Source organism: Halichoerus grypus, chromosome 3 (genome assembly GCF_964656455.1).
Source record: "Halichoerus grypus chromosome 3, mHalGry1.hap1.1, whole genome shotgun sequence".
NCBI lineage: Eukaryota > Metazoa > Chordata > Mammalia > Carnivora > Phocidae > Halichoerus > Halichoerus grypus.
Window position 1 is genome coordinate 150,459,397 of NC_135714.1, and position 144,179 is coordinate 150,603,575.

Genomic DNA, 144,179 nt, shown 5'->3' on the forward strand with positions numbered 1-144,179 from the left:
AAGAAATCAGATAACAAAAGGTTGAAAATGAAGCCAATGTTGAGAGAGAGAAGGGCATCTAGCATAGACCACCCTTTTAAGAAATTTAGTCATGATTAACAAGAGCAGTGAAAAAGAAGTTTGAGGCAGTAATAGGAATAAAAAATTGTACATAGTTTTAAAACAAGGGACAAATGACCATTTGGTAGAATGCAGGGGAAAATGCTAAAAATTAAGAGATAGAAGATGTAAAATAATATTGGGGGAAAACCCCAGAGGAAGCAGGCAGTGATGATAATAAGAGCTTAGGTAAGTTTAACCTCTCCAAGTAGTCAGCAAACATTTTCCTCCAAAACATAATCAAGGGGATAAGGAAAGTTCTCTACCGACAAATTATTTAAGGGGAGTAAAGAGAATACAAAGGAGATCATGTTGTATGGTGCAATTTTCTGTATCAGCTCATGTCCATACATACTAACTCTGTCCATACACAACTATCATCAACAATATTGATCATGAGCCTGGATCACAGCATAATCCATTTAGCTACTTTCTACCTGTATGGATGCCAAAGATGCAATACAGCAAATTTGTTTGCTCAAAAGTATTTGTGACCTATCTACTATGGACCTATTCCTGTTCTAGGCACTGGGGTTACATCAGTGCACACAATAGACAAAACTCTCTGCTGGAGGAAACAATAAACAAGATAAATAAATTATATATTTGATAACTTAATGATGCATGCTTAGAAGAAAAACACCAAAGAAGAAGAAGAAGAAAGAAAGAAAGAAGAAGAAGAAGAAGAAGAAGAAGAAGAACGAGGAGGAGGAGGACAGGAGGAGAGGACAAGGAGGGGAAAAAGAAAAAGAGGAGGGGGAGAAGGGGGGGAGGAGGAAGAGGAATAAGAAGAGGAAGAGAAAGAAGAGGAAGAGGAAGAAGAAGAAGGGGGAGGGGAGAGGGAGGAGGAGGAAAAAGAAGGAGGGGAGGGAGGAGAAGGAGGAGGAGAAGAAGAAAAACAAACCAGGAAAGTGGTAGGAAGGGTAGTATCAAGAGCAAAGGGTCTGAGAATTTACCCTATTTGCAAGCTAACAATTAACCTGCAATAGTTTCCTGGGCGCTAGCAGAAGACACAGACTCCTGGGTCAGAGACGAAGGACTTTATTACTCAGAGTAAGCAGTAGCCAGAGTATCACTTGCACATTTCCTCACAGCTGAATTCCCACAGGGTGATAAGAAGAAGGCCAGATAATGTCTGCACATGTAGTGGGTTACATTATAGGAAAGGAACTCTGAGCTTAGGGAAGCCAAATCTTTTAAAACAGTAGTGAGCCTGCCTGATCTTTTCTCCAAAGGAAACATTACCTTTTTTATATTGGAAGCAATTATGCCTTTTTTGTTTGTTTGTTTTACAAGGCAAAACTCTTTCTATATTCCAGGGATATTAGCCATACAAACATTCTTTAAAAAATAGTCCAGATTAAACAGCTTTCAGTATTTGACTCACAGGATGCACAGAAATGTGAGAGACACATGAAGAGTTGTCTCCCAGAAATATCAGCTCCTCATTTCTACCAAATATGTTCAATCAGTTTCATACAGCATTTTTATTAAGGCTACGACCAACAGAATGCCAAGAAGCAGGATGAGGCCAATCTTGATCTCAACCATGCCACGCAGGATCCAAGACCCAACCATATGAACAAATCCCATAAACCATCAGGGTCTACCAAGAAAGTCAGGTGATTTTCTCCCAAAGTTTTTTTGTCCTCTCACCTTCGCTCAAGGAATCAATCCAGGTACAGAGAGAAGTCTAAGGGCAGTCCTACCTTGATAAGCACCTTGATAATCTGAGGGCTAGTTAATCTATGGATGGTATTTCTCTAAACCCTGGAAGGTCATTTATGATCATCCTGATGATGAAACTTACCATTTTAGGGAAAAAGAAGCAAGTTAATGCCTGGCTTCCTCACAATGGGTATAGCTCCCGGGGGTGCATGTGGTGCCCCTGGAAAGGAAGTATTGCTGGCAATCGTTAAAGGTCTCTAAGTGGGATCTACATGCCTGACAAAGCACAGGATGACAGTGCCTCAAGTCAGCCTTCCAACATGGAGGGCATGTAGATAAAGTGAAGGGAAAGACAGAAGTTGGAATAAAGACCTGAAAAATGTAATATTGGAAGAAGCTTTGTGGATATCTGGAGTTGAATCATTCTCTTTTATTCATACAAAAACACAGTGAATAAAACATTGCTAAAGAATACTTGACCAAGTAGTAGGAAACTTGAATTAGAAGGCCAGCCTTCCTCCTGACTGTTGTGTAAATAGAGTAAAATCAACTGGAATTATCTGTTCTCAATCTTGTCTACAACATCAAGGGATTAGACAAAGACTTTTCTGCCTTTGTGATTCTATGTTGATCTATGCCTACGTGGAAGAGTAAATCTTTAGACTTTTATCATCAATAACATTCCGTACTTGAGAATCTACTCTAAGATCACTCCCTTGGATAAAATGGTCAATTCTCACCAATGCTACCTCATCAAAGGCTGTTATCCCACACTGATTTATTATTTCTCATTGTACTTATGGCAATCTGAAAATATATATATATTTTTTATTATTTCCCTCAGTAGAATGTAGGCTTCACGAGGGCAGGAATTTTGTGTCTTTTTCACTTGCACATTTCTAGCAACCAACAATAGTGCCTCACAGATAGTAGGCTCAAACTTGTTGAATTAGTTATTGTTTAATTATGAAGACACTTGATATGTCAGCTTTCCTACTGAGATGCATGCCTACCTACTTAGAACCCATTTTCAAGTCAAGTAGATTCTAAGAACATTTCTTACTTGTAATTTAAATATCATCCATATCCTGATTTAGAGGCATTTTGTTAAGACAATGTCATTTTAATCACGTTTCTCACTAAAAGAAAAAAAGAATAAAATAAATTAGTTATGTTATTGTACTGCTCTCATTGCTTCAAACTATTTTTAAAGGCTCTTTTTTTTTTTTAAACAAAGATTCATTTATTTATTTGAGAGAGAGAGAACAAACAGGGGGAGGGACAGAGGGAGAGAATCTCAAGCAGACTCCCTGCTGAGCTCGAAGACCAACTCAGGGCTCAATCTCACCACCCTGAGATCATGACCTGAACAGAAATCAAAAGTCTGACACTTAACCTACTGAGCTATCCAGGGTCCCCTCAAACTATTTTTTTAAATTTGCTAATCTTTAAAAAAATGTATCTGTTTAAATGAGTTGACATGAGGTGGAAAACCAGGTTGAATATCCTTGATAATCTAATGACATAATATATTATTTTGGGGGATGTTTAAGATAGTGAATAAGGAATTGCTTTTAACCATCTACTTATATTCACATTTTTCTTCCCTCAGGGAAACACCAGTTTATTGATTTTGATAATTAATCTGAATTAACAGATGTCTTCTTCATTAATTGTAATAACATTATCATTTTTTAATATGTCTTCAGCTGTTGAAATGGAATCGATTTTTTAAACTTTCCAATAGCATGACCAAAAAACTAAATAAAATAGAAGTATACAAACAAAAATAAAAATTGGGGCAGACAATAGAGTTTATGGTCAAGCGTATTAAGTTCTGAACTGTGTAATTTGAATCCAGTTCTGACACTAACTCATGATCTTAGATGAGTTGTTTAACTGCTAGGAACTTGACTTTCACCACATGTAAAAACTGCGTTAATAGTACTACCAACCATTTGGACTATTAAAAGCTAAAAGAGATAACAGTTGGAAAGCATTTATCACAGTATCTGGCAGGCAGTAAATTTTCACTAAATCTTTGCTATTATTACCATTTTAAACTTCAATTGGCTAAACATCTTTATCAAAGTATCTTTTGGTAAGTGTAAGTCTTTTAATCAATATCCCACATGGGTTTACCAAGAATCTACTAAGCTAGCAATATCATAAATATTCATTATGTTGCTGATATAGCCTATCTTAGGGTCATTCCCTAGAAACAGAGCCCAGGCAAAAGCAGATGTGCTAATGTTTTATTGAGGAATGCTATCCAGAAACATAGGCATGAGGGAAAAAGGGTGGGAGATCAAATACAAGTGATGCTGGACAGAGTTTCCTGATGAGCTGATTGCTCATTTTCACAAGATATCTTCAGTATGCATTTATGAAGCTACTTAGTCTCTAAACAGGATTTTTATGATGGAGAAAGAGAGTAAAATTTATCTACAAGCCCTTTCATTGTTCAAAACTTGCCCCAAGGGCATTATCAACACTTGTAAGTTGCACACGCTTGGGTTCCCAGTGGATACCCTAGTATCTTGCTCCTCAGATAGGGAAGCCACAGGCTAGAGCAAGAGGTGTTCAGTGAGGAGGGTGAGCTGATGTTTTAGGGGCGTGCCCCTCAACAACATGAGGAAATAGGGAGCAGCTACCACAGTAAGCTTATAGAAGCAGGGACGCCTCCCATCAGACATCAAGGCAAGTGCATGGAATTGGAACGGTGAGTAAACTGACTCTGATATACACTGCAGCTAAAGGAGCTCAGAGTTAAGGGAAATAGGACTGAGAATTCCTAGACAAATCAAATCATATCTCTTTCTCTTCTAAATTAGTTGGGTCTGGGGTATATCAAGTGTCTCTGAATATCTAAAGCACTCACAAACAAACTCTATATGAGCATCTCTATTAGACTCCAAGAAACCTGGTACTGTAATTGATCTTCAGGTTTTTTCAAATGCCATTTCATTCTCTGGTGAGTAAATGAGCAAAAAAGTCAAACACCAACCAAAAAAAAAAAAATTAACTGAAACAATAACAGTGCAGTTGAAAAACATGCTACACATGAAGAAAAGAACCTCATCAATTGTTTTCAAAAGCTATGCTAAACATTGCTCATATTAAATAATTTGTAGACAAAAGTTTATTTACGGCTCCTGTACAAGTTAATATTTGGCATATATTTTACCCAGATACTATGACCTCAAGATACAAACCAGAGCGATTTTGGGGTACATCATATAACTAAAAATTATTTACTCTACCTCAAAGAAAATGTAAAATAATGGGAAAGCTTTGAGAAGTATTCTGGTTAACTTTGAATGAAAAAAGAAGTTGGGGTGAAAAATATGAAGATTTTTAGAAGATGATGCTTAGCCCAGAGGGATTCTGCCTTAATCTGTTAGATCAGCTTCAACCAAAGGTAGATAAGTTGCCACTGTAGTAAGGTAAGTTTGACCATAAAATAGACAAAAATAACATCAGTTTTAGAAATTAGAAAGACTTGGGGCGCCTGGGTGGCTCAGTCGTTAAGCATCTGCCTTCGGCTCAGGTCATGATCTCAGGGTCCTGGGATCGAGCCCCGCATCGGCCTCCCTGCTCGGCGGGAAGCCTGCCTCTCTCTTTCCCACTCCCTCTGCTTGTGTTCCCTCTCTTGCTGTGTCTCTCTCTGTCAAATAAATAAAATCTTTAAAAAAAAAAAAAGAAATTAGAAAGACTTAAAGGGACAGTGATAGACTAGGTCATTTGGAGTAGTTCTCTGCTATGTATTAGAAAAGGTGAACAAAACGTATAAAACATCTTCTTTAAGGCATAGGGGAGCTAACCTATTAGTGAAAAGTTGCTAGTTTGGGATCTTGAGGTACAAAAGAGAACCAGAAAAGTGTGCCCAGCTTTGTAACCACTTTTCACCTTTTCTTTTTTTTTTTTTAAATTTGAAAGAGGAAGAATGAGAGAGTGAGTGGTGCCTTTGATAGAACAGAAACAGTCCAGAGTCTGCCAAAGGGAGTTCCCAGTTCAGTCCCTTACCTTGGGCTGGAACTCTGGAGGACTGTTCATTCAGATGGTAAGGGTGAAGGACAAGGATAACAATGAAGTGTAGTGCACAGCACTTGTAGGAACTACAGGTCAGCTTAAAATCATCTCAATACATGAAGTTGGATTAAGATGATCCCCAATCTCACTCATGCTCCCAGATGCTTGGAAATCCTCTCTGGAAATTATAACACTGTCTTCTTTTCTAGAATATTTTTAAGGGAAATCTGTAAACACATTATCTGGGGGTGAAGGTTCGGGGGAAAGCAGACATAGAAAAGTAATGCTACTGAAAAATAGCAAAAACAAACAGTAGAAACAGACAAACAGGAACTCCAAATTTGGAGTTAATACTCTGCTCAAGGACATAAAAGATAAGGGTTTAAACTTTAGCAAAGAGCTGAAATCTATTTCTTAAAATAGAAATTCCAGAACAATCAAAAAACTAATTACCAAAACTAAAATCTCAATGAACAGGTCTTACAATAAATTAAAAATAATTGAAGAGAGAATTAGCAAACAGATACAGGTCAGAAGAAAATGATCAGAATGAAGCATGTTGAGACCAAAGAATGAAAAATACAGGAAAGAAAATAAGAATTTTACAAAGATAGAGTGTAAAAGCCTAACATAGAGATGCTTGGGTGGCTCAGTCAGTTAAGCGTCTGACTTGATTTCGGCTCAGGTCATGATCTCAGGGTTGCGAGATTGAGCCCTGCCTAGGGCCCTGCACTAAGCATGGAGCCTGCAAAAGATTCTGTCTCTCCCTCGCCCTCTGTTTCTCTCCCCTTCCCCTCCCACTGCTCACATATGCACGCCCTCTCTCTCTTTCTCAAAAAAAAGCCTAACATAAATATAATGGGGATCCCAAAAGAACAGAAAGAAAATGGAATAGCAGTTATATTTAAAGAGAAAATGGCTAAGGGCTTAAGGGTGCCTGGGTGGCAGAGTCGGTTAAGTGTCTGACTCTTGGTTTCAGCTCAGGTTGTGATCTCAGGGTCATAAGATCAAGTCCCATGTCAGGCTCTGCTTAAGGGGAGTCTGCTTAAGAGTCTCTTCTCCATCTGCCCCTCCCCCACCATGCAGTGCTCTCTCTAAAATAAGTAAATAAATCTTTTTAAAAAAATAAAGAGAAAATGGCTGAGAATGAAACCAAATTGATGGAAAAAAGCCACATACTCAAGAAGACATATAAAGCACAAGTAGAAAAGACTAAAAAGAAATCAACACCTGCTCACATTATGGTTACACTGGTGTTGAAAACCATGCTGAAAACCAATCCAAAGAGAAAATCAACAGCAATTAACAGAAAAAAGATCAGAATACTTTCATACAGACAATAGTTAGACTGACATCTGACTCCTCAACACAAACAACATAAGCAAAAATTAAAACAAAACCCAAAAAAGATCCAGAAAGCTATATATATTTAAAGCTATATTGAAAGTATTTAAATAAAATAATGATTTAAGTTAGAATTATATGCATAGCAAAAATATCCTCCAAAAACCAAGACGAAATTAATATATTTTTTCAGAGAAAAAAAAACTGAGAGAATTCACCTCCAGCAGACTTGCATTTAAAATATTTTTGGGGCTGAATGAAATTTATCCCTAAGGGAACTCAGAAATTTAAGAAATAATAAAAAATATGGTAGATATGTGTGTGAATCTAAATAAATAAAGTATCTGATAAAAGACTTCTACAGCGAAGGTCTCTGTGATGTTGCTATCCAAGGACTGGAACATAAAGGTATATATCAATTTCAAATGTGCCTCCAAGCTAGCATGCCATAATTATAAGTTCAGCTTTCTCACTTTATAGCTCTGCCGTATAATATGGTAGCCACTAGCCACATGTGGCTATTGAGCAGCGGAAATATGGCTAGTCTAAATTAAGATATGTTGTAAATATGAAGGACACATTGGATTTAGGGAACTTAATTTTTTTAAATATATAAATATTTTATTAATACTTCCTACTGATTAAATATTAGAATAATATTATGGATGTATTGGGTTAAGTAAAATCATATTAAAATTAATTTCATCTGCTTTTTTTTTTTTTTTACTTGTTCTAATGTAGCTATTAGACTACTACAAATTTAAAAATTACATATAGGGCTCTCGTTCTATTTTTATTGGATGGTGCTCCCTTAGAGCATGAATTCCATTACCTCAAAATGGAAAGTTCCATGTTTGATATCCACCCTCTGAAATCACTGAATCACTGAAATCATATAGAGTTTATTAACAGCAGAAACAATAGTAATTCACCAACACTACGTCTTCTTCTCTTTAAGATGGTTTCTTAAATTTAATTATCGCTTTGAGAGTTACGTCTGTCCTTCAAACAAAAGTCCTTTAAAAACTAGATCTACTTTTAAGGATATAGTTGGACATTAAAATGCAGATTTTCAATTGTAGGAGCAGCCTTGCACTCCACACATTCTCACCATGGAATCACTTTCCCGGTACAAGCTTGTCATATCAGTGCAAGTGGAAGTTGAAGTACCTCTGGAATTATAAAACATTCAATTACCAGAAAAGGCAGTTATGGCATAGAGATGGTTCATGTTTGTTATTTATTACAGTAGCTCGGTAAATACTTCAAGGTTTTGACTCGTGACCAGCACTGTGAACAGCACATGGGAAATGAAATGACACACCAAGACCAGCCCATACACTGTGAATGTGAATGTCCACGAGCAGACATACATGATGATACCACAGAGCACAGAGAGACACTAGGCAGAAAGCATGACGTGGATGTACGTCGGTATATGTGATATGTATATGCCGAATTCTCCCCCTCTTGAGCCCAAAGGGACATTTACTGTGCTCTTCCTCCAGAATATTCAGTAACCAGATATTTGGAAGACAAAATTTGTTCTGTGACATTATCTTTTATCTTCGTTCCAGTTCCTGGTACCTTGTGGGTCAGTGTGCCTGAGATAAAGAAGTGATGCTATAGAAACTGTACCAACTATTTGTGAGAACAAAGTAATTCAACACTTCTTTCTCCTCCCAAACATGAAGCCAAGAATAGGATCCAGTTGGTACATTGCCACCTAAACCTGGTACAGGAAGACGTGGCGAGGGGATAAATACTTGAGAAAATACTTTTAAGGTGTCCACAAATTAACCCCTTGAAGTATTCCAATGTCATTTCTTCAGATTATCAGCCCTAATATTTATGCTTCTATTTTGTATATTAAGGTCCTTCACACCCTCACTCACGCCAGCCATTCCAGCATCATCTCACGCTACTCTCACGCATGCCCTTCGCACTCCAGAAAGACCAACTTTCTTATACTTTCCTCAACATGCCGTCTTCTTTCCCACTTACACTTCTTCCCACATGCTTTCACTTCTATCTGGAGGGTTCTTCCTCACTTCCTCTGGTTGCTTAATTCTATTTATTCTTTATAACAAAGCTTATATGTCACACCTCAGTGAACCTTCGCCTCCTAAAAAAATGATTTGTGAAATCCAGTTTAAAACATTTTCAGACCAGTCTGTGAAAAACATGGGAAAATAATGTAATTTAATCTAGAGCAATTTCAAGGATTTCATTAACAATTACTCACATGTAACGATTGTGTAAAAACTTAGACTCTACACACACATACATATCTGTGAAGAGATAACGTACTTTTGTAACTGCCGTCTGCAGACAGTATGAGGAATTCTACATACGTAGGTGCACATCAATATATGCACATGCAATATTTATGTTAACCAAAAAGAAAATGTTGCCACTGTATTTGCAATGTTTTGGAAACAAAATCATCTTTTAATAGTAACTGGAGATACATGAACCGGTATTTTGTTGTTAGAATATTTCCTCACCAAAATGACTAAAAAATGTTAGCTTATGATGAAAAAATAAACTACACGATATGCAAAGGGATACCAAATTACAATTTCAACTTCAGTCAAGACAACAAAAACATGTTTCTCTTCAAATTTAATTTCCACGAGAAACTATTCTAAATTAAAACCTTCCAGTGCAGTGTCCTTCCATTTTTTGCATTTTTACTACCTAAAGATCAAACAGTTTGACACAGCAAAAATTCTGGTAAGTTAGGAAGAAATGCTGATTGGTTTGTTGGCTGGTGGCCGGGGGAATGTTATGACCGAGTAATTATGTGTTCTGGACAGATGCATTAACCAGGCTTGGGGCTGGAGCCACTGGATATTATTTTAGTCATGAGGCTAGAGGAACTGAATCATTTTCAAAGCGTTGGCTGGCTGACATTGCCTTACTGATGCCTGTTCCAATGACTCTTTGGCAGTAACTTCCAACGCTGCACTTATGACATGGTAAACAAAAACTACATTAAAGGTTTGCTTTTTAATCATGACGGAGTTCAACATTTCCACTAAGCTCTCTTGCTATTCATCAAGTCACATTGAAGGCTATTGCAGATTTTCATAGTCCCGTCTTCCGACCGATGAATTGTAGCAACCTAACAGGCAGAGAGGCTTGAATTTTTTTACAGCGATGAAAAGGCACATGATCAAAAATCAAAATGACAATACATCTTTACAATTGCTCTTAACTAGCAAATAAACTGAAAGTTGACAGTGTCTCTTACCTTTTACCGAGGACTTATTTCAATTCATAAAATGCCATGCTTTATAAAGTATGCATGTTTAATGATCAGATAAAAATACACATGATAATAAAATAATACAGTCGGCAAGATGGCTTTTGTCCAGGAAGACAGTAAGTCGCATAATAATCAATTGGTTAGCTTCAGGTAACTTTTCCTTTTGTGCCATTTAGACTTGAAGTTTTACTTTGACATCCGGTATTAATCATAAATTTAATAATAATTTAATTGGAACCATGCTTAGTTATTGCAAATATTTTTATACTGGTTATTAAAAAACCTAAATAATCATTTTAATATGGTTTAAAATAAAAGCATTCTTACTCTTGTAATGCTTTTGAACTATGAGGGTACAGTGACATTTCTCGCAAATGTAGCACTGTTAAAGTTAAATGCAAATAATAAAGTCAAGCTTCAGGACATGGAAGACTTGAATAGTTTTTTCATAACAGCAAAGGATTGATTTTGATGGCTACCAAGGTAGGTGATGGAAAGATAATGAAATTTCTAAGAAAAATACTTTATGAGATGATTATAAATTAGTAATGAAATACGTTAATATGATCGTTAAAATCATTACAACTGTCTTACTATTTTTATTAACAAAGCTCACTATTTTAAAAAATTTAAAAAAAGAATTTTTAATGAGCTCTAAATGCTATTCCCTTGTAGTAAAGAGTTACCGAAAGTCTGAAGGGGTCAGTTAATTGGAAGGCACTTAATGAACTTGTTAGGAAATATGTGGAAAACTCCCTCCTAAACCATCAAGCAGCTCCTAAAACAATAGAAACTGACACTTTATGCAATGTGAAAGAACAATCTACTGAGAGGAAACCTTAAAATATATCTGAAAAGCAAAAGCTTAATAAATGAGACCACAATGGTAAAAATGATGGAAAATGTCTTTCCCAGACAATGGGGAATGCAGAAACAGGAGAAAATCAGGGGGAAAAGGAGGCAGAGCAGAAATAACAATTTACTCGTCTTCAGGCAACATTGTATCATGTTTTAAGAAGTGGTTGTTTATGATTCCACAATACAGGATATATTGAAATTCACTATGTTAAGAATTGTTAACCAATCTAAATAGATCAAAATATTGAAATATATAATAAAATATATTGATACTATATTATAATTATACTGTAATGAGACATTTTAGCCCATTAGAATTTAACACATAAACTATAACAGAAAGCTTTGACAGGAAAAGTATGTGCTGTATTTCAACACTGAAGACACACTGTAAAAACCTCTCATTTTAAATTTCTCTTTTTTCCTTTGCACTTGGGACTCAGATATTTTCACAAAATAATTTTTTTCTTACTTTAATCATTTTAACAAACTTACTTTGCTCTAAATCGTTACTAATTCCACTAATAGCATTCCCTGGTGGAACTAATTTATTGCCATTTAAACCAATGGATAAATGAATGGAATACGAATTCATGCTATTTCATCCTATGTGGTGTATTTAATTCCTTTCTGAAAAACAAGAAATTACAATAGTTGATAGTGTTTTTAGGTTGTAAAATTAAAATATTTAATGCAACATCTGCCAATAACGTATTTACAAAATATCATGAAGAAATAAATTTTTCTAAATAAATGGATTTGTTTTTGTTTACAAATTCTAGCATTCAGTGTTCGTTTCACTCCCTTATCTTCCCCCATGCATTGTTTTCATTCAGTATATATATATATATGTATATATATATATATATCAGTTATAATAATTCCCTGTTTAAATGTAAGAAATTCTAGGACTCATTTTCTCCAAATGTTTTCATAAGCTGCATTTTGATTTTTGAAAACAATTCTATTCAATCAGATGTTCATTTTACTGAAGTACCAAAAAAAAAAAAAAAAAAAAGGTGGAAGGGAAAAAAAAAAGTCTTTGAATGAGGAACGTGTAAAATAAGGTGAAAATATTGAAAGGTATTTTGTTACCATAAGGTGTAGTAAGTGTGAATTTAGCGTGGAGTGGCCTACATTAAATACAGACACGTGTACAAGATTTTCAATGATGGACCTAATGAGAATACATTTCAAGCAAGCTTAAAAACAAGAGTACAAACAAAAGAATGCAGGTTAATGTGAAATGATCCTCCACTAATGATTTTCTTAAAAAAAAAAAAAAGAAGAAGAAAGAAACTTTCTATAAACCCTGAACAAGGCAGAAAAGACGCACAGACACACATCTGTCAAATGTTTGCTGCTTTATAGTTACTGCTTTAAGAAAGGATGTGAGTTATGAAGTGAGTCCTTTTGTAAACATTCTAATAAAGTCTGGGTACGATATACAAGACATCAGAGCCCTTCAAGCTGCTGCTCTCTAAATAATACTACGAATTATGAGAGTCTCCAAGTTCCTTGTATAAATTGCTACACCGACTCAAAACGCTAGGCTGCTTTGCCATTTTGTAAGTCCTTTTAGAAAAACCTCTGTTACTCCTCCACTTTGCAGAGAGGTGGGGAATCTATATTCTGTAAGATACCCATGCTTTTTGGAGGAAGGAGCCAGTACATTCAACTGATGAGCCCTGATTTTGTTTTTCCTCCTAAAATCTCAAATCATTAGCTCCATGAGGGTACCAGGGATGGCATGAGCAAGAGCACATTCTAAGCGTTCATTCTTAAGAAAGACATCGGTGAAGGGGACACAGAAAAGCCAATTCACCTCTGATCACTTTATCAACTGTTATCTTTAAAATCTAAAATGAAGACAATAGATTTTAGTAGAAAATCGTAGAACAAACAGTAGAATGTCTCCTCTTGTTCTCCCCTGTCTTTTCTCCTAAATATTTTTGAATCCAGTGATTTAAATACTTTGTGATTAACTTCCACAAAGACTGTTTAAATAACTTAAATTCCTTCCTGTCTTCAGACTGTAGCATTGCTACTTCGACCCTACTCCTAGGGAATCCTCCTGACTTTTAATAGCTTATTTTCATTATTCCATTCTAAACTGAAACCAACTCCTGAAAAGGGAAATGTTAAAAATCCTAGAAATGTATTCCACTGGTTAAAGAAAAAAATATTTTTGCTTGGTTTCTAAAGATACTTAAATAGAAGGAAAATGTTACTATCGTGCGAAAATCTGAAGCTAAGTAAAAAAATAAACGTAACTCAAATTAACAAGTTGCTGTCAGAGTACTGATTGTTACCAAGCTTCAATTGTTTAATGACTATTTACAGTGTTACCAGTTGGGAGCAACAAAGAAATACAAACAAAATGACAGAAAAAAATAAATTAAAACCCAAAACCTAACAGTATAGATTATGTGTATTGGCTCATGTAGAGTGGGGAACTATAATCAACTTCTTAAGACTCTCTGATTAGTGTTTACTATTATCTCCTAAGGATTTATGTCCCTTAAATTTAATATTAAATTTAGTCTGTGAATCTAACATCAGGAATTTATTTTATTTTTCTACAATACGAATCACTTAAGGACAAGAGTGGCTACTGCAAAATCAGACGTGAAAAAAAGAAAAATAGAGCAAAGCGTTTGAGATAATAAAAGTTAAAAAGATATTTTAATTCTTACTTGCCTCTCTGCTTACAACACCCAGCAAACCCTGGGACTCTCACCCTCCTTAACTGATGCTATATAATATTTATGCATGCATGACAACAAAATATGTTTCAATAAAAATATATTTGAACTAGCAGAGCAAAATTGCTTTAAGCTTTTGATCTGTCTCATAGCTCACATCTCTGAAAGTCTTTTCCTTTCAACAGTTACATTCAAAAAGTCAAAGATATACAGCTGACGATTCAAGCTGAATGACACCACGATAAACTATGGTTTCTCCTGAAGATAAAATACATCATAAATCGGTGCAACACTTACCTCATTTTAAATATTACTGTCTCCTTTTATCAGGTAACACTAGATGACCTCCCCTTACCTCCCTTCTTCCCATATTTTACATGGGATTTTAATTCTATACAATGATCACAACCAGAATTTTTTTTTAATTAAAATTGGATATATGGCTTTAAAGGCTTAGGTTATCTGATAGATTTAATTTAAGAAAAATAATGAGGACAGACTGACTTCTGATGCCCTGTATAACATGGCAATAATGGAATTATATCTATTTTTAAACTGCAATAACTTTTTATACTTAGCTGCAGTTTATCACATGATATAAAATGATAGGCAACACGGTTTCATAAAAATGGAAATGCATTCACAACTAAATGGCACAGAGATATTTTCCAGGGAGTGTATGACAACATAATGTGTAGCTTTTACTCATTAAAATATCTATGCATGAACTACAGCGGCCCCCATCAACACTGTATTTCCAGTGAACTGCTTGATTTATACCGCCCAGCATCTAGCCAGAAGTTACTCTTTTTCTGGATACTCAAATCTGGATTACACTCCCCAAACTATTAAACGCGTTAAATGTCCTAGTATAAATCCTGATTATCATCTGCACAGCTTTGGATGCCTAGCCTTCATCTTCCCTGGCCTGTTGAGAGGCAGGCTTTCTTCTTTGGCTGAAGTAAAGAGGAAGAAGGGGTTCGCTGGTCAGGGGAGCAGATGTCAGGGAGGTGCCCCCGGGCAGCAGACGGCCAGTAACCTGGCTGCCTGTCTGTCCTTTTCCTTCAAGGTCTGCCCCAGAGCCAACACCAGTGTGGCCCTTCCAGATACATCAGTCTTGTCTATCACGGGGGAACATCAGTCACCAAGGCTTTCTCCCATTTCACAGTTGCTTTTCTTGGAAACTGGGGCTGGGAATAGAAACCTGTGGACTCAGCCTCCTGACTCGGGCCCCCAAATCACTCCATCTTCTGAGTTCTTATCCTTCCAAGACACCTCAGACAGAAGCCACCTAATGCACTCCTAACCCTATCCTTTCATTGGCGGCGGGGGGGGGGGACCTTGCCACCATACTGTGACAATTATATCTCGCAAATTTAGGGAGGTTCCCAAGCCAGCTGAAAATCTCTTTATGGACTCAATCCATCCTTTTTAAAAATTATTCTTTTTTACTATACCAGGACTGCCTACTATGTGAGAGGTTTACAGACATGAGTAAATAATAGAACTTATTTTCATATAATATGAGAAAAGAAATAAAATGCCTCTTATACAATCCTATTGATTTTAAAAGTTCCCACTTAGGGCATGTTTTGTGAGGGTTTTCAATTAGTGGTAAAAGATTTGTGCTGACGTATACCAAACCATTTCACCACCCCAGGCTCTGTGGACGTACGCCTTCCATTCACCAGACCTCTGCCTTGAGTTGACATGGGGTTAATAGTGCGGTCTAGAACCCTGAAACAGAATGAAGCCAGTTCATCTCAGCATACTCCCCCAATGGCGATTCCAAACCCATATTCCTGAAGCTCCGACTATACTCAAAGGGTGAAGTACCCAGGCTTGAATACTGTCTGCTTTCTTCCTCCCAACCTCTAAACAGTATTCCCTCTATACTACAGTTTTCTTTTCTCCCTTCTTGCTGCAAAAAAAAAACATGTCCTTCTTTTCCACAAGTAAACTTCTCCACCTGGGCTTCATTCCCTCTCCTTTCACCTCCCCAAGGACTTTGCCTCATCAATTACCTGCTCTTGTCCTCATCATGGACTCTTTCCAATCTGCCTTCAAAGACACATGGATCCAGTTGGAAAAAAAAAGAAAAAAAATCACTTCATGTGTCCCTACCACTTTCTTCCAGCTATTTTTCCATTTCTATCCTTCTTTTCATTGCTGTAAACATCCCCAGCACCCAGTCCTCTCCTTCTGTGACACATAAGCCACTCATCTTAATTTCCTGTTTCATGTTTATATTCACAAGAGATCTATAAAGCCCATAGAGGCAGAGATTAAGTCGTCTTATTCCAGACTGTATCCTCAATGCCTAATACGTTTGCTGACACATAGTAAACATTCAAACAATACTGATTATACAGGATTATTTAATTTTAATAAGTGTTTCCTTTTTTTCTTACCACTTTCACCATTACTCGTACCCCTCTATTCTCACGAAAATGTACACTCATCAAAGATATATGGTCTATACTTTCTCAATAACTACTTACAAATCAGTAAATAAAATAACATTTCCTTAGCCCTCATTCTTAAGAATCAGATGCTGATGAGGACACTCTCTCTGGGGACCCTCTGGCTCTCTCCTCTCTCCTCACACTCCATTCACTGTGACTTTGTCCCAGTCTCTTTGCTCTGACCTTTACAAACTAACCCCAACACTTACACCCCAGCCTCCTTGCCTGGAATGTTATATTAGACTCCAATATCTCCCATCTCAGTTCACACAAAACATTAATCAGAGACCTGTTCAAAAAATGTCCAAAGCTTTTTGCTGTTTATATTATTAAGTCTAAGCTCCTCATCTTGGCATTCAAGGACCTTCATAATCTGCACCTTAATCTCTCGCCATAGTCTGCCTGATCTACCTACTAAGACCACAAGAGTCTTACATTTTCCTCCTCAGGGCTTCTGCTTAATGGAATGCTTCCTCCTCATTTCAGTCTATTCAAATAGTATCCATCTATTAATATGCAGGCCAGATTACTATTTCTTCATTAAGGCCCAACAAAAAATTCCAAGTATAATGGTGTCCACTTGAACCATTATTTCAGAAATTGACCATGAGCTTACTTACTTTCTTTTATTTTGTTAGTTTTGATACAGTTTTGTAATACATTCTTGGTGTTCAAAAAGCAAGGGGTGCAAAAGCATATTTAAAAAAAAGATGTCTCTCTCCCAACCCCATCCTTCAGCCAGCTAGGTTTCCTCTTGCAAACAACCACTGTTATCAGCTTCTTGTGTATCCTTCTAGAGATATTTTATTAGAAGCAAATAAAATGTACTGCCTTTTAATATGCTTAGCATTTTGTACCAAGCAAATATGTAGCTATTTATCTCCTTTATAGTTATTTAAGATTTTAAGTACTTACATATTATCTTCCCACTTATGGAGACTGTGTGCCTTGGCTTCTTTATAGAAATGTCTGTCACACAAACATTCCTTGATTGATTGTGCAATTCTTTCTTTCAAGTTTGGGATAGACTATTCAACGGTAAGACTGGATCTCCACCACCTTCCTCCTCAATTAAGAAGGATAAAAAAGTAAGAAGTGGGTTTTTTCAAACACTTCCTCCCCAAACACAGCCATTAAAGTAAAATTAAAGCATGACTAATCACATATGCAGATGTGCATTGTTTTACTGCAAAAGTTTAATGTGTTCCAGATACAAGCACATATTACCATATTTCCTTTGGTTCTGATACATCTGCTGATACAAAGATTAACAGAATCACTGATTTGTAATGGATGATTCTGTTTCATTTTAGAAATCTCCCATTCCTACAGCAGTCCAAGTTCACTGAAGGTACGTTTGCACTCAAATTTTTGTTTCATCGTTGTATCCACCCCATTTCACGTTGCACATATTAGAAATGACAATAGAGCCCACCCACCTTGTTACTGCTTTCTAAATGCCCTACAGCTCCTATTATTTTCAACATGTATACCAAACTGGGAAAAAAATAAAGTCCCCAAATACTTTCTATATAAAGCTATAAAATAATACTTAGGGGTCAAGGACTGGATTCAAAGTAAGTTTCATTCATAACTAAACATTATACTTAGCAATACTAATTCAAAGCATTACCCAGTACATAATATTTCTAATCAAATGGTTTGCTGGGTCAGTAGAGAGCCAAAGCAGATAAGGAAGGATCCTTCAAAATCTATTAAAGGGTCTTAACTATCAAACTGGCTGGATCAAACTAATTAGGTAGGTGCCACGTATCCCCCTTAGTTCACACTATACAAAACAGAACTTTAATGTATACTCCACACATACTCCTTCAATTGGCATATTTCTAACTAATCTTGTATTTAAATCAATGTTCAAGGTTTAAATATTAATTATAAAGGCCCAAATTTTCTTAGGAAATAGTATCTTGAACCAATAAGTAAAATTCTAGTTTTAAAAAGTTTATCTAAATTATTTTATCCATATCAGCACCGATGCTTTTAAAAATTTGCATTGCTTTCCTCAGAACGCTCTGGAAAATACTAGTATTTTAGTCTTAAGAATTTAGTAACTCATTAAATCACCAGAACTGCAATAGAGTCCTGGTGTATGCTATTTTTCTCAATGGCATATTTCCTTCCCAACTAAACATACACATACAAAGTTATCATAAGCTTACTTTTATTTCTATGGGCCTCTCAGCTAGGAGAGTTTCACAAGTATAAAATTTGTAGCAAGTTACAAAATCTTCAAGAGTGAGGGAGCTTAAATGGGATTCAATAATTCTGATTCATCACAAAGATGGATTTTATTCTTTATCCTCAATTTTGGTAAATTTTGTTTTGGATTTTATTTCAGACTGTGGGTATATATTATCACCAATGGTTTGAAAATTTACCAGCGAAGAAATTCAGTAAAATGTAACAGTCAAACCTACTGCTCAAGTGAAATGGGAAGACACTGTTAAGGTAGGTTGGAAGCACTTAGTTTTGATAGGCATGATATATAGCTAGGGAAGTAGGTGTACCCAAATAATTATGCTGTCTTTGAAAGAGTGGTCTATTTATAGGTGGACTAGCCAATGAGACTGAGGTAGCAGTTGTCAGATTTCCAGGAAGTAATTAAAGAGGCAGAGATTCTCTCCTTTTTACTGGCTGTTTCTGGATTACATAGAGATTATGAGGAAAGACAAGAAAAGTGACAGGGCAGCCCGAACAGCCTGTCAAACTCTCTACTACGAAAATTGTTTTTCTCCAAGAATAAACTTCCTCATTAACAAACACTTATTGTTTTCATTTTGTACTCTGTGATGGCACTTTTGCACACAAAAATATTTGATTTCTACATTTTAGCCCAAACCCAGGGATGTGTATTCCCCAAAGGACTGGTTCCGTGTTTCACCAGCATTTTGTAATCCTCTTCATCCCCAATTCCTTTGGTTGGTTGCCATCTGGCATTGTGCCTTTGATTTTATGAATAAGGTCCCCAATCGTTTCTGCAGCTGTTATCAGTACAGTCTGACCTGTGGCGAATGGGGATAACAGAAAAATATCTCCACAACTTTCACAGCATTTCATTCCCGTGGCTCTCTTCCCAGACCTTGCCTTGTGATTTTCTCGTGTATGTTCCTCAACCCAGATGGTGACATTACGAGACCCTTGGTTCAAGGGAGATATAAAAGTGAACCCTTTCCAGTAATCATTGTTTATAAATATATTTATGAATCTATGTATGAATATGGGAATCTATTAATTCTGCACACAATACATACATATATGTGATGGTCCTCACTCATGGCCTCTGATAATGCTTTTTATACAATTTCTCTCTACTTCCAACTGGTTGTTTCTTCTGTCTACAGCGATGTGTACATTTTCCAGATTGGCCTCATGCAAAATAATGATTTTCAAACTGGACTTCCAAGAAGTGAAAGAGACAGAGGTGCTGGGTTGCTACTAGCCTAATTTTGTGGTTATAAGTCCATCACCATCCTATCAACCGAGGCAGTTCTTTTTTAATTTCTTTCACCCATTGGACTTCCAAGTAAAATTCCTTTCGGAGAAGGGGTTTTGCTACTAATTTAGAGAGTAACACTCTCTGCTCACTCCTAGAGGTGGCTCCGGGCTGTGGAGCCAAAGATAGATAAGAAACTATTGTAGTTGAAAGGGCCTTTATTAGCAACCTCCCCACAAATCTCTCTCCTTGTGACAAAGCCGCCTAGAATGTCCACTTCTGGTCCCACCTCTTTTTAAGGCATTGAAAACATCAGTTTTAGGAGAACTATAATAGCCTGGACAGGAGAACACATTAAGCCATCCATTAGCACTTCCATATGAATAAGTTTATCTATCAACTCTTGGTACCTAATGGGGCTTGGAGAAAACCTAGTAAGTTTTGGTGGGGGAGGGGACAGAGGAATGTTTCCTAAGTCACCACTTCAGGGAACTATAAGTTACTCTGTGGCTGGGGAGTGGAGAGGACAAGAAGAAAAGGAATGGAATCCTGAGCAACAGAGGACAGGGAACCCAGGCTCTCGAAGTTGAGGCTTGTGAGTCAAGAGAGTAGGGGGGCTGATGTCTAGTAAAGGGTGGGGGGCACTCCTCACCTGAACCTCCCCTTTGTCAGCAGAGTATCCCACCTTCAGATCAACAGAAATTTTCTTTTCTGGTATGAGTACTTTATTCTTCTGATCATGTCAACAATAAGTATTTTTGTTTTAACTGAAGTTTACTCTAAAAGGCTTCTGTCGTCACCGATACCGATAATAATGCCTAACACATATTCCTCCTGAGTTCTGTTTCTTTCATAAAGTATGTCCATTCTTCCCCAAATTCAGGTAAGAAAGTCGTCAAATCTGTGCACAAAATTTTTTATACACACTGACATTTTGTGCCCCTCTTTTTGCATTGAAAGTTGCTGATAAAGGCTCTTCTAGGGTACAAAGGTAAAAAGTAATGCCATACACTCCCTGATTGTATTCCCCCTCCCTGCGGCAAGGGAGAGGCAGAATATTTATTTAACTTCCACCATCTGTAAAAAGAAGGGAGAAAAAAAGCCTACCGGGTCTAATTTTTACATGACATTAAAGTAAAATGGAGTTAGAGCGATGACTCACTACGGGCAAATTATTACTCCTCATCTTCAGGCCTGCGTTGGAGGAAGTTTCCTTAAAGCATACCTCTGCACACACAGGAATTCCGTGCTTCTGAATGGAGGGTGAGCCTTGTCTAACTCTAAAGCCAAGTTTGCAGGCAGCTTACCTTTACAAAGGGAGAAAGCAACAAGACTGTGTATGATGACTAGTGTGTAAGGTTTCTGTAAATGTCAACTTCGGGAGCGAGTGGGAGCGAAAGGAGAGGTGGCAGGGAATACTAATGAAATGAAACGGGAACTCTGCCGAGGATTTTCTTACCGATTGTCCCCACATTTGTTTATGAAATTTTCAGCTGCACACAGTGATAATGCAACCTAATCCCTTTACAGTTGAAGAGGGGCTTTCACAGGCTTGTCCCCTTTTCTGCAGGCTGTGATGCCTGAACACTCTCGGGGACCAGGAAGCTCTCTGAGGCTGAAGAATAAATAGCCCTCCGGGCCCCCGCGGTCTTCAGGCACCACCTCTCTGGCAGAGGCCACGGCCGGCGCGCCCCCTGGGCGGGAGCTCCCTGCTCTGTAGGAGCGTTCGCGCGCCGCCGCGGTCTCTACTGCATGTGGCGTGGTCCAGGCACAGGGAACAGCTGTGACTTCCCGCAGGTAAGAGCCTTTGTTTTGCACCATCTACTGTCTGTCACGTTCAGAGAAAGCCACACGGAAATGCGAACACCTTTCCAAAGGTCTCAGCGCTACCTAGGACGCAGACATCAATGCCTTGCTGATTTATCCATTCCTTTGATGATCAAATAAAATTAAGCCCAGCTCCCCCGCTGTTTGATGTACGACTCCATCCAGGCTCTTAGGGCTGTCCGAGTCCGGAGGGGTGGGGGGGGGGGGGCGTCCGCGATGACTCACTCACTCCCCACTTCCCAGTCCCCGCGCCTCTGCGAAGGTACGACGGTCGCTGGTCGCGGCAGGCTTTTCCTGCGCATTCTGTTTCTTGTTCTAAAGCTCTATTTACGCAAATTACTTCTTCCTTTCATTAAGTAACCAGGCTTTATTTTCTTTGCTCTATGTCAACATGCACACATTCAGTGCTGGAGAACCAGTCAACGTTTTGTGTTATTTTTATTTCTGATGAGGCAGGTTCAAATCAAACAGCAAAGTCAGAGAAAATAATCAAACAGGTCGCCGTGCGCTTTTTGTCTTTGTCTTTTTCTTTTTTTTTTTTTTTTTTGTATTCGAGTTTTTCTTGGAGGATCCTTTTTAATTCTCTGCTTCATCAATGGGGCAGTTAAATCAATATCCTTGCGCGCAGCGCGAGGGCAGGAGGCCAGGCCGAACCACTCAGGCCCTGAAAGCTTCCTTGTCCTGGTATTAAAAAGGCAACTTTCCTCCCCACGGAAAGTAGGGGAGGTTTTCAGCTGAGAAAGAGCGAGGGACTGAAAGACCTTCCAGCAAAATCAGTCACTGTCTGCAGAAACCTGGCCAGTTCTGGCTGCCATTGAGAAGCTGCTAATTCTATGTCCCCTGAGGGGAGGAGGAGAGTGAGATCCCAGGTGGGTAGAGGATCCAAACACGGATGCTGATGAAGAGAGAAAATCCCCTCTCTCACTGAGGAAAATGGCCTGCTTTTTGTTTTGAAGTTGGCCTGGGGTCACTGAAGATTCATGGGGCCAAGATTCCTTAGGGGATACTAAAATTATTGAATTGTTGACTCCGTGTCTTGAATAATGGCCAACACTAGTTGAGAGTAGCAGGCAGTACCCTTCTCCCCAGCACCTCACACAGGGAAATAGGCTCGGTGAGGGGCAAGAGGTGGAGTGTTATCTGCTCTTTAGTGCATCAGGTACATTGTAGAAAGACTGGGAAGGCAATGTGATTGAAACACACATAATAAAGAAACCTCTTAGGTGACAAGAAGAGAGGATTCAACCGAGTGGCTGGGACTGTGCCTTATGCTTTTATTTAAAACCACATTCTCTCAGGGTCCAACCCAAAGTGAGTTCTAATGTAAACTTAATCCTCCCTGCTAGAGTGGCAGCTCTAGGAAAGGTTTTTGTTCTTTTTTAATTGCTGTGTCCCCATCGCCTAGACCAGTAGGCTTTCAATAACTACTTGTTAATTGAATGATAGAACATTATAAGTCCTCCCCGCCTACACACAGGCCTACACATACACACCACGACCACCACCACCACCACCACCACCAGTGAACAAAGGGATTTGCAAATCAAGACTAGTGAAAGAAAGGACTGGCTACCCAGGAGAATAAATTCTGACTCAACAACATCTCTACCTTCTCTTTATAATAAAGAGAAGCAAAATCACACGTGGGATGCGGAGGGGAATGAGTGCTTCTAAGGATCCTTCCTTGGGTTCTTAGATCCTGCGAACTGGGAGCTCAGACGGAAGGCGGCATAAACATCAGCTTTGTAAAATTAGACTTATAAACGCAAAACTGCAGAACTTTCAAACTACTGTCTAAGTAAAAGAAATCTACTCATTCAAAATACAGCTGATAAATGGGTTTGGGGAACGGCTCTAGTGAAGGAATTGTTGATCTTGCACCTTCCGGTTGGGACTCATTCGGCTTCCCTCCTCGGGGTGCTTACGTAAAGGGAATGCCCCGTGGCGAACTTCCGCGTTCTCTGGGTCACCCGCAGACCAGACTAGACAGTGGGCTCTCTCACCGCAGCCCCATAGGAGATGCGGGGGTTTGGTGCCGGCGGCCCCGTCCACGCCCCCACCCCCCGCCGGGTGATCACACCCCCGTCCTGGCTACTGACGGAGGCCACGTGCAGCTCAGCTGCCATAATGTGTATAAAAGAATCTCGGCCAGACGTTGGTTTCCTCTGTTCTTGGAATGATTTTGGCAGATCCTCCACGGTTTCCAGGTCTCTTGGGAGGCTGAACATACATTTTCTTTATATCCGACTAGATTCCAAAGTGTTAACTAGATTGTGAACTTCCTACTACCTAGGGTCCTCCCAGCCGAGCGCTCGTCCTTTCCAGCCGTCGGGGAGCAGGAGCGTGCGCTCTGGCAAACGGCCGCCTTACGGATGGTCCGCGGGCCCAACCTCTTTCAGAACTAGGGCGGTTCAAAGCGCCCCTAGGTTGTGTGCTGCCTGACACTGAAGAGGCTGGTCTGGACAAATTAAGAGATGCCACGGACACCAGCTTTGACCGTCCCCAGGAAGGCCGGCTCCTTGGGGGCGCGCTTATGTCGCAGCGCGTCCAGGCTTCCGGACCGTGGTCTCGCCTTTTTTAGAGCCAACAAAAGCAACAAAAGCATCCCTTCATTGGATTTCAACCCTTCTACCGATGGGGAGAGGAGCGGGTGAAGCAGGGCCCGAGTTGAGGGTGGGGGGACTGGGGGAGAGGAGTCGGAAAATGGGAGAACGCGTCTGCTGACCTTGGGATATTCGCCTTCGGTATTAATCGGGAGAGAAGTTGGGTGGTTTCGGACCCGCAACTCACAACTCACTGGGTCAGGCTGATCCTGGAGCTAGTTACGGGTGTTAAACTCGTACGCGGGTGGGGCAATTCATTAGGCAAGAAATGGATTAGTTGTTTATTATCTATAAACATTCCAACCACAGCAACCAATCATAAAACCGCGGAAGGGCCTATAAAGTCAAGCGGTGGCGAAGCCTCCGTGTGGGCAGTGAGGGTTTAGCAATTGTTCTAGTGGTAAAGGGTCGGTTAGAGAAGGAGAGAGAAAGCAGAAGAGGGTGAGAGTCAACCATATAAAGCGATTTGTCGGGGAAATAATTTCCCAGATTAAGAGTCACGATTTCTCAAAGTTGAATGGGGTGGGGGGAAAACTGGGGTGCCTTGGAAGCGGATGATGAGAGAAAGGAAGAAATGAGGAGTAGCGGGGCAACAGTGGGTCATTAGTGAGGTTGATACCAGCCATAAAAGCTATTGATTAAGTGGGGGCAGCAATTTCGTCTTTGGTTCTTGGTGAAATACTTAATCACCAACCATGAAAGCAGCCTCATAATATTTTAGGGAGGGAAAACAAGTATAAAACTGGCATCTTTCGGGCAGGAATTCCCTTTTGAGTATGGGTGAAATGCTTTTTAATTCTCATTTGGGATAAAACATTTTCTAACAGGAGTTATTCTCAAACAGTTAAATACTGTTTTAAAATACGAAGTCTGGTTGTTGTTGCTGTGAACCAATTAGCTATTTTATTTCTTTAGGTATTTTCTTAAAACAAGCCTAAACTTTCATTGTTTCTTTGATATTTTAATATATTAAGAACAATAATCCAATATTTATACTGGCTGCCAAAGGACTAATTCAGTACTGTTGTCAATTTGATTCAGAACCTATTGCTTAGAAATCAACTTTTTGGTAAATATATTGGTTTGGAAACTTTTTAGGAATAAGTCTTAGAAGATAGTGACATTCACACACATCAAAGGTTTCCTATTTCTCAGATTTTAAAAACATTTTTATTGAAGTATAACAATTCCCAAAGGGATACAAATCATAAGTAATGGGCTTGGAAAATATTTTTTAAAAATACTTCTCATGTAACTGCCTAAATAAAAAAAAGGGGGGGGGGCGGGCAAAGGGGGATTACCAGTACCTCAGAGGTCCCCCTCATTTAAAAAAAAATCCATTTATCAGATTTTTATTTGGGGATATGTTGTTTTTAAATTGTTGCTTATCAAATGCTCAGATTTCTTTTCAGTTCCAGTATTGTGGATTTTTTTTTTTTTTCCTGGGGATTATCTTATGGAAAATAAAAATAAAGTGCTTTGAGCTTTCCTGTGTTGAGGAGGGAACAAAAACAGGCTCTAAATTCATTTTCCCCCCTCTGGCAACAGGCACCCCTTCCCCCAGCTTTTCTTAGTCCACGCTGAGAGACATAACAAACAAACGATTACATGTCGAAAAACACATCTGAAAACAGAAAGGTCACGTTACTACCGAGTCCTGGGGAACATTAATCTGGTGTTTGGAAAACAGTTGACAGTTGAAGGCTGAGGTTTCTCTTTTCTACTCTTGCACTGGGAGGCGGAGACAGAGACAGAGACAGAGAGACAGAGAGAATTTGAATGTGAAGAACAAGGAAGAGACCACTACCTTTGTGGCCTCTTCAGAAATAAATGCTTTGGGAGCTACCAACATTCTAACCGAGATTTTTAAAAATAAACAAATAAAGGAGACTGGACAAAGAGAGAATCCGAAATGGGTCGTGTTCTCCTCTACTCAAAGCGTGGAGGGGTGTGTGTGTGTTTTCCTAAAATAATTAATGTGAATAGTGAGAAATAATCATGATAACGTCAAGCCCTGAACGCCTGAGGGTGCCGTTTGCTGGACGAAAACCAGTCCCTTTTCACATAGCTACGAGAAGGTGAAAGTTGATTGCCTGCCCACTTGCCTCACTGCATTTCTCTAAGCCCGCGCCCACCCTCCCCGACCCTCATTTCCCCTAGTCCTCCGGCTGGGCGCGGAATTCCTTCCCAGACAGAGATGGGTGCCGGTAACCCTTCGCCCACAGGCCCAAGAGTCCGGGAGGTGCCCTGGGTGTCTAGCACCCAGATATCTGTCTGAGATTGCCTGACATTCCTCTTATCTGAATTTGTGAGGTAGAAGAAGAAAAGATCTCAAGTACAATCGTGGGACGGTAACTGGAGATATCACAATGAAAATTATCCTGATAATTTGCCACGACGGTAACTAGTGAATCCTTCTTTACAGGCATCCTTAGATCTGTCATCTCTAAAACAGAATGAATTGGAGAGGCGGGACGGTGGAGGGGGTCACGCAGTGAGAGCGGGAATCAAGAGACTTAGGATCAAGCAGCAGTTTTATTACAGCTTTGTGTGTCCTTGAAAACGTTACTTCAATCTTGCACAAAATGAGATCTGATGATGTGCTCTTGCGTGCTCTGATTGTTGAACAATCATCTGGCCATCGCGAGCAGACGCGATCTATTGCTAGAACCTTCTCCCCCAGCGCCTTTTGCGTGTCTGTGCAAAGCGCGTATTTGGAGCCAAGGTGACAGGGCTGGAAAGATTGGGGGCAAAACTCTGGGTCCGGAAATTTCGCGCGGAGCGCCCGGCAGTTAACGTGCCTCGGGCCGGGGTGGCCAGGGCATGCGCGATTGCTCTGCACCCTCCATCCGGGCTGACAGTGATTTATGCGCTGGTGACACAAGTCGGCCGTAAACCTGGATCGTTAGACTGTATTTGGGAGCTGCGGCAGAGTTAACGCAGGACTGCTCAGCCCAGGGGAAGGATACTTCAACCTACACACCTTTCCCCAACCTCTCCACCCGGTGCTCTACAGTTCCAGGGCGAGGAGATCGCAGCTTTTCCTGCTGGTCGGATTCAATTTCAAACCCCTCGGTTAACTGAAAGTATATCCATTCCTAGACCTGTCTGGCCCGCGGGCCCCTAGGCTGGTGGGGGGGGAGGGGGGGTTCCTGGAGGCCGCGCGCCCGCAGAGCTCCGCGCGCAGGCGGCAGAGAAGCCACCGCGCGTCCAAGTTCCGCACGCGGTCGGTGGGAACCGAACGCCCTAGAGTTCAATGCGGATTGCCTTGATAGCTGGGTGGGGGACGGGCCGTCTGCCTTGGGAAAGAGTTATCCCTGTTCATTTATTTTAAGACGTGAACTTCTCCAGAACCCACCAGCGACTGCGCCCATAGCCCCAGCGCCAGGCAAGCGGCCAAACTGCGCTCTCGAAGAAGGAGAGAAACTGGTTCCATCCGGTTACAAATATCCTTTTTTTGTTTTTTTTTTAAGCAATCAGATCCTGAAGCCCTTCTCTCGCCATTCACAATTCTCAGCAGGCTGCCTCCCCCAAGCTTGAACCGCTCGAGCAGACGCCTCCGCCGGGCAGGCCTCGGGTGAAGGCCACGAGAACTCTAACATGGACAGTGAACGCTGACTCGACCTTTCCAGGTTCCTTCCTCTTTGTTTCTCAGCCCAGCAGTTCAAAAATTCATTTTATAACTATCGCCAAACAAAAACACACAACTAAGAAAGATGCCTAAGAATTAAACTGGCACCAATGTTTTGGATTTTCTCTTGGAGACGGACACGGAGGGACTCTCCCTCCCCCTCTGCAGTTCGCGCTACTTCTTCCAACTTTCGGATCGACTTGGTTCGCGAAAGCTACGCGGACGTGGCCTTGAAACGGTTTGGGACGCAGCAGGTTTCTGCCATTCCCTTTAGTGTTAAGCCCCCGGACCCCATCTCCACCCCCACCCCCGCCATGGGAGCAGAGACGCGGGAAAAGCTGCCAGACTCCGGGCACCAGGCCCGGCGGTAGGAAGACCATGAGATAAGGAAGGCTTTAAGTGCTCCTCGGAGATAAGGTCCCAGAATCTTGGAGGTATTTGGCCGTGCTTCCCTCCCTACTTGCCTCTCGTTTCTATCGCCCGTTCCCGCCCACTTCCCCTCACACACTCCCCCTCCCACACACCTGTAGGCAGAACCAGTGGCTTGGAGAGTTAGTTGCACAAGACGTGCATCCCCTCGCCACCCCCACCCCACCCCCACCATCAGAATCTTCTAAGGCCACACAATCCGCTTAGGTCTGGTGGAGGTCAATTAAGAGGCTAAGAAGATCTATCAACGGTTCGGCGCAAAAAAGATGGAAAGGCGACAACCCTCCCTTCTTCATAAATATTACTCCAATTGTGTCAAAGACTTTAAGTGATTTTTTTATTCCGTTTGGAACCTCCGGTAGTACACTGAAGATGCAGAAAAAGATTGGGTATGGTTTGTGCAAGTCACACTCCAACACACCGTTAAAGTGAAAGGAAAAAGGAACTTTAAAGTTTTTAGAAGGACACACGTAACATTTAAGATAACTATATACAAGATGCTCACATAATTTTTATGAGTTATATGAATAGTTACAATGATGAAATTACATTTTTTATGTATTTAATAACATTTATTTTAGTCGTTTGCACAGATTTCCTACATTGATGATGCTTGGTTATAAAACTTTATTTTGCAGAAAAAATACTGCTTCCCTATAAAGTTATAACACCATGGCAGCAAATAGTATATTGGACTTTTAAACATACACGGTTATCTTGAAATGAAATGTTTTGACTGCCTGGCACATACACAAATCACTAAAAACTTGATTATATTTTAGAAATTATTATAATACATTCTCCTCAATGAAATAAAAATTTACCCCACTTAAACCAAGAAAAAACAACTAACTCTTTGGGTTAAACAATCTTTTCTTCTTAGTTCCTAGACGTGGATTGGCAAGTAATAAATGAATATTTGCAAGAAATCACTAAAAATCAAGATTAAAATGCTGTATAATCTTCCTTGTAAAACATAACTTACATACATTTCATATCTGACCATATGAAACTCATTTATAAATTTTACACTTTTATGGAATATAATTGTGTTATATTTATTTTGCAGCAGAAAGGAAAGCCTTATTGTTTAGTTTAAGCAAATACTATAATATCACTTCTGTTGGTTTACTTTTACTTTTAAAAACCTCCCTCCCAAAAGAGGGATGCTTTTGTTTAAACAGCAAATTTCATCGAAATATAAAATCTAAAGAAATTAATTATTTGAAAGTATTTTGAAAACTTTAGAGATTATATCTGTTGGGTTTTTCTCTTCTCTCTGTCTCTCTGTCTTTCATAATTTAGAAGTGTGAATAATTGGGTGACCTTCACTGTCTTTTCCCTTGACCTTTCCAGGTTCCTTCCCATTTGTTTCTCAACCCAGCAGGTCAAAGATTCATTTTATAACTGTCTCCAAACAAAAACACACAACTAAGAAAGACTGCATTTAGTTAGGAATCCTGCACGTTAGGCAAGAAAATTAATTTTGAAACTCCTACTTATTTAAAAAGTTACATATCATCCTTGTGAGGTGAGTAAACTAAATGTAGAATTTCTTTTTAGTCACAATGGTAGAGCAAATATAAGCGGTACTATATTGTTGCTGTTAAAAGGCAAAACCTCTCAGCCTGTAAAAATCACCCACCTACCTTCTACTGATGTTTAAAAAAATGTCCGTTGAATTCTTTGGACAGGCTCTCTATACAATCTGTGTCCTCAATAGCTTTTATCATAAATATTAATATTGAAATTCTAGAGGTAGCTTTATTCCAATTAAAGAGAGCTTATGAACTGCCCAAGCATAAAAGGAAAAGACATCTTTCCTATATACTCACACCCTAAACTTCCTATCCCCAATGTAGCAGGAATAATCCTTTTATTCCATTAAAATGGTCACTAACCTTTTAATGATAAAAGAATGTTTTAGTCTTTTACCTGCAGGAGTCTTGTCAGTGTAACAGGAACTGAAATTGGGACCTGGCCATGTTGTCTATTACAGTCCAGGGCTCTGTACTGTTTTGCCTTCGTGAAGGCTGAAGTAACAATGTCTGACTATTGCCTCCTGGGACCCTTAGGAAAATAAGATAGATAGCTGGTTCAAATACATGCGATAGACCTTGACCTGGGATATAGCTGAGAAAAGCAAAAGATTCCACATATATTAAAAAATAATTAAAATGTTATTCTAAACTTTGTTTTTCTTGTGCATGTTATTTATGTGCATATGAATGTTATACTCAGTTACACAGATATGTGAGAAATGATTGTACTTACAAAAATGTTACTTAAGCCTTTTTTTTCTCAGAAGGGCAAAAATACCTTAGAAAGCAATTGCATTGTAACTTCCATTTTCAAAGTCTTTGATACTTGAGTATTTTAATTCATAAGTTATATCTTTATCATTCTAAAAAAATTTAGGCTTCTTCAAAGCTGTTATTCTAACATGTCTTGTGTGGTAGGCTATGTATGTAAGGTTGCATTTCCTATTGACTGGGTCAGAATAAAACCATTGCTCTGGATATAATATTTATTTGGATGTGTGTGCATATTTGTTTAAAACTATGAACCCTGGAGAGTTTTAATTCTATGCAACATAAATGAGTTTTATATAAGGAATATAGAATTTCAGCTAAAAAAAGATTTGTATCCTAACAATATATTATTGTGTTAGGATATTGTCAGTCTAAGATCAGCTTGATTTGAAAACAAAATGATTAAGTTCTTTTAATGAACTACTAACATACTGCCATATGTTATATGTATACATATTTTGCTGTTGTAGAATGGAATATAATCCTCCTGAGAAAGAAATTTGAGGTAGATTACCTAATGATTTTTTTCTGGTCCAAATTTTAAGATGTTAAAACATAGGCATATGTTTTGCTGTTTAAAATATTTCCAAAAGAAAGTCTCAAAATCAAAATGATATTAGGGGAATACTCTATTTAAAAATTCTGATCATTAAAAATAAATAAATAAATAAAAATTATGATCATTATTCTGTTTTTTAAAAGCACCAGCCTTTATGCCAGGAGAAATATATTTAAGAGTCACTAACACTTTAGGCTCATTGAAGTAGAAACATGGAATGTTATTTTGAAAAAGAAATAACATATATATATGTATATATTCATATGTATACATATGTATTCTTTTTAAAAAGAGAGCTAGAAGGGCTTCATAATTTGGGGCAGCAGAAAAAGGGAATAGCAAACATCACAGCCCAAAGCAAGAAGAAAGCCAGCCATGGTTTTTAGACAAGGAAGAAAGGGCATTTTCCAGGCTAGATTTAGTTTTATTTGGAGCAGTTGGGGTGAAAGAGAGGTAGGTTCTCACCATCTAAAAATTAAATTTTCTGGATTATCTGTCTACATAGAACAATGATGACATCTCCTGTTCCTAATGAGCTATGTAGATATATCTCTAACTCAACAACATAGAACCCACCACTTACTTTGGAAATAATTTGGAACTTTCCATTTAGTTAGGAAGCACATTTAGCCAATATCATACTGTAACTATATTTTTGATTACATTCTCCATAAGAATAGTCTTTAAATGAAGTTACCTCCAATTATTTATTGATTATCCACCAAGTACCAGGCACTGTTCTAGGAGCACCAATGAACAAAACAAACAAAAATCCTTGCCTTAAGTTGTTGGGCCATTCTTTCTGAAGAGTAGGGAAATCAAGGGGGTGGGGGTGGGGGGGAGTCCTGTAGTTTTCATGTTGTCCACTAGGTGGCAAAGTGTGAAAAACTGACCACTTGGAGCAAAATTTGGTGCAAAGAATAACCTATTTCTATGAAAATTTCCACCATATTTTGCTTAAAATGTCTCTTTTTGAGCATTGCAGCTAATAGCTAATGGTAAGAATACATTCTGTTTTCAGTTTACAAAGCATTCCTGGCTAGGGGCTCATTATTTCAAGGAAAGAATACAGCCAGCTGCATTCCACAGAAGTCTGTCTACAAGATCCCCTAGCTTATTTTAAGAAATTTTGCTTTTTTCCTTCCCATATTTCTCTGTACTCTCAGGTGTGTGAATTATAGAAATTTATCTAAGGGTCTGAGCATAAGGTCCCTCAAACCTTTGGGTCAATTTTATTCAAATTTACAGAGATAAATTTAGGTATCACACTGTGATTTCAAATTTGGGGAGTTATCATCCAAAACCTTAACATATTGGAATAACATCCATGTCTATAAGCAGTCAAACACATATGCCAATGTATACATACATGCAATCATGCATATGTTTTGTTTTCAGAGACCCCTTAAATGAGACTCACACTCATCATGAAGAAATAAAATAACTTCATTTAATCAGATCTCTTCTTTGGGATAAAATGACGATATTATTCCCAAGTGAAATTGGACTTTTATTCATCTTTATATCTCCTAAAGAGATAAAAATAATTTTCTTATTAGAAAAAATGGTTTATACACCATGTAGAAATACTTCTAGTGTTGTTTAAACATAGAGTTGGAGGTTTTCCTGTGCTTATTTACTACATGAAGTTAGAATCTTTGTTTCCAGATGAGTGTTCTTTAAATATGAAAGCGAGATGTTAAAGTATTTGTCTATGTGAAGATGCTCTCTCCTACACACAAGGTAAGTCTCTGTCTTCTTTTCCTAAGGATGGAATTAGTAGAACGTTAACATATTAATATGCACAATTGAAAATTTTCTCATTACATTTTCCCTTTGGCCATGGTAATTCTCGATACATTTGAAATGCATGGATCACACTTTGGGCATGAGGTTTGACAACAGTTGCAAATAATCAAAAAAAAGAGAGAGAGAGAGAGAATATTTTAATACATAAATTAGAAATATGGGTGAGTTTTCTGGGAGATGTAATTGTTTTAGAGTTATCTGAATTCTAGGGTAACTATTGTTTGATGGAAAGTGAAAACATTTATGTGGAACTTAGCGCTTTCAATACACAATTGGGCACCAAGGGGGCCCTCCAGTATAGTTGATTTGTAATAACTTTATTGACTGATAACAATGATTACTTCATGCAGAAATCGTTTGTATAAAATTTATTTGTAGCTCTTAATGTAGTCAAGACAAGGTGTGGCATGGTATTCCTAGTGAAGGATCTATTCTTTTTTTTAATATATATTAAAAAAAAGTGGGGAGCCTGATGTGGAACTCGATCCCAGGACCTGAGCCAAAGGCAGATGCTTAACCGACTGAGACATCCAGGGGCCCCACAATGTATTCTTAATATAATTTAGTTGTAAAAGAATTTCTCTGCATGAACAGAAGAAGGAACAATTACAAGGGATTCAGGTATATAAAGTGCTCTTAAACTGAAGATGGCAGCTAGTTGTTATTCCTACTGACAGCGAAATAAGAAAAATCTTCAAAGTTAAGCAGAGGGAGACTTGGGGAACTTATGTTAGAAAAAAGTGGAAGAATTTTAAGGAAATTAGAGTTAAAAGTATGGAGTGGATTATAATGGGAGCTCATGGAATCTCCTTCTCTTCAGGTCTTAACCAGTAGAATTTTATATCAATAATCTGAGTTTGATTTTATTTATTTATTTATTTATTTATTTATTTATTTATTTATTTATTTTTTGTTCTCTACCTCTCTTCCTTCTCCCTCGACCCCTCATTACTTCTGCTCTGGATGTTAAGACCTCAGAATACAGCTTTTAGTGGTTTTAAAGTAATCCCATTATAAAATTCTTTAATGAATTTAGTATAATGAAATTGTATTCTGGGTTGCATTCATTTTAGGCTTTTTTTATGGACTTACTGTTTGGGTTTTTTCTTAACCAGAATTTTACTTTTATAATATTATAATAAGCAGAGTAAAACTTTAAACTAAAATTTTTAAAAACCACAAAATCCCCAATAAATCAAAATTTTCATTCAACCATATTTTCTACTTATGTCTTTCAGTACACAAACATCTTTTTTTCAGAGTTGTAATTACGTATACAATTTGTAGGGGTTTCTTTTTAGTTAACATTTTATCATAAAGAGTTCCCTAATTCTTAGCTAGTTTTTATATTTTTCTAATTGATAAACTCCTTTGGATTTCTTCTCTAAACATACTCCTTCCCAATGTTCCACATCTCAAGTGAATGGCACCATCATCTACCCAGTTTTTAAAGCCAAAACCTTAGCAGCATCCAGTTCTTAAGATCCCTCTGGCCGCCATCCTTTTCCAAGCCTCCTTGGCTTTCATCTGTCCAATCTCAGAAGCCTGAGAAAACTGGTCTCCTTACTTCCATTCTTGCTCCAGCCAGTTATCCATTCCTCACGCAGCAGTCAAAGTATTATTTCAAAAACATAAATTGCACCACATCACTCCCCTATTTAAATCCTTCTGTACCTTTCCACGACACTTGAATAAGATCCAAATGCCTTACCACCACCTACCAGGCCAGGCAAGATAGGACCTCTGCCTTCTTCTCAAAACCTGCCTTCCTTCCTGAATGAATTCGCTCGTTCATTCACTCCTGCATGCGTTCTCCAAATCTTTATTGATGTTTTCTTGTTTAAGGTGCTTGGAATAGACAAGTGAATGAAACGGTGTCTTGTTTTCTGAAGCTTACATTCTATTGTACATGAATGCTTGTGCCTCATAGCTTTTGTATTTGCTGCTCCCTCTGCTTTGGAATATTCTTGTCCGGATCTTCTCAGGGATGGTTGTGTTTAGATAGATACAGAGAGGCATGTACATATATATTACTATAGCCAGTATATGGTGACCTCTGAAGTCACGTTTATCTTCTGAGTGTACTTGTGAAGGCAAATGACTTGAAGAATACAAAGCCCTTAGCAGAGTAATTGTGATAGAGCAGTAAGATAAAAGTTCTCTGTAATTTTGATTTCATCATCAGTATTGTCAGTTAAATATTTCCTCAATCATCCCGGAGATTTCTGAGACTCAGTTCCTTATAGTGTTGACCAAACTACAAAATGAGCTTCTCTACAAGAATCCTAAGTCACAAAATACATTTCCAAGATGCTGAGAGGTTATTTCCTTCCAGAGCCGGGGCTCTGCTGTGCAGCATGGTACAAATATCCCCAGCCTAATGGTATGGTTTTTACCATGGATGCCAATTGGAAAATAATTTAGAGATGTTCTTGATTGGAAACAAATTTTGACCCTTTGGTGCATTACATTCACAATGTTTCCACTGAAAAGTGTTTAAACTTTTATTATTGCATTTATCACGTTGTATTATAGTCATGGGTAGGGTGACCATACTTCCTAGTTTATGCCTGGTGTCTTGAAGTACCATCTGGTTTAGCATTTTAGTACTCTCAAAAGTGTCCTGGTTTAGACAATAAACTCTGTAGTCCCCCAAGTTATGAGGCAGGTGCCTGGCTGGAGAGGCTGAGGAGCACTGGGGTGGTCCCGAGCCGAGTGTGGGCCTGCTGGAGACATTGGTGAGGCTGGTGAGGCAGAGATGTCTGGCCGATTTGCACGCTGAGAAGGGCTTTGCCACTGGTGGCTAAAGGCAGAAGCAGTGCAGGAGTCAGGAGGGCCTCAAAGACTGTGGCTAAGTCCCGTGAGGGGGGGACTCCTCCTCCTCCCCCCCCACCACGTTTCTGCTAAGAAGACACTTATTCTAAGACAGTGAGGACTGCAGAGAACAGAACCATTCTGGCTCTGTGAGAGCTTGCAGTTATAAATGTATTAGTGGGCAGTATCCTGATGAAGAAATGAGGGCAATGAGACATAACGTAGGAGAAGCTTTGTAACCCTTAACCACAGTGAGGTGTGAAAACAATTAACCAGAGTTTCTAGGCATTCTGAGAAATATTCAGGTGGGGGGTAGGGGCAGATTTGCATGGGTCTTAGTTAACAGGGCAAGATTTAATTTGCTTTAGGATAATTTTAGTTTTGAGTATTCCAATTATAGGATCAATTACAGTCTATCAACTTACAAAGAATAGTTGATAAGTAGAACACCTCATGTCCAAGAGGAATATTTTCTGAACAGACAGTACCTTGGTTATTTAGTTCTAAAATTGTACTGTGAAAGATTTTTAAATTGAAACAGGATGAACTTTTTATATCCAAGCCATGTTAGAAATTTTTGGATATGTGGTTTGAGAAGACTTATCAATGTGTTCATTCAACAACTATTTCTTTAGACCCTACAATTTTTCATGCACTGTGCTAATTAGTCATGACAATATACATATCTCCTCTGCTATTTCTTCTACATTTTTATGCTAAGGACTCTCCCAAAATGTTATCTCAGCTTTCATCTCTAATCTTTGCATTATTATACATTTCTAAACTAACTGCTGAATAATATTCATGTAATTGTCCTTTACATCTAACTGAAAAAAGGGAGCTCATTCTCTCCTTCTAATCACCACCTTACACTCAACCCAAGCAAACTTGCCCTTCAGTTGTGTCCCTCTATTGTGTTGTAATGGCAACATCGTCTTCAGACTATTTGGAGTAATTTTTAACCCCTTCCTCTTTATATCCAACAGCCCATAGTTTGCCAAGACGGTTTACTTCCAAAATATCTTCCGGATCTTTCCTCCATTTCCACGCCCGGTATTGATGCTGAAGGTCAAGCTTTCCATATTTTGCTTGTGTAAGTACAGGGGCCTCTTCACTGATTTCCTTGAATGCACTACATTCTGTTGCATTTCGACTTCATGTTTTAGATGGGCTTTAGAAAGATCTTCCTGAGTCACAGATCAGAAATGACAGCATTCTTCATGAAACTTTCCAATTGCCTACACAACTAAAGTACCAACTCTATTTCAGCTTACTTTCTCCAATCTATATTTTCTGGTCATCTCTTACACTAACTCATTGCTCACACCTTATCCTCCAGTTCTAGCAGATTAGGAACCATTCCACGCCCCTCCTCGGTGCTGTTGCCATGCCTTAGATCACGCACGCTGTTCCCCCGAACCAGTAATACACCTATTGAAATAATATTCATCCTTCACAATCAGCTGGTGAGTGTTTTGTTTTTGTTTTGTTTTTTAAAGATTATTTATTTATTTATTTGTCAGAGAGAGAGAGAGAGAGCACAGCAGGGGAAGCGGCAGGCAGAGGGAGAAGCAGGCTCCGCTGAGCAAGGAGCTTGATACGGGGCTTGATCCCAGGACCCTGGGATCATGACCTGAGCTGAAGGCAACTGCTTAACCGACTGAGCCACCAAGGCACCCCTCAGCTAGTTGAGTGTTAATTGTTCACTCTTTCTAAGATGCTGGTTGTCTTTTTCTTTATTAAGATCTTTTAGCACATTTTCTTATGCTGTTCATTAAGGTTAGTAATATACAAAATGTACTTTGGGAGTCAGCCTCTCTTGATCCCTATAGATGTTCATGTCAGCCTCCAAAAGTCACATAACTTCTCCAGACCTCTGCAAAATTGTGGTGTTATATATAAAGTATTGTAGAACTGTATGGATTATGGTTGCCTTCCTCCCACTGAAACCTTTGATAGTAAGGGACAATTTTCTTCCTTTTTGTCTCTTCATAGCCCCTGGTTAATTCCTTCTTCCCAAAAAATGAGCCATCTTTAAATGCTTATTTGAATACTTAAGTTAAAACATCACTATATTGTAAAAAAAAAAAAAAAAAAGTCCTAAATTTATGCCATGTTATAGGTACTTGGGGGGTATAGTGAACTTGAATATGTGAGAAATGAGATTTCCCTTAAATAGTGAGAAAAGCACAAAATGCATGAGAATGGCTTTAGGGAGCAGGCCATGCCTGTAATGTGATCTACTATATTAAGGTTTTAAAGAAATTAATGTAATAATAATTGAAAGCCTTAGAAAATAAATTCTACACTTGAAACTAATATTACACTGTGTGTTAACTAACTGACATTTAAATAAAAACTTGGGGAAAAAAAGGATTAGAAACGCTTTGAGTCAATGAAAAGGGAAACCGGTGAGGAGGGGAAAGGCAAAGCATTGTTTCACTTAACGGTATAAAATAAAAAGAAATATGGGGCGCCTGGGTGGCTCAGTCGGTTAAGCGTCTGCCTTCCACTCAGGTCATGATCCCAGAGTCCTGGGATCGAGCCCCAAGTCAGGCTCCCTGCTCAGTGGGGAGTCTGCTTCTCCCTCTGCCCTTCCTCCTGCTCATGCTCTTTCTCTCTTTTTCAAAAATAAATAAATCTTTAAAAAAAATAAAAAGAAATATGAAGCCAAATCCTGGCCATACCTAGTGCAAAGGGACTTCGGCTATCAAACTCTAAGTGTGCAAAAATCATCTCTATTGAGAGTGTGATGCATTTGGTTATGCTGTTTGATACAAAATATAAAGTGTTTGATTCTGGTAACTTCCCTTGCTCTGACTCCATGATTATCCATCGACTTTCTGAAGGCTGGTAAAGAGAGAGGATGTACTGATCACACTCAGTAAGTTATTGTAACATAACCTTCAGTTCTAGATTTAAAAATCAATGCCGTGAAAAACACACTGCTTAAGGGCTATTGACAAAACCAGATTTTGAGGCTGAGAACCAGACCCAGAACCAACAAATTCATCATGGTAATAAATGCTACCCTGGGAACAGTGTTCCAAGGGCATTGGATTTCACCTAATCTAAACTGAGCTTGGCCTCACTCAAGAGAGTTTCATTTTTCTGGCTTATTATTGACAATGGCCATAATCTTTTTGGGGTGGCATTTTGGAAAATACTATGCATTATTTTCTTTGTTCCAAGATTAACTAAGGGAAGGAGAAAATATGTATATTTATTTTGAGTTACGTAGTAAAAACAAATATCTCCAAAGTAAAATAAAATGAGTAACTGAATCCCTTCATAAACATGATTACCTACATTGAATACTGCAGTCCATTTTTGGGGGAGGGGGAACATGTAACGAAGCAGCTAGATTGCAACACTAAAATTGATACTTATTAAAAATAGTGTGTATAATTTTTGAGAGTTTTAGAGATACAATCAACCATTTGATGGCCTCAGGATGGAAAATGACATTTGCCTTGACAGAAACTCACTGCAAGGCAATGTGATGGTTGAGGATGAGCTGGTATATACCCAGAGCTACTCTATTTTGCTCCTTTTATTGTCCTCTCAGTAAGAGCAGTGGCCTTGATCAACTTTTCTAGACGTTTCCACTTTCCTGTGCTTTTCACAGGCTGTCTCCAGCAGAAGCACAAGCAGATTCATTGGAAGTCTGGTCCTGGTAGAGGGTCTGTCTCCTTGGGTTGCATACATTCACCGTTCAGAATGGTAGAGTGAACAAAACATGAACAAAGAAATTGTTTAACATGAAAGCATTCTTTGTTCATGTTTTGTTTGGATAAAAATTGGCAAATATTCGTTCTCTTAAACTTCTACAAAGGTAGTCTTCAGATGTCTTATCATATCCTCAAACCTTCACTACCATTTTGTTGGAAGAAATTCCTTTTGCCTGAACTCTTTCAGACAGGCTTTTAAAGAAGATGATCAACACTGGTATCGTTTTCTTTTGCAGTTTTACACCAAAGCCGGAAACACATATTGCTTTAACCATCCATAACTAACCATATTCAGTAATTTGGTTTTAGCTAATCACATTGATTAGTTTTAAACTTAAGTGCACAAATAAGCATAAAAGGGTGTGTTAAGTCAGATCACCTTTCAGCTTAATTTAAAAACTTGATAATAAAACTGGGTCATGCTGATGGCTAAGACGTGTTTTCAAAAGTGAAAAATGATTTCACTTTCTAAGAATGCTTCACCTTAATTCTTAAAAAAAAAAAAAGAAAGCAGAAAGTAACCTGAGATCCTTGAATCCTCGTTTATTTTAACTTTTAAAATAAATTAGGGAGGAGAGACATTAGTAAAGATTTTGGCTTTACATAGTTTCCTTTGGAAAGCATCAACAACTTAAATATTTTTTCTTTTTTTTTTTTTTGCCACTGAAATATTTAAAAAGTGATTAGCTACTTGCAAAGAGAGTGAAAACATTATCTTAGGTATGTGTATCCCCGAAACTTACATATTTCTGATTCAGACCTTTAAACTGTCGATACCCAGGAGACAATGCCATTGACATGTACCTGGCACTACTTCTGCCAGTTAATTTTCTCCCTGGAGAGTGGTTTTGGGCGACAGAGTGGCGTCCGGGCTCCCTGGGTTGTTGCACTGACAAACTGCAGTGGTGGTAAAGTCAAGGAGCCTGACAAAATCTCATTAATCATTTTAAATTAAATCCAACCTTCCTGTCCAACCGCGCCAAGAAGAAAGACATTTTTTTTTTTTTTAACAAATGAAAATTTCCTCAGTAAAGACTTGGTATCTTTCTCTTGTTGGTCTTTAATTCGATGAGACAAAAATAATATAAAACAATCCACTTTTTGAGGCTTGAAAACAAAACATTTGTCCAGAAATGATTTAACAGATTAACCAAGTGTCTTTTAAAAATAAAACAAATTTTGAATAAAAATACACGGAAACATTCTGAGGCGAAACTATACTGGTTAATTTAGGGACACCATTTATCTTTATTTTCTGAATAGTTCGGGGAATTTACTTGGTTCTATCTAAAATATATGATCCTTAATAATATTTGAAAGAGGAAATAAGATCATTATCCATATCTTGGTATATTTTACTCTAGTGTCTGTTTTCCGATCAGGTTTTTGCAGTGTTTTACATAGTAATTGTAACGTGTGTGTACGTGCACACATACACATATATACATATATGCATAATTTCATATCCTTTTGGCTTTCATCATGATTTGTAACTGCTTTCCCGTATTATTTATAAACATCATAGCTTCGCGGTAACACATGATAAGGATGTCTTCTGGTCCTACTTGACCAGTGCCTCGCATAGTTTCTGGTACATAGTGTGTACTCAGATATCTGCTAGTTATTTGTTTGTACAGCCCCAAGTTTTGGGCATTCCAGTTATATCCTTTTTTTTTTTTTTTAATACCTTGAATTAAAAACAATTGCAAAACTAATGATGTAAGTACTGCCTTTTGCCTATTCTGGATTATTTCCTTAGGTTGGCTTCTCACAGTGGACATATTCAGTTATGAATGCTTAAAAAGAAACTAGGCAGTTAGCAGTATGATATTTAAGAAGTTCATTTTAAACACAGGAAAACAGACTCAAATTACAATAAACAAGTTGTTATCTTAAATGTTAAGAGTTCTGAATAAGCTTACTCTCATCAAGCACCATATTAATCATATTGTAAAAAATGTAAGTAAAAGATCAATTTAAGATCAACTTAAACTCTTGAAATTAAAAAAAAAGACAGTCTTAAAGTAGTGATTCATCCAAATATTTAAAATCAGAAGTCCTCTAGAGACGAATTCATATCAAGAATAATACACACGTTGAATTTGTTTTTAAATATTTTTAAGAAGTTAAATCTAATATGTTCCAATTTATAAATTGTGTACAACTGAAAGCTCCAAATATATTTTTAAAAAATGGACACAGTAAAGCCATCTTCCTATGTGCTTATGTACAAACTAAACCAGATCTAAAATAATTCAGTTGGCCAAGGTCTATGTTAGGTACTGAGGGAGATATAAGAATAAAATTTCTACCTGAAAGAATTGGAACAGTTACCCTGGAGAGGAATGAATCTAAGAGGACTTTGAAGGGCGAATAACATTTCAACAGGTAAATGTGAGGGAGAGGTTACAAGCTTTCCAAAAAAAAAAAAAGAAAAAAGAAAAAAAGAAAAATTAATGGAAGGATGAAAATACAGGGTTCATTGAGATTATGGAGTATTAGTTTTAACAAATGTACTTAGGGAAAATCCTGCTGATGATAAATCTGGAGAACTCAAAGTTTTTGAGCACTTTTTTTCTTTGCCTTTTCTTAAAAAGAAAACTAAACAAACCTGTATATTAGAAAACATAACTGGTAATTGTGTATAAGAAAAATGCACTAGAAGTACCCAGTTGGTATGGTTATGTTCTGGCCTTGAAATAGCACAGCCCTTCGTCCTTCGTGGGGATGGAAGGTGTAGACAGGCCTGAGTTGCGATGGACCGTAAGTACCCTTGTGGGTTTCAGTAGAGCTCAGATTACGCACTGGGTAAGAGAATATTTGGTCAGACAATATAAAAGCCATTAGCACTACTGTAACTAAAGTACTCAGCCTTAAGTGGAAAAGGTAGTCTCAAAGAAGCTTGAGTGTAGATGGGAAAAAAACTACTTGTTGAGCTGCACCAAATGCAAGCTCAGCCAGCATCCTTCTTGAAACTCCACTTCTCTAGCTCTCAGGACCCCATTCTTCTCCGGTCCTTCTATAGTCTTCACAAACTCTCTTTTTCTCTACCAAAACCTAAAATGCTGTGTTTCCCAAACATTTCTTTTTACTTAACAAACTTCCTAGAGCAGCTTTCTCCAGTGCTTCACTTAACAAAACACCTTTTAAATACTAATAAGACCCCCAAAGTTACATATCCAGTGCTGATTTTTTCTAGCCTTATTCTCTAGCTGCAACCAATGTTCTATTGATACTTTCAAATTAAAAATATCCGAAAGTTGGGATCTTATTTGTTCCATATCACTCCACTGGTTGCTTCTCTTAGTAGCTACCTTTGATAGTAGGACAACCAGATCCTTACATCAAACACCTTACTTCAAAATCATTAAATCCCATCAATTTTCAGTTTTTGTTTTTCATTCGTTCCTCCTCTCTAAGTCCTCTGCCACTTACCTAGTTCAGGCCTTATAATAGAAAGGCAGTCTTTGAAAGCTTTGCTAAATAAGCTATATTTGAGGTGGATCTTAGATGATGAGCAGGGGAACTTTAGATCTAGAAAGGAGAGCAGGATATCACAGGAAGACCAGCTTGTACAAGTCAAAGACAGATCAGATCACATTTGAGGAATGCTGGAGATGAGGCTTTAAAGGAAGATAAGCTGAGGCCAGATTGTATAACCTTTTTTGTTTGTTTTTAAAAATTTATTTATTTCAGAGAGAGAGTGTGTGTGCACGGGTGGGGAGGGGCAGAGGAAGAGGGGAAGCAGACTCCCTGCTGAGCATGCAGCCTGACTCAGGGCTCAATTCCAGGACTCTGAGATCATGACCTGAGCCGAAATCAAGAGTCAGATGCTCAACCAAGCCACCCAGGTGCCCCCAGATTGTACAGCCTTAAATGCCATGCTAAGGAGGCTTAATTTTGTAGAAAGGGAGCTATTGAGGACTTTAAACAGATGTGTCAAAAGGAGCTTGTGTTTTAGAAAGATAAATTTGTTTTATCAGAAAGAAGGTCCACTAGTTCCAAACTTCAGGCATTTGGAAACATGTGGGGACATTATTTATACGTCACAATAACTGAGGGATGCTACTGGCATCTAGCAAGCAAAATCCAGGCATGCTGATGTCCTCTACTGTAGGGAGCGGTCTCCCCACAATGAACATCCTTCCCCAAAAGCCAGTGGGACCTCCACTGGAAAACACTGAATTTCTAATTGAGTTAAGCATTCAGTAAATGTTTATGATGATGGGGTTTTAAAAAATAAACATTTAAATTTATACACACCTAGTTTTTAAAATGCCAGGAATAAATCCCGATTCAGTAAGCTTAGAAAGTAGTAAAAAGAATACTGCCCAATTAAAGAGGGTTCTACTTCAGATCCTTGAACAGATAAAGCCACAAACACTGGACAAAGTATAGAAATGGAAAGCAACCCAATAAAGGCTGACCCAATAATATTTTTCAGGCTGACATTGAAGAGAATACTTGGAAGAAAAAGCTAGAGAGTTGGATGAATTTCCCATTTTATAGTTTTTGCCTGAGGGCAGCCCCCAGTCTGCATCACTGGAGCCTTTAGTTTTACTGACTTGAAGAACCATAGAGCAGAGTCTGGGGGCAATAGTAGCTGCAAGAAAATGAAGAAAGAAATAATGGCAAGAAAAGAAGAGTGAGCACCCTAATTTCTGTGTATGAACTGTGCCCCAAACTCTGGCTTCTCTCTGAGGTATGTACACACAGAAAAGATTCCAGGTTAAAGAAGTGAACTGACATTTGAGCTACTTCAGGGCAGCAAGAGATTGCAACTGAGTTCTGCCAGTTAACTTCCAGCTTTAAAAAGAAAAAAAAAAAAGTCTTTGGAGAAACTATCATAATACAGGGTTTCTACATATTTTACTTGCTGTGTCTAGGACGAAGTCTAAATTACTAACATATGAAGAAACAGGAAAATATAATCTATTCTCAAAAGAAGAGACAATCGAAGAAGATGAAATGAGCAGATAAAGACTTAAAGCAGTATTTAACTATGTTCAAGGTTGTAAGGGAAAATGTGCTTACAGTAAATGAAGATAGGAAATCTCAGCAGCACAGAAATATAAATTATAAAAATGAAGGAATTTCTAGAATCAAAAAGTATAGTAATTAAAAAATTTCATTGAATGAGCTTAAAAGAAGAACAATTACAGAAGAGTAATGTCCTAGAACAGAGATCAAGAGAAATAATCCAACTGAAGAAAAGAGGAAAAAAAGATTAAAAAAAAAAAAAAGATCTGTAAGATGATATCAAAAGTTTTAGCACATGTGTAAAAGAGACTGAAAAATATCTGACAAAAGAAAACTGTCAGAGGAAAATGGGATTTTATACACACAGGGAGAAAACAATTTGAATATACCGACTTCTTACTGGAAACAATGGAGGCCAGAAAACAGTGGAGGAGTATCTTTAAAGTGTGAAAGGGGGGAAGAAACTGTTAATGCAGAATTATATATGCAGCAAAAGTACTCTTCAAAAAGGAAAACAAAATAAAGACATTTTCATGTAAAAGGAAACTAGGATAATTAATTGCTAGCAGACCTGAACTGTCATAGATGTTAATATTTTTCAGGCTGACATGAATGATACTACAAGGAAACTTGGATTTTCAGAAAGGAATAAAAGCATTAGAAGTGATAATGTGGGTCAATATAAACGAGGGTTTTTTCCCCCTTGTTTAAAGTCTATACAACTACTCAAAGCAAATTATTACCGTGTGGAGTTTGTAATGTATGCTATCAGTAACTCATATGACAACTATAAAATAACAAACGGAGGAAGTGGGTAAACACTCCTGTATGGTTACAAGGCTTCTATATTTTATGTGAAGTGGTACAAATATTAACTGTAAATAGGTTGTATCAAGTCGTATATCTTGATATGGGCTTGGTTTACTCAAGTGTATGTATTTATTAAGATTCATCGTTTGGTATACTTCACATTTATGTATTTCACTGAATGCAAATTTTACCTATACAGAAAAAAACATTTAAAAAAGTGGATCTCTAGCTAACAATATACAAGTTGAATTCTATAGGAAGAAAGAGTATTCTGAGGTCCGAAACCTGTGTTCCCTGTATTAAAACAATAAGATAGGTTGACTGATGGACAGAGGGATGGATAAATATGAGCTAAAGTGAATGCAGTAATATTTTAATTGTAGAATCTACATAGTGGTTATATACGTATTCTCTGTAAAATATTTTAATTTTTATATGTTTGAAAATTTTCATAAGAAAATGTTAAAAAAAAGAATACTGCCAATCTACATTTATAATCAGGTCAGGGTGAAAAAAATAAAACAGGAAAAAGGGGGAAAACTGAAATGGAGCGCTGTGAATTGTGTAAGACTGTTGAATCACAGACCTGTACCTCTGAAACAAATAATACATTATATGTTTAAAAAAAAAGAAGAAGAATAAGAAGATAGCAGGAGGGGAAGAATGAAGGGGGGGAAATCGGAGGGGGAGATGAACCATGAGAGACGATGGACTCTGAGAAACAAACTGAGGGTTCTAGAGGGGAGGGGGTGGGGGGATGGGTTAGCCTGGTGATGGGTATTAAAGAGGGCACATATACTGAATGGAGCACTGGGTGTTATGCGCAAATAATGAATCATGGAACACTACATCAAAAACTAATGATGTAATGTATGGTGATTAACATAACATAGTAATAAAAAATAAAATTAAAAAAAAAGAAGGAAAGAAAAGAGTAAAGCTAAAACAGGGGTAGAAAGAACCCAATGGTAAGGGAGAGATAGGGATAGAAAAAAAAAAAGAAAAAAGAAAAGGAGATAGAGAGGGCAAGATGCCTGCCATTCATGGGAAAACAGAAACGATAAAATGTTATCATTACTGTTGGTCTTCTGAAACTTTCCAATAAATTAGTTTTGAAGTTAAAAATTACAAAGAAGCATTTTGTCATGGAATTCAAAATTATGCACATGTGAAAATTTAGGTATTTTCCTCAAGATCTGAGAACTTGTTTACTTCCAGTCTAAAAGTCCCTTTGACTTCTGAAATTGTCTGATTATCTTATGTCTTGTCATTGAAAATTCTATAGGATATCACTTGTAGTTATATTACCAACCACTATTTACTTAGGACCAGATCTGGAAAGAAGCTGGGACTGTGCACTTCCAGGAAAAAGTTTCTAATCCTCCAAGTTCCACCCCCTAAACTAGCAGCTCTACTCATCACATAGTGTCTCATTTCAAAGCTGATGCTTTTCGCTTAGCAGTATTCCCAAGAAACTTCTGACTGACCATATAAATGTACTGTTCTTTATCATTTCAGTGCTAAGTGTTTCATAATTAAATAATTGTTAATTAAGCTATGCTTTCTACATTTGCTCTCCAAGGAGCAGTATTTTTCCTTTTGTTACCAATCATGTAACGTCTATGAAGGCAGGGCCCACGTCTAGGTATCGCTACTACCTAGCACAGTGTCTAGTACACTGAAGGTCCTTGGTAAATATTTTTGAATGAATGAATAAAGAAAATTTGTTCATTCACAATACTCCTTTCTCAACTGATTCTAAACAGAAATTTTCAAGTTAAAAGAGAATGGTAAATTTTGACTAATTACAAGAGATACAAGTTTTAATAACATTCTGTTCCTAGGTGTGGGAATCCTAGATTTTAACATATTTTGCTATCTCAAATAGTTTAAAGGACTTATTGAGAAATGACTAACCCAGAACTTTTAAAAATGGAAAGTCAAGTGATGAATTTATATTATAAAAATAAGTGCCTGTTTTGCTTATTACTAGTAATAAATTAATATTCTTTTCAAAGTTCAAAGGAAAGAGAAACTGGTATTGGTTTTTATCCAAGTCAGATCCAACTTTTATGAAGACAGTCATAAGCTCAGATCAGAATCAAATAAATTTCAGAACTCAGTTTGAGAGAAAAAGGAAAGGCTTTAGTTAAAATCTTTACAATAAAATAATTATGATTATAAATCTCTTTAGTTAAATATGTACACATTAAATGGTATTTTAAAAAAGAATGAAAATGAGTAGTTTTTCAAGCAAATCTAATGCACAAATATACCATCGTTAGAGTGTAATGTCAGTGTAACATTCTTAAACGGCTGTGTGAGACAATGGCTCTGCTTTGTGCAAAACATGATAAGCAAAATTAAGAAAAATTCTGCAAAATTATTTAGTTCCCCAAGGAAATTACTAAAAAAGAAAATAGTAAAAGAAAAAGAAGGTATACACTCGAGCTTGATTGTATACAGAGGCTAGAATGACCAGCACTAATGTAACCCCCATATCTGCTAAATAAGTCCTTGGGTAACTTCAGTTTGAAGGTAAGAGTTGAAGTCCTAGCAATTGTGCTTTTATGCAGCCACATGGCCAATAAGGTAGATGTTGTCGTAAAGGTGCCCTACAAAATCTTCACTAATGTTTTGAGCAGCACGACGGGTATTTCGAATAAATTCTCTTTTTGACATTTTATTCTTCACATGAGGGCTAGTGAGGTCAATGGAAAGTAGAATCAAAGAGTAGCACAGGACATAGACAGCATCTGGAATTAAAAAGAAACACCTCAAATTATTAGGTGGTTTGAAAAATGTGGTCCCAAAGGCATTATCTAATGCAAAAATTTTCATAATTTAAAGAAATTGAGATTCGATCATAACTAAACAGAGAATGGCCAACTCATCCCAGTTTGCCTGGGCCTCTTCCAGTTTTAGCACTGAAAATCCCGTGTCCTGCGGAACTCTTCAGTCCTGGACAAATAGGGATGGTTGATCATCCTAACTGACCACCAATTCGTGAGTATTTCCTTCAACTCATAAAGCATTTTAGAATAATTTAGGAATTTATAGTGAAAGCTCATTCTAAATATAAAAATTTCAGAATTGGCTTTATTTTCATCTTTGCTTTCAAATGTGATACTCCCACTCAACTATCCATAAAATACACCTGTACTGTTAGTATATTTATCTTCCCATTCAAAAAAAAAAAAAAAAAAAACCCAAAAACCCACATATATATTTACATAGAATGTTTTTTATAAAAATCTAATTGGAAAATATTTAATGACAAAGACATATATTAACAGTCCTTGAAAATAAAATGTAAACAACTTATAAGATTATTAAATTAATATTCTCGTTTGAGATATGTATTTTTAAGGTCCATGGAATTTACGTATGAATTTCAGAAGTAAATTTTTAGGGAAAAGATTGCTAAACCTGAGCAGCATGCAACAACAACAACAAAATGTCTTTATATTTGCCCAAAGCAATACCTGATGTTTACTATCAAAATAGTAACAAACCTCAAGATACTTATTATTATATGCTACAACTACTTGCTACTACTATGGGGTTTTTATTTCAGAATCCTGCAGTCTTAATAAAGCAAAGTCAAATATTATGTTTTATAAAAGCATTTTCAACAAATTTCATATGATGGGTAAATGTTTTGTAACCACCACTAAATCAACACAATATAATTTTTGAGATGAAGAGATAAGTAAAGCTCTGTCAAATGAAAAAATACGTAGAATACTCACGTTATATTGCACGTACATAGATATATACTCATACACACAAATTATAAAAATTAGTTGTATTAAAAATAAATTTTTTAGTAGAAAAATTCTAGGTGTTACCTATGTAATATGTGGACTATGAAAAGCTTTAAAAATAATTTCTCAAGTTTTTAGTTAAATTAGTAATATCCAATTCTCAATCAAGAATAATTTTAATAAATTTATAGCTAAGTCTAACTTACTTCCTAAAACAGTGTTTACTACATATAAATGACAGCTATGATAAACTATTCTAAGCTCACATAAATGTTGTATTCTATAGAATTAGTCATTGCTGTAAGTAGTAAGAGAAGTATTTGTAATTACTGAAAGCACGTTTCCCCGTGGTGAGAAAAAAATGTCTCATATACTACTATTTTTACCTGGAGGTGGGAAGGGGGCTGGAAGGAATTCACTATATATATTCTTACCAGGACTAAGGCCAAGTTCTCGCATTAAATCGGGGTTACAAGCACAGAATCTATGTGAGAACTTTGTTATGAGAGTTTCAAGATACTCCCCACGCTCTTCAGGGGCATGGATATGACGAAAAAATTCTCTCAGTGCATTGGGCAAAAATTGATTTCTAAAATTATGCAACGTTACAAGGTCATCCAAGACATCCCTCCTAGTGGAAAAAGAAAAAGACACAGCTTTAGTTAACATTTCTCTACTAAAAAATGATAAGGACTCAAATTATGTTTTGGATGAAAATACTTTATTATTGATTCTCAGATCAGCTAATCCTACAAAGTATACATAATCCTTAAAATTAAAAAATCCAACTCTGATTATTTAAGACATTAAATAATTTTTAAATTTTTTGTGAATAGGTTATAACAAAGCAAGGTGAAACTAGTAATTCTAATTATAAAATGAAGAAAAAATAAATTTTGCAATATTAAAAGTGTCAGCTTCTTTTCAAGTGTTTTTTTGGCTAAATTCAAATAGCAACAGAATTCTTTGTTTTTAACTCTGAAAATAAGAGTTTTCACTTTCCACAGCAATCCACACCACCAGAGGTAACAACTATTTATGTAGACTTTAAAAAGTGTCAACATATAGTATATGTTTTTCCTAGTATTTGCTTTTCTTATTTCATATGGTATATTGTGAACAGCTTTCTATGTCTTTACACACAGATCTAAATCATTCTTTTTAATGACTCAACAGTATTCCGTCTTATGGAGGTAACAATTCTACTTATGTACATTTGGATTATTTACAATTATATAAATATTTGTGTAAGTATATGTGTATGTGTATACATATTTTTTATCAATGGCAATCTAATCAATAGTCATCGTTTGTAATACTATGCTTCAATTCTTGCTGAACTCAACCATGATTATATGATCATATCTTTAATTTCTATCAATTGTTGGCGGCTGGCTGGTTAGCTCAGTTGGTTAGAGCGTGGTGCTGATAATTTCTATCAATTGTTTATGGTAGGGATAGGCAAATTATAGCTAGTGTGCCAAATATGGCCCACTCCCTATTTTTGTAAATAAAATTTTATTAGAACACAGCCATACTCATTTGTTTACATACTGTTTGTCTGCCTTCAGGCTACAATGGTAGTTATAAATAGCTGTGAGAAAAATTTCTCAACTAGATGACTGCTATGTGGTATAGTTTTAAAAGTAAAGCTTAACTCATTAAAAGCATTACTTAACTCATTTCTGATGAAAACTTAAATTTTTTTTTTACCTTTCATCAAGATAGATTCTCAGTTTTTTCCAATTTAGTGTTCTTGTACAGAAGATAAACTTTGCTATTTCCTTTGGTGAATCATCTAGGATACCCTTGGACATAAAGTAGTTCACTCCCTAAGACAGAAAGACAAGTCTACATAAATAAAGTCAGTCTTTATTTATAAATTTTAACAATTAGGCGATAGCGGAACAATAGCCATAAATTCTGTCCAGCATTAATAGACTTTTTATAGCTTTAACATGCAAAATACAAGCTAGAACTTGAGCTGAAACTATTACTTGTGGTTGATAGTTTACATGCAATGAAAAGTAGGAAATTCAAAGTTAAGACTCCTAAGGAAATCCTAATTCAATTTTCTGGCTCATGTCAGTTAAAACTAACTATGTAGAAATATGGCTTATATGGTGCTGGTGGTTGGCAGGGGGAGGGGAAACTACTATGTAGACTTTAAAATAAGCCTTGTACCAAACACTTCCATTGCCTAATAGAAAACTTGATCTCTTAGACATATTCTAATACACTATTCAAGGAAAAAGCTTCTTGAGGAAAAAAAGATTCTCCAAATCAAATATCAACAATTTTATTCTGTAAAGAAAAATAATTAAATTATTTAACTTAAAGTAAAGTAGGCACAGTTCCAGGTGGGTTTATGGTCTGTACACACTTTGGCTTTAAGCATCACTACATTCAATAAGAATTTAGCTTCAATATATAGTGAGGCAAAATATAATAAGACAAAACAATTTCAGTGTTTTTTCATAGGATTTATCTTTGAATTTCCTTCTCCCTGCATGCAAAGTTTTCCAGAGAAGCATTATCCACAGTTTGTACCTATTTTAGATTTAAATCAACAACAACAAAACATCAACAAAAAAATTGAACACTGAAACCAACGTTTTCTCATGTATATGGAGGTCACATTCAAATAAATACCTTATGTGGATTTGAATGTGCAGTTATTGAAATAAAAGGCAGGTGTGTTTATTTCAACTCGTAGTTATCCAGATACATGCGTTCCCATGAATACTTATGTCTGGATAATAGCACACTGTGTGCAGTTAATTAGTAGAGAAAATGATGTATTATATACACGCAACATACTGTTTTCACACATAAATTCCTTCAGCATTTCTTCCCTTTTACAAACACATATAGTACTCAGAAATATTGCACTCATTAAGAATTCAAAAAGTTGGAAGAATTTTTATGAAAGACTCTTCAAGATAAAAAAGTCTCATAAAATTTTTGTATTAAAAAATTTAAAAAAGCAATTTGGTACCATGAGGTAATGCCTTTGAAAGGTTATAATTATCTGTAAATTATAATTCAAAGATAAGATTTTTTAACATAAAACTAATTTTATGAGCCATGAGGATAATGTCCTAATGACAATGTTATCAGTTTCTCATGTGAATCTTAATAGTACAAAAGCAGTACTAAAGCACTGGATTAAAAAATGTGTCTGAGAAGAGCAGAATGTGATAATATGAAATGTTCTTGTCAACTCAATTGTAAGCTGTATTTCAGACTGCATCCTGGATAAAAGGTTAGGAAATGTAACATGTTCAAGATGGAAAGCCAAAGAATTTGTTTGGAATGAGGCTCTCAGCAACTGAGGGGGCAGGAACTAAAGAAACAGTAATCCTTGTTCCATCCTTTCCTCCATTAGTTTGAATAATCGAGAGTTGACTGTATGTTTTAATTCATCTACTTAGTAAAAATTGTCAGGTTTGATTTTTTCCAAAATTCCTCCATTTAAAAGAATAACAATATTTCAGAAGCATTTGCAGCACTCAATTTTAAATCTAAGCTATTCAAACCCCAAGGAATGTCAACTAAATATTATTTAATAGGTTCTTTATCTATACCTACTTGTAAATCAATATTTAAGAGATGTAAAACTAAATCTAATCAATTTTTAAAATTATACAAAATAGTAAAAAAACACTAAATGATCCATTAAATAGTACATAATTCTCTAATTATATGACATATGCATTTTAATATCATTTGATGCTCCTTAGTTACAAATTAGCATTGGTATTTGCCTCATGTAAGCATTCCTAAAATATGTTGTTGATAATTTCCTTTTTTAAGGAATACATGTTTTAAGAATTTAATCTCTCGCCTACTTTGAAGACTCCATAATCAATCATATACAGAGGAGTAAGCAAGAACACAAACAGCTTTAAACCCAGTCCTGAAAACGAGGAACACAGCTTGAAATTAGCCAACTCTGTTGGTTTTATGAGGAAAGGAGGCATTAGCTTTCATGTCTGGGATTTCTCTGGAAAGGAAGATTACTTCAGAAGGGCTGTCAAAGTGATGGGTCGAGGGGTGTGAAATAGGAAAAGGCATGAAATCAGATTATAATTTTCTTCAATAAGCAAGCTGACAATCGTCCGAATTCCTATCTTGTTAGGTAAGCAATGAACTACTAAAGAAAACATAGTATGAGATTGGTTGAATAACTCTACATTTGTTTAATAAGTGGTGTAAGTTTTCATTTTTAATATAGTTTTAGAAGAATGGTACAGAGAGATGCCCAGGCCACATAGCATGTGACTAATCAGGACTAGAGCTCTCAGCAGAGTGAGAGTAAGCATGTAGTGTCTCACAGACAAAGGAAATCATGAACATTAATATTAGTCTATGCTAACATAGTTTCCAGAAAAAGGGAAGGCAGTAGCTCACTATTGTCCACATAATTCACTACAAAAGTGTCAGATTCTGGATGGCAGATTTTGTGGGGCATATTGACAAACTAGAATTTATCTGCATAAAGGAAATCAGGACCTGATTAGATTGTTGAAGGGTCAATCCCTGTTAGATAAGGAAGACTTGAAGGATGTACTGATATTAGGGCTAAAGAAGATACTTAGGAAAGAAGATTAAGACTTTAAGACATCTGAAAAGCTTTATCATAAGGAAAAAGAACAGACATTGTGTGTGGTTTTAGTGAAGATCTTAAGCTGATGAAAACTTTAGAACTTCTTCCCAGAATAATGCACATACACATTTTTTAAATATACATTAAGTGCCTGAAGCCCATCTAAGGACTGCAGGTTAGGAATCCCTATTCTAGATGATGTAGGAGTATGGCTTCTGAGTGTCCGTAATAGGGAGGGAGGTTAGTGCCATGTAAGGAAGGCTACACTTGCAATTACAGCTGAGTTGTTCAAGGCCAATGGTTTGTCATTTGCCTGATTCAAATTTTCTTTTTTTTTACATTTCCAAAATAAACCTAATCTTCAAATTATTACTACTTAAGTTTATTTGATTGCTTAATCCATATACATGTTAACTCCATTATGCAAACTCTACACGGTTCAACTTGCAGAATTATCTGAATTGTTACCACCATAGTGTAGTTCCTTTTCTTTCACATGGGAATAATTCTAAGACATTTTTGTCATGTGACTTGAAGATAAATCATGATGGTGTCAGTCCTATAATGAATTGGCTCCATAGCATAAAGGGAAGTTTTTGTCATCTGGAAGAAGACTATTGACCAAAATGGATTTCATTAAAAAAAAAATAGTTCTAAAGGAAAGTTATATTGGGATAAATGAAATTCGTATCATGAAAATTGATTTGGTATATATATTATGATTCATATTTCTCTCATAAGAGTAAATAATATTCATATTACAAATCCTAAATTCCTTACTAATGTGATTTCTTTTAAGAGAGAGAGAGAGAGGGAGAGCATGTGCCTGAGCATGGGTGGGGTAGAGAGAGAATCAAGCAAGCTCCATGCTCAGTGCATACTAGGGGCTTGACCTCACAACCCTGAGATCATGACCTGAGCCGTGATCAAGAGTCAGATGCTTAACCAACTGAGCCACCCACGTGCCCCAGAAAGAGATATTCTTATAAATAATCATAAATATTAGTTTGGGAAAAAAATCTAAAATTTTAAAATCCACTCTATAACTAGACAAATGGGTTAGTCTTTCTACCTGCTAACAGGATAGGTGCCCCAGTACTGTGATTTTTAAAAGAAGTATCCATTTAACTTCAGATTTAAATATAAAGATGAACACCCAAAGACTAGTTTGTAAAGTAGATATATGTATATCTGTGCATATGTGTATATATATGTATAGATAGGTATGTAGGTACGTATCTGCTTTATTTTTTTTTTAAAGATTTTATTTATTTATTTGACAGAGAGAGACACAGCAAGAGAGGGAACACAAGCAGGGGGAGTGGGAGAGGGAGAAGCAGGCTTCCTGCTGAGCAGGGAGCCCAATGCGGGACTCGATACCAGGACCCTGGGATCATGACCTGACCTGAAGGCAGACGCTTAATGACTGAGCCACCCAGGCACCCCTGTATCTGCTTTAAAAGCATTTCTGAAACATTGAGTCAAAACAAATATATTAAAATTATCTACATCTTCATTTAAAATGTATTAAGTGCAAGGGATATATGCAAGGTATTTAGTGACAGACACTGAGAAGTATAAAACATTTTTGCTCTAAGAAAATCTAAAGTTTATCTGGGGAGATGAGACAGGGACACAAGTAGAATACGCATATGTGACAAATCAATGACACAAGGCAGTTAAATAGGGCCTAAATGAACAGGTATGAAAAATAAGCATTTCAGTAGTTCAGTGGAAGGAAAAATCACTGTGAGACAGGACATTTAGATAAGTTTTTCTGGAATATCTACTTTGAAAGAATCATAGTGGTTTAAATAGCTCAGAATGAGGGGAACACTGGAGATGAATATTTTAGTCAATGTTGTATTATATAAGCAAAAGCATTATAAGATAAAAAATCAGGCAATTTTCAGGAAAATAGGGGAACTATCTTGGGTTTGAGAGCCAAGTCTGGAACTAGACTCTAACAGGAATAGCAGTGAATGTTAAGGTAAGGAGTTTATCTTCTCCCTTATATGTAATTGGAAGCCTCTGAAGGCTTTTTAACATAATGAAGCAATGGCCTGATATATATATTTGACAGTAATATAAAGAGAAATAATAAAAGGGAAATTAGACAGTAGGCTACTATAGTTGTCCAGGCTTAAAGCAACAGAAATGCAAAGGAAATAATCTATCCTAAAAACATATGAAAAACCCCACATATGCTACGTATGTATATGAAAATATGAAGCGAGAGCACATTTTACCATGCTGGCTATCATGCCAAGGAATAATGAAAAGTGAAAGATTAAGTTAACTGATGTTTCTGGCTTAGACGAAAAGGGAAATGACTGACGGGGGGAAAACTCACAGGTTATAGAGGGTGTTGATTTAAAGAAAACAGTAATGAGTTTGGACTTCAAAATGTTGACCTTCAGGTGATGATAGATAAAACTAGAAAGGCAAAATAGGCAGCTGACAATGTAATAAGATATAAAAAAACAAGTGCCGGTTGAAGGTACAGACTAAGGATCCTGAATAAGAAGAATCGGTAAAGGAGTAAGCAGAGATGGAAGAATGGAGGGACAGAATAATGTCCCAGAGGCTAAAAGTCTTTGAACTGTAAAGAAAAGGGTATACAATGCAATTATCTAGTATAGTTGAAAGAGCATAATTTTTACAAGGACCAAATCATGGCTGTGTGATTTTGTGAACATAATTTACTCAAACTTTCCAAACCTTAGTTTCTTAATCAGTAAAAATCTTATTTAAGTGGCTACTGTGAAGTTATGAAAGTGTCTAGCATGGAACATGGCTAGTTTCCTTTTTCCTTTAGGTAGCTCAAGAAGATGAAAATGGGAAAGAAGGTAATGGATTTGGTGACTGGGAGAAAAGAAAGTAGTGCCTTTCAAGGGGTCTCTTTCCACAGAGTGATGGGGACTCAAGTCTAGGAAGAAAGCTAAGGAATGAGCTCAAGGTAAGGAAACTGATAGCTCAGTTGCTTGAAAAATTTATTAGTACAAAGGAGGGAAAAATATTAAAGAACATTAGAGGTCAAAAAGAGAAACAACTGTTTTTTCAAGACAATTCTGACCCATGCACATCAGAAGACGCAAGAAAGAAAATCAACAGGGAGAGGAAAAGATTGACAAAGGAACAACAAGAGATAATGAGAGCAGCAAGGTAGACAAAGGGGAGCAGGGGAAAGACTGAAAATACAAGTGGAATTAGAACTCGTCACACTCTGGCCAGGGTACAGACACTCTCCACTGCAGGCAAGGAGAAACCCTGCAGAGGACTGCCCTGAGGGATAGAGCAGCCAAAACACAGTGGCGGAGTGCACACAGCATACACCAGAGACACTTCCTGAAGCGCCAAGCCCTGGAGAGTATATGATCTCTTCTTTATAAAGCCATTACTCTCAGGAGCAGGAAACATAACTGGCCTTCCCAACACAAAGACAGAGACCTAGACAAAATGCTAAGATGGAGAAATTCATCCCAAAAGAAAGAACAAGAAAAGGTCACGGCCAGGGATCTAATCAAATCAGATAAGTAATATGCCTGATCCAAACTTTAAAGCAACAATCATAAGGATACTATCTGGGCTTGAGAAACGCATAGAAGACACCAAGGGAGTCTCTTACTGCAGGGATAAAAGAGCTTAAAACCAATCAGGCCAAAATGAAAAATGCAATAACCGAGATTTGAAGCCAACTGGATGAAATGACCACAAGGATGGAAGAAGCAGAGGAACGAATTAAGTGATATAGAAGATAGAATTATGGAAACTAATGAAGCTGATCAAAAGAGGGAAGGAAAAATCTTGGATCATGAACATAGACTTAAGGAGTTGGTAATGCTTTCTGAGACTGGAGGACAGGACAGTAGTGCTGGTTCAGAGATAGGTATATTAAGAAACTGATAAAGGCAGAAAAGAGAGCGCATATTGATTTTCTTCTTAGGGTGCATAAACCATCTAGGAAGATTTGGAAAAGAGCTGAATTGGATCCCACAGTGAAGTGGTAAAGATTTCTATCAACAATGGGAATCTACTAGGAATAAATTCCTATTCCCCGTTCTTAAATTCCACATATGCTACATTGGGAATCCACTAGGAATAAACAAAAGAAGTGCCAAGCAGCAGGGAGAACCCAGGTGATGTTAATGTAAATTCATCCCATCTCATTTTAAGTTTTCTTTAATAGAACAGATGTTTGCAGTAATTAAAAAAAATTAAGAAATTTTGTAAGGTAGACTCCATAGAGTATGTTACTAAAAACTTATGCAAACAATAGCCCCAAGACTTACACAATCAAATTAGAGTGGTGAACTGTTTTGATGTAATTTGTTTAGGAGGGAAACAAATAATTCAAGAAATCATGAAAGGATGGCTTACACCAATATTAAGAAGTAATTTATTTTTTATTTTTATTTTTATTTTTTTTTAAGATTTTATTTATTTATTTGACAGAGACAGAGATAGCGAGAGCAGGAACACAAGCAGGGGGAGTGGGAGAGGGAGAAGCAGGCTTCCCGCGGAGCAGGGAGCCCGATGTGGGACTCGATCCCAGGACCCAGGGATCATGACCCGAGCTGAAGGCAGATGCTTATATGACTGAGCCACCCAGGCACCCAAGAAGGAATTTAGAATGAAGAAAAAAATGTTTTGGATAAAGAAGATGTGGTGTATATATATACAATGGAATATTACTCAGCCATAAAAAAAAAAAATGGAATCTTACCATCTGCAATGACATGGATGGACCTAGAGGGTATTATGCTAAGCAAGGTAAGTCATTCAGAGAAAGACAATTATCATATGATTTCACTCAAATGTGGAATTAAAGAAACAAAACAGAGGATCAGAGGGGAAGGGTGGGAAAAATAAAATAAGAAGAAATCAGAGAGAGAGACAAACTCTAAGAGACTCCTAACTATAGGAAACAAACTGAGGGCTGCTGGAGGGGAGTGGGGAGCTGGGTGATGGACATTAAGGAGGGCATGTGATGTAATGAGAACTGGGTGTTATATACAACTTATGAATCATTAAATTACCTCTGAAACTAATGCTACACTATATGTTAATTAATTGATTTAAACTTAAAAAATAAAAAGAAGAAATGTATTAGGTGTTAGTCATCTATTTTTTTATTATTGTAAGAATGGCCCTTTTCACACAATTCATGTTTTAAGATACATCCACTTTGTTTCATTTCTTCTATTACATCAATACCCACATTTTCTCTCCCCTTTTAATAAAGCCTTATTTCTTTGATTCAAGTCATTATTATCCACAGTGTGGTTCAAAAGCAAAATCTACCATACATATGTTCAGGACCAGAAATTATACAGGTAGCAAAGTGAATTCTAGAAAACTAGGTATGCAAAACCAAATGAAAAAGAAGCAACTGTTGTTGCAAACCTAAAACTGACTTAAAAAATATACATTCTTAATTAAAAAAAAAAAAAACCCACTAACCACCGTTACTGAAAGTACTGGCTATTGGCACAGACAGTTGGCAGAAACATTATGTAGCCGTTTGTATCTATAACAGAAATCACTATGAAAACAAAATTGGTGGTACCCTTGTTTTCCTACAGAACAGAATAATAAAGATATTTAGAAAAAAACTTGGTTTAACTAATTTTGTTCAAATTTGCCTTTGTACACAATGTGAAATCCAGAACCATGGTTATACTATTTTTCAGGAAATGAATCTATCCTTAGAGCATTATATAATAGAAAGCAAACTGGACACTACATTTTTAAAGGACATTTGAAGACTTTTAAAATAATAATCCTTAAATTTTAACAATAAATATTTATAAAACAGAGTTCAATCTAGATTTCTACCTTTTCTTTCAGTGAGAAGTAATACAATAATATTCAAATAAGTATTTTAGCCACAGTGAAATGAACAACTGAAATGTCACCTTTTCACATTAAAAAATGTAAAAATTAAGAGACACAAAAAATGTTATGGATATTTGTTTTCTGGATAGTAGAAAATAATTAGACCATCACAGAGAGGGCAGCCTTCTATAGGTCAAATGGAGCGTTCTCATTGTCTTGTTTGAAAATAGCACCGATGGTGATACTATTTCTTCTTTTTTTATAGTGCTTTCAGAATCACTTAAGCAAAATGTAAAATCTATTAATTTTTGTTCAGTCAGCAGTTGTCACTCTCCCTATTTAATCAGAGAATATGTATTCTACAGTTAAGGGAAAAAAACACATAGAAGTTGAACAGGTGAAATCCATTTGGGGCTATATATACTGTGCAAGTAATAAATTAACACCTTCTTTTTAGTTGCAGCAAAGTAAATGCAGAAGATTATTTAATGAGCAAGTTGTAAGACTAAGTATGGAAGTTTTTGTTCTGTCCTTTCATTTCATTTCATTCTACCCACTAACTTTTGCAGGGTTTTCTTCTGTAAATTTCTATACCACTCTTCTCTGTTGTAACACTGACCTTCAGCATAGACTTTAGACATGTCACACATTGCTTTTTTTTCATGCTAATTTAAGCTGTTTATACATAGTATAATTGTTATTCCTAATCTAGTCACTAGAGTCCAAGACTAAAGTAAAAACTATGCCAAGGCTTTTAAAGTTGTCCTATATAAAGAGATTATAAGATTGACCAGAAACATTCTCCTCTTATGAGGTGCCTATAAGTAGGCTATTTATTCAATGGAAGCCTCTGTGTGACTTAGTTATAATTAAGAGGAAAGGACATCATGAGAATTGGGACAGAAATGTGAAGATGATTTTGATGTCAGTTTGAAATCTGACCTGCAGATTCCAGTCTTGCCTGTTCCCTAGGAAGAACAGAGAGCACACACTGTCCATGCTTATGTGGGGGAAGTGACAGTTGTGAAGAGACGTGCTGATATACTGCCGCCAATTCCTTCTTTTTTTTTTTTTTTTGATTAATAGATTTTATTTACTAGAGCAGTTTTCAGTTTTGCAGAAAGAGTGAACAAAAGTATAGACAGTTCCCATTTTGGCTCTACCCCCCCAATTTGTCCATCCCATTCAGTTTCCCCTATTATAAACATCTTGCATTGGTGCATTGGTCAGCCAATTCCTTCTTACACCGTTACCGAAAGTAGTCAGAATTAAACATTCTGGAGGATAATGAAGAATCATACTATTCAGTTTTGAGTATGAAATACGGAATGAAGTCAGCTCATTTACAGACCTTGTTTGAAGTGGCAAGGATTTCAGCTTTCCAAAAGAATTTTCCATACATCAGGGTGTACAATGTAGATGAACTGCTAAGAATAGTCACACATACACCCTAAATTATTTTTAGCCAGAAGATGTCAATGGGAAATCTCGCATACAGGAGGGATAGTTCAAAGAAAATCTAAAGAAAAATGGAAAATCTTTCTAATGGAGTCCAGGGGAAATGGAGGAGAAATGTAAGAAGATCATTGTGCTTCTTTTTCATGGGAGAGAAAGCAATGACATCAGACAAAATCACATAAATGTCATTATCTAGGTTTTAAATAACAAATAAAAGTTAGTTCCTATTAGTTAATTTTAATAGACTCAAACAGAAGAAGAGTCACACTTTGACTTCTAATAGTCCCCAAAAGTGTCACTCTGCTGACTGGGATAGATCAAGAAGATGATAAGATGAAGAACATGAAGGTAATTCTTAATGATAAATTACTACTACTAATATTATTGACAAGTTGCTGGTAGCTAAAGTAAGCTTCTTGGAAAGGCCCCTTCTTCTCTAAACTGTCTGTAAATTAGAAAAAGAAAGCATTCTAGTCAAAATCTGGAAATAAAACTCTATTAGGTTAAGGTACAATTAAAAATAATTCAAACTGATGAGAAAGTGACACATTTGAATATAATATTGGCTAATACAGAATTCCTGCTTGTAAAAATCACATGCAAATAGATTTAAATGAACAACTTTGATAAATAAAAATTAGTTTTCTCATATAACCTAGATTCTAAAATGTACATTTGTAAATATAGTTTAACAGCTCTGAAACAATTTTGAAATAAACAACATTAAGAAAAACTCCAAATCTTAATGGTAGACAAACAGAGAAGCAAGCTGGGATTTAAATAGTAGTTTCACTGCTAGCACATGTGTATACTCATTCATGTAGTTAAAGTATCTGTTCATCCTACCACCATATTCAGCCACGACGCAGGTTTGAATTTGAACGTAGTTTTGGAAACCTAATTACTGTTTAAAATGTCCTCAAAAAGATTATAGTAAGCATCACCACTGACACAAAAAGTTATATGCAAAAGATTGTTCATCACATGCTAGAAAATGAAATTAAAGGCAAAGGGTATCATCATTTAAAGCTAGCAGATGTTGGTGTGACTGATACATACATTATGAAGGAACATTACTCAGGTGTCAAATATTTACCTACAGGAATCCAAAAGTTCCAAGAGAGGATGAAGCCCAACGCCTACAGCAGTGCTTGGCTCTTCATAGTCTAAGTTGTTATAGTTGTACCTCTAGTATAAATATAAAGCTACATTTTGGGGAGTACTTAGAGGCACTAACAATATGTTAGTGTGAATATTAATTCATAATATTTAGTGTGAATGTTAGTGTGTTAGTGTTAGTGTGTTAGTGTGAATGTTAGTTCATATTCGCACTAACATATTGTGTATCACAAATATTATTGTCCCCATTTTTATAGATGGGGAAACTGAAGCCCAGAAGTTAAATAATTTACAAGGTCTAAGTCATATAATTAGTTAAGTGGAGAGATACTTAATAAATACTTGTTGAATGCATGTTTAAATCTGTACAAAGCCTCCAGGTGGCTTTCAAGAGAAGCTATTGACTTTTAAGGATTATATAATTAAACTAAGGGGTAAAAAATGAACAGAACAGAACCACAACAAAAACCTATGAGTTGGATCAAAACTCTAGTATACTTTGAAATGCCTCAAATTATAAATTCTCAAAACTTGGGAGTCACCAGTACAAACAATAAAAAGCAACAGGTCACTCTGATGCTATCTTTACCTGCTAATGGCCAAAAGTGGTTCACAAAGATCTTACTATTTTTATTATAAGAAGGCATCTTCAAAATCTTTATGACATGAGAGAAAATGTTATATAATATTAGGGATATATGTATACTACAGTTAGTGGGTAAAAAATTTGTATTTAATGTAGTGTTTCCTACATACTTCCATATTTCAAAAGCTGCAGTTAATCTGATGGATGCTTGACAACCGATGACATCCAAGAACTGAGGAAATATTTTTCAGATTTCTGATAAAGAATTCATCTTTTACAGTGACATTCACTGTGACATTGGTATTTGCAATTGCTACATTCAGACAAGATGTGTAGGAGAGAAAACTACCTTGGACATTAAAATTGAGAACTTAGGTCTAGAAAGTGCTATCAAGTTTCACTGAAACTGTGGTCACATCAGATAACAAAGAACATAGACGTATTAAGATGGTCAGGATATGGTAAGGAAATAAAAGGCAAACAGATTTTTCTTTGAAATGTACTTAGAATATTAACACAATATTGTAAACTCACCAGGTATCTTTATCTAAATTGGCAACAAAAGTAAAATTCAAGCAAAGAAAAAATCTTGGTCATTTCAGCACTGCACATTTTTAAAATTTGTAGTATGGGTGGCTGTGGTGCTCAAATATTCTAACTTTATTCTTTCTTATAGTTGAAAGTCCTAGATTAATACATTGTCCACTAATTTCTGTTTATATTTACCCTAGATAATTCACACTAAATGAGATAACAGTATCTCCCATGATGTACGAGGGAAAACAAAAGCAAAATGCATCAGATGGCTTGACTGATGAATAAGCTATACAATATTCTCGGTCTGAATCTCTTTTTCAATTAGATTAAGACAAAAGAGGGCCTGGGAATTTGTTTCCCTTTGAAGCTTCTAAAAGGTTTGCCCTGAGTCCACATACTTCTGTGGAGTCATTGTATTGGAATGACTCGGTGACAAGGGAAGGGGAGGGTAGTCAAGATCTATTATGGTCAGGGCAGTATGAAGAGCAGGCAGAAGTTGATCTGAAAGACACAGGATAAAGTTACCTACTTAAACATAAAATTAACACATGATGGATCAAATTAAAAAGAGATATGATATATCCACACACACCCATACACCTACCATGTTGCCCTCAAAAAAGTGAATGGCCTCCAGTTTGGTATGACCTGACTATTGTAACCAGACTGAAAATATTAAATTATGTAGCCAGAGGATAATATTCAGTGTCTGAGAGGCATAGTTTTTCACTTTGACTCTAATACTAATCAAGGGAAGGGGTTTTGCCAATTAACTTGAGTATTTTAGCTCTTTCAGGTAAATAATTCCAATAGAGAAGAAAGCTTTTTAAGCTATACACTGTGAGGGATTCCTCTTAGCATCAACTAGCTCCTTTGCTCTGACTAGATTCTCATCAGCAAATTGGGGATAAAATTACTTTGCTAATGAAAATTAGCACTGTTTGTTCTTATAAAATATAATTTGTGTTCAGGATTACATATCAAATTCTTAATGAGTTTGGGTAATAATGATGATGGTGATGATGATGCATTAGGATGCTCTTGATTGCAAACAACAGGAACCCTATTCAAGAAAGTAAAGGGATTTTATTTTCTTACACAACAAGAAATTTCAAAGTATTTTGGCTCCAGGCGTGTTAGGTTCATGGATCCAATTCTTTCTTCCCAATGTTCTACCTGCCCTGTGTTATTAATAGCCCTCATGGCTGCAAGATGGCTGCATCTGTTCCCATCATTATATGCTCATACATTAGTCCCAGAAGTATACACATGTACGCATGTGTACGCATACACAGAGATAATCACAGTACTACCTTCTTTTGTCTCTTTCTGAAACTTAAAATTTTCTCTGCACATGTTCCTCCAATCTTACAGGTCAGAACTGGACTGCATGGATGCTAAGCCAAGAGGAATAATATTAGCATGATTATCTTGGAATAAACTGTGTACAACTCCTGAGGCTGGGAATGGAGCTACCCTTTCAGCTGGTTGAAGTTCTTTATCTAGTGAGTAGCTAAGTGATGTGATTTAAACCCTGCCCATACAGGGCTATGTGACTTTTTTTTAAATTACTTCTATGATAGGATATAGTGGTATTAGAAGTACCTCGAAGACATCTCCTGAGTTCCACTTCTATCCTTCTGTTTTCCCCACTTTGTTACTTCATTACTTCAACCACAGCATAATTACTGACACTCATCCATTGTGTGCCCCCCCCCTTTTCTTTTTTTTGGTCATTTTTGCTCAGTGGCAGGAGGACCTAAAACCACAAGTAGGGAGTCTCAGCAACCAATCTGAATTGTTGTGCCACTTATCAATATTCCTCCTTTGGGTACGAAGGCTTCTAAACCAGTACAGCCCAGAAATAAGAGAAGCAGAAAAACAAATTTTGTAAGTGGCTCACTAGTCAAACTAGAGTTGCAGATGCTTGGGCCTGCCTCAAAGCCATTTCACTCTTTTCATTGCTTTTAGCATGTCAGTCACAGTTGCTAAATCATGATAACTCTAAGCCAATCTGGTAATCCCTTCTATTCTGTTCTCAATAGGTCTAGGAATGGTCATGTGATTCAGTCTGTCCATTAGAAATCAGAAGTAGTGCACTGAAGGCTCCAGAAAAGATATTTACTTCCTAATAAGCATAAGGAATTCGAGGAGAGTTTCTTTGTTTTGCCCCCTATCTTTGTGCTGAGGATACTTTCATATGAGGATGTGATATTTTGAGTGGTGGTGGCCAACTTACTATCAAAAGAAGGCAGTAGTCAACACACCTTGAGAGTCTTTGATGAGATCAGTCTATCACTGAAATAACTCTGGGATACCCACCTCTGTGTCTCTTTGGAGGTAAATAAATATATATGGTTAAGCCACTATTAAACTGTCTGATCGTTCCAGCCCAAACACCCTATGTGATACATACAGGGAAAAGTGGGCAGTACATTTGCCAAACTTAAAAGCATCTTAATGGCCTGTCAGCCTTCGCTGAAAATACCCGTGTTGCAAGAGATAACAGTTAGTATAGAGAATGAGATATCAAGGATGAAATGATAAATCAGCTGTATAAATTATTTGATATGAATACTTGTATCAATGTCTAAAGGTAATTATTTGAATTCAATATTTCTATCAGATTTTATTTTACAAAGTAACATTTTCCTTAACAAATTAGATGATAATCAAAATATAGAACATTCATAAATCTCTCAGTCTTTCAAGGTACAACTCTCAGTTTTAATTTTTTTTAAATACTATCAGACAAAAGGAAAGAGAACAAATATAAATTCATAGACTTTCAAAAGAAAAAGGATTACTGGTAAAATAGACATCAGATAACTGTCAGTGAAGAAGACGGTAGTCAAGCTAGCTGTCTATCCATTTAGGAACACATTTATTTACACATAGTTAAGATACAGATAATCCATACTAGCATATCACAGAATGTGTCCCCTGGAATGTTACTTCACCAAAGGAAAAAACAAAAGAAAAAGACACTGTCAAATAAATTTAACACTTTATCAAATAAATTTGAATGATACTACATACAACACATACAATGTGCATCAGTGTATTAAAGACTTTGAAAAGTTATTCTTTAAATAAGCCAACTAATCATAACCTATCATGGTCAAATTTATTAGACTTGGGAACTCCTTTGACTATGTCCTTTATCCTGTGGAATAATTATTCCAAAGAACACATTTGGAAAATGATTATCTGTACATTCTGATGATACCAATCAGGGTTTTCTATCCCTAGGAATAAAAGTAAAAGTGTTTTTCATCACTGTTGCTATGCTATGAAGTAATGGTAATGAACATTTTGCTGCTGTATGCTGGAGCAGAAAGTCAGTGAGATTTAATATCTGAGTATAAACTCCTGAGGTCCTTTTTAAAATGGAGAACTACAAATTTCCCATTTATATTTTAGCTGGTCCAACAACAAAAAGATTACAGTATCACAAAAATAAATTGTTTATGCATTTCCATCTAAAATGTGTGCACAGGTCCAATTTAAAATATTTCTCATAATAGATTCTATCCCAGATCAATCTAATAATTATGCATAAAATTGTATGCATGTATGGGGGTCTTTCTTTATGAAGGCAAGAAAATTGTGCTTATATAGTTAAAGACTGCTTTTACTGACCCACATGGGAATATTATTATTTTTTTAAAGATTTATTTGTTTATTTGAGAGAGAGAGAGCACACGAACACGGTGCGGGGGTGGGGCAGAGGAAGACTCTCCAGCAGACTCCCTGCTGAGGGGCTCAATCCCATAGAGCCTGAGATCATGACCTGAGCTGAAACCAAGAGTCCGATGCTCAACTGACTGAGCCACCCAGGCCTCCCAAGAATATTATTCAATAACATTTTTTTAAACATATTTACACAAACAAAAATAAAACCTATAACATATTGAAATTAAACCATGTCTTGTCCCAATTTTTTAGACTCCAAGTTTAAAAATAACTAAGTCGAGAAAATGTTTCATACTAAATGGAGTTCAGGGAATATAGCTAGTCGGTTGAGAAGTTAAATTACTATATTACAATACGGCTAGCAGAATAAAATCAACACACGTAAGTTGTACATGCAGGGGAAATACAGCCTAACGTAAAGAGATGGTTTTTAGCACATTCCTCGACTAGAATGTGGTCACCTGCCACAAAGTACACAAGCTCATGCACAAGATCAAGACTTGACATACAGCTGAGATCACAAGATCATGCAGATAACAACAGCGTGCTAGAGAATCGTACCACAAGCTGTGCGGAAGTTCTCCCCCACCCCATGAGCCATTGCCAGCAGCCGCTGTGGAGCTTGGTTACCCATATCCGTGACATGAACGGTGTCCTTTGGAGAATCTTGTTCCCTGTGGCTGTAAGTATTCTCATTTTTATAATATTTTAATGATGCTTGCTATCAAAATGATAAGTACAGAACTAGAAATTATGGAAAAGTAGACTTTTTATAATACTGAACAATTATACACATCTGACCTCAGGTAGTTACAATAAATGACACATTTACACATATCATCAAAACTAATTTACTTCTCAGGCTTAAATGGACCCAAAATAACACATCTGATGATAGTGCTTCAATGGGGTGGGGTGGAAATACCAACCTCCAAAAAGTACTTCCTGATTTCTAGTGCTCAAAAATCTTGGCAAGAGTCATTCTAAGACCTGGCTAAAGTATGACTCATACAGATAAGTTCTATATAAAAACATCTATTAGGATAACTCTTTCAATTACATGATTTAATTCTGAAGGCTTGACTTGGATAAACAACCAAGTTGCTATTATTTATATTAGTCAACGAAATAAAATATAGAATATAGTTGTTAAAATACTTTCCCTCATTTCTCTGCATCTACAAGTATTTATTTCAATGTCCTTCTTTGCGTATTTATAACCTAGGTGCATTCTGGTAAAGATAGGATTCTATTTTGCTATCAGATCACACTTGCTAAGCTACTGATGTTCATAAAAGCATAGAATCAGAATTCTGGAACCACAAGTCACTCTGAAAGGTTCAGTTCTATGCCTCTTGACAGCACTGTGTGCCCCTTTCAGAATAGTGAATTCAACACTTCTGGAATGCTCTAGGATATCTTTAAGTTAGGCAAGGGAGTGAGTAAGAAGAAAATACAGCCAACTCTCAGTAACAATGGAAGGTAGGATGGATAAGTAAAATCTGAAAATCTAAAAATCTTATTTTAATTAATAACTTCAATCCCCTCTCTTAGAAAACATTCAAGTTAAAAATTTTTTTAAAAGTTTTGTTAGATAAGAAGAGGTCTTTTAATTTTATCTTTTTTCTCTGCCCACCCCTCCAAACACAGTAGAGGAGGTGTAACAAGAAGTCTATAGTCTGATATGTGTAGCAAAGATGGAAACATATTTTGACATCTAGCTTTTCCAATTTAGACATTTAAAACTATCCATATCATATTCTAGTATAAGAGGGCCTATCTGTGGTTTCATCTTTGCATAAAAATGATGGCTTTATAATTTGTTTTAAAAACTGGTACTCTTTTAGCAAGGAATGACTACTTACCATAATCAATATCAGCAGTTACATCCAACTTTTCTGACTTGGTAAATCTACAACTCAGTACTTACCAAGTTATACTTTCCTTAGAATGTAACATTTGTAAGTGATATGAATTAAAGATGACAGTTTTGCTCATTATCAGTATAATTCATGACAGGAACCAGAATGCCTTGATAAATTGGGCATAATAAGACTGGGGCTTGTAATAGCTGCCTTTCCTTATGTATCTAAAGTAATATACTGTACTAGGTTCTCCAGTAATCATCATTAGACTAATGCAATTTATGTATCTTATTATAAAGTTATTACGAAGTTTGTCATATGAACTGTTTTAATTAGCTACAAGCAATGTCAAATTCTAATAAACAGAATAATGAAGTCTTTGAAACCATGCCATTCTTCAAACATGTAAGTGTAGAAGAATCTCTTGTACAGAGTAGCTATGCCGTAGTGCAAGATCAAAGTGACACGCTTACTGTTGCTATATATTTAGAAGGAACAGAACTTGGATTTGACCAAAAATAAAGTAAAAACAAGTGTATTTTATAATAAAATGCATCAGAAAAAACTTACAATCAAGGGATAAGTTACAAAACCTAAATCTGACAGTTTATCTATTCATTTGCCTTCTAAATTAAGTATCAGTCCTCTATTCAATCTGAACATCGAAACTCTTATTAAACAGTAGTGAGAGAACAAATTTCTTAGTTTAAATATTTATACCAGGCTTTATAATATATATATTTTGTTATATTTGTGGGGCTAAGGCTTAACTGATAATGGATGGTATATCAGTAAAGCTTTGCAATGGTGTTATATTTCTTCATTGTATACAAGGAAAAGTTAAGAAATCATATGTAATAAGTAAAAATCAATTTAATTTTTAAAATGTCATTTGTATTACATGCATATTTTTAAAATCAGTATTTGTTTAATATTCAAATATTTTACATGGGGGAAACAGGTTTTTAATTATAACATAGCAAAAGTTAAGATATTTAAAAAAAATATTTGACTGCATAATTTAAATAGTCCTTAATACCTCTACAACAAATGAAAAAAAGTTGGTTTTTGAAAATTAAATTAAAATAACTGCCAGTTAAATTTTTCCACAGAAAAGAATTCACCTAGAAGTAGTAGTTCTAAGTGCTGTATTAGGTTTCTAAGAATAAGCCTAGCAGACATTTAAACATTTCTGAGGAAAAAAAAAAAAACATTTCTGAGAATCTGTACCTTTCTAGGATATATATAAAAATGAGAATAGGGAAAATAAAATAGTGAAAGAATGGTCTTCATATTTTGATTTTTTGATAAAATTATTCAGTTTTATGACAATCTATCTATAAGCAGTTCCTAGGGCAACATGGACTGTTAAAGGCATTACGAAGACAACATTTTGATGTATCACAAATGAACAATGTCCTCTGTGATTGTCTCTGATAAAAGTAGCATCGTTACTAAATAGAAAAATAAAACAGGAAGAAAATGCTGCAGATAAAATTTGATGACCATATTCTGTGCTCTCCACATACAATGTAGTCCTATTTTAATCAGGTCCAGTAGAGGACTGCATATATGTCATGGAAGCTGCCACACAACATGAGCAGGTGGAAAGATTTAAAATGTGAGCTGGTAAGGTAAAGAGAAATGACTGTTATATAGCATTAACTTTACTTAGCGGGCTTCTCAGTGATTTCTTCATTGAAAAGGAATATTCAACGACTTGTTACTTTACTTGCAAGTTTATTATATCGGAAAACTGCAGTAAGATAGTAACAAAGTTCAACTATTTCAAATATTCACATTCTTCACTTACCTCCTCTGGGTTAGCATTAAAGGTGAGGCTGCCTTCATCCAGCTGCATATACAATTTTCTGAAAGAAAATCCTAGAGGTGGGTTCTTATTATATATGGAACAGTGACCCCAAGTGGATTTACATAACCTATAAAAGATAAAATCAGACAAGAAAACATTACTATATTTAATTTCCTAAGTTAAACATGTATACGCATGATAAAATAGTAACATGAAATTTATAGCTCAAAAGTTGAAAATGTTTAATTCCGTACTTGTTTTTTATTTGTTTACTAGAGTATGATCGACAAATGCTTTCAATTTAGCAATTCTGATAGTACTTAATAAACACGAGTTGAAGATTAATAATATTCATGAGTACTATTTGAAGTTAAATAGAAAATATTACTAATAATAAATAGAAAATATTACTAATATAACTAATAATACTAATAATAATTACTAATATTACTAATAAGTTAAATAGAAAATATTACTAATAATATTACTACTAATAATAGCAATGATAGCTATTAACGTATAACATTTACCCAGTGCTTACTAGATGTTAGGCACTATTTAAAACATTATACTAGTATTAACTTGCTTTTAATCTTTACAACAATGCTATGATGTTGGTGCTGAAGATAAAGAGACACAGACACAGTAAAAGATAAAAGAGTTGACCTGAACCCAAGGAGTCTTACTCCAGAACTAGAAATCTTAACCAAGAAGCTAAACAGGATTAAGTAACTATGATCTATTGCAAAGTAAAGTTGAATGGGGGCAAAGATTGCTAGGTAGGGGGAGAACTTTTTTTTTTTTTTTAACAATATACATATTGATAACAGGCAAAATAAACATAGAAATTATGCTATTAACTTCAGGACATACATCAAAAGCTGCATATGACATTAAGAGTAGCTGTTTTAAGATGCTGCTTCAAAACACTGTTTGTTTTTTTTTTTACCATCACAGTGATACATGATTGTTTAAAAATTCTGTGAAACCTAAAATGCTAATAGTTCATATAAAACATACTGAAATCAGAGGGGGAGATGAACCATGAGAGACTATGGACTCTGAGAAACAAACTGAGGGTTCTAGAGGGGAGGGGGGTGGGAGGATGGGTTAGCCTGGTGATGGGTATTAAAGAGGGCACGTACTGAATGGAGCACTGGGTGTTATACGCAAACAATGAATCATGGAGCACTACATCAAAAACTAATGATGTAATGTATGGGGATTAACATAATAAAAAAAATACTGATTTTTGCAGTTTGGGATAGTTGTGTCCAACTCTCTACAAAGGCATTAGCTACTGGTTATTATTTGAAAGCTAAAGTTTTATCTCATTTTATCTTATTATAATGCCTAGAAATTCTGGATCATTAGACCATAGATCATTAAATATAAGTGCATTACTCTAGAGATACAGAGAATACTGCAATTATATTTTAGTACACTTTTAATGACTATCTCAAAATTATCTGATTTGTGTGTTCACAAACACCTACTTGTAGTGATACTAAAATAGTTTCATTTTCTGATATTAATTATTGATTTTTGACTCAAATTTCATGTCACACACATACAGTGTATAGGGTAACAAGAAAGTTACTGTCTCAGCCTGTAACATCAAAAACTGTGAGGATAGTGGGTAAAATATGTAATTTAATGAGAATATCTTCTTAATATTTATATCCTTGCATTATTTTTACCAACCAAATGAAATCCCTGATTCTAAAATAGTGGGTTTAGGAGTTTGTTTAGAAAATTATCAGTATTTTAGCAGAACCTTCAGTCCTCCTATAGCTTTTGACTTTTATTACTGAGCTATGTGAAAATAACAGAACTTCTCAACATTAAAAAGTATTTGACACATCTAAAGTTAAAATAAAAACTAAGCTGGCCTTCCATTTAAAATAGAAGCAATTTATCACTAAGGAAAAAAAAAAACAAGTATCATAAAAATAGGCATAATTATGTGGTAACAATAAAGGAAGCATTTCTTTCAGAAATACACACCCAGATTTAAATCCCAGATAAAGAGGACATTCTGATTGAGTTCAGATAACTTAGAAATAAACTTTTTTTCTCAGAGTTCAAATATAGGATTACAAATTAAGTTTTCTGGTAATACTAAAATGCAGAAATTTTAAATAAATAATGAGCCAGTGTTAAAGTATTTTTATTTCTTCTTTTACCAATTAAGAAATTAATAACCATAAACACTACTAAGTTCCTCTCTTTCACAGTACCTTCACTATAACAAGACAATGAGAGAGTAACAGGGTCATGCTTATGATTTTTATTTATTTAGATGTTGAGAAATTAACTATATATTTAATACTGTAATTCTGTAGCATCAGAAAGCCTGCATTAGAAATATTATTGTTGGTAATACATTTTTACTAAAGTTTGGTTATTTGGATAATTTATGAATTCTCTCAATTAGATTTTCATTTAGAAATTATTTAAAGTCACAAAAAGACCTTTGTTTTTAGACATGTTTTAAATCACTAGAAATGAGATTTAAATAAACCTTAGATACTACAAAGTTCAAGATCCAAAGATTCTTCTAAGTTTGGTAACATATTTACAACTCAAGTATATGATGCTATTTAAGGAGTACCTGAAGTTACATGGATTCTATTCCAAACATTCCTAAATTTATAGGTTAAATTTAAACTGATAGAATCGCTGCAACAATTTCTATAGTCTACTTTCACTTCAGCAGGCAGATTATCTCCTTGCATTCTACTATTTTCCTACTTCATTGATGAAATGTTGGTTAGAAAAAATAAAAAGTAGATGAAACATTCACCACAGTTTATATTAACAAGCACCTCTGTGATAGAAGTATATAAATTAGTAAGCACACAATCTTCACTTGGGAAGCACAAACTACCAGGGGTGTGAACACTTTAAGTTTTGGATTATAAATTCTCACTTGTATGTTTTTTTAAATATTTTATTATTTTTTTAGGTAATCTCTACATCTAATGTGCGGCTCGAACTTACAACCCTGAGATCAAGAGTTAGTTGCATGCTCTACCGACTGAGGCAGGCAGGCACCCCAACAACTTGTATTTCTAGAATAAACTGGCACCTCTTCATTGGTAACTCCTCTTCTAACTGTAAAGTCATTTTCCTTTATACTGTCCTTCTTTTCCCAATATCAAATTTGACTGTGATGATGACTCATTATCTTTCCGGGTTTTAATAAAGAACAAGTCAAAATACAAACCAAGGTTAAAAAGAAATACATCATAATACATTTATATACATATACATGATATATATATTATATATATTATATATATATCATGTATATTATATATATCATGTATATATATATTATAAAAATAACATTTAAGCATGATTGTGTTTAGAGATATCTGAATTAAAGATGTTACGATGAACTTACCCTTGCCAGAGAAGTTCATCATTTGCAAGGTCCTGCCAAACACATGAAGCTAAGCAGAGGTCAGTTGCATTCAGGTAGGACAAGATGGTAAAGCTTAGCTCAGGGGGCAACATTTCCAAATTAATGAATCCTTCTTGTTCTTTAGATTTCCGTGCCTTCAAAAGATGATATATATCAATGCCTCCTTGGACTTGTTTACGATGACTGGTGTTAGAAATGTTGTTGGCAGCCATCCTCCTGCTCTGCTCTCTGCTGAGGTAGCCTTGCTCACTATAACCTTCTTGCTGTAGCTGCTGGTTTCTGGCCACTCTCCACAGCCCCTGACCCATCTGCAAGCCTGGGAGAAAGCCAGAATGTAGTAAGGTCAACTGTGACACGAAGCATTAATTTACCAGAATTAACATTCCTCATTAAAGTACATTAAAAGGAGTGGTATAGGGCGCCTGGGTGGCTCAGCTGGTTAAGCGACTGCCTTCAGCTCAGGTCATGATCCTGGGGTCCCTGGATCGAGTCCCGCATCGAGTCCCGCATCGGGCTCCCTGCTCGGCAGGGAGTCTGCTTCTCCCTCTGACCCTCCCGACCCTCCCCCCCTCATGTGCTCTCTCTCTCAGTCTCTCTCTCTCAAATAAATAAATAAAATCTTTAAAAAAAAAAAAAAAGGAGTGGTATATTACAAAGAATAGCTGGAACATCCTAAGTACAAAACTTGGACAGAGAAAGTTGCAGAAATCTTTGATTTGATCATCACCTTTATCCCAGTTTGCTAACTACTTTTAGAGTCCACAGGTGACATAATCATTTTTCACATGGTAAGATTTAAAAGTTACTGATGTCCTAAAGACTCTTACAAGTTATAATTATGTGGACTTATGGGCCAGTATTAAATACAGCTCTGATCAGAGCACAGGACTTTAGTTAAAAGGCCTCTAGACCCTGCTTTTTATCACAACTCAGGCTAAGCTAAGCTAGCCCCTTTTAACCAAACTCCCAGATGCATAACAGCTGTGAAACAGGCTTTTCCTTTAATTCTTGCCAGTCTACACTTAAGTTGTAGACTGTAATAAAATGTAACATAGGCCCTGAAGTCTAATTCAGAAACCTTATAAATTAGACACCTAGAACTCCATGATAAATAGCTTAGTAATGACTATTTGGTTTTGTTGTTGCTTTAAATAAAAATCATAATTTAGACTAATTTTCCAGTTCTTCTCCATATAGCCCTGTGGATTCCTCAGAGGTACCTGTGAAAAGGTAGAAAAGAGCATACTCCAGTCTCCTCTACCTTCATTTGACCTCCAACCAGAGCGGCTCTACATTTATCTGTTAAGAAATGTTGGACTGCCTAGTATACAAATATTAGGAAACTACTGGCCTAGACTTCCTATTTGATCTTGGCTTTTTTTTTTTTAAAGGATTTTATTTATTTATTTGACAGAGAGAGAGAGACGGCGTGAGAGGGAACACAAGCAGGGGGAGCGGGAGAGGGAGAAGCAGGCTTCCCACTGAGCAGGGAGCCTGATGCAGGGCTCGATCCCAGGACCCTGGGATCATGACCTGAGCCGAAGGCAGACGCTTAACGACTGAGCCACCCAGGTGCCCCTGATCTTGGCTTTAAAATAAGTAACTTTTCCTAGGCAAATAAATTCATAGAGAAACATGAAATCAGGAAGAGCTATTAACTAATATAGATACTTCCATGATCTCTTTTCCAAACAAAATATTCTTGTTTTATAAATCTGAGTTGACTACTAATATGTGTGTGCATGTAATTTAAAAATGGGGGGATTGATTTTCATATAAAATCATTAAAATAAATTTCATAGCATGGGCTATCTATAAAATAGTTTTAATTAACTGTTTATAATGAGAACTAACAAAAAAAGAAAGGAAAAAAAAACTCCAGAGGTGACTAGAAATTTTAAAAAATTATTAGGAATTTCAAAGAATGTCAAAGATGTATTTTTTCAGTATTCAAAAAGGTATGTTCCACATGTATATTTACTGACATATTGGCTATTATTTGGATAATGACCACTGTAACGGGTTACTTGTTTATCAGAACAGAAAAACAGTCCAGGATAATTTTTCACTCTTCTTTACAGTGACCTGCTTGGAATCCCAAGAGCTTAAGGTATAAAGGGATGGGGAGTTCAAAGAGAAGGAACATATTAATAGTTTTTAAATGTGGGGAAATTAATTTTTTACAAAGAAACCACAAAAAATAATCTTTTATCCCTAAAATACACACCACAATAATGGTAGCAGTTCTTAAATTAGTGATTAGGCTATAATAGTTAAATTTGTATTTTTAATGTAGGATATTAAAAGATTGAAAAGACAAGACACAGAGCCAGAGAAAATATGTGCAAAACACTTATCTGACAAAGGACTGGAATCTAAAATATACAAAGAACTTTTAAAATTCAACAATAAGAAAACAGCCCACTTAAAAATTTGCAAAAGATCAACAGATGTCTCACCAAAAAATATTTATAGGTAGTAAATAAACATATGAAAAGACACTCCACATCATGTGTTATTCTACAATCTCAAATCAAAACAACGAGATAATAAATACTACACATATATTAGAATGCTTGAAATCCAAAACACTGACAACACCAAGTGCAGGCAAAGGTGTGGGAATGCAAAATGGTACAGTCACTTCGGAAAACAGTTTGGCAGTTTGTTTTACCATATGATCTGGCATTTGTGATCCCTGGTATTTACCCAAATAAGTTGAAAACTTAGTCCACATAAAAATCTGTACACAAATGTTTGTAACATCTTTATTCTAATTACCAAAACTTGTAAGCAACCAAGATATTCTTCAATAGGTCAATGGATAAACTGTGGTACATACATACAGTGAAATATTGAGAACTAAAAGAACTGAGCTATGAAGCCATGAAAAGACATGGAGGAAACTTAAAATGCATATTACTAAGAGAAAGAAAATGATCTAAAAAGGCTACATAATGTATGATTCCAATTATTTGACATTCTGGAAGAGGCAAACTATAGAGAGAGTAAAAATGATTAACAGAAAAAATAAAGATTATCAACAAAAATTTGTAAGGAATTTTAAGTTTGCTAAATGTTTAAACAAAGCCATATCATATTACAACGTAAGTATGATTGACACAAATTTAACATTTTAAGATTCAAAATCATAAAGAAAGCTATCTTATTTCCATCATGGCTATCTCCCTGTTTATCATAGCAAGAAAATATCTAGAAGTACATTGCTTGCTAAGGTCATTTAGCATATCTTGTCCTTTTTTTGATGATCAGATTTATTTTTCTCTTTTGTTTTTGTACCACTAAAGGTAAATACTACAACATGGTAACTATAATGTTTGAAGTCTCAAGATTTAAAGCATTTAATATCAATTTCTGTGTATTTCCCCTGCAGCATCTTTCTGGCTAAGCAGCTGTTAAGCAGCTGTTGTTATTCTCAGGGATGTTGCTAGGGAACACAGAATCAGGGTGATTTCCCTAGGCTCTGGACTTTAATGGGGAATCACTTAAATTGAGCACTGGATAATGTGATTCAGAAAGCATCCGGCAGGTAGAAAGAGGTAAAGCTAGCAGCTGGCTCTTGGAGGGGGAAAAAAAAACTTGATGGAGAGGGTGGAAGTTTGAGGTTCATGTACACATAATTCAGAGAAAGGAAACTGCATTTTCTGTTCTCCTACTGATGAATAATACAACAAATTGCCCTTTTGGAATGTACCTTTCCCTTGAAAGCAGTTCTTCATACTGGGCAAAAACAGAGTATGATAAACCTCTTGAGGAAGATTAATATCATAAATTTATGCTTTGGGGAAAGGAAAGGGTGTTTATAGAGTTCCATCCCCATCCTCCTTAGGGTAACAGTGATGTGAAATGTGGGTGGAACTGTCAGAAAAGTGATAAAACTCTCAAAACGACATGATATCCATTGCAGAAGCTGTAGAGTAAGTCATGGAGGGAGCACAATGTTGTGGACTCTGAAATCGAACAGACTTGAGTTTAAATTCTGACTCCACTGGTTATTACTTACAAGATCTTGGGGAATTCGACTATTCTAAGCTTTAGTTTCTTCATATGTAATGTGATAATTTGCATATTACATAATAATGTCTATAGTTCAAAAGGTTGTTATATTGGGAATGAGATAATGCATGTAAGTTCATTCCACAGCTACAAAAATATTAGCTCTTTGTTGTGACAAGATCATATTTTCATAAAATGAAAATGAGAAGAACTTGGTAAAATTTAATGATACTTCAGTTGTGCAGATGTTATGCCTGCTGAATAAACTCATTTGTTCATATTGATACACACAATTCTTCATCTCCTTTAGTTACTTGGTATTTCAGCCATGGTGATTCTTTTGCTCATAAATGCAATTCTTTTATAATTGATGGCCAAACCAACCAAACAAACAAACCCCAACCTGAAAAACAAAAAAGCCTGTATTATGTTTCACAAAAAATTTAAAACCTCAGCATGTATTATGATAGTGCCAATAACAATGACATGAAACAGATTCTTGTGTTATTATTAGTAGTAATGTGTCAACATCTGGCTCTACAAGATACAAAATATGGCAGAGTTTCATGCTGGGCTCTTACATGATTTCAAAATTCTTTAAAATAGGTGTTTGAACTGAATCAAAATCTGACTTCAAAGTATACAATCTTCAGGTTTCTTATTAAAGTTTTAATAAAATCTTAGTATAAAGATTTTCAAAATTAAAACATAACATTATAAAAGTTATAGTACTCTGTCATTTGTGCCAGGAATTCAGCCCCAAAAATACCAAGCTGCATAGTGGAATCATTGAATATACAGAGTTTCAAATTGAAAAAAATTAAACACAAAAGTATTTTTTTGTATTTGAAATGAATAGTTTTGTTGTAAATATGGATTTTTGTGATGAAATCACTGCTGATAATTTGTTCACTCAAAACAGGCTGAGGAATATAGATACTTCTAGGAAACAATGCTCTTGTAAGAGCATAGTTAGTCTATTTCATGTACAAATAAAAGAAATATGGTCAATTCTTGTAATTCCTGGCAGTTATGCTCTATAAAGTCACTACAGTGAATTAGCCAATACTGAACCACTGTTCCTAGGAGATACGCGGCGTTAGGTTCCTGCAAGCTCCTGGCTACATTTTTGCCAACTGATCAATACATAATCTTGTTTTATGAGTGTTTCTGTTTAAAGACACCTTGTTTAATATACACTATTGATTCATTATCACTGAACTCACCAAAGCTGATCAGAGCTCATCTAATACAGGCATTTTCTCTCTAAAGAACCATCACACTTAGGTTCTTGCACTTAGGATGCTACACAGCACTTCAGCAGTAAGCGTGGGGCCATTTTAAACAGTGAAATCATCAACAAAAAAGCACAAACATGTAAAAAATGTGCCACTAAATAGATTACAAAAAGGACACTTGTTCACTATATGAGAGCTAAAACAAGAGAGCAGAACATTGCCTTATTTGACCTTACGTGGGAAGAGCATGTCAGCGACACAAATTTTCTGCAGGTCTGTACATGTCTGAGAATGACTGTGAAAGTGCCAAAAGTGTTGATTTGGGGGATAAACATAAATTTTAGTGAGCAGAAGACTTCACAAATACAAAATCTGCAAATAAGAAAGATTGACTGTAATTAATACAATTTAAAATGCCCGATGCGTTTTCCTCCAAATTTGAATTTATTTTGTTTAAAGTTTATCATGTTCAGAGGATTTATAAAATTCTAAGGACCTTTAAAATGAAAGCAAAGATATTTTCTCTTGGTCTCCAAAGTTAGAAACAGTGCTTCACTATTTCTCAGCTGATGGAAATAATTAAAATTTCATAATTCTGTAGGTTACAGAGGAGAAATTATTCCAACAAAAATTCCATATAAGATTTCAAAGTTGAAATTCCTCCTTCCAGAGAACAGAAAAAATTATGGGGGAAAAAAAAAACCAAGGCAATTAGGATGCTTTATTTTCTTATTTTTCAGAATGATAATGATTGATAATTATAAACAAAGATTTAGATACTATTTGTAAGTTTAAATTTACATTTTATGGAGAATGAGTAATGCAAAATAAAATAAATCTCAGAACTCCTTTTTAAGTTGGATGAAGAATCTCAAAGCAATGGCCAAACGTGCAAATGAATATTATTCAAGAATTTCTATTTTCCTGGAATTATGCAAACATGCCTATCAATTTACTTAATTTCGATAATTTTCATACAGTAGTCAAGTAATGCTCCCTATGTCTCAGAGCTATTACATTCTGTTTTTGTGTAAGGGCCAAATATTTATGTTCAATTCTGTACTGCTTGCACAAGTACTCATGTATGTAAGTGCATGTATATGTAAATGTCTCACATGGATAGAAGACTCAAAAGCCTGGCACTCCTGGTTATGGGATGGGTAACTCAACTGAACAGCTCTGAACAATCAGTGGCAGTGTGGATAAATATGTCACATTAGGTGAACAAGACAGCTATTACTTTAATCTCATGCATAAGGAATTTCGTATTTTTGTTTATTATCTTACATTTCAAATTTAACATTGTGTTCCTAAAGTCTTATGCTACCATGGAACAGTAGCTAGGATAACATAAATGGAAATTAACATGACTTTAGGAACATTCCAGCACTTTTCAAAAATAAACAGTCTTGGAAAAATATCAATAAGAATGAATAAAGCTTCTTGCTTAGCTAAAGGTCCATTTATGGAACAAACAGCCACTATCACCTCTAAATGATCTGTCTCACCTCTACCTGACAATATTTTAGGCCTGTTACATCCAGGATTATTATGCATATACGCTGCTTTTCCTTCTGAAAAAGCTCTTTCAGTATTACATAGCTTGATTTTAATAGTCTTAAACTATAAAATTATTTTGATTCATGCTAACATGATTTCAGGAATAGGTCTTAATCCAGGACCAGGATAAATATATATAGTACGGTACCATCTCATTAACATGATTTGTGAGATATCAATTAGATAGTACTAAGTAAAAGAAATATTCTAACTTGGTTTTGGGCAAATCTTTGATAGTCAACTCCTAACTTCTTGTTAAAATTTTAAGATTGAGCACATATTGGGCGCCTGGGTGGCTCAGTCGTTAAGCGTCTGCCTTCGGCTCAGGTCATGATCCCAGGATCCTGGGATCGAGTCCCACATCGGGCTCCCTGCTCGGCGGGAAGCCTGCTTCTCCCTCTCCCACTCCCCCTGCTTGTGTTCCTGCTCTCGCTGTGTCTCTCTCTGTCAAATATATAAATAAAATCTTTAAAAAAAAAAAGAAGATTGAGCACATATATTTAATCACCTTTCCTTCTTATTACAATGAGAGAAAAGAAATTTTAAAAAAGGGAAAACTTAAGCCTAAAAGAGAGGGAAAATAGGCTGGTGAGTGGACAAAACATTTCAACAGATTTCTGTAACATGAAAGTGGAAGGAGTAGTGGTTACTAATGAAGCCAAGAAGAGGAAGGAGAAAGTATGGAATAGTGCAGAGAGTTAAGCAGAAACTTATGTACCTTGCAGAACCCTCAGAAAGCTTTTGGGGTTCGAAAACAAGAGTGTAAGTATGGAAATAATTGAGCGTAAAATGAGAAACAAAAATCAAGGGATTACTGGGTCACTGCTTCCATCTTTACACAATAATGAAAAAGATTAGCCCTTTTACAATCTTTATGAAAATTAAATAAAATAATATGGGACAACAGACCATAAGCTATCCCTCAACACACATGCATCAAGTGTCTAGAATGATTAGGCATATACTCTAACCCCTTTCCCTCATCCAGGTTGAATGAAGAAGGGTTTCCTCTAAAGAAATTGAACCCTAGAGAAAAGACTCCCCGACTCTCCTTCTCTTCTAACATTTGTAAGTGGCCCAGCATAATTGCTATCAAACCAACCATCCCAGAGCAAGGGCCACAGCTCTATACAGGTGCATGCACCTACAAATCAACATGCTATTGTCTCAAAGATCCAATGTTCAATCATTAAAGTGTGGCTGAAGCATTTGCACAATGATTGCTTGGCTTATTTTTTTGCTGATTTCATCCAGTGACTCTTTGGCAAAAGTTAACAAGTTAATTTTAATCTTAATCTAATAAACAAAATCATAAACTCTACATATTACATATTTTTGAGAGTTTGCTTAGAGAAGGAACCAACTGAAGCTTTGTAACATATAAATATGGCAAAAAGATACATCCTTCTCCCAACTTTAATCTTTCCAGTCTACTTGGGACCCCCTCAAGGGCTACCAAGAAAATACTAAGACAGTGCTTCTTAAATGCAGATTACGAATGTCCAGTGAGCTGAAGAAAATCAAAACAAAACAAAACAAAAGCAATTAGATAATGTCAAAAGGGATGTTAGGAGCTATTGTGAAAAAGCTCCTACTGGTCAAACCTAGGACAATTTGAGCATCAAAATAAAAATAAGGACAGTAATAGATTATAATCCATTAAAAAAAAAAAAAAAGGATCCATGAGTTCACCCTGATGATCAATAAATACATAAAGGAGAAAAGAAAGGTCTCCTTTACAGTAAAATGTCAACTAATAAATGTAAAAGGAATAATGGGTTAGAAGAATCATTTTATAATCGTTGTGGGAAAAAAAATTATGAGTGGATGCTGGATCTGGAATCTGATAAAGAATGGAATATTTACAGCATCTCCAAGTATCTTCTCACATACTACTCATTGATTACCAAAATTATGAAGATAGTTTTTAACCAAATGATCAAAATTAACATTTATCAGTAAGAGACAAATGGACTACATGTGCCTCTGGCCATGATACCCTGAGAAGGGCACATCATCAATTATGCAGTATTCCAGCCAAACATGTATATGTAAGCTGAATCTAAACATGAGGCCTAATCAGAGGAATGAACCCAAATGGAGTCTGTAAAATGACAGAATTTATCTTCAAAAATGCTGTGAAGCCAAAGAAAAGCTGAGGAAAAGTTCAAGGACATTTTTGGGATAATTGAAAACTAGACCTATGGGATGAAGATTGGATAAAATATTGTATCAATGTTAAATTTCCTGAATTTGATAACTGTACAGTGGCTGTATGGCAGTATATTCTTGTTCTTAGGAAACACACTGAAGTGTTAGGGCATAATATAGGCAACCTGGTCTCAAATGGTTCAGAAGAATAGTAACATCTATCTCTCTATAGAGAGAGTGATAAAGCAATGTTGGAAAAATTTTCAAATTGATGAATATGGGTAAAGAGTATATACTAGCTATTTTCATTATTCTTACAACTTTTCTGTAAACAGAAATCTGGTGTGGAATCCAGGCTTGTGAATTTGAAAAAATTTTTTGTTAGATGTGCACGTAGTTCCAAACTACCGCTCGAGGGTTTAGTGTAATACACACTGAAAACCATCACTAAGGAAATAAATGCCCAGCATTATGGCTTAAGAGAAGTAGGAGACTCCTATCAAAGAAAATATCAAAATAGCAAGAATTATTTTTGCCATTTTTGATCAAAATTTTTAAAGGATGGAGGAAATTTTTTTAAAGAAAGTTGGAAAAAAATACCCCTTTTAACTCTTTCTGTGTTCATATTTAAGGCTTGGAATTCCTGGCTGTGTTCCCTCCTGTACATATTATGTATATAATATCTAATAAAAGATATTAATAATATTGTTTTTGTACTATAAACCACCATTTAATACTTTCTCTGTGCTAAGCACTCCATTAAAGCTTTATATGTGATCTCATTTTAATCCTCACAACAACCCTAATAGGTAGAAATTATTATTCTAATTTTATACCTTAGGACACTGTGATCCAGAGAGGTTAAGCAACTTTGCCTGAGATCTCCTAGCTGGCAAATGTAAAATTTAGGATTCAAACTTAGGTCTGAGTCCAAAGACTTTATTCTTAACCACCAAATCTTATGCCCAGAACTGTTAGAGCCCACAGATGGCAAAGGCAATCTACCATCTGTTTCTTCATCACTGGCTCTCATCTCTTCCGTCACTGCTTATTACCTCCATTGTTGTCCCCAGCTGCAGCTTCTCTTCTCATAGGCTTTGATGTGAAAAAAGATCTGGCTCAAACTCGAACACAGAATCTGATTCACATACAGTCTGTGGTCTTCATTTTCCTCATCAGTAAAATAATGGATAGTTCTTTCTTTAAAGATTGATTTATTTGTGTTGTGGGGGGGCAGGGGGAGAGAGAGAATCTCAAGCAGGCTCCATGCCCAGCACAGAGGCCCACACGGGGTGGATCTCATGACCCATGGGATCATGACCTGAGCCAAAACCAAGAGATGGATGCTTAACCGACTGAGCCATCCAGGTGTCCCAATAATGGATAATTCTTATCCCATGGGACTTAGAGTGTATAACATTTAGAGAACCTAGCCCACAGCAGGTAATTTATAATAACAGGTAGTTTTGTATTCATCTCTCAACCCTCTTTAAATGATAATCTTACGTTGCTTTTTCCATTTCAGAGTACACCCAATTATTTTGGATTTAATTACCTGAGTCATTATAGTCTTGCTTCTAAATTTCATTAATTTAAGATCTGTGAAGTTTGGGGAGAGGCCATTTACCTTTGCTAGTAGAAAAAATTAGTAAATATATAAAGTAAGAAGCAGCAGCTAACTTGGCCTACATTTACATACTATATATAAAAAAAAAAGTTTGGCAAGTAAGGTCAAGTACTTAGTCATCAGTCAGTGATAACAGAGATACCTTTTTGTCTTAAGTCCTAATACTTAAGTACTACCATCATCTTTATCACAATCGTTTCTAGAAATGAAAACGTCAAGACTTCATGGGAAGATTCAACATGTCAAAGTTCCTTTTGGCAGTATCACAAAATAAATCTGTCAATAAGAGGAAATTTCTACTATAGATCTTTACAACAACAGTAATTTAAATTTTAAAGTGCTTTGTGAATAGCATGTTAATTTTTTAGATCTTTAAAATCAATGTTACAATTGTTGAGATTCATATTTTAAGCATATTAATTATAGAATACTAATATTTACTCAAACATGTTCATTAAGACAATCCTTTTGAAACTCACCTATCATATTGTGCTTTTAAGTTTTTTAATTTATTAAAAGAAATAAAAATTTTAAAAATGTATATACACACAGACTTTGTTTTATTGTGTTTTGCTTTACTATACTTCACAGATAGTGAGTTTAACAAATTGCAGGTTTGAGGCAAACTCGCATCAAGCAAGTGTATCAGTGCCATTTTCCCAACAGTATTTGTCACTTTGTGTCACATTTTGGTAATTCTCCCAATACAAACTTTTTCATTATCGTATTTGTGATGGTGGTCTGTGATCAGTGATCATGACTCACCAAAAGCTCAGGTGATGGTTAGCATCTTTTAGCAATAAAGTATTTTCTAATTAAGGTATGTACACTTTTTAGATATAATACTATTGCACACTTACAGAGTATAGAGTGATCAACTTTTTTATGCATTGAGAAACCAAAAAATTCATTTGATTTGCTTTACTGTGATACTCAGTTTATTGTGACGGTCTGGAACCAAACCCTCAATATCTCCTAGGTATGCCTGTATAGAGGTAGTCCTTGCTTTGTACAGTATTGTGCTAACTATTAATAGTGACCATGAGACCATGCAAGGCAAGGCCACATCTCTAATATGCTCGTTTCAGTTAACATAGTAACATGCAAAGTAAAAACTGACTATAAGTACTAAGACGAGGAATTGATTCCACACAATAGGCTACATGGATAAATCCGTACCAAACAGTGCCTTAGATCTATAAAGTGCTCAGTAAATGTTTGTTGAGTGAACAAATGGATGAATGATGAACAATGATAAAAAAACTGATTTAGATGAACCTCGACCTAAACTTCACATATCTTTTAAAAATTAAATGAAATTGCATCATGGCCTTAAATGTAAAGCATAAAATTGTAAAACCTTTTCTAATTTTTTCTAAAATTCATAGAAGGAAATTTTAAGGATCTAGGACTGGGCAAAGAGTTCTCATACTTGACATCAAAAACATGATCCATAAAAGTAAAAACTGACAAGGTGTACCTCTATAATCAAAAACTTTCTCTTTGAAAAACCATGTGAAGATGAAAACACAAACTATGTACAGACTGATAGAAAATATCTGAAAGCCTCATATCTGACAAAGGACTAGTATCTAGCTTACATAAACAACGCTCAAAAATCAAGTAAAGAAATCAAAAATTTCAATTAAGAAGGGGACAAAAGACATGAACAGATATTTCACCAAAGAGGATATAATAAATGGCACATAAGCATGTGGTAACATGTTCACCATCATTACCCAGGAGGGAAGCGGGTCTAATTGTAAAAAGGTAGCATGAGGGATCCCTGTGGTGTCCAACCTGTTCAGTATCTTATGTGTGGTGCCAGGTATGTGAACCTGTGCAGAATTTCACATACCCATTTACACATGGGAGTAAAAATAAAACTGGGGGAATATGAATAAAAAAGATGAACTGTATTAATGTCAACATCTGAGTTGTGATAGTACATTACAGTTTTGCAAAATGTTACCATCCATGGAAACTAGGTAGAGTACAAGAGATCTCTCTGTGTATTTCTTGAAACTGCATGTGCATCCACAATAACCTCAAAAAAGGGGGAACAAAATTGTACAACATCTTAAAATGGGGGAATTTTATGGTATGGGAATCATACCTGAATAAACTGCTTTAAAAAAAGAATCAGGGGTGCCTGGGTGGCTCAGTCGGTTGAGCGCTGACTCTTGATTTCAGCTCAGGTCATGATCTCAGGGTCCTGAGAGCCAGGTAGGGCTCTGCGGCTCAGCTGGGAGTCTACTTAAGGTTCTCTCTCCCTTTCCCTCCGCCCCTTCCCCTGCTCGTGCTCGCTCTCTCTCTAAAATAAACAAATCTTTAAAAAATTTTTAAAAATTAAAAAATTAAAAAAAATAAAAACCTAGGAATCCTCTCTGACTTCATGGAATTTACCATATAGGTCAAAAGAAGACATGATCAAGGAATACAAATCCTTAAGGATACAAATCCTATGTTTTAACTATTTACATAGGCTGTATCAATAATTGGGTAAAGGTATAAATGCTAAAGAATTGGTATTTGTGTGCCTTCCCCTTGATCTCATAAAAATGTAAATGCAAAATACATTAAAGAGAAAATTCATAAAGTTACCTCATTAAAAATCAAAGTACATAAACTAATGTAAATTTGGATTGCTTCAAATAATCATTTCTAACATAGAGAAATGATTTTATTTATTAAAAATATTTAAAAAATCAGAGTTTGTTTAAATCTGCTAAAGTCTTATATATCCTGGTTTCTATTAAAATAACAGCAACATTAATAATAATAACTTCTATTGTGCATCGATGTAATAATTATTTGGAAGAGTCTATTTTTAAAAATAGGTATTCAGGCCTCTTTGACTTTTAAAATTTATTTCTAGTTTTATTATGCTGAGATTAGGGAATGTAGGCTATATGATGTCTGCTTGAGAAAAATGTGTAAGTTTTCTTGACACTGCTACTCTGGAGGGTGAATTTAAAGTTACAGCTCCAATTATGCCATATGCTGTGTGACCTTAGATAGTTCAAGCAAGGTCTGTGAGCTTCTGATTCCTATAAAATGGGGGGAAATTACTCCTGTCTATTTTACAGGATTGCTGTAAGTCTTAACTGAGATAACATATCTAAAAGCATCTTTTAATTAGTAAAGCAGTATGTAGGTCCTGACTCAACTTTTTTTCCTAATGCCAAAATCCAAGAAACAGCAATACTTTTCTGACATGATTTTGGAGGTAGTATTTTCATTTTTAAGAAGTGAAATACAATTTTAGACAAAATTAATCTGAGGGTATAACATAGCACAATGATACTTCCACCTAAAGTCAGTGTAAATTAATCAACAACTATACTAGTCAGCAATTTATTAAAGTTTATAAGAACCATAACACTTTTTTTTTTGAAGATTTTATTTATTTATTTGACAGAGAGAGACACAGCGAGAGAGGGAACACAAGCAGGGGGAGTGGGAGATGGAGAAGCAGGCTTCCCGCCAAGCAGGGAGCCCGATGCGAGGCTGGATCCCAGGACCCTGGGATCATGACCTGAGCAGAAGGCAGATGCTTAACGACTGAGCCACACAGGCGCCCCAGAACCATAACACTTTTTTAACCAGTAGATGGCTATGTTTCTAAAATAGATAGTACTTTTGACCGTATTTGTAATGTCTTGTTCTCTTTTCAAGAGTAGAGTATTTCCACAAAAACATGAGATAGGATTTATTAATAGCTGTTGGTATATCTAGTATAAAGCTTATCTGTAAACTGTGAAGCAACTTTAATCAAAATGTCTCTAGGTAACAAATTAAACATCAAATAAAATACTATTCTATAAGAAAAAGGTAACTGCACTAGTGCTTTTAGTAATTCCATGGCACCAAGCATTCAAAGAGCACATGCTGTGGAGATGACTCTACGTAATAAAGAATGGTTTACATACCACTTAAGTAGAAAATACACTTGGAAGATGGGAAAAATAGAAATGAGTCTGTGGGATCAAAAAAGCATTCTTGTTTAAATACTTTTGTTTGAAGCAAACCACTTCCATAAGTCTCTGCCTGAGCAAACACTGTTAAATCACTGGTATGGGAGGATTGACAATTATCTAATTAAAATAACTCATTATAAAAAGTTAGTTTTCTTCAGTAATTCCTAAACATCTGAAGAGTGGAATTTAGAAATAAGAAATTTCTTATCTCAGATAAAGATCTAAAATGTGTGCCAGAAGTGTTATGTCTAAAATGCTGATTTTATTAAGACTTAAAGATAAGAAAATTCACTTACTTTTACCTTTTTAGAGATTTTCAATATTTTTCAATTAGAAAGTAACAACTAGATTGATTATTTTAGGTTCTAAAAATCTTTAAATGATGTGATATTACTCAATGACATAATAACATGAGAAATTCTGTGAGAAAATATTTTCCACAATACATTTAGAATCAAATGGGCAGTCCAGCATTTATTTCTCTACTTCCAAAAGTACAGACCACCAAAGTAGTTTAGAACACACTAGGTGGAGAAATTAAAAAAAAGAGAAAAAAAGGGAAAAGAAAAAAACATGATAACCAATCACACCCCTAAAACTGAATGGCAACAATTGTAGAGAAAGAAGGAAGGGTAAGCCCACAAGGAGGTCTTTCTAAGGAGAAAAGGGAAATAGCTAAGTACTAAGAGGTCACAAGGTACATTAAACACATAAAAAAAACCCCACTCATTAAATTTAAAGATCTGGTCCTGCAAGAGCAGTTTGTGTTACTAAAAAGCATACCATTTGTACGTTTTTTTTTTTTTTTTAATTCAGAAAGATTTACAATATTACTTTCTGAAGTTTTTTCCAGTTCTTTAATTTGATTCTATAATGAGTGTTACCAAATGGAATTTAAACAAATGCAAAAATTAAAATGTGTCATTTAAATGTAATCAAATAAGCTGAGAATTTTTGTCTTATTTATTTTGCGGGGGCTTGTTTTGCAACAAATGCGCCCACTGTTTTAATCTTTAAATAAAATAAATTTATCATACTTCTCACCTGCTTTAACTTTTAAAGTAAAAACAATTATACTTCTTACCAGCATTATTGTTACTTACACTGGTTCTTACTTAATTGCACTATTTACTCAAACCCCTGGTAATCAACAACTGCCACAGCAGCATATCTCAACCCACCTCCTTGGGGCACACCACACTCCATGCTCACTAAAGAAAATGGCCATCCCTATGAGAGTTGAGTTGAGGAATTAAAAAACAAAGCAAAACAAAAACTGTAATTCTCACTGAATAGCTTTTAGACAAATAAAACAAGATATTAAAATATTGAGGGAGGCCTGAATATAAGGAAAGTCAGAAATGAGATGAGAAAATATCTAGTAATGAAAAGAGACAGACACAAAACCTAGATTTGATTCAGGTTCCTTCTCTTTATTAACCGTATTGAAAAAGTCACTTAAATTTCTATGTCTCAGTTTCCTCACCTGTAAAACAAGGGTTTTGAACCTAACAATCAATCCCTAAGGTCTCTTAACTGTAAAGTTCTATGATTCTATAAAAATTAAATGAGAAAAAAAAATCCTAAAAATAAATAAGTAAAATGAAGAGGTGATGCAGGGGTGTGTGTGTGTGTGTGTGTGTGTGTGTGTGTAAGCATCTGTTCTTTCTGTCTCTTTTTCCCTATGTTCATGACTAAACCTAATGCCTAAACTTGAAACCACAGATATCTTTTATCATCTCTATGTCACTAAAGTATTTGTCCCAAATACAATGTAAACTTATTCAAGTCAGGATGTTTTAGTTTTATTATAGAATATATACCAATAAATTTGTCAGAAAAACAAAATGAGAAAAAAAGAAACAGGGAATACAAATTCCTAGAAGTAGATATATTTCATTAAAGTTGTTTTAAAATAGTAAAATAATTCAATGAGAAAGAAATGAGTTAGATGTATGTTTCACAGACTTCAGTATTAATGATTCTGATGCATTAATCACAGGCCAGAAAAAGGATTAACCTCCGTTTCCAAATTTGAATCAAAATGTAGAAAAAACAGTTGTATATAGCACTTGGATAAGTAGTAAACTAAAATCATAAGTTTGAATGACTAACTTCAATGCACTGTGATCAAAGAAGATAATCTCTCAGTAAATCAATGGTTTTATATTGTTAAAAGAGGAAAATGTCTTTTAATCTACACAAAAGCACAGTAAACACAAAAATTCCCTATTAAACTGATCATATATAATAAATTATAATGTGTGTTTTAGCTTATTTAGCAGTTATTATCATAAGGTATTGTGGATGGAAGTGTTTCAACTGTGTTATTTTCTCAAGCATCTGTTTAAAATTTTGCAAATATATAAGGGCCCAAAATCACATTCGTTAACTGGCTGTAACCTATAAATGAAATATGTAAACCTGACAGGGAATCTCAATTTAAAAGCCAAACTTATAATTTGAGAATTGACACATGCAGGCTGGTGTTAAGCACTTAAGTTATAAAAGATAAACCTGAATAATACTTTACTAACAGGTAAGGCTTTACAACATCTTTCAAACCTGGAAGAAGCATATAAAGTTTTACTGTAGATCACAGCCAAAATAGTGTCACAACAAGCCCTGAAAGCCTGTACCTTTAGTTTGTAAGGTTATGTGATTCCCTGACAAAAGCTATGCTGATGATGGACAGCCAGGTAATGCTGATTTAAGGCGGTACGTGCCACCTAAGAATAATGATGAAAACAGACATGAAAAACACATGTCTATTCTAAGATATACCTCTTCCATCCTTACTTGGTCTCACACCAACATAAAGACTGCCACTGACTTGCATTCTTTCTATACTAGAAAAGCATTACCTCTAGCTTTTCTAACCTCTTTCCTCCTTAAGAGCTATCTTTGCTCATGTTAATTTTGGTACAGTGTCAACCATATAAAATGGCAATGGGTAAGGAATACACAATCTCCACTTGTGATATGCTTTGCTATTGTAGACCCTAAAAATACAAACATTCCTCTCATGCACATAATCCCTCATGAGGCATAATTTCCAAGGAAAATAGTAAACCCCTCTTCAGATAATTAGTAGGGGGAAAAAAAGACAAAAAACAAAAACTTTTTTCCAGGAGAGATAATGCTTGCACAAACTTATTTCTTTACAAGTTGGCATTGCTTCTTGTCTGACTACATTTCTCTTTGATGCATTTTTGATCAGTTATTCCTATCTAGTAACTCTTAAAAGTTATCAGCCAAGCTGGGTTAGGCAGTCTAGAAGTTAGCCCCCAAAGACTTCTGGTTGGATTTACTACTCACTTCTAATACAATGGCAGTAGTGGTGAGATACCACTTCTGAGATTAGGTTATAAGAGACTATGGACAGTCTTGGGTACTCTCTATTGCTCACCCTATGGGAAAGCAGCTACCACACTGTGTGAAAAGCCCATGTGTGGAGAACCTAGGCCTACCAACCACCGTATGAGTGTACTTGGAAGCAGATCCTCCTACCCCTCAGTGAAGCCTTCAGATGAGATCACAGCCCCCAACTGTAGCTTGACTACAAACTCATGAAAGACCTTGGGTCAGAGGCTCTTTGCTAAGCTGTAACCAAATTTCTGACCTACAGAAACTGTGAGATAATAAACATTTGTTGGTTTAAGCTGCTAAATTTTGGAGTAATTTGTTACCCAGCAATTGATAACTAACACAGTACCTCAGACAAATTATCAAATTAACTGGCTAAAAATGGGAAGTTTCCTACTCAACTGGAAAAAGAGAATAAAATTTTTCCTTCATTCTCAGATCTGCTCAATTTTGTAAGCCATTTTCTTAGGGGGTAAAAACCCTCCTATCTCATAAATATGGTTACCATACTCCAAATATTAAAAGGACAAGGAAAGCAGAAATGAAAAACATAAATTAGCTTCACTTTGCAGTAATAAAGATCATCATACACTGATTTGGAGAGAAACATCTAGGATCCTTGAAAATAAAAATTCAATTTGTTAAAATAAGTAGACTCAGTTATTAAATTACTAACTATATACAGAACCTAAAAATAAAAACAAAAAATTTCAATGAGGATTCGAATTTATGTAACTTCATCTAATATTTAATTGGAACACCCGACATAGAAGAGAGCAGAGACCAGTTACAAAGAAACAAACAAGAGACAAATTAAGAATTTGCCAAATTTCTAACACAAGTTTGATGGCTGAAGCACCTGGCAAAGCCATCATGTCCTTAAGTAAAAGTGTTTGCATTCATATTACTGAAAAGTAAGTAAAGAACTGAAAACTGTCTATGCATCAAGAAAACACTCTACTTGAAAAGCAACACTTGGGCTAGAAAAGAGTAATCTTTGCCATTTCTCGTCTTTATTTCATAACGAGGCTAAGACACCACCTGGGGTCCCAAGTTAACCTATATACTCCATGGCCTAGAAACACAAGGAACACACCTACTCCCGCCTCCTGATACAGATTCCACATTTTAACAAGCCATTACAGCTGTCACTCAAAGTGCTCTGCGCTGCCATTGGTCCCAAAGTCTTGCTGGTTGGCAAGTTTCTGCCAACTGGCAAACACCGGTTGTCTTTATTTTCGAGAAGAAAAGTAAGGGTATGCAGAGAAAAGAGGCAAGAGCTCTGAAATCTCTTGTACCTGAGCGACCTGCGATCCCCACCGCCGCCGCGACGAATCGGCCTCTGGGCGGGGACTTTTAGTAAAAAAAAAAAAAATGGCTCAGCCAGGAACTGGTGCCCAGGCCATGGAGAAGCCGGTTCAAACTTTTACTTGTTCACGCCGGTGGAGGTATCAGCAGTGAGAATACCAGAAGCAGCACAGGATCCCTCTGAACTGAGCGCACGTCAAGCTGCAGCAGCCAGAGCTGCCGACTGTCCGACTTTTGACGTTTCCTATTGTTGCCGGAAGTGACGTTAGGGTTCTAAGCCTTAGAGAAGAAGCATTTTTATTTCCGGTGTTTACGATTCGCTATAGATTCCCTGTTTCTCACATAGCACCCCGAGCCACTCTAAACATCAACACTAGACAAACTTTTATTCTGCAACTTGGGATCGGACTGGCCGTTGAAAAACCTCTCCGCAGAGTCAGTCTCCACAGTGGTCTGGACAAACATGGTGTGGAATCTGCAGCGAGGAATCGTGAAGCACCGAGGAGCCGGCAGCTTGTAAGGTCTTCCCGCGGCGCGTGGCGGGCTTCGACCCACTGTTTAAATACAAACGGTCGACTCGAGGGGTGCGCGCAGGTGCAAGCGTCCGGTCGCAGTGACTCGCTGCTGAAGGCTGGGTCCCGGTGGCTATCTCTGGTCGCATATGCTACCTCCCCCTCTCCCTGCTGTGCGGGGCCAGAGGCCTTCGGGGCCCTCTTCTTTGCTTGGCGGCTGCTGGGGAGGCTGGTGAGAGTGCGCCCCAGATTAAGCAGGGGAAGCCTCTCCCCGCTGCCCTTACCGAGACCACGGGCGGGAGCGAATGACCAGGTCTGCCTTTTCATCCTTTTAAATCAAATGGAGGGAGGGGAGTCCTAGATATGCCTTGCCTATATACCCAGCTGGTACAGCCTTATGATAAACAGCGAAATAAGAAGAATCGTGGCAGCGAATTCTCTCGGTTTAGGGGTACGGTTGGGAAGTTACAGACTGATTCCTTCAGTTGGAACCTATGAGCTAAGGAAAGATCCTACTCCGAAACGCTGACTAGAAGAAAGGGGTGAAAGTAGTGAGTTTTCCTTGCTTGCCTTTCCTTGGGTTTCCGTACTTCTCTACCTTCTAGACAACTTACTTTTTTTCCCCCTCGCTGCGAAAAAAATCAATCTTGGCATTTTGATTCCGAAATTATAGGTACACAGGACTATTTTTCTAAAATTATCCACGAATATTTTGTATTTGTGAGCAGTTTTAGGTGAACACAGCAGTCCTACTGAGCTCTATTCTTGTCCCGTACCCCCCTTTTCTCCCCAATTTTCTGTGTTTTCCCTTTTACAGACCTTTCTATCTCTTAGAGCAGTATTTCCGCTAATATCTTTTGAGAAAATTTCATAAACTTAATTTTACCTCATATCTACTCTATTTTTGATACACGGTTTTTAGATAATATGTAGTGTTGCAAGATACGTCACAAACTCTTAGCCATGGACCGTAATAATTAGTCAGTGTACTTGTTTCATTCTGAAGAAAAATCACTCTCAGTTCAATGGCATTCCATTCAGAGGCATCGTTTAAGACCTCTAATCGCAATGAGATTGAGCTAGATTAAAAATCATAAACTGCTACTGTATACCTTTTTCACTACGTCTCCCCCAATAAGTTTAGTTGAACAGGTCTGACTTGCAGAGAGAACTCCAGAGAGGATGCTAGGAAGCAGTATTGAGTCCATCTTAATGGTTGAAACTATGCTACAAGCGGAGTAATGACTCCTTTCTCTTAATTTCTTTTGATAAGGGTTAAAAGTGAAAACATTAATCATTTTTAAAATATAAATTATTTTTTCATTTCTTAAAGTACTGTGCTAAAATGTGCATAACTTGTAGATTGTCTTCTTTTAATGTCTTAGTGTTTTTCACTTTTATAGTAGATTTAGCAAAGTCTTTCATGAAAATGTAGAACAGTAGCTGTCATTTTTTGTATAATTCTCACTTTTATTTATCCCTTTATTTTTTCTATCCTGTTTTATTATCTCCTTCACCTACAGATCCAACTGTACTTGTATCTTACTCTTCTTCAAAATACTTATTCTGCTGGTACTGAAGAGGATGTGTTCCAAGGACATACTTTGTTGTCAGAAAGTCCATTATCAGAGGTAGAAATAATATGAGACATTGATATATGTTTCAGAACTTCAGGGAAAGGAAAGATACCATAAAGTGTTAAATAAAACAAAATTACATGTACTAGAAACATGGAATATACATTTGGAAGAATTAAACAAAGTTTGTGGAGGGAGATACAATTTATATTAAAGTTATAGAATGTCTTAGGAGGAAAAGGTACCCTAGAAGAATCATATTAAGATAGGTGGGTCTGGAACTTAATACAATACTACATTGGCCAGTGGCAGTACCTAAGAATACATTTTTTTGCAGTTACAACCAGATTAGTTCCCACTTCATCTTTCGCAGGAAAGTAAAGGCTGGTCTTGGGAAGTCCTTTCTTACTGCTTCCCTATGTCCATCTCTCCCCTAGTCATCCTAAAAGATGTTAAATAAGGCTTATTCTCTTGGCCAGTATTTTGTATAACGTGATTTCAGGATCACTTCCTCTTTTTCTAGTTCTCTCTCATTTGGCAGTACCTGAAATTCCCTCTGCCTAAAAATGTAAATATTTAGAAGTAATTGATTAATGGAAAAATACTAAAATCTGTGCATGAATATATAAATTATACTCAATAACCTGTTCTTTACCATGTTGCTAAAGGAGAGGAGTCTTGGAACAGGAAGATACTGTGTTCCTAAAGAGGGGGGGGAAGCAGAATTCAGTAGCTAGGGGCTTAAAATAGAAAGCCTACTAAATTTAGGATTTTGCAAATTGCTGACCTTATTACCTCTAGTTATGCATAAATACAGAGAAAGTGTGTAAGGAGTTATTTTGTATCCTGGGCAACTACTAGAATGTTGACTGGGGGAAAAGATTATACTAACTCTACCTGATTTATGAATTGTTCTGTTTTGTTTTTAATGTCAATGACTTCATTTTAAAGGAGCTTCCTTCCCAGAGGATTCATTATTCAAGGTATTGTTACATATTTTCCTTCTATGAAGTGTCCATGAACAGTTACAAATAGATCTCTTTTAAGTGTGTTATTGGGCTTTGCCTTACTGATTGACTAGACTTACAGTTTAGAAGCCTTTTAGCTCTTTCTAGCAAAGATTCTTAACCATTTATTTACCTGTCAGTATTTATTATATGAACCTCTTTGGGGAATAATCTCGAGAATTTAGTAAAAGAGGTACACCATACAATGAGTCATTTAAAAATATAATGCCATGGTATTTTCTTTGGAATTTAAAAAATGAACTATTTTATTTAAAATCTCAAATATTGTTCCTGTCTTTTGGTGCACGTGTACATACCATACTCTGTTTCGTACATATATTCTCTGGAGTTGTATTCCTATTTCCTAGGCCCTTTATATGTCAGCTTTAGTAGATAACGCCATAAAGTTTTCTAAAGTAATTGTACTAATTTACCCTTCCAGAGTATTGTGTGAGTTTCACATTTTGGGTTTACTTTGGAATTTCCTAATGATAAATAAGATTGAATGTCTTTTCACTTGATTACTCTTCTGTAAAGTTCTTGTTCAGGTCTCTTTCCCGTTTTCTATTGTTTTTCCTTTTCTTATTGCTTTGAAGGAAATTCTTTACATATTCTAGATATGAATCTTTTTGTTGGTTTTATAGATCAACAGCATCATTTTCTCTCAGTGGTTTATCTTTCCACTCTCTTGAAGGTGTCTTTTGATGAACAGAGTTGCTAATTCTAATGTGGTTCATTTTAACAGTCATAAGGTAAGAAATCTTTCTCTACCTGAAGATCAAAGATATTCTCCTCTATGATCTCCAGCAAGCCTGGTTGTCTTACATTTTATGTTTAGGTCTTCAATAAACCTGGAATTAATTTGGTAAAAGATGTGAGGTACCATTTACATCAAGGGGTGAAGATTTATTTATTGTATCTGGATATTAAGTTGACATGGTACCATTTATTGAAAAACACCATCCTTTCTCCAGGGCTACTCAGCGTCAACTTTGTCATAAATCTAGCGTCAATATATGCATGGTCTTTTTCTGGACTCTTCTGTTCCATTGTTCTATTTGTACATATTTTCACTAATTCCAAATGTAACTTTATAATGAGTCTTGATATCCAGTGGTTAAATCTTCCAATTTTGATTTTTATCAAGATTGTGTTAGTTATCCTTTATCTTTTGCATTTCTGGATACATTTTCGGATCAGCCTGTCAATTTCCATCAAAAAAAAAAAAAACCTTGAGAGATTTTTTTGGGGGGGGTGGGGGGAATTCATTGAATCTGTGGATCAATTTTTTGAGTCTTCCAATTCTTAAACAAGTTGTATACTTTTTCTATTTAGGGCTTCTTTAATACATCTCAATAAAGTTTTAGGGTTTTTTGTTTTGAGGTCTTATACATCTTTTCTAGATTTATTCACGTGTTTATGATACTTTTGAGGCTACTTGGTTTATACATAGAAAGTTTGTTTTAAAAATTATATAATTACTTGAGGGATACAGAGAAATACAACTGGTTTTTATGCACTGGCCTTCTACCCAGCAGCAACCTTGCTAAATTCACTTATTTCTTTTGGGCTCTTATATACAATTACGTCATCTGTGAATTAGGACAATTTTATTTTTTCCTTTTTAGTGTTTATTCCTTTTATTTCTTCTTCTTGCATTTTTGTACTGTCTATGACCTTGTAGTACAATGTTGAAGAGAAATGATGAGGGAACAAGATTCATTCCCAGTCTCAGGAACAAAGCTTCTGTTATTTTGAAGTATGATGTTTGCAGTAGGTTTTTTTTTTTTTTTTTTTTTGTAGATATCCTTCATCAAATGTACACAGTTCCCTTCTATTTCTAATGTCCTAAGAATTATATTACGAATGAATGTTGAATTTTATGAAATGTATTGAAATGATAACATTTTCTCCTTTATTTGTTAATACACTGAATTATAGTAATTCATTTTTTGTTTTGCTTATACTTTGGATTATAATCCAATAGTATTAAATTAATTTTGTTGTTCAGGTAGTTTTGCCTTTGACCACTGGGAACTGTTTCATTTGTCTTCTATGTCCTATTGACATACCCCATCACTTTGGGATTGGTTTGTGTGTATACTTTCTCACTTTCTGGAACTATGTAATACTTCAGGCTCATCTTGTATATGTTCTGTTCCAGTCTTAGAATTTAACCATTTCTACAGGGAGTCCTGGTTTCTTTTATTGGAGAACATTATACACACTAAGATCTGAATGTGAGGTGTGCTCTTTACTGCTGAGGTGTTGTTGCTTTTAATCACTTTCAGCTGGCAGAGAAAGGAAATACATGTATACTAGCTGTCTATATACACATATCTAGAAATCCTTCAGTATATAACTATCTTTATCTATATTAAACTGAACATGACTTCATCCTGGAATTTTCTAACTCTGATCGATTAGGCAGGCATGGCTCATTCTAGTCTCCTCTCCTTACTGGTCTATAAATTCCCACTCTAGCAGTAAGAAACTTCGACTTCTGTTCTGCCATATGTTTACTTAATTGTTCAATTCCAGTGTGTATGCATAGAAGTGTCAGAATTAATTAATTCCTAAGTACCTGGGAAACAACTTTATAAACTAGGGTACAGTGTTTATATGCAAGTATATTGCACTCATTGACAAAGTTACTTAGCGCCTTGTCCACCCATCAGCTTCTATGAGGTTGTTTCACACACTGGTAATACAGTTAGATTCTGTTGTCACAGTCTGCATTCTGTCCTGGGGTTTCCCAGCTTCTAAATGGTTTTTTTAAAGGTTGAATACCTTAGGGTTCTCTTTGTGCTATCCAGTTTTATGGGTTTTGACAAATGCATACTGTCATGTATCTACTACTGCAGTATCATACAGAATACTTTCACTACCCTAAAAGATTTCCCTACATTTACTTATTCAACCCTCTCTTCTCCTTCCCTCTGAGTCCTTGTTTAACCACTGATCTCTGTTGTTTTCACTGTCACTACAGTTTTGCTTTTCCAGAATGTCATATAATTAAAATCATACAGTATGTAGCCTTTTCAGACTGGTTTCTTTCACTTAGGAAGATGCAATAAGGTCCATCCATGTCTTTTTGTTGCTGCTCATTTTCTTGTTGCTGACTAAATATCCTGTTGTATGGATGTACCACGATTTTTTTCATCCATTCACCTATTGAAGGACATTTTGGTTGCTTTCACTTTTTGACGATATGAATAGAACTGCTATAAACATTCGTGTGCAAGATAGTATATGTACATACCTCGTTAGCATGATTGCTGATTGTATGGTAAGACTGTTTAGCTTTGTATCTGCTAAACTGTCCTGCAAAATGATTATACCATTTACATTTCTTCCAGCAATAAGTAAGAGTTTCTGTTGTTCCATATCCCATATATTTGGTATCATCAGTTTTTTGGATTCTAGCCATTATAATAGGTCTGTAGTGGTATCTCTCTCTCTTTTTTTTAATTTGCAATCACCTAATGACATGTAATACTGAGCATCTTATATGATTGTTGTCATCTGTATGTCTTTTTTGGTGAGATGAATGTTCAGATGTTTTGCCTATTTCTTAATTGGCTGGGTTTTTTGTTGTTTTTTTTTTCTTTTATAAGAGTTCTTTGTCTATTTTGGGAACAAGTCTTTTATTCAATGTGTTTTGTAAATATTCTCTCCCAGTCTGTGAACTATCTTTTCATTCTTTTAACGGTGTCTTTTTAGAAAAGAAGTTTTAAATTTTAATGATGTACAACTTATTTAAAAATTTATTGATTGTGCTCTGATATTATCTAAAAACTCATTGGTAAACCTGGGGATGCAGAGAGGTAGTTGCCTAGCTGAACAAAATATGTGGGAGGGGGTGGGGGGGAGGGAAATTAAAAATCTAGGGTTTAGTAGCTCCTTACATGGACTTTCGAATAATCATCCTTATTTCAGCCCCCTTGGTCTTACCCCTTAGCCTTTCATAAGCATTAAGGGCCCCTCATTTCTGAACTTATCTTGCTGCTGTTTGTTTCCTCTTAAATGGGCAGATAAAATTAGCCTGTCTCTGCTGTGCTAGGTTGGTTTTCACTTATTCATCTGCTTTCCATCTTCCAAACTTTTGTTGATACTTCTCCTGTCATGTGGAATCCCCTCTAATTCATTTTGCCCTGGTGAGTATATATGGTTTTTAATCATTTACTTTCATTTTACTGATGTTTAAAACAGAAGAAATAAAGATAACATGTACTTAATCCACCATATTTTACAAGCTAAATCCTAAATTTTTTTTAACTCATCTATTTTTATTTTTTAAGCAAAGCATCTTTTTGGCAACTATGAGGTCAAAGCCCTGGGAATAATGACTAAATCTGTAATAAATTCCTTTGTCTCCATTTTTTTACTGAGTTTATTATGTAACCATTATAAGCATCTAAAATAGTCATTGATGGAGATTATTTCAGGTTGATTTCTCTTCCCAAATGGTACTTTGTTCAGAATAAACAATTTGGGAGAATATCATGAGACACATTGTAAGAATATGAACATAAGGCAAACATTTTTTTTTTGTAAGGAAAGTATTTGGGGGAAGAAGCATATCTTATATTTGGGAATATACTGTAGGTAGACGATCGTACTGGACCAGTAGGGAAGATAAGTTAGCACAGAAATAGCTAAGATAAGATAAATATGTTTAGTGCCTGTAAGAGATGTGAACAAAATAAAGATTCAGAAATAGACTTAACCAGTGTTTTATGGATTTTTATTTTTAGGTGAAAAATTAGATTATTTCAAAAGCTGGAGCTGAATGTAATGTTAAATAATGGCAACAGGCGACTTAAAAAGAAGCTTACGGAACCTAGAACAAGTGCTTCGCTCACTAAATTATCCTCAAGAGGTGGATTGTGTTGGGTAAGCTCTGTATCACACTTACTTGTTTTCTTTTTGATAATTATTTGAGTTAAGATTTAACAGTGGGGGTGTATCTAAATAGAGACAAATTTTACCTGGGTTGTTTTAAAATTTTCCTTGAAATGATTAAAATAATTTAGAAGGCAGGGAATTACAGGAGTTTTTTTATAAGTATGAATCAATGAAAAATTCTAACTCGAGGTTTAAAACACCTTTTAGTAGAACCACAATATACATCTGTACAAGATATGGTTTCTATACAACTTTTTAACTCATTAAAGTATAATGAATCTCATTAATTATATAATTTGCTACCCTCTCACATTCAGTTAGATGGTATTTTTGATGTGGAAGATTCTAGTTAATGGGCTTCTTATGACAGCTTACACCATGTGCAAAGATTGTTATTAAGCTAACTCATTTGATAGACCCCACTTGAACCTTTCACTGTAGTTTTCACTTTCCAAATAGGACTGACTTGCTTGTAATATGTAGCAACATGCATTTCTTCTGTATTCATGCTAATCTAAATATGGTACCCTTCTCATCTTCTATCCCTTAATATTTTTTTTTCTTCTTACCTGGGATTATTCATTGAAAGTATTCCCCACTAGAATATAAGCTGAAGACTGGTACTTTGTTTTGTTCATTGCAATATCCTCACATCTAGAATTGTGCCTGGCACATGTTAGTAGCTAACTAGACATTTATTCAATGAGTAAGCGTCAAGGGACAAGTCCAGATTAGCTATATGTTCAAGTAGTAGAGTAAAACTTGGTTAAACAGTAAAAAAAGAGAATCCTGGAATAATGTGCGTGACATGTAAGAGTGGATGTTCTAGGGATGTGCTTTACATATACGTGTGGATGGACTGTAGGGAGATCTGTAACCCCAAGGGATGGCAAAATGAAAGGATAGTGAGGACCGTGGGAGAAACCTGAGCTCTAATGACCGATTCCAGGCCTTCTGTGTGAGAATCAGAAGGTGCTCCACAGCATGTACCAATCATCCTGCTTGCTTACAACAGGGACATCTCTACTTTCTTGTCTTGCTGGGACTTAACCAGTTTGAATAGCCACATTTTCTTCTTACTACTTGAAGCATCATTTTAAGATACATTCTGGATAGGAATACTTGGAAAATATACCGATTATTCTCCTGTCTTTTGAGTTTGGAATCTAAACATTTGATTTTCTAACTGACTGAAGAGTATCATTAAGAACAGTAATTTTCAAGGGCGCCTGGGTGGCTCAGATGGTTAAGCGTCTGCCTTCGGCTCAGGTCATGATCCCGGGGTCCTGGGATCGAGTCCCGCATCGGGCTCCCTGCTAGGCGGGGAGCCTGCTTCTCCCTCTGCCTCTGCCTCTCTCTCTCTCTCTGACTCTCATGAATAAATAAATAAAACATTTAAAAAAAAAAAAAAAAAAGAACAGTAATTTTCAGACTATTTCACAACGTAGCACTCTGCAGGGTCTATTGAAATAAGTAACACTACTTGCTGCTGCTTATTCAGGTTACCCCCCTCACCCACATACACACTCCCCCCACACATATTTTGATTGTTATATTTCTTATCCATTTTTAACCTTTTTTCAGCATCTCCCTTTTGTGTCAGTGTGCCAGTTTATAATATCTGTTTTATTACTATTTCTAATCAAAGTCCCTAGAAACTAGATAATCAAGATTTTTAAATTAAAACAAGCGGTATTAAATGTAGACCCCGGCTGTCTTCTAGTCAGAATGTGCATAAAATGGACAGATTTTGCTGTTCAAAAGTATTGTTTTCATTTCCTGTTTTGAATTAATGGACAAGGTTGCCAGAGCAGTTTTCTCACTGGGTAGAGTATTACTGTACCCATAAATATAGAAGAAACAATTTATATTTGTCCTTAAATAAAATGTAATTCTAGCATTATATACTTGTTCTCTGCCTTTTAGAAAAAAATTGGGGTGAGGATGGGGAAATTTATGTATGTCTTGAATTTTGTGGAAAACAAATGTTTTCTGTAAATGCATTTTTATGTCAGTTGAACACGTATAACTGGCTAATTGAACAAATACCTCCTTGCTTTGTTGTGGGAGAATCAGTGAAGGTACTTCACATTGAGAAAATAAGGTCCATATGTGTAGACAAGTAGAAAACAGTACAGGACAGAGCATGAGGCACCAGACACTGAATGCCCTGAGACTCATTCTGTAAGAGATCAGTGTGGATCAGAAAATTGAGGATGGCTTCCTGGAAGGCTTGAGATTTGCCAATTTATTTATTTATTTATTTATTTTGAGAGTTCTTTTTTTTTTTAAAAAGATTTTATTTATTTGTCAGAGAGAGAGCACAAACAGGGGGAGCGGCAGGCTCCCCACTGAGTAGGGAAGCTGATGCGGGACTTGATCCCAGGACCCTGGGATCATGACCTGAGCCAAAGGCAGACTCTTAACTGACTGAGCCACCCAGGCGTCCCTTGCCAAATAATTTATAAGAGTGAATAACAGGCAGAAAAGAATGGGATACCTTTCTAGACTGGAGGAATTAGCATACTCCACTAAGACACAGATTTCTACTGAACTTGATACAAGTGGAAGATTGCAAACTGATCAGCCCAGTTACCGTAGATGCCTTTTCCAGCCCTATTTTCCCCTCTCTAACGTAGAATTCATGATATTTTACCTTCGCAGGTTTATTGTAAAGAGCAAATGAGGTAATGTAAAAAGGGTTTGCAAAACCATAAAGTGTACTCAAGCACTATAAGGTGGTACATTTGTTTAGAGAAAATGGACTGATCAAATAAGGCTAAGCTTTGGAAATTCAAATACTGTGGTGAATAGACTGTACTGTTACTAAAGAGCTAACTGTTTTAGAAAATAAACTGTTATTTCATAGTAATTTGGCTATACTGAGTTAGAGTAGGGGATGGAATCTAGAGGGTTTTATCTCCTAATTATTTGGCTGGAGTGTTAATTTACAAAATTATTGACACCATATTTTATATTGCCTTTCTTATCTAACTTTGTGTAATTATGCTCATTAAATATCTTTTTCTTTTTCTCCCAAACAGTTTGGTAAAGGGAGATACAGCAGCATCCTTGCCCATCATTAGCTATTCCCTTACCTCATATTCACCTTATGTAGCAGAACTTCTGATGGAATCCAATATAGAGCTCATAGCGAAGAATGACTTGCGCTTTATAGATACCGTCTATAAGGTATTTTTGAATTTATGAAATAATTTCAGAAGTCATTGAATGATTTTTAAGAGTAATGTTTTATAATAACCCCTTATATATGTGCAACACATATAGTTGACAGTATTTTCATATGCATTTCTCATTTAGATGCAGTCCCTATTATAATCAAGATAATTTAAGCTCCCTTTATGTTTTATAATCTAATAAGTGGCAGTTGGTAAAAATGTCATTGGTTACCATTTGCTCTTTTTATATCAAATTTCAGTATAATTTGGCATGTTGGCAGAAGTTAGAAATGTGACTTTGAGTAGTTTGTGGTTTATAGAATTGTGATTAATTTAATTAGAGGGAACTAAAACTTTGAGATTTTATGTTCCTTGAGGTCTGGGACCATGTCTTATATCTACTTCAGTATCTACATTTGTACTCTGTGTATACTGAACTTCATCTCATAAGATTAAAGAATACCTCCAGATTATCGTTAATTTTTACTCAAGCACTGGTTTTCTCACTGTTAAAATAGTAAAACCCATTTATCAAATCAGTTTTTTTTTTAAGTAGTGAATTACATTTGATGAAATGGGAGCTTTTATGTGTATAGAGTCTGTTTAATCTTCCCTCTCTTTGCCTCTAACCCCAGCAAGCTTCCATGGAAACCTAAGAAGCACTTCTAAGAAATCCTAGGATTTTATAATATAGGCTTTGAAAATTGCTGGTCTAGTTAGTCTGTTTCTCTCATTTACAAAAGAGACATTGAAACTCAGAGGACTACTGACTTATGTAATAAATCATGTCGTGTAAGAATTAAATAAATTGGGCACCTGGGTGGCTCAGTTGGTTAAGCGACTGCCTTCAGCTCAGGTCATGATCCTGGAGTCCCGGGATCGAGTCCCGCATCGGGCTCCCTGCTTGGCAGGGAGTCTGCTTCTCCCTCTGACCCTCCTCCCTCTCATGCTCTCTGTCTCTCATTCTCTCTCTCGCAAATAAATAAATAAAATCTTTAAAAAAAAAAAATTAAATAAATTATGGTTTTCTGACATCTGGTATGGTATTCTTTATTATCTAGTAAGTTAAGGATTTTTTCTAGTACCAATGAGGATGTTTGAACTTTTTGATCCTTGACTATATTTTTTCATCTCCTTAGACAGCCATCTATTCTCTGCTACTTCCTACCTAGCTGTTTTCTACGTGAATACCTCTCCTACCTGGTCATGACTCACACCACTCCTATGAATCTCTTTAGTGCCTTTAATCTGCTGGCATGATCCTCCTTCTCCTCTCAGAGATGTTATTACGTTCCTGAGCCGGTGGCCATTTATCATTTTGGATTTTGATCTATTCCCTCTTTACAGCTTCTTCGTGATCAATTTAATTATAAACCAATCTTGACAAAAAAGCAGTTTCTCCAATGTGGATTTGCAGAATGGAAAATCCAAATTATTTGTGATATTTTGAATTGTGTGATGAAAAAGCACAAGGAATTGAGTGGTCTTGAGAAGGTAATTTTATTAATTGATTTTAACTTATTCCAAGTGGCCCAGCATTTTAACATATAAAGTCAACACCCTAGATAGCAGACTAACACAGAAATACAACTGTGAACTGCATTGTTCACAGATTTGGGTAACCATATACCTGATGTTTCTTTTAAATACTGGTCACTTGTTTTCACACATTTGTGACTTTGAGCTACTAGTCCTAAGCTAACAGTTCAAACATAACACATTTTCCTCACTTCTTAGTTTTCAAAAGACATGTCTCATTAGATTCTTATCATTTGGCAGTTGTATTTCATATATGAAAATTTAAATAATGTAATTTAAATATGTCAGCTTTCACGTAAAATTAGTCTTAATACTTTCTTTTTTTTTAAGATTCCATCACAACAAAGAAAGAAAATCAGTTCTGTTAAGTCAGAACCTTCTTCAAGCACTGAGAAAACATCTACAGAACCTGTTGGCATTGACATCACTGGCAGGTTTATGACTTCAGGAAAGGTAAGAAAATACAAAGAAAATGTGTCAGTGCTAAGAATTATCTACCTAATTAATGTACAAGTTTACTTTTCTGACTAGTAGCTAAAACATTTTAGTCGGATATAGCATAAGGATTTTTAACAATGTATACTATATTATCTGGTGGACAGTCCTCACATTATAAGAAGATAGAGATGTAAAATTGAACAATTTTTCTCTTTATGTTTCTAATCCCTACTTCTGCCTCACTTCCCAGGTAGAACGCAGTGATTTGGAAACGCTGTATTATGTGGTCTTGACATGTACTCTTAATTATGTATCTAGTCTTTCTAAAACATGGGAATGTATGAAGAGCATTCCATTAGCTATAGTGGTAGGGTATATTATCCAGTGATTGATAGTCCTTAAACCTATAATCTGGTTTTGGGGTAGGTTTTTGAATATTTTCTCTTTGTTAATAAATATCTTACCTACCCTGTCTCCTTGGAATACTAGTGGCTGAATGAGTCCAGTGCATTTAGAGATAGCGTTTCTATCTCCAAGAGACATTGAGGGCAAAATATTACTTTATAACAATTAGTATATTTTCAGCTGTGTTTCACTTTGGGCAAACCATTTCTGAGATCAAAGGATAGAATATCAGATAAATAAGGTGTCATTAGATAAAAGATATGAATAGTTTCTGGCTGAAGTAAAATCTAGAGAACTATTTCTCCCCAGTCCAAACTGCATGAGTTGTATTAATAGAATCTGTTAAAGAGATACTTTTATGCGCTTATAAAAAAGTTAACATTTTACTGAAGGGAAAATGTTAATTACTTTTTTTTTAATATAACTGTTTTGCTGCAGGTAATAAGAGCAATAAGAAAAGGAATTAAAAGATACATGGTTTCTGAATAAGGGCCCATACTTCTTGTACACTTGAATCTCTAACTTACCTAACTTGTTAGTTTTACACAATTTTATTTTCTAATTTCTAAGTGGTTTATATACAGTATCCTTCCCCAACTCGAATTTATATAAACAGGAATTTTCTTATACTGCTTTTTTGTAACCTTCCTGTGCTTAGCACAGGCATTGTAAGCACTTACTAAATATGAGCTATTATTATAACTAATATAATATATTAGTTGTATAATATATATTATAATATACAGTATTATATAATATATTAGTTATAATAATTATAACTAGTATAAATATTATTTATATGCTAAATATATTTTTCGATCTTCTATTTCAGTTTTGGTGCTGAGTAATAATCTAAATTGTCCTAATAAGGTGCAAAATTTCAAGGCATTAAACTTTTTATTTTTTTAAGATTTTTTATTTATCTGAGAGAAAGAATGAGAGAGAGAGAGTGGGTGGGAGGGGGGAGGGATACTGAGCAGGGAACCCGACGTGGGACTCGATCCCAGGACCCTGAGATCATGACCTGAGCCGAAGGCAGGCACTTAAGGACTGAGCCACCCAGGCACCCTAAACTTGTTTTTAGTTTTCTTAAAACAAGTATTCTTTGTTATTAATCAAAATTTAATCAATGACACCAGATCTTTTCAAAAATTTGAGTGACTTTTAAAAGTATTCCAACTTATGGGGCGCCTGGATGGCTCAGTTAAGAAACTGCCTTCGGCTTGGGTCATGATCCCAGGGTCCTGGGATCGAGCCCCACATCGGGCTCCCTGCTCAGCGGGAAGCCTGCTTCTCCCTCTCCCACTCCCCCTGCTTGTGTTCCCTCTCTCGCTGTCTCTCTGTCAAGTAAATAAATAAAATCTTAAAAAATAAATAAAGTATTCCAACTTAGAAAAGTTGGAAATAAATAACCTTTCCAACTTAGAAAAGTTGGAATCAGTACTTTATAGGCAGAGATTGAGTCAGTACTAAAGCCAATGGTCTCTTTTCCCAGTGCCTCCTATAGAGTGTGATCTGTGAATTCTGTCTTACATTATATGACATATTTATAGTGCATATGCAGTCTGTCTATGGTAAAGGAAGGAGGCAGAGAAGAGTCTTGTGTGAATGCATGGTTTGACCTCATGCCTTACTCTTAGGACTTTCCCTTTGTTATTATTAAGTTTGAATTATTAGCTGAAGGTCTAATATCTTCTGGCTTTTTTATTAGAAAAAAAATTGTAATGGGTCCTCCTCACAGAGCCAGTTCTTGATTATATGTTAATTATGTGGCAACCTATTATGAAATGTTCCAAACATTTATAAAAGTACTCATTCCCGGGGCGCCTGGGTGGCTCAGTTGGTTAAGCATCTGCCTTGGGCTCGGGTCATGATTTCAGGGTTCTGGGATCGAGCCCCGCATCGGGCTTCCTGCTCAGCGGGGAGACTGCTTCTCCCCCTGTCTGCTGCTCCCCCTGCTTGTGCTCTCTCTCGCTCTCTCTCTCTCTCTGTCAAATAAATAAATAAATAAATAATCTTTAAAAAAAAATACCTGTTCCCACTATCAGCAGTGTATCAACCCCTTCTTAATCTTGTTTCATCTGTATTGTAACCACTTTTCTAGCATCTTTCCCCCCAAATCTGAAACAATAGGAATCAAATCCCAGACATCATTGCATAGGTATTTCAATTTTTCTAGTACATAAGAATGCTTTAAAAATCAGAACAACAATTTCATCACAGAAAATATTAGTAATAGTAATAACAGTTTAATCAATAGGGTTTGATATATACCTTAATATGTTATTTAAACTTTGGTAAATCTTAAAGGGAAGATGGATATTTCTTCTGCAAAGTTACTATGTCTATGTTTAAAATAGTTGTATGAGGAAACCATTAAGCAGCTCTGACATATTTTTCTCTATGCAGAAAAAAGCTGTGGTGATCCGTCACCTGTATAACGAAGATGGTATTAACATTCCTGAAGATACGATAAGTACCGTAACAGATGTTAGTGGAACATTTGATGTGTGTGACTTAAAGACGACCGAAATAAAGATTCCTGAAGTAAAGTTCCCTGAAATCAAGTCTGAACAACAAGTAAGAATTTTGGACTTCTTTAACAGATGCCAGTATTTCTTTGATGTACATGATTACTTCAGCATCTAAACTTTGGAATGTCTCTAGCCTTTTGAATTATTTATCATAATACAATACCTTTGTTATCATTATTTAAGAATAAATAAGTGTACTGTATAGGATTCAATGGATATTATTTGCTGCTTATGTTTAGGGTACTGGGCCAGGTGTTATGGGTAAGAAAAAGATGGATAAGAGATAGTACTTTGCTTCAGGGAATTTACAGTCTGGTGAGAGATGGAGATACACTTCTTTGTACAGTGAGGGTTCTCTACTCTCTATTCCCTTCATTAATGAATGGAAAAACTACATTCCTGCCATTTCATTTTCCTTTTTGGGCCCTTGCCATCCCTTTCTCACTCTTAGAATACTTTTTCTATTACTTTATTGCCACGGACCCTATTAGAGTGTCTAGTCTGTACTGCTCCTGCTAAACATTTTCTGTCTGTCTTCTGTTTCTTGTCACTTCTGTACATCACAGTATACAGTTGTCCCTTATAAAAACTACCACGTGGTCATGAAGGTTATTTTCTTTTTATAGCAAACTGAACAGTCTCAATGCACTGTCATTTCTTTGTCACTCCCTCTTAGCTTTGTGCTAGGGGCTATTACAAAAAAGTTAGTGACAGTTTTCTCATACCACCAGGTGTTGTTCTAAGAGCTTTATGCAAATTAATCCTCATAAGAACTGCATAAAGTAGGTACTGGGGTTTTTTTGGGTTTTTTTTGTTTGTTTTTTAATATATAAGGAAATTGAGACACCAAGGTCATACACCTCAGATGAGGTAGTTTTAGGGTCCAAGCATTCTGCTTCTCTACAGATCACACTCAACTCTCATGGTATACTGCCTGTTGTTAACTACTGAAATAACACAGTGCAGTGAAAATGGGGATACGTTGAGTTTTAAAGGAATTTCAGCTCGTGTAATATAATTTTTAACCTCTCTATTCATTTTAGGATATTAAAATTAATCCTGAGATTACTGCACTACAGACTATGCTTGCTCAATGCCAAGAAAAGCTTCAGAAACTGACGTTGGTAGAGAGTAGATTAGACTCTTTGGAAGAAAAAATGAAAGGAAGAGTGATGGTAAATGAAAAAACGTGGACTAATCTTCTAAGTCGTGTCACTCTTCTTGAAACAGAAATGCTTTTGTCTAAAAAGGTATTATCTTTCCTTAACATTTATAGGATATCTCAGATACAATCAAGTTTTCATTCATTGTTAAGTGTATATTCTTTTAGAAAAGCTAATTAAGATAATATTAAGGTAGTGGGAAAATGTTTAGTTGAAATGAGGTCCTATTTAGATCCAGCCTATTTTATTGCTGTTGTGGTTATTGTTTTTCTCTTTATCAACTAAGATAACCTGGCAAAACTCTCTAGGTTCAGCTTTTAGAGCTATTAATACTTGAACAGTTCTGAACATTTAAAATAAGGTAAGATAATGTTTGATTTTTATGAGAAGCTTGAAGTTATATTCTTTAATAGCACAAATGGCCTATTTTTATAGGGAAAAGAAAAGATGGACAGGAAAAATTAAAATCATGACTTCCTGTTTTCACTCATTTACTTTGATCAAATTATAAATTTCATAGAAACGGTTAACCAAATTTGCCATGGCCTTGTCAGATCTAAGAAATTTGTTTTTTTATTTACTTAGGATTTCAATTTCTGGTTCAATTAAAAATGTTTAAACATTCATCATGTCATCTTTATATTTATGCTTAACAATAAGAATATAAAACGAGTACATTTTTCTTTTCATTTTATTCTAAATACTAATCTGTATTATTCCAGAATAATGAATATATAGACTTTAGTGAAACAAATGAAGACTATGAATCTAGTAATGACATGGATATTCTGAATCCTGGTAAGTTCTAATATTATGGCAGTGGTATTGGTGGTATGATAAGGAGTTTTCAGGATGATGACTTATATAGGTATTTGATCATTTTAATATTCCAAAGCCTTATTTTTTAGAAACTGCAGAACCCCTGAACAAAGACAGTATTGAACTTACAGAGTACTGAAGCCTAGGATTGCTAAAAAAGCCAGCTTACATATCTTACATGACATAGTGGTTCGGGCACTAAATTTATTAGACTACACATTTCAGATTTGGTAAAATGTTTCCTCTTTGCATTTATCATTCATTCATTTATTCAACAAATTCTAAAGCTTAACTCTGAGGTCCTTGAGATCAAGATCTTACCTTGTGTTCTGTCTAGCAGACAGAAATTAGGCCTGTATTTCTATCCAATATCTGTATATAATGGAGCTCAATTTTTTATATAGTGAAAGAATATTGAATGCCTGCTATTTGCAAAACCTTGCCTTTTCCTGGGATGCCTGGGTGGCTCAGTCTGTTAAGCATCTACCTTTGGCTCAGGTCATGATCCCAGGATCCTGGGATCAAATCTTGCATGGGGCTCCTTGCTCAGCAGGGAGCCTGCTTCTCTCTATTGCTGCCGCTCTCCCTGCTTGTGCTCTCTCTCTTTCTCTGACAATAAATAAAATCTTAAAAAACAAAACAAAACTTGCCTTTTCCAACTTTGCTTTTGCATTTTCATGGTTATAATTTTATTAACATTATTACAGAACATACCTTTAACCCATTTAGCTAACACATATACAAGTTTAAGCTACTGTGCTAGGACTTAGACTGATGAGCAGACAGGCTACCATCTGAAATGGGTTTATAGATTATGAACAAGGTAAATGTCTGGTCTCAAAGTTTATAGTCCAACTGTGATCAATTAAAAGAGTCAAGTTTATATATAAATTCTTACACTTTGCACCTTACATATACATGCTACATGGAAGCAGAGTTTGATCTCACTTGGAAGTTGAGAGCAGTAATTCACCAACCTGACTTTAGGATTGTATTAAGTTGGGAATGGTTTTTGTGAAGTCCGTGATTTCTTTTCCTTTTATCAGAAATGTGTTTCCATGGGGGCCTGTAAGGCATCTCTGTGCCTTGGTAAAAAATCAGTGAGAAGAGGCTTTTATTGTAAGGATTGGGTTTATGTTGGGTGATTTTGGAGACAGTTTATTAAAGAAGTGATGGTTCTTCTAGTTTGGGTGCTATCAGGAAGCAGGAACAGTTTGATGACCGATAAGAATGAAAAAGGAGCTGAAATTTTCAGTGGAAAAGAAGCAGCACTCATGTTAGTTGGGAGAGCTGGTCATTTGTGTGTTTACTGCTTACATGGTGTCCCTGTCCATATTCATACATGACGGTGGTCTTATTTTGTTTCATCACGGTAATGAAGTGACCTCATATGATGTTCATTTTTTATGAAATTTTTTGTGTTCAATTACAGTTCAGTAATTGTTAATTACTAGATAGGGCATGATTTAATAGCAGCATGTTTTATCTGTGATGTTTATAATTGACTGAGTTGTAGGAAAAATTTGCCATCATTTTGTTGAATGAATGGTATCAGCATACTGGAACTGGAAGTTTTTTCAATTCTTTAGGAAAAAAGAAATCGGTAAACTCTGAATTTTAATCATTGTTTTTTCCATACACTTTAACTTAGGATAGAATGTTTCTTGATTTTTAAAAAGTATAGTCAGTGTTAGTAATAGTTACCACCACTTTAAGAAAGGAATATACCTGAGTCAGTAGCTTATACTTAAAACTTATGAACTTGTCTATTTATTCAGTTGATTGCTGTGATAAAGGTAATAGTACCTTTTGTCATTTTTACTGGCCTACTTTTAACATGTAGATCTCTATGTCTAGGTCGTTATCCTAAAAGAATAAAAATTGGGGCACCTGGGTGGCTCAGTCGTTAAGCGTCTGCCTTCGGCTCAGGTCATGATCCCAGGGTCCTGGGATCGAGCCCCGCATCGGGCTCCCTGCTCCACGGGAAGCCTGCTTCTCCCTCTCCCACTCCCCCTGCTTGTGTTCCCTCTCTCGCTGTGTCTCTCTCTGTCAAATAAATAAATAAAATCTTTAAAAAAAAAAAAAGAATAAAAATTTATCTGGATCTATACCTGTAGCCATTTCATAGTAAAATGTCTGTTTTTCTTCAATTTATACATAAAATTTTTAGATATGACTCCACTGTGAAAGGAAGATAACCTAAAAATGAATTTCTCCACAGATAGAAAAAGCAAAGAGGAGAGGCAAACAAGTATTCCTCTATCCTCTGGCTATAGTACAGTGTCATCAGATTCAACTCCTAGAACCTCAACTGGTAGTTACTGTGGTTTGAAAGAGAATTCAGAGGTAAGAAAAACTGGCAACTGTTTAGATGATTTCCTTTCTAAGGTCAGGAGAACAAGCAAGCATTAGATTTAGTTGGAGATGCCATTGGCAAGAAAAATAGCAAAACTATAAATCTTAATCTCTCGTAAAAATTCTTTATGATAAGTAAATAGTACTTAATGCAGTGTTTTAGAGTGTGTTTTACATGTTCAAGGTCCATCTTTGATGATGGTTTACTTTGAGAAATCACCTAAATTTGTTGCTTTTTAAATTAAAGGAAACAACAATCCAGAAAATGGAAAGGATGAAAAAAATGTAAGTAACAGAAAGGGGCAACAGAAATTCATTTCTCTATAGGGAATTGTATTGGATTACAGTATATATAGAAAGTGCATATGTGTTTTAAACCTTAAAGGTCTCTCAATCAGGTGTGGAATTTCCTTCAGGACTCTAGTGGATAATAAATCCACCTACAGTTATGTGTTTGTGAGATGAGTCACTGTTTTGGTTTCCAACAAGTGATGTAAAACATTGTTAATGGAATTAATTGTGGGATTAAACAGTGCAGAGATATTTTTGGTTGAAAGTTAAGAGTATTATCTACTTTTGATTATTGATTTAGCAAAATAATATATGTCGGTGGATGGTTTGGAGACATTTTAAGTATTATTAAAATATTGCCAGTCTTTCAGACAGTTATTGGTAAAGCACTACTAAAAATGATACTTGTATCTTGTACAAATGTGAAACGACAAATGATTAAAGAGCAATGAAAAGGAAATATGAAATGAACTTGCATAAGTAATATTATACGCAGGCTACTACTTTAATGAACTATATTGTTTTGAAATTTCATAGTTATTAAAATAACTTACACTCTAAGAATTAAAGACTCATAATTGACTTTGGTTGCTATTTCTCCCCTCTGGCCATAGTATCTACTTAAGTTATTATTTATACCTATAGATAAATATTGAAATTTATTTTAGGTTCAAAAGCATAATTTCAGCCACTTAAATCCTATGCCTCATTATGAACTTTTTTTTTACTTAATATTACTTGTTGTATTGCAGGTTTGAAGAAACCGCAGAGTTACTGAAATGTCCAAATCACCAGTTATAGAATTTTCTGCGTGAACTTCTCTAGGCCTTTGGCTACTGTACATGTTGTATATTTTAAGAATTCTCTATAAATTTTAATATACTGCAATATTTTTATGAAGAATTTGAATTCCATTTGGTATATGAGTTTTTTCAATATTGAATAAATACTTATTTTTATGCTATGATTACACTTCTTTACTCTGTTTTACTTTTTTAAGGAAAACTTATGTGCCAGTACATTTCTTTTACAGAGTGAAGTCATTACAGCACTGTATTTTTGTGTTGACATTTGTTGGCAGTGTGCTAAGTAATGTGTTTTTTAAAGTACAGACTTGTGGACCATGGTTTACATCCTGTTGGAAACATTCCAACTGGGACTTGTGTATTGTACCCAGGAGGCTCTCATGCACACCATCTTGCCATCTGTACTGACTAATATGTTGTAATGAAAAGGCAAAAATGCTCATTGAAAATTAAATAAAAATACAATTTTATGTTTAATCAGAAAGGAGTAATACATTTTCAGTTAACACTGAAAAGAGTGAGGGTATGATTTTCTTTTTGTATTTAGCAACAGGTCAGAAAGTTCACCATGAAAAATGTGTTGAGTATTTTAGTGCTCTATTCCATAACACATTTTAAGACCAGCAGCACAGACACAGATGGTGGCCATCCAATATTACAAGATACACAGTATGGTTTTTGTTTTCTTTTAAGTGATGGGAAGTTATATATTTTTCTAGAGAGAGAAAAGGTCTTAGATGAAGTTAAATCAAGAGAAAAATGAAATTCACTTTCAATTACTAGATATGTTACTAGACAAATGATCTTTTTTTTAACTTTATACATGAAAAATATAATAATAACCCTGGGTAATCTTTAAGAAAATTGATTATTTGGAAGGAAAAAAGGTTTTTTTTCTTTTTTATTATTATTTAGATCATCTGATTGTATTTTATTATCTGTTTATATTCTATGTGTAATTTGATATTGTCACATGAAACTAACATTAAAAGTTAATGTTAAATTCTGTGTAGAAATGAGGCATTTTTAGTATTGTAACACGTTTAGTCATTAGACTTTAAAATTTATGAATTTTTAAAGTTAGCATACAAGCTTAAATTTAGTAGAATTTCAGTAAATATTTCTAGAATTAATGAACCCACTTAGGTTTTTTTTCATTAGAAAAAATATGAAAATCAAGATATTAACAGTTATAAAAGAAAAATCTGTTAACTTCTAAAATATCTGTACCAGCATGGAATTATAGCACCACCTTGTGGTTCATATACCAGTATTTTACCTTTTATTAAAACAAGTGATTTCCCATAAAACTTACTTTATATTTTCAATTTAAGAAAAGAAACATTTTTCAAGTTTTCTTGTGCAACACAGAAGAAAAAGTAAGTCTGCTTTTTCTCTTTGTGTCTTTCTTCCCTCCCTCTCTTTGTTTTATATAGCATACGTATGCAGTTGACCCTTGTACAACACAGGTGTGAATGGCCCAGAACTGTGCAGGTCCACTTGTACATGGATTTTTTTACAGCACAGTACTGCAAATGTATTTTCTCTTCCTTATGATTCTTTTTTTTTTTTTTTTTTTTTAAAGATTTGAGAGAGAGAGAGAGAGCACTGAGAGAGTGAGAGGGAGAAGCAAACTCCCTGCTGAGCAGGAAGCCAATGTAAGACTTGATCTCAGGACCCTGGGACCATGACCTGAGCCGAAGGCAGGCACTTAAATGACTGAGCCACCCAAGTTCCCTCTTCCTTATGATTTTATTAATAACATTTTCTTTTCTCTAGCTTACTTTATTGTAAGAATACTATGTATGGGGCGCCTGGGTGGCTCAGTCAGTTAAGCGTCTGCTTCAACTCAGGTCATAATCCTGGGGTCCTGGGATCGAGGCCCACATGGAGGCCCACATGAGGCTCCCTGCTCAGTGGGGGCTCTGCTTCTTCTCCCTCTGCCTCCTACCCCCTGCTCATGCTCTTTCTCTCTTTCAAATAAATAAATAAAATCTTAAAAAAAATAATACAGTATGTGGTACATACAATTAAAAAATGTGTTACATCAACTTTATGTCATCGGAAAGGATTCTGGTCAACAGTAGGCTATTAGTAGTTAAGTTTTTGGGGAGTCCAAAGTTATATGCAGATTTGACTGCATAGACAGTAGGCTCCTCAACACCTGTGTTGTTCAAGGGTCAACTATACATACAATTAGATGATTTGAAACTTCTTCAATCCTAATTTACATATAGCATGCAAAATATAAGTAGCTATTGAAAATATAGTAAAAGTTATATTAAGTGGAAATTTGGAATTTTTAAAATATGTTTATGTAACAACTTAAAACAAGAGTAAATCAACTCATAATATTATACATTTACATTTACAAAGAATATACTACCCTGACAACATAATCTTTGCAGAAAACAAAGCTATATTGATTTTATTAAAGAAAGAGCCAAATTATTTCTTAATTCTTTTAGAAGTAGTAGAAAAGTTTTCTCTCAGATAATTTGGTAAGTAGCTTGTACCTTAAAACCCCTTTTGATTAACTTGAGGGTCTTGAGAAAGTGAGAGAGGGGAATCCTGGAGAGATTATTTGGAGCTAAATAATTTGTTATTAAACCCTTAATTAATTGGAATTTTCACTAACTCCATCATCCCCTTAATTCTCCCATAACCTGGATAAAAGTTATTTATTATACTACCAACAAAGGCATCTGCAGCTTGTGCTGCCCTATCTGTACTATACTTTGTGAATAGGTCTGGATAAAGATTATATAGGAACGCTATAAAGAACGTATAAGGTAAAATATTAGAACAGGTTAAAGAAAAGTAACATCAACAATGTGAAAATCCTAGATAAAGATAAGGATTAATAAGTTGGAAAAAGTAGCTCTTTATTTTTTTTTATTCTAGCATTTTTAACATAATGTACATGGAATAAATATATTCACTAAAAAATAAAACTTAAAGACTTTGGAACAGCATTTTATACCATTCGTTACGCACAGCTTTATATAATTGACAGGCACTTGGGGAAGCATTAAAAATTAAAGGACCTTGTCAGTTTTACAAACTACAACACTTTTGGAGCTCAAGTAACAACATTATACCTTTAATTTTTACTTTTTAACAATCCCGAGGTTCATCTCTCCTCTTTCTTTCAAACTGAAAGTTGTAGAGGGATGAAGAGGTGGAGTAGTGTGAAACTTTAAAGTTAAACTACAAAATTAAAACTTTAATTGTTGTGTCACTTGAGTTTTAATGTTTCTAGTGAAAATGGCAGGTTTCTTATACTATTCACAGAGAGAAGGAAGCTGGAAAACCAGTACTGACAACAGTAGCAACACTGAGAACCATTTTTTGGGGGGTGGTGGTCGTGAAAATTTATATCAATTTCATAATTTGTATTATAGTTAATAGTTGTAGGAATGGGTGCTATATATTATGTATGCCTTATTTTTCTCTCTGAAGCCAACTAAATCACTCAGAATATTGTAATTTGATTTTTTTTAAAAAGTGTTTTAAATGCAAAATGTTCAACTCAACATTTTAAAATATAGAACAGAGGACTTAAGTATCCCAAATGTATAAATTATTTGAATTTTATATTATGGATAGGTGGTAAGAAAAAACAGAAAATCAGTATTAATTACCCAAGAAGGTTGAACAGTGGGACTTAGATGGGAAAGCTAAATATCGTGGAATAAGTCCTAATTTGTAGATCCAATCATTCAGTTAACTGAAGTTGGTGTGTACTACTTGGATAGGAATCAATTTATGGAATCATTGGGTATAGCTCTTCAATTTCTTTGGTATTGAAATCCTGAAAGACACTAATGGATATGCACTAGAACTATTCTATACCTGTTTTTTTAAATGTCTTTTGATCGTCCCTATGGATGGAACCATAGGTCTCTCATCTACTACTGCTTTTCGCTTTTGTGATATATCAGTAAAATTTACCCCGACTAGGTTCCTTCTTTCTGGGTCCTCACTAGATCGTGTTTCTACTTCTTTAGTTATTTTGCTGCCTCTGAAACTAACTTCTGAGATTCTCTAAGAATGTATCCTTGTTAGGATATTTATGAAAAAGTTTTAAAATAAAATATGGACTGGTTAGTTATTGTTATAAATGTAAAACTACTCATTCAAATTAAAATGGTGCCAGGATTGATCGATCATTTTTAGGCACATTACTACTGACTCACTTTCCATTTCTCTCATCCCCCGCTTGGGTGAAGAAATATGTATTAGCTTCTCTAAAACCTAATTCATGTGGTTGGTTTTGTGTTTGTTTTACAAAGTGCCAGTTGCTATCAGGAACACAATACAGAATCTCACTCAGCCAGAGATTACTACTCCTAATCTCCCTCTGCAAGTCCTACCCTTTATTCTATTTTACCCGTTAATCTCTTTTCCCACTGCCACTGCATTCCCACTTCCATTTTTTATTTGCACTGTTCACTGATCTCTCTGCTATAGTCTTGCCTCCTTTAACGTAGCCACACTGCTAGGAAAGTGTGTTTTTTGAAGTGTTCCTTTGATTATGCTATGCTGCTGCTTAATATTAAAAGTTTCTCTTATTCCTACTGAGCAAAGCCCAAACTTCTTACCCTGGACAGTGAAGATCTTTTTCTTTAAAGTCTCATCTGCATTTCCAGAGTCCTCATCTACAATTCTACTGTCTGTATACAAAGTATTCTCTTTAGTCCTGCTTTTGCACACTATTTCTTTTGCTGAGAATGATTTTCCCTCCATTTGGCTTATCTTCTAAGACACTGTACCTTCCTTAAAAAGGCCTTTCTCAACTACAGAAGCCAAATTATATGCTCCTCTTTGTTGCTTTAATGCCATGTTTATACTTTTGATTTTTACACCAATTTCATAGTTATTATTTGTTTTTGACTTTAATCTCTATTGGCTCTGTCTTTTGGTTTTCAGTCTTTCTTCCAATGTTTATTTCCCCCTAGTGCCTAGCATTTGATTATTTGCTTGTTTATTCATTACAAACTAAGTGGTACTTAGTCATTATTTGTTGAATGAATGAATACCAAATCATAATGAAATTATAATCAAGGTTTCCAGATAAGTAAGATTTTATCAAGTTCAAAGTTGCAGTCTGGTCAGTCATGCTATATCCTTTCAATGGAAGGAATGTATTGAGGGAAGAAAGATCTAATCAGCATGTGTCATGAGCACTGGGTGTTACATGCAACTAATGAATCATTGAACACTACATCAAAAACTAATGACGTACTCAGTGGCTAACAACATAATAAAAAAAATAAAATGACATCTTCAAAATAAAAATAATCAACATGTGTTCTAGAAAAGGGTCATCATACTTTGTTGGTAAGTTAATGAATGATTTAGACTCAAAGTTGATAGACGTGTTTACTGGGTCTCCATCGGTGTGCCTAGGCACTGGCCATAGGCAGAGAACAAGATAAAGATGGTTCTTGTTCTCACTGAGCTAAAAGCTGAGCAGGAAAAGACAAATAAGTAATAACATCTAGTAAGTACTTAAAAAGGAAGTATGATGAGTCTGACTAATCTGGGGGGGAGAGAAGTCTTCTTAAGAAGTGCTGTTAATCTGTGCTGTTAATGTAAATCCTAACAGATGAATGAGGGATAGCCAGGGAAGGTTCAAGCAAAAGGGCTGGCATAAACCAGGTCTTGAGAGGAAGGTCATTTGAAGGAAATTCACTAGGACTAGCATGCATTGTGTGTAGGTGGGAGGAGGGTGGTGAGAGGTCATACAGGCTCCAGGGGCAGTTTGTATTTAGTGGAAAAGGTAAGCAGCAGAATATCTAACCAGATTTGAGTTTTTGAAGCATTTATTTTAGTGCTCTATTCTGGAGAATGAGTAAGAGGTGGCAAGGCTAGAGGCAGAGAAACCGGTTTAGGCGGCCATTACAGTAATCTACCAAAGAGATAGTAAGGATGCCTCGGTTTATGAGGACATTGGAGCTGGAGGGAAATAATGGGATTGAGAAAATGTAGTTCTCATTTAAGACTTAAATTGGATTTAAATTGATCTTGTTTAAGGACTATCTGCAATTATCTGCATGGAGAGTGATACTACATTAATAATTGGTCTACAATTTTGCCTAATTGGTCCTGAACTGGAATCTTAAACATATAAAATCTTCAGCCATTCACACCATCTGTGAATCAGATTTGCACTGCACCAAGAACCCAAAGTAATTTGTAGGGACCTTAAATTTGAGGAGCACTAGTTTCCACTTACATACCTCTTGCTTTATTATAATCAACATTTGAATCTAAGCTTTCAAATTCTGATTCTTTTGAATTGCTTTCATCTAAATGCAACTTTTTATAACCCATGTTCAATATCTTGGGTTCTTTCCCCTTTCAAATGGATAGTTTAGGGTCTTGAATGCATTTAATTATTTTTTTCTTTACCCAGTTGAATTATGTGTAAGAGTTAAAACATTCTTTTTCCAAAATTAGGTGTAAAGTTTGTACAAATTAATGTTTGGTGTCTCATCAGAAATGATTCTTCACTAAACATGCATAGGTCATACCAATATGTTCTGTCTTTGAAATATCTGTGTATGCTGAGAAATTTCCCAGTTTTTTTACCTTAATTGTATTGCCCAAAGTGTAAGGAGCAATCCTCCTCTGCATACATACTAACTTTTCAGTATTATGTCCCAGAGTCAACTTCTTGAATATATGGAAAATGATTTTGGGAGTCCGTATTTTACATTTAAATTAAAAATCAGTGATAAATGGTCTTACTAACTTTTCAAAAAAACCATTTGTTATGTACAATCCAATTTGAGAAGTGTTAAAATGAGAGAGGAAAAAAAAGCATCTTATATTTAAGAAAATATATTTAGGAAGCAGTATCAATAGGTGGATTGGGTTTGAGTAGAGAGGAAAGGCAGGCAGGAACCATGAAGCATGCATCAACTTACCCAATCAGTATGTCATCTTCTTAGTAAGTGATTTTTACTAGTTTAGAGTCACTTGTGTTTTCAAATTCTGATTATTGTTAGTCTGTTGACATTCAAACTAGAAAACTAAAAATGCCACCACAGTTGAAGACTTGAATGAACGTTAAGAAAAAAAAATCAAAGTGTTAAAATTTAAAAGCATTTCAGTATTCCATTTATCTTTTTCTTAAATTTTGCAACATTTTTTGAATCATTTTCCCTCACCCTTTGGGTTAGGATTAGTTTTTCACCCTTTATATATTGTGCTTTTTCAGTTTTTGAATGTGCTGGACTTTCCATGACCTTATACTGTTCCATCTACCTGAAATGCTCCTTATTTCCCCAATCTTTGTTTCTTTTTCTTTCTTCTCTTTAAGATTTTATTAGAGAGAGAGAGAGAAGGAGAGCACAAGCAGGAGGAAGGGGATGATGAGGGGGAGAGGCAGAGGGACAGGCAGACTCCCTGCTGAGAACGGAGCCTGCCATGGGGCTCAGATCCCAGGACCCTGGGGTCATGACCTGAGCTGAAGTCAGACGCTTAACTGACGGAGCCACCAGGGCGCCCCCCAAACCAAGTCTTTGTTTCTTATCCTCTCTGCCACTTCTAGGGAACTTCTACTTACCCCATGGTTTCAGATTAAACATAACTTCCTCCAGGTAACATTCCCTAAGTCCCTAGCATGCTTTAGGCTTCCCATTACATACTATTAAAGCACCCTGTGATTTTTCTTCATTTCAATTTGTACGTTATTAAAGCCATTATTCACAATTGTTGCATAAGGTCTGTCCTCCCTACTATACTGTAAGCTCTGTGTGAGAAACATGCTGAGCTTTGTTTCCTGATGGACCCTCCACACTTAGTATGTGCCTGCTATGAAGGACATTCTCAGTTCATTTTGTGGTTTGATAAATGAACATTTAGACCCCCTCTAACCCCCATGTTACTATATGATTAAAATTATATAGACAACTTTTACTGATTTCTAAATTCAACATCTTAAACTAATTTCTATTTAAAATCACCTGTTTATTTAGCTATTATATTTCTGTATCCGGTAATGTATTTAAATGTGAGATATAGTATGTAGCATTAATTGCCAAGTTGGTAACTTCTAAAATCATTCTCCATATTTTAAGCATTGATATTTTTTTAGCCCAAGTAGAAGTTTCTCCCATTAAAAAAGGTGAGGAAATTTTGCACAAAATACATAGGTTTCATTTAAAGCACTAAAAGCCAGTGAATTTTGAGAGAAAATGAGATTTCTGCTTGTAGCAATATGATAGACAAGATATTTAAAAAATTTTTAAAAACTCCTGCAACAAGTCATCAAATATTCAATAGAAAACACAATAAATACCACAGGAAATGAGAAGAAATTCCTACAGGACAAATCTCCAACTTGCCTAAAACAGCAGCCGCCCTGAGGTAATTTGCTGATAGTAGAATCCTAAGGCCAAGATTTGTTCCCTTCATGTGTTTTCGTCAGTCTTATTATGGAATAATTTAAATACAATCACATTCACCAACCTAGGCTCTGACAAATGTATACATTCCTGTAACCATCACCCTAATCAACATACAGCAGAACATGCATCTTTGAAATTACTCCTCTCCCTCCATCCTTGGTCCCTAGCAACCACTAAATTTGTATTTTGTCATTTTAATTTTGCCATTTCTAGAATTTCATGTAAATGTAACCCTATAGTATTTGGCTTTTGAGAATCATCCATATTGTGTGTATTAGTACTTCATTCCCTTAATATTGCTGAGTAGTTATTTTATTATGTGGAAATACCACAATTTCTGTATTGTGCCATTAGTTGATGGTTATTTCCAGTTTGAGGATATTATGAATAAGGCTGTTCGAACATTTGAATACAAGTCTTTGTTTGAATACACATTTTCATTTCTCTTGGATAAATAGCTAAGAATGATAGCTGAGTCACATGACAAAGTTATGTTTAACTTTCTGAGAAATTGCTAAACTGTTTTCCAAAATGGCTGTTCCATTTTACTTTCCCCACCAGCAATTTATGAATTCCATTTCTCTGCATCCTCACCAACACTTGGTTTTATCAACATTTTAGTGGGTGCGTGCGATGAGAGACTGAATGTAAGGCTGAAATTATGTGCTGTCTTGACATCTGGTAAAATAGGGAGGGCCTCACATGGCCTCACATGGCCTGACCATAAATGGCCCTCCGCACTCTGCTGCCACGGATGGGATTCTCCAGCCAAACCACCCTCCTTACCCGGGGGACCAGGCACATTTCCTGCTTGTTCCTGAGTAGCAGGTTCCAGTTTCATGCCAGACAGTTATTCAGAGAAGCCAATCACATCCTTATGTAGCAACCAGGGGGCACCTCATAATGCTATGAAGCTTACCTCCCACAGCCCCTAATTTCTCACTGTTTCCAAGTGTTACTCCCAGGTGGCCCTGCATGGCATGCAGTGTCCTTCCCCCACAGGCTGTGAGCACATGTAACTTAAACTGTTGATCCCACCTATCCTGTGTTCGGTGTCATATGTTGGGCGATCTCCACTACGTTAGGGTGGTAATCTTTCCCTCAACAGTGCAGTGAATAGGACCTGATTAAAGCTGTGCATAATGGTGTCTCGTGGTCATTCTAGTTCACGTTCCTCTAAGATGTTGAGCATTATATACTTACTTGCTATCTGTATATCTTCTTTGGTGAAGTTTGGTTCAAAGCTGTTCCCTATATTTTTTTAAAGATTTATTTATTTGAGAGAGAGAGAGCACAAGTGGGAGGGGCAGAGGGGGCGGAGAGAGAATCTGAAGCCGACTGTGTTGAGAACGGAGCCCCACATGAGGCTTGATCTCAGGACCCTGAGATCCCCATGTGAGCCAAAACCAAGAGCCGGACACTTAATCCACTGTACCACCAAGGTGCCCCATGTTCCCTGTGTTAATTAGGGTCATCTTCTGAGTGAGCTGTAAGAGACCTTCGTCAAGTACATGTTTTGTAAAGATTTCTCCCAATCTCGCTTCTCATTCATTTCCTTAGCTGTGTTTTAAAGAGCAGAAGTTCTAAATTTTAACATCCAATTGGTCTATGTATTAATTATTAAGAGAAGGGTGGGTTGAAATCTCCAACTATAATTTTGTAGTTGGAGGCTACAAAAAAATTTAGTTCTCTCATGTATTGGGAATCTGTTATTAGATATATAAATATTTTGACTATTTCCTCATGACAAATTGACTATCATTATGAAATGGCCCTGCTTATCTAGTAATATCCTCTTCTGAAATCTACTTTGACATTAATATAGCCACTCCAGCCTTCTTTTAGAAAGTATTATTATAGTAATTATTTCCCATCTTTTAAAGTATCTGTGGGTGTATTTAAAGTGGACTTCCTGAAGGTAGTATATAATTTGGTCTTGCTCTTTCATCTAATCTGAAAATCTCTGGAGTGTTTGGGTCATTTACATTTAATTCGATTATGGATATGGTTGTGTTTAAAATCTACCACCTTCTTGTTTTCTGTTTCCCATTTGGTCTTAGTTCCTCTTTTGTTGTTGTTCTGGCTGCTTTTCCTGCATTATTTTGAACTAAATGAATTTTTTTATGTTTCTATTTTATCTCTTTCATCGGCTTATTATAAGTATACTTCTTTTGGTTTTGGTGGTTGCCCTAAGGTTTGCAGTATAAATCTTTGACTTGTTACAGGCTATCTCCAAATAATATTACACTAATTCAAGTAGTACAAGAACATTATAACATACTTCCATTCCCTCTCAAGCTTTTTGTATATATTTTACCTCTACATGTGTGGTATAAACCCCACAAAACATTGTCATTAATTGTGCTTTAGTCATTCTTTCTTTTTTAAAGAGGTTTAGAGGCATCTGGGTGGCTCAGTCGGTTAAGCGTTTGCCTTTGGCTCAGGTCATGATCTCAGGGTCCTGGGATCAAGCCCCGGGGTTGGGCTCCTTGCTCAGCGGGCAGCCTTCTTCTAACTCCCTCTGCTGCTTCCCCTGCTTGTGTGCTCTCTCTCTCTCTCTCTCAAATAAATAAATAAAATAAAAAGGTTTAAATAATTCTTTTTAAAGTCATGTATATCTGTGTATTTGCCATTTCTGGTATTTATTCCTTTATGTAGAGCCACATTTTCTCCTGGTATCATTTTTCTTCTGCCTGAAGGGGCTTCTTTAACTCACTAGTTTGCTAGTGATGAATTCTGAAAAAGTCTTTCACTTTCATTTTCAAAAGGTGTTAAAAAAAGATGTTTTTGCTGGGTATACAATTTTAGGTGAACAGGTTTGTTATTCTTCCTTTCAGGAATTTAAAAATGCCTCTTTACTGTTGTTTGGTTTGCATTATTTCTGATGAGAAGTCTGTCATTTTTGTCTTTGTTCCTTTACAGAAATCTTACTCTGCTTTTTTAAGATTTCTCTTTATCACTGATTTTTAGCAATGAGAAGGGCTATGTAGAAAAACCAAAATCAATTAGATAAATTTTTATAATTAATAAAATTTGGTGGATTTGGGTGTATTATATCTATACAAAAATCACTTTTATTTCTATAGAGGAGCCATGAATGGAGATTTTCATATATATATGTATATATTTATATATATGTACATATATGTGAAAGGAATAGAAAATGTGCATAGGTACAAATGTAATAAAAAGATGTGTGAACCTCATGTAGGAAATAAAACTTATGTAAAGTAAAAACAAAGAAAACCTAAATTAATGGAGAGACCTACCATCTTCATGCTAGGAATACTCAATAAAGATTGTCCATTCTCACCCAGTTTATAGTTTCTTCACAATTAATTCCAACTGAAATCTTTAGTATTTTCCTCCAGAACTTAAGATCATAGAGATTAAGAAAGAAAAAGTCCCCAAAGAAAACTAAGACAATTTTGAGGAAAAATGGAGTGTGGCTTTTATAAAACTGTAGTAATTATAACAGTAATTAGAATTCTTAAACAATTGTAGTAGTTCAGGGCAGTTAGGCTATTCGAGCAGAGAGCCCCCAAATAGGCTGTATGTGTAGAATAAGATCTAGAACAAATATTGCATTACTGATTAGTGGGAAAAGGATGGATTATTCAGTAAATAGTTGTAGGAATACATGGCTATCAATATAGGGGGAAATGCAGTCAAAGCCTCTTTTTACACCATTCAATCATTTTCAGGTAGATCAAAGACATAAATATGAAAATAAAAAAGTAAGGTCTGTAAACACCAGTATCAACATCATCTTTGAGCTATAGCTGCATTTTAAGAATATGCCTATTAAAGTTGGAGAAACACTGATATAAAAGATTGTCTTTATGACCTTGGGGTAGGGAAATAGTTCTTGAAACCAAAAATGCACAAGCCATTGAAAACAGAAAACAAATTCGACATTAGTACTAAATACTTGAATTACTGCCTGGAAAGATGGGGGCTTCCTGAAGCATTGGTAGTTCACACAGAGGGTAGCCCTGCAAATATGTCAGACTGGAAGCTACTTGACCATATTTTCAGCATCCTGCATCTATTACACAAATAGCTTAACTTATACTGGCTTCACTACAAAAGGGAATTTATTACCTCATTGATTTGATGAGTAAAGGAAACCATGGATGTGCAGAGGCCCAGAAATCTCACCAAGGAAGGAAAAACAGCTAAGTTGTAGCCAAGTGGGAATTCCAATCCTGAACACTGTAAGAACCGGGTGCTGGAGCTAAGGCCAGTGTGCACCCCCATCGTGTGCATGAAGAAGATGCGGCTCGTGACTGCCCAACCCACACCCCACCAATCCATCCAAAGTCCAGGTGTGTGTACTGAAGGACAACCGTCTGGACCTGTCTGAGAAAATGCCAATGTTAAAAGGGTTTAACAGCTCTAAAACCAACACCTTTGTATCAGATAATTTAGATGTTCGTATGGACAAAACACAGGGTCAACAAGAGGCATGTCCTAGCAGTTATGGCTTGGCCGTCCAGCCTGACCAACTCCAGAGAGCTGTTCAGCTGCTTTATAAGAACTGGAGATGGTCTCCTTTTCCACATGCAACCTGGAAAGCCTTTCAGCCTCAACTGGCAAAAGATTTCAACCTGCCAGTCATGGAGAAGGGCCAGATCATTCCACATCCACGTTTTCTACACTGTCCTGATCCACATTTTCTGCTCTGCCGGCCATGGTTTCCCCCAATAGAGTCATTTAGAAAGTGGTGCCAGTGCTCACATTCCTTCTTTGATGTTATTCATATCCACAGTGAAGCCAATGAGATTGAGAAGGGGAGCTGGCAGTCTGGATGCCAAGGTACAAGGTCAGGTGTGATGTCACACTGGCTGAAGCCCTCAATTTCCATACCTGTGGGGCCGAACAATTGCAGTGGCCCTTGTTGGAGGCAGACAAAGCCTGAGATCAAGGCCACCTTCTGAGCACCCATCCCACGCCAGCATATTTTCCCACCTTTTCCTTCCTGATGGCATTGGTCGAGGGTTTCTGAGGCAAGTAGTTCAACCACTGAGCCTTGGTTTCTTCCCCCAGACAGAGAAATTTACCTCAGGGCCCTGGTTCTCAAACTGGGCACCATGGAACTTTGGGAGGTTCCAGAAGTTACTGCAGGGATTTGGTAGAAAACAAAAAAGTTCCAAGAGGAACCCCAGGGTCTCTGAGCACATATCCCGCATGACTCTCAGCTGATACTTATTCATGGTATTCATAGTAGCATTGCATGAAATTGTTAAAAAAAAAATGGTGGTAATCCCTGGTGAGAAGTGTGACTGGAGAGGTAGAATTTTGTATATCATCGTAAGGAGCATTACCTTGTGAAACAACGGGAAGCCATGGGGACCAGAATTTCATTTTACAAAGATTCCTGGGGTGGAGGGTGAGTTTTAGAAGGGGAATTAGAAGATGACAAAGGTAGAGGTACAGGACTGGTTAGGGAGCTGTTACGCTGTCCAGGAGACACACAGGCTTACAGCAAAGAAATAGTATTGGAGACAAAAGGGAGATAGAAAAGAGAAATACTGAGGAAATAGAATCAAAGAATGGTTGACTAGTGGGCTAAGGAAAAGAAAGGATGTTTCTATCTCAAATGGATGATAGTCATCAAAGAATGTTGATATTAGTCCTGTGGAAAGTCACTTTTAGGGGCGCCTGGGTGGCTCGGTCGGTTAAGCGTCTGCCTTCGGCTCAGGTCATGATCCCACGGTCCTAGGATTGAGCCCCGCATCTGCCTCTCCACTCAGCCAGAAGTCTACTTCTCTCTCTCCCTCTGTGATCTCTCTCGCTTTCACTCTCAGATAAATAAAATCTTAAGAAAAGAAAGTCACTTTTAAAAAGCCATGCCTTCAAATGGGTCCAATAGGATAAATAATCTCCCACCTACAATTCCAGATAATTAAATAAACATACTGATTTGTTGGTCTTGTTTATATACAATTGATCTAAATTTGGTGCAATGTCTACCCCAAAGAATGATTTAGTTTCTGCATAAGTCGTAATTTTCTGGCAGTAGTTTCATAAAGTTCTCCCACGGGACGCAAATACAATGGGTTTTCTTAGTACTACCTAAGACAGTTTCTGATACGTCATGGGACTATCCCTATCTTCTCTGCTCTTCCAATCATAGGAAAATGCAGGCTTTGTGGATTTGTCCATCTGGGACTTATTTTCAAGTCAAAAAACATTTTACATTGTTCACTTCGGTCATGGAGTTGAAGACCATAGAATTAGTTGTTTTGGTTGTTTTCCCTGAAAAGTGAGGAAGTATAACAATTATTAACATAAAATAATCTATGTAATTGTGATAGATATAGTGGACACTTATTTGCTGTGCACTCTTATACTTTTTGGGGACTTCACCCAAATTTCCTAATGGGCAACAATGCCTTCCCTTTCTGAGGTGCGTAGTTTTAAGTGACATGAATTCAGGTGTGGGTCTACTTACATTATAACTCATTCTACTTATTCTCAGATACTGTTTGACAGATGAGCAGGTAACCCAACTGTGGACAAGGAGTTTGGTTTGTTTTATTTTGTTGTTTTGTTTTAAGGAGTTTGGTCTTTTTGAGAAAGAGAAACCTCTTTCCTTTTCCACGTTAGCTACCAGGAGAGACTCCCTCTTACTCTGTACAACGCAGTATGAGGATTCAAATCTGGAGCTGATAGTTATTTGTGCCTGAGTGAAAAGCTGCCATGTGAACCCAAAGAAGAAGCCAGTATCTTAAAGGGCACAATGGTAAAAAACAGTATTTGAATTGCTGGAAGAAGCTTCTTCCAAAGCCAGATCTACCTATGGACTTTTCATTTGTGTGAACCAAAATACCACCGTTATTATTAGAGACTGTATGGGTATCATGATGTATCCAGAAAATTGTGTGTAATTTTTAGGAAAAGTCATCTTTTTTTTTTTTTTTAAGATTTTATTTATTTGTTTGAGAGAGAGAGAGACAGAGCACAAGCCAGATGGAGGGGCAGAGGGAGAAGAAGCAGACTCCCTGCTGAGCAGGGAGCCCAACCCGGTGCTTGATCCCAGGACCCTGGGATCATGACCTGAGCTGAAGGCAGATACTTAACTGACTGAGCCACCCAGGTGGCCCAGCCCTTATTTCTTTAACTATGAGTTTTAACTATAACACTTTGAAACATGCAAAAGCTATCATACTGTTATTATTACACAACTCAAGCCAGTTGAATTCTACATGGATGGTGTCAATTGCTCTTGACTTCTTTGGACCAAAGTATCATTTAACATTTCATAAATGAAAGTGGCTTTTTAAATCTGAAGTTACGTAGAAAAATTTATGACAAACCACTATCATTTAAGACTGGAATGTGGGCGCCTGGGTGGCTCAGTCGTTGGACGTCTGCCTTCGGCTCAGGTCATGGTTCCCGGGTCCTGGGATGGAGCCCTGCCTCGGGCTCCCTGCTCAGCGGGAAGCCTGCTTCTCCCTCTCCAACTCCCGCTGCTTCTGTTCCCTCTCGCTGTGTCTCTCTCCATCAAGTGAATAAATAAAATCTTAAAAAAAAAAAAAGACTGGAATGTAAAGAGTATTGGCAATTATATACTTTCTGATTTCATTAGGAAGGTGAATCAGGATGAACAGGAAAATACCCAGGAAAGCGCTTTGCTCGAACACACAAAAATTACACATTTTAACAAGGGTTAATCACAAGAATTTTCAAAAAAGTTGTTAGCCTTTTGCCTCACGGTACAGTTTTAGTTGATTGTTTAAGTTGTAAAAGCTGAAGTTGAAGGAGACCTGTTTAATTGTTTTGGTATATCTTCAAAGTTATGAAATGGTCAATGTTACAATATATTTGGTGGTTTAACAATAATATTTTGCTTTCAGGATAATGTTCTCACACTTTATAGCTTTGAGCATGTACTTTACTCATGGGAACTAAAAACGTTATGCTGTGAGAAACTGAAGGGAAAAAGTTCAAAAGGTATTTCATGAGATTCTTTTTTGATTTTTTTGTTTTGTTTTTAGGTTTAAAAAAAGGATAAGACTGTTTGGATTATGTTGTTCTGATATTGTAAAAAAAAAGTTAATGAATATATGTTAACCTTCAGGTTATCAACATTCTTGCTTAAGATAGATTTATGGTAAAAATAGACTACTGAACTGTCCTGTTAAATTTTTAAAGATGAGTTTGGAGGAGTTACAAATAACATCCTCTACCCTTAGGTCAAAAAGAATATGTAAACTTGAATTTTTTAGATAAGAGTACTTGTTTTAGCTTTAACTTTCATACTTCCTATAAAATGACTATATAAGAATATACAATCTTTTCTTATTCTGAATATATATATCACATGTTCATTTTTCAACATGTTAAAAAGACCATTTTCACTTGACAGTTTTTAAAAGTACAAAGAGCAAATTTGTACTAAATTCATAACAAAGAAATAACCTTTGTTAATGTTTTGGTGTATCTATTTTTTTAATTTTTTATCTATGTGTATTTATGTGATTGTATGGGTTATTAAAAATAAATGTTATATTTTATTTTATTTTTTTTTTTTTAAAGATTTTATTTATTTATTTGAGAGAGAGAGAATGAGAGACAGAGAGCATGAGAGGGAGGAGGGTCAGAGGGAGAAGCAGACTCCCTGCCGAGCAGGGAGCCCGATGCAGGACTCGATCCCGGGACTCCAGGATCATGACCTGAGCCGAAGGCAGTTGCTTAACCAACTGAGCCACCCAGGCGCCCAATAAATGTTATATTTTAGATGTAACTTATTTTCATGAAACTCAAGGGCTTTTCCTACATTAAATATGTTTTCAAATGCACAATCTGGATTTTAGTAGCTACAAAATATTCTCTTTAAAAAGTTGAACATTTAGGGCGCCTGGGTGGCTCAGTTGGTTAAGCGACTGCCTTCGGCTCAGGTCATGATCCTGGAGTCCCTGGATCGAGTCCCGCATCGGGCTCCCTGCTCGGCAGGGAGTCTGCTTCTCCCTCTGACCCTCCCCCCTCTCATGTGCTCACTTTCTCTCATTCTCTCTCTCTCAAATAAATAAATAAAATCTTTAAAAAAAAAAAAAAAAGTTGAATATTTAACCTTCAACATGCCAGGTACGACGCCATAATCTTTTAAATAATTTTCTCTTGGCATATTTTGCTGATTTATAAAGTTCCTAAAAACAGTAAGTGCCACGATAAACACTTCTACATGGAGCTCTTTGATGATATGTATTATTTCCTTAGGAAGTATTTTCAGGGTAACAGTGACTAAGGTAATTGGTATCTATTTCTGACTTTATGTCTATAAGTTATACTCGTCTATAGGAGTTTCAGTTTAAGTGGAAACCCACCATTCATTATGGAACTTTCCTTGGCCTTCCTCCTGTGTTAAACCTTTATTTCTTGGATCCCATGTCTTTTTTTCCTTGCCATACTCCCGTGTTTTTGTTTTTTTTATTATTAACATATAATGTATTATTTGTTTCAGGGGTACAGGTCTGTGATTCATCAGTCTTACACAATTCACAGCGCTCACCATAGCACATACCCTCCCCAATGTCTATCACCCAGCCACCCCATCCCTCCCACCCCCCACCACTCCAGCAACCCTCAGCTTAATCCTGAGATTAAGAGTGTCTTATGGTTTGTCTCCCTCTCTGGTGTTTTTGTGGAGCTCCTTTACTAAGTCTAGAGGCTCTCCAGAATTCTGCCTGAAAAGCTTGCTCCCTTCAGAGCTCCAGCTCTCCAAATAGGTACACCCCATCCTATGGCTTTTTTATTCCTCCTGGACAGGTAACACTGTTCATCTGATTTCCATTTGCCAGATATAAACCTCTGCTGATAACCCTTCACCCATTCTCTTCATGTGGGTTTATAGCTTTATTGTCGTGGTAAATGGGAGCTATAGAGGGTAGAAAAAAATATATGATTTCTTAAAATAGAAGACCTGCTTCATTAACTTAAATATTTGTAACAACTTTAGAGGAAAAATATACAAAGTTGGTACAAGACAACTAGAGAAAAATTCAAAGTTACAGAGGTACCAAAGTAGCCCATCCTTACTTTCCTCTCACTGCTTATTAGGTCTAGACGTTAAGTGTTATATGTATATATCCAGAATAGCAGAAAGGGCAAAAACATTGGCTAAGCACGGTGAGAATTAACACATAGGTTAACAATGAAAGCAGCAGAAGGAGCTGGGCAGGAAAATGTTTGTTGTAGGATTGGTAGCCACACTAAGGTCAGAGTGTTCCACGTAAGCTGGAGGGATAAGAAAATAAATGAAGTCCTTTGTATCTAAGCTCGCTAAGATGTGATTATACATTCCAAATTGAACCATGCCATTCATTTCAGTGGAACAGGAAAAAGGTGTGGCAATGGAAAGAAAGGAAGATAATGGGGACAGCATTTGCTTTCTCTTTGAACATGCAACATTGGCAACACTTTAGATTCACTGTGTTAATTGCATCAACCACATCTTATAAACCAGTTCCATAGGCTGGCGGTATCTTATAGGCCTGGGTTGCTTTCATTGCATTTATTGATAACTCAAATTGTTAACATATACTTTTTTCACATCCTTTCAATCAAACAAAATTCACTTTTATTTTTATGACCATATTTAAGACAGAAAATATCTCCCCAAGTGGTCTGGGTCTCAAAATGACAGATTTTATGTGCTTCACATTTGAATGGCCAAAGATTGCAAGTAATGTATGCATTAATCACAACCACTTACTGTTCAGGTTCAGATGTTTGTTCAATACACAGGGCTAGAATCAGAGGTGCCTTAAAGAGAAAATTATTCAGGTTGAACATATCCATAAATTCTGGCTCCAGCAATCTATTTTTGGAGGAATAAATGCCATTTTGTTTCTAATTGGAGGGAACGCTTAGTATTGAACCTATTGCCTTCTTGGAATTGAAGTCTAGAACACATGGAGACATTCCTCTCTGAATAATGCATTTGCTAATAGAAACAATGCACCAGGATGTTGAGCCAACACTTCTTGTGGAGGGTAGAGTTCTTTGGAATTTACTGAAAATGGAAAATTGATTACATTGGGCACAGAGGACTTTTTTATTTATAGAAACCCTTTAGATAAGATGTTTAAAAGCCAGAAAAGACTTCACATTTAGGAGTGTTTCAGAAAAACATTGTAATCTATTTTCTTATTTTTAATAGGCATAAAACAGATTGCTATATTGATATTGACAGAAATCAGGTGGTTAATTGAAGATTTAACTTAAAAGGATGAATTGCTCTAACATTGGCTTAGAATTTTTCTTTGCGACGTACAGTTTAACTTTGTGGTCTGGCAAATGCCCAATAGCCATTTATCTAGTATGCATACCTTTCCACAGCTGGATTTTCAAATATGCTTATAAAGTTCATATGACAGAACTATCCTAAAAATAAATATGTCAGCAGGCTTTGCTTTATTGTATGCATTTCTTCTGGATGTAACATAACTAGATACAAACAGAAGACCCTCTAAGACATTCTGCCAGAGCTATTCAAGTATAGCATCGTTTGAGATTGTGGAAGGTGATTTAGAAACACCTGGGTTGAATATTTATATCTATGCCTTAAATCCTAAAAGCCTTGCAGTTTTATAGTCCTTTCGGGAAAAGACAGGAACTACATCAACACTTGTTAGTGTAACAGTTAATGCACTCGCTGCTGAGAAAGACTTTGTAAAAATTTGAAAATTATGCAAAAAAAAAAAAAGACTAAAAAGGATTAATGCTTGATCAGCATTTGCAGTTTTAAGAATATATTTAAGAAATACCTTTTATAGTTTGGGGCTTGGGGGCATGAAAAGATGTATTGGAATAAAATTCTGAATATTATATTCTGATGAGCATCACTGTTTGCAATAACACTTAATGGAATGCAGCTAAAATTTCCAACTAATGTTGAAACAACAGTCAAGATATTCTGCTCAAGCTTGCTCCATGTAGTCCTCTTGGAAACTGTGTTTTTAACCATATCAATTTCACATTCTCCTTCCCCTGCTCCCTCAGGTACATCTGTTTGATTCAACTTGACGCCACATGAGACAAGAAGCTTAATTTGATAGAATATGAGCTGTTAGATCAGTAGGGAGAAGAACCATAAAGTTTCTTCCTCTCTGCACCAACAATGTGTTTACATTTAACAGCCATCATCTAGAAGAGAAGCGTCTTCACCTCTCTTATCAGGAAGAGTCATTTTCAGCCTATATTGCTCATAATGTATTTTTCAAAATGGAAACTTTCATAGGTTATCAGATAATACAGTAGCCCCGTGAAGTCCCAGCCTTTTGAAAAAGCCTCTCCCACAAAACAATCTTGATAAAAAATTACAATAGCACTAATCATTGCTAACCTACTTGAGTACTTTGACAGACTACATATCTCATTGAAATCTCAACAATCCAATTTGGTAGATACTTGTGTTATGAGATGTCCATAACAGTTATCCATTGGGATTAACAAACTACCTCCCAAGTTAATGGCTTAAAACTTCAACCCTGAATCTAACTCATGGTTCTGTGGATAGCAATCTGGGGCGGGGGGGTGGGGGGGGGTGGGTGGCGCTTTGCTAGCTAGCTGGTCCTTGTGAGTCAGAGCATGACTGGTCTATGAAGGCCTTAGCTTAGACACCAGAGCCTCTACAATGTTTCTCATTCTCCAGCCTATAAGCTGGGGCTTGTTTCTGGGTAGTCTCATGGTTCCAAAAGCTCCTGAGTAGAAGCTGTATGATCTCCTGAGGCCCAGGCTTGGAACTAGCACCACCTCATTTCTAGTGTATTCTGTTGGTCAAAGCAAGTCATGAGTCCTACCAGGTTTCAAATATGGTGGTGGGGTGTGTGGTAGGGGGAGATGGACTCCACTTCTTGGAAAGAGATTGTGACTATTTTTGCATTCTACCATTATTTCTGAGACAGAGTTGTCATTACATGCCAAAGATCACTCTCATACACTGCTGGCAGGTATTATATAACCATCTTGGCAGACAGTTTGACATTTTTTTTTTTTTGAGTTACTTGTCTTATTATTAAATTGTAAGAATTCTTTATATATTCTGGATACGAGTCTTTCATCTGGCATATGTGTTGTGAATATTTTCTCCCAGTTTTTGGCTTGCCTTTACATTTCTTAATAGCATTTTTTAAAGAGCAAATGTTTTTCATTTTAATGAAGTCCAATTTACCAATGATTTTCTTTCATGTCTTGTGCTTTTGGTGTTCTGTTTAAGAATGAACGAGTAAATGAAACGTGGCTAGAAGAGTCAAAGTGTAGTCATAGAAGCAGAAAGGTACATAGCCTGATGTGCTCCAAGTGTTCTGTTTCAAAACAAATTTTGAATTCTATTTAATAAAATAACCTTACTTGCCTTAACATAAAAATAATGCCTTACATATGAGTGAGTCTATCTGATGCTCTGGGATAAAGATCCATGTTCATTCCCCAGCACAGCCCTGGACACCTTTCGAACACAGGAGCTCTAGGTTGTGAATCAGAACTCAATGCTCCACTGGCCTCAGAACCACAACATCATTCATAATGTGCTCTAGGGTAAATAAAAGTGATAAGGCTACAGTTAAAAGAAGAATTGCTATTGTAATGTCTGTGTGTGTGTGTATTTTATATAGATATGTGTGTGTGTGTGTATAAAATGAAATCTGCCTTAATCTTCTCTGACCATTATCTATATTATTAGCTTTCTATGTAGATTCAACTAGTCAACTGCTTAAATATGTCTAAGCTACTAATAAGCCTTCCTGAATGAATAGCAGATGAACAACTGAATATAAATGAAAACAGATGCCTCAAAAAAGAGGATCCCGAATTGTCATCAACTCTTCACGATCACTACATGTGTTCTTTAACAAGCTCATATGCCCACAGCACATTGCCAAAGTTTATTGACTTCTTTCAAAATTTCTGTATGAAATTATGATGATGATCTCATAGAGTTCAGGGTTGCTGACTAAAGAGCACATCTCCCCAGGATATTTTTTCAAAGAAGCTGGTACCCCCAGCGGTGCTGGGGAGGGAGGTGCAGATGCATTTGAGGACAGCACTAGCTTAAGCCCTGCTGTAGGATCTCAAAATCTTCCGAAGTTTGACTCCTTTCACATCTGAAAATCTGGAGTCACTCCATGATCCAGAGACACAAGGCAAGCAAAAAAAATGATACCCACTTACCCTGTATTTAGAATCCACATTCTCATGCCTTTTATATACATATATACATATATATGGTATATACAATTTTAAGATATAAAAATACATATATAATTTTATATTTGACCTATTGAAATATCAATATTCTTCTTATAAACACATACTTGCATAATAAATGTATTCACAATATATAGGATGGGTACTTACACAGCATGAAACACACATAAAATAACATAAAACAATGGGTTCCGCTCCAGAGGTATCTGCCTTAGATTTCATGTCTGTTTAAATGTATGTGTAAAACATGCTTAAGAAGTGATAATAGGTTAGATGGTAAACAATTGAATATGGCAGCTAGGACTAAGGTATGTTACTGAGTTTTTAAATCCTCGTTGGACAAATCCTAGAACACAGAAAATTCATTTTATACCTTCTTCCTACACACACACGCATCAGATGGATTTAGCTACTTAAATAATCGCATGGGTCTATTACTCTGATCCCACCTATGTCTCTTTGTCCCTTTTCCCCACAGTTTTTCTGACAAAAACTGTGGATTTTTTTTTTTTAAACTGTTGGTTTTCAAAGACAGCTTAGGAGAGGGAGACATATTCAGATACATATGCAGAGAGCTGTAGGAACCCACACATACGGGGTTGTGAGCAGCACTGGTGATATTAGTGCATAGAAACCAATGTAAGTGTTAGAATCTAGGCCTATTATAACAACGGCTAAAATTATGGCTTATTTTGATAGAAACATGTCCAGCTCAAAATCTAATTTCAGGCAGCTCTTCACTAAGCAGAATCATACTATCTTATCTGTGCTTTTTGTGTACTTACTTTTTTCTGACTGTTCTAATTGATCAGGCACAAGACTTCTCTGAAAACTCACCAATGACTTTAAAAGCAGTAGTTTTAAAATTAGGTATACTTGGAATTGTCCTTAATTCTGAAGGAATGAGCAGCATTGACATAAATGGCCAGCTTTTTAAATTTTTTTAAACTTTTATTTTTTAAAGATTTTATTTATTTATTTGACAGAGAGAGACACAGCGAGAGAGGGAACACAACCAGGGGGAGTGGGAGAGGGAGAAGCAGGCTCCCCGCTGAGCAGGGAGCCCGATGCGGGGCTCGATCCCAGGACCCTGGGATCCTGACCTGAGCCGAAGGCAGACGCTTAACGACTGAGCCACCCAGGCGCCTCTGGCCACAGCTTTTTTTTAAAGATTACTATTTACCTTTTTTCCCCCAGTTTAAACTATAACAAATAATTCCACCTCCCAAAGACAACTTCTTCTAGTACAAGTCCTCTTCTAGGTTTTTTTTTTTTTTTTGGATGCATTTTTACATAACCGTGACCATCCTCCATATAGTTCATATCCTGCATTTCAGACTTTTATGTTTTTTCTATATTACCAAAATTTCATGCATATAACTTAAAAACCCATCCAGTGACTGTACCATAATTACTTTAATCTCATAAAACTGCACACTTAAATTTGCCATTATAAAAATGCTCTAGTGAGCATCTTACTTAATTTCAGATTATTTCTTTTACTTAAGAGAATCAGTCAGGGTTCAACCAGAGAAACAGAACCAGTAGGAGATATATGTTAAGAGACTTACTCTAAGAAACTGGCTCACCTGCTTGTGGCGGGTGACTAGGCAAGTGGGGAATCCATAGGGCAGGCTGTCAGGAAGGGCAGGCTGGAACTCTCTGGAATGGGCTGAAACTGCCACCCGCAAGCAAAATTTCGCCTTCTGGGAAGACTCTTCTGCTTTCGGGTCCTTTTAACTGAATAAGGCCCACTCAAATGATCTTATAATCTCTTTACTTAGAGACAGTTGATTAGGGCCTTTAATCATATCTAAAAAATACCTTCACAGCAACACCTAGATAAGTGGTTCTGAGTAACTGGGAGCCACAGCTTAGCCAAGCTGACACATCAAAGACCATCGGATTCAGTTTTCCAAAGTAGAATTACTGAGTAAAGGGGGATTAAAATTGAAAAAAAAGAAGATAACTATATTCATATTTCTTTCCTAAGGGGTCATCATGATTTTTCTATGCTTTCCAACTCTATCCCTGCCTTTTTTGGAGGTAGGTAGCAGATTACGGACCCTACTACACAATGAATCAGTAACACACTTGGGAGTGCCCCTAAAATAAAAAAGTACCAGTGTCTCAAGATAAGAACATCACTTCCTGGCAACAAGTAATGAAGGACCCTGCTTTCCCAGGACATTTTGTCTGCCTTCTCCATGTCAACATGCAGCCCCCTGAGCACCGAGTGAGTCTGCCTGAGTAATGGCCCAGATATATTTATAGGTGGGATATAAATTACTAAGTATTGTTTACTCTTTATAGGAACTGTCTTAGGCATTTGGGGGGCGGGGAGGACATAGAAGTATTAATCCTGTCCTCAAAAAGCCTCAAGACAGTAATTTTCAAACAAATACTTGATATTATATTCATAGTAAGTTTCGTTTTTATATATTTCTCTGGGAAATGAGGTTAACACATGTCTTTAAAATCTACATAACCATAAATAAAAGGCAGACTTTCTGTGGCCCTCGCTGTTTCAGTAGATATGTGTGAAGGTCCAGATTGTTTTATCTTTGAAAATAAAGGCAGAGGTTTAGTGGACTGATTAATTGGAGGGATTTGGGGATGAGAATTTATTTAGCTGAATTCTTAGTTCTACCGTGCACTACTTTTTAAAAGCTGGACAAATAATCTCCCTAAGCCTCAATTTTCTCATTTATAAAAGGGAGATAATCTTGTCTTTCTTGTGTGGTTGTATGAGCATTAAATGAGCCAAGAAAGGTAAAATGTGTGGTATACATGCTGACATGTGATGTGTATGTGTGTGTATGAGGAACCCCCCACCCCCAACCCTGGCCCCATACTTTCTGTCTTCTTTCTGTCTTCCACCCCTCATCCCAACGTCTCAAGCAGTTTAGGGGCAGGACAGAAAGTGAAACTAGTTTGCAAATCATTCTGTCTTTTAGTTCTTCAAAGCCGCAAACTTTCAGAGAATTTACGTTTTGCAGGAAGCAGGAAAATGGTGGGGTGTCATTTGAAGAGAGTGCCTTGAAAAAACCATAAAGGAACTCCTCCAGAGTACACAGAGGGTCCCCAAAGCTGAGGGAGGGGGCTTATGGACCCTGAGAAAAGAGGGGTCTGCCTCCTCCTCCATGCCAGTGCCGGGAAGCTGGCAAGACTCCCCAAGGGGATGGGCAGTGCAGGGCTTCTGGCAGAGGGTAGAGGGGTGAGCTTAAGCAGGCTCACAGTACAGTAGCTAAGGTCTGCCAAAGCTGAAGGAGCCACGCTGATAAGGTCAAGAGATAACTCTGGTAATTGCAAGGATGGTTGCAGATGACCAGAAGCCCTGATGTCATTTCATGTGACCCCAGAACCAGAGCACAAGTCGGGGCTGGGCAGGGACAGACTCTCAGAAGGACTAAGTTTCACAGCAGCCCAATGGGATAGGGCCGAGAAACTGAAATGAAGTTGATTTATAAAAAAAATAAAGAAGTCAGGTGCAACTTAACTTTAAATCTAGATTCACATCCAACACTTACTCAAAAAGTGTCAGTAATGACAACTATTTAGCTATTACTATTATGGAAGAAAGTAGAAAAAGGAAATCTTTGGCAGACATCTCTTAATACTTCCTGCCTACTTATGGGCTCTGCTGGATTGGTTATATCTAATTTCAAGAGTTTTGGATGTTTCTTTCCACTGGCATTTGCCTCCAGATATGCTAAAATCCCTTTCCTACCTTCAAATGACCACCAACAATTTCTCTTGATCTGATCATTCCATCAAGTTCCTCTGTCCTCCATTTTCTTTGATGTCCTAGTTCTTAAGAGTACAGTCACATTTGATGTGCCCATTTTCTTAACTCCTATACACTCCCCAACTGACTATAGCTTGGCTTATCTTCTCTTCATTGAGGAAAACTATTTTTTTATGGAAGACAATGGCCTCTGGCTAAATCTAAAGTTTTTTTTTTGTTCTGTATCCTATTTAACCTCTGAGTAACATTTGACACTGTATGTCACTCCCATATGTCACAAATTTTTGATTTTTTAAAGACTTTTTAAAAGCGGTTTTAGGTTTACAACAAAACTGAGAGGGAAGTACAGAGATTTCCCACATATTCCCTGCCACCCCCTACCATGCGCAGCCTCCCCCAATATCAACATCACTCACTGGAATGGTACTTTTTTTTACTAAGGATGAACCTACATTGACTCATCATAACCACCCAAAGTCCATAGATTACCTTAGGATTCACTCTTGGTGTTGGATATTCTATGGGTCGGACAAAAGCATAGTGACATATAACCATCATTTATAATATCAACGTGTTTTCGCCGCACTAAAGAGGATTTGTATTTTAATCCAGCACTGTACGGGGATGTTTTTTAAAAGTATCCATAAAGCAATATTTCTAGAAATAGAAGTCACACTACTGCTCCTTCTTGAGACCTGCTCCAGTGTTTTATATTGGATCCTTCAGTTGATGTCCCTCTTAAGTGCCTATTCTCCTGAGCAAAGTCTTACTTTGTCATTCCTCATTTCTTTCTTTTTCTCAACTCTCAAATCCAAGAGGATGCCAAATCCCATTCCTTCTACCTAAGACATCTTTCTTAGCCATTTTTCTTCTTTCCAGTTTCTACCAGGTAGAAAGCTCTCACTTATCTCTCAATTAGAATATTTAATAATCCTTAGTTTATTTTCCTGTTACCAGACTTCCACACACTAGTGATATCTCACACTATAAACCAAAGCCAATGATTTCCATGTCTTTCCCATAAAGTTCTCCATCAACTCTCATTACCGCCTCTCAACTGCCCTCAGGATGAAATTAGATTCTCTTCCTCTACCTCACAGGGTGGTCCCTGGAGCCGCAGAATTAACACTCCAGGGAACTTGTTAGTAAGGCAAAATGTTTGGCCCCACCCTGACCCTATGGAAGACACAACCCTTTAGTCCAGTGATCTGTGATTTAGCCAGCCCTCCTCCAAGTGATTCTGATTCTGAGCCGCTGCCTCAGACGGAGAGGAGAAGAACCTTTTTGTTCTGGTTACTACCAGGCTTTGATGCCTGCCCTGAATTTATATTTCTCACGCCCTCCGTGCTCTTCTCTCATTGACCTTGCTCATCCTGCAAATGCCAGACTTCAGGACTGTTCTTCGTGACTGGAATCCCACACTTGCATTTTCTTTCTTTTTCTTTCTTTCTTTCTTTCTTTCTTTCTTTCTTTCTTTCTTTCTTTCTTTCTTTCTTTCTCTTTCTTTCTTTCTTTCTTTCTTTCTTTCTTTCTTTCTTTCTTTCTTTCTTTCTTTCTTTCTGATCTTATTTATTTGAGAGAGAGCGAGCGAGCGAGAGAGAGCAAGAGAATGGGGAGGGGTGGAGGGAGGGAGAAGCAGAATCCCCACTGAGCAGGGAGCCCCCATGTGAGGCTCGATCCGGGGACCCTGGGATTATGACCTGAGCCAAAGGCAGCCACTTAACTGATTGAGCCACCCAGGCGCCCCCACTGCCCCCCAACTTGCACTTTCTTGTTTTTCTTGGCAAATTGTTGTTATTTCTTCAATATCCATCGCAAATACTGTGAGAATCCTGACTTCCTTCAAGAAATGTACTTGCCCTGTCCTGCATGAACATTCTGTTCCCATGTCTGTAATAGCATTTGCCAGGCTACATTTTAAGTGGTCCGTCTGTCTCCCTATCTATAATAATTTCCTCCAAAGACTGAATTCCTCATGTATGCAGACTAAGTTCTATACATCTTTGTACCCCTAGTGGCCTAGCTTGCTGTTTTCTGTTTTTCTCTTTTTCTTTGTTTGCTTCCTCTTTCCACAGAGGATTTAAGACAGTTGGACAAATATTTTTGAAATGAAACATTTATACTCAGCGCCATAGCAGTAATTGAGAAGCTTGGCAACTATTATGACTGTGTAAAGGTCTTCATCGTGTATCAGACTAACTGGTTGCCTGTGGCTCTTTTGTCCACCTGCGTGCATAAAATGACAGTAATTATTTGAGAGGTAGACTGATTCCCCTTATGCTCTTACCATATGTTATTTCTATTCCCACTTTATCCAGGGGTCCCGGTGGGTCTCTTTATACAACTTCCTACGTGACCCCAAGATTCTGACAACAAGGCTATAATATTTCCCAGGTGATTTCTCTCCACTGTCCAAAATCCTATTGCTTTAGGATCAGTGATTTCAATTCCCTCTCCTGTTTGTTCGTAAAATCTGGCTGCCCTTCTCAGGTAAAAGAACACCGTGAGTGTGAAGAGAAGGAATTGAGCAAATGAGACCTCCGTGCTACCACCTCAGGGGCTGGACTTGGTCTGATGGCCTCTTTCACTAAAATACAGCCCTCTGTTCTCATATTTATTTCATGAAGATGGACATTAAAAAAAAAAAAAAGACAACGTTACTCCAGGTGTGAAAATATATTACAAAAAACAGGAGCTATTTGCTATTTGCAGATGAGTTGCAGTAGGTCCTCTATTTCTATGGACTCAGCGGAGTGTCTTCATGTTTCCAGAGCTTGATGTAAATTACTGCATCAGAGCCCCAAATTCAATTCAATAGCTTAAAAACCTAATGCAGTTTCAACTGGTAATTGTGCTTTCACAAAGAGAATCATGCGCCTTGTTTCTGAGAAATGAGAT

At 36.1% G+C, this 144,179-nt stretch overlaps 2 protein-coding genes across 8 annotated transcripts; one reads left to right on the plus strand and one right to left on the minus strand.

The window, feature by feature from the left end:
* Positions 1-40,646: 40,646 nt before the first annotated feature.
* Positions 40,647-93,606, minus strand: FBXO8 (F-box protein 8). The gene is made up of 6 exons (XM_036093435.2): positions 93,357-93,606; positions 74,099-74,435; positions 70,690-70,816; positions 50,882-51,000; positions 49,603-49,799; positions 40,647-48,157 (listed from the first exon to the last, which is right to left on the minus strand). The coding sequence occupies exons 2-6, from the start codon at positions 74,425-74,427 to the stop codon at positions 47,970-47,972; spliced, it is 960 nt and encodes a 319-aa protein (XP_035949328.2). The 5' UTR covers positions 74,428-74,435; positions 93,357-93,606; the 3' UTR covers positions 40,647-47,969.
* An 82-nt stretch (positions 93,607-93,688) lies between these two features.
* Positions 93,689-115,060, plus strand: CEP44 (centrosomal protein 44). Of its 7 annotated transcripts, XM_078069440.1 has the most exons (14): positions 93,689-94,191; positions 95,402-95,509; positions 96,407-96,438; positions 100,526-100,619; positions 101,220-101,358; positions 104,415-104,562; positions 105,897-106,043; positions 106,419-106,541; positions 109,341-109,511; positions 110,509-110,715; positions 111,351-111,426; positions 113,669-113,793; positions 114,050-114,087; positions 114,846-115,060. In XM_078069440.1, exons 5-14 carry the CDS (start codon positions 101,270-101,272, stop codon positions 114,892-114,894), a joined length of 1,173 nt encoding a protein of 390 aa, XP_077925566.1. In that variant the 5' UTR covers positions 93,689-94,191; positions 95,402-95,509; positions 96,407-96,438; positions 100,526-100,619; positions 101,220-101,269; the 3' UTR covers positions 114,895-115,060. The 7 variants fall into 7 exon arrangements, with proteins under 7 accessions (XP_077925566.1, XP_077925568.1, XP_077925572.1 ...); XM_078069442.1 differs by lacking the exon at positions 100,526-100,619; XM_078069446.1 differs by lacking the exon at positions 100,526-100,619 and having other exon boundaries at positions 101,232-101,358.
* Positions 115,061-144,179: the final 29,119 nt, after the last annotated feature.

Coding starts and splice junctions, on each gene's coding strand:
- FBXO8 (XM_036093435.2), bottom strand. CDS start 74,427: ATGGGTCAGGGGCTGTGGAGAGTGGCCAGAAACCAGCAGCTACAGCAA. Junction 49,800..50,881: donor AGAATCTATCTTGATGAAAG/GTAAAAAAAAAA, acceptor TTTTTCCACTAG/GAGGGATGTCTTGGATGACC. Junction 48,158..49,602: donor AGAACTTGGCCTTAGTCCTG/GTAAGAATATAT, acceptor TTTTAATTCCAG/ATGCTGTCTATGTCCTGTGC.
- CEP44 (XM_078069440.1), top strand. CDS start 101,270: ATGGCAACAGGCGACTTAAAAAGAAGCTTACGGAACCTAGAACAAGTG. Junction 106,542..109,340: donor GGTTTATGACTTCAGGAAAG/GTAAGAAAATAC, acceptor TTCTCTATGCAG/AAAAAAGCTGTGGTGATCCG. Junction 113,794..114,049: donor GTTTGAAAGAGAATTCAGAG/GTAAGAAAAACT, acceptor TTTAAATTAAAG/GAAACAACAATCCAGAAAAT.